General features: G+C 34.7%; 5 protein-coding genes across 9 annotated transcripts; 4 read left to right on the top strand and 1 right to left on the bottom strand.

The window, feature by feature from the left end:
• The first annotated feature begins 23,148 nt into the window (after positions 1 to 23,148).
• Positions 23,149 to 53,119, top strand: LOC142350253 (uncharacterized). 4 transcript variants are annotated; one of them, XM_075402028.1, is made up of 3 exons: positions 23,149 to 23,394; positions 42,899 to 43,177; positions 52,695 to 53,119. In XM_075402028.1, exons 1-3 carry the CDS (start codon positions 23,316 to 23,318, stop codon positions 52,706 to 52,708), a joined length of 372 nt encoding a protein of 123 aa, XP_075258143.1. In that variant the 5' UTR covers positions 23,149 to 23,315; the 3' UTR covers positions 52,709 to 53,119. The 4 variants fall into 4 exon arrangements, 2 of the variants coding, with proteins under 2 accessions (XP_075258143.1, XP_075258144.1); XM_075402029.1 differs by lacking the exon at positions 52,695 to 53,119 and having other exon boundaries at positions 23,149 to 23,645; positions 42,899 to 43,259; XR_012760869.1 differs by lacking the exons at positions 23,149 to 23,394; positions 52,695 to 53,119 and adding an exon at positions 23,654 to 23,925 and having other exon boundaries at positions 42,899 to 43,259.
• LOC142350514 (4-galactosyl-N-acetylglucosaminide 3-alpha-L-fucosyltransferase FUT6-like) lies at positions 52,999 to 53,589 on the top strand. The gene has a single exon (XM_075402364.1). It carries the CDS (start codon positions 52,999 to 53,001, stop codon positions 53,587 to 53,589), a length of 591 nt encoding a protein of 196 aa, XP_075258479.1.
• An 11,240-nt stretch (positions 53,590 to 64,829) lies between these two features.
• Positions 64,830 to 77,578, bottom strand: LOC142350641 (uncharacterized). 2 transcript variants are annotated; one of them, XM_075402548.1, is made up of 4 exons: positions 77,469 to 77,578; positions 76,872 to 77,043; positions 69,100 to 69,287; positions 64,830 to 65,277 (listed from the first exon to the last, which is right to left on the bottom strand). In XM_075402548.1, the coding sequence occupies exons 1-4, from the start codon at positions 77,494 to 77,496 to the stop codon at positions 64,925 to 64,927; spliced, it is 741 nt and encodes a 246-aa protein (XP_075258663.1). In that variant the 5' UTR covers positions 77,497 to 77,578; the 3' UTR covers positions 64,830 to 64,924. The 2 variants fall into 2 exon arrangements, with proteins under 2 accessions (XP_075258663.1, XP_075258664.1); XM_075402549.1 differs by having other exon boundaries at positions 64,830 to 65,256.
• Positions 77,579 to 91,382: 13,804 nt separating this feature from the next.
• On the top strand, positions 91,383 to 96,026 carry LOC142351159 (uncharacterized). The gene is made up of 3 exons (XM_075403274.1): positions 91,383 to 91,823; positions 91,939 to 92,033; positions 95,828 to 96,026. The coding sequence occupies exons 1-3, from the start codon at positions 91,603 to 91,605 to the stop codon at positions 96,001 to 96,003; spliced, it is 492 nt and encodes a 163-aa protein (XP_075259389.1). The 5' UTR covers positions 91,383 to 91,602; the 3' UTR covers positions 96,004 to 96,026.
• A 1,968-nt stretch (positions 96,027 to 97,994) lies between these two features.
• LOC142351158 (uncharacterized) lies at positions 97,995 to 132,550 on the top strand. The gene is made up of 6 exons (XM_075403272.1): positions 97,995 to 98,160; positions 100,156 to 100,326; positions 105,028 to 105,183; positions 105,586 to 105,766; positions 128,861 to 129,079; positions 132,186 to 132,550. Exons 1-6 carry the CDS (start codon positions 98,067 to 98,069, stop codon positions 132,490 to 132,492), a joined length of 1,128 nt encoding a protein of 375 aa, XP_075259387.1. The 5' UTR covers positions 97,995 to 98,066; the 3' UTR covers positions 132,493 to 132,550.
• Positions 132,551 to 144,179: the final 11,629 nt, after the last annotated feature.

The following is a 144,179-nucleotide window of genomic DNA, read 5'->3' as shown; positions in this document are numbered from 1 at the left end:
TTTTTTATAGTTATTGGCTTAGTTTTTTCAAAAACCGCTGCGATCTGTTGTTAAAATTTATCGAAGAACAAAGTCGCCTTTGCAGCTATGCTAACCCACTCATTACAGAAAAACTGCTCTTTTAAATAGAATTTTATGCAATTCCAGTACAAAAATTACACAAACTTAACTGAATTATCAGTGTATATTTACAATTTTTTTGGGTCTGTAGAATTTTTTTGAAAAATTAAATGGTTTTGTAGCATTTGACGAAAGAAACCGCTAATTTTTTTCATATTTCTGAAGTTACTAATCACAGAAATAAGGTGCTCAAAATTGTTGAAAATTTCCAGAAACAAAACAATTTTCTTCAAGATGTACCATTGTAAAAATACTAAGAAATTGTGCCGTAAACAATAATTAATTTTCTAAAAAGAGGGACTTAATTTTTTTTGCAGTAAAACGCTAGACTCCTCTTGTAATGAACGGTTCCTTTTCACGTTGATATATGTTGCTATAAAATAGTGAAATAAAGGTATTGTGTCTAGTCCCCAATTACACTTTTTGCAAACAACTCAGACTAAACAATCAGAGTGAAACTCTCTGTTTCTATCAGAGAAGGTCAAAAAACACAAGATTGATTGGAGAAAAGACAAAATATACAAAAGGCAAAAATTTCTACCAACAATGGGATTGCCCCTTTTCCATTTGCCCCCCCCCCCCAAGTACTTTATGCGCCCCCGTTACAAAGCACGCAATATTATGTAGTTAATCATTGTGTAAAGATATGGCACGTGCGTTGGGAGGGGTTTGCAAATAATATGTGGGATGGTGGGGAGGGCACAAAGATCTCAAAATTAAATTTAAATTGGCTAAAGATGGGACCAAGAACGGCCGAAGTTTTACGTCTCTTCAATCCTTGTCATGAAAAAAAAACAAAAAGTAGTGTCTAAGAAATTGAAAAAATACAGCATACGTTAGTCTGAAATGCCCTCTAAAAAACCAAAGGTTGCCTCCTGAAAATACGGCGAAGCAGGTCTAACTTTCAATTCCACATTTTAAGATCTGGATTGTGTTAGTGCCAGGCTGAATGGGGCATCAAGCTTCTATGACACACTAAGTGTGATTTTATAATCATAAAAAGAGTCAGTGTGCTGAATTTGCAGAGAAAACTATCGAACTTTGTCTCTTTATCCCTCCTTCTTCGCCTTTTGTCGCCCACCAATTTAAAAACAGGTCTTGTTATTTATCACGTTACCATGTAAAAACAAGACTAGTTCACCTGAGGGCGTGAAACTGAAAGTCTATGGCACGTGCGCCTGGAGGGGTAAAAGTGAACTAATGAAACTGATAGTAAATTTTTGTAACAAAAACTGTAACGATTCGTAGAAAGAAAAAGAGCTAGAAAGCTGCTAAAACTTTTTTGAAAAATTGGGCCTTAAATAGGTCCCCAAACACAGTTTTTCCAAAGGTGTGAGAAGAAACACATCTGAGTGCAACTCAGATGAATTTCTATCACAGACGGTCAAAAAACCCAAAATTGAGTGAAGTTGGATCAAGTGTGCAAAACGGTGGAAGTTTGTATCAGAAATGAGTTGAAATTGTCCAGAGATGGTCAGACAAGGCCAAAGAATTACGACTCCTTACAATTTTTCATGAAAAAAAATCAAAACTAGTTTCAAAGAAATTGAACATGATACAAGGTACGTTAGTCTGAATAGCATTCTAAAAGATCAAAAATTGCATCCTGAAAAAAAGAGGCGGGCAGAACGTTCTATCATTTCCACTTTTTAAGTATTTGGATTGTGTTTGTGCATTGTTGAAGCCCATGAGGCATCAAGCTGCTTTAGACACAGTAAGTGTGAATTGATAATCATGCAAAGAGTCAGTGAACTGAATTTGTAGAGAAGACTGTTGAACTTTGTATCTTTATTCGGCCTTCTTCGCGTTTTTTAGTCCACCAAATTGAAAAACTATCTTAATTTTTCTCATGTTACTGTGTAAAAACAGGAAATGTCCGACAGAGGTCGAGAAAATGAAGGAGTTTGGCACGTGCGCTTGAAAGGGTAGCAGTTAACTAATGACACGGATAGTAATTTTATAACACAAAATCTAACGATACTTATAAAGAAAAACATCTTAAAAACTGTTGAAGTTTTTTTTTTAATAACGAGATTTCAGTTAACTTAGCTCGCAGTGCAAAAACGTAAAGAAAATGTGCCTTAAACAGTTTTTTTTGAAAAGAAGGATTTAAACTATTTTTTATCGCAGGAGAACTCCAGACACCGCGGATAAAGAAAGTTTCCCCGCGTTGATATTTTGTGCCCTCAAAAAGTGAAAAAAGAGAATTTTGTGTAGTCTCAAACACAGTTTTCCGAAACGTCTGAGAAGAAACACATCTGAAAGCAAGTGTATGTTTCTATCAGTGACGGTCAAAATTCACAAGGTTGATTGAAATTGGAGCAAATATGCAAGAAAGCGTAAGTATATTAAAATGAGTTGAAATTGGTCAAAAATGGGATTAAAAAAACGCGAAGTTTTACGTCTTCTTTTTATTTTTCAATAAAAAACAAAAGTGTTGCCAGATAAATTGAAAATGATACAGCATACTTTAGTTTGGTAAGCCCTCTAAATAAGTCGAAAGTTGCCTCCAGAAAAAAAAATAACGCGAGGGCATTAGTTTTGGCTCATTTTCACATTGCAGGACTTTGGATTGCGTTGGTGCATTTTTGAATCCCAAGAGTAGACAAACTGCTTTAAATGCACTAAGTGTGATTTGATAATCATTCATGTGCTGAAATTGTAGCGAAGTCTATCGAAGGTCGTCTCTTTTTTCAGCCTTCTTCGCATTTTTTTAGACCACCAAACTGAAAGCATGTCTTGTTTTTGTCACATTAATATGCAAAAACATGACATGTTCGCTTGAGGGCGTAGAACTGAGGGAAAATGACACGTGCGCTTGATGGCGTAGCAGTGAACTAATGACACGGCTAGTAATTTTTATAACTCAAAAAATTTGACGATTAGCAGAAAGTTTTTTTCGAAAATAACGAGACTTCAGTTTAGATGGCCCAGTGCAAAAGCCGCGAGGGAAATGTGCCATAAACAATATAATTTTTAATAAGGACATAAATTATTTTTCTTTGCAGTAGAACTCGCTAGACTCCGCAGATAATGAAGGGTTTCTTTCTCTGTTGGTTGCCCTGAAATAGTGATAAAAGAGACTGTGTTTAGTCCGAAACATTTTTCAAACCGTCTGATAAAAACACATCTTAGTGCAGCTCTCTGTTTCTATCAGAGACGGTCCAAATAGCACAAAACTATCAAAATTTTTTGCCCCCCAATATGAGTTGTTATTTATTACGTTACAATGTAAAAATGGGGCAAGTTACAATGCTTTGCCTGATTGGCATATATGTCTTCATTTGAAATTTTACGGGGTTTTGTGCGAGCTCGTTTTAAACTTCGTGCGTTTTCCTCTAATATTTATGTCAGTAATGTCAACTAAACACATAAATAGAAGTTAATATTACATGTTTTTCAAATATTTGCCCCTTTTTCAAAATTTCCGACAATTAGGGACCCAATTCAGTTTGGCAGTAAATTATACCATCATTGCTGCTTCATGATATAACTCAACAACTACTTGAAACGCAAGTGTTATTAGTGTTTGCATCAACTTGGATAAAGTGTTGCTTTTTGTAACCAAGTCTGCCGAACTTCTAAAACTTACAAAGACGTTAGTACAGCACCCTATAACTGCCGAAAGGAAACTTTTGTAAATTCAGTATTCTTGACTTTGGCCTGAATTGAAGGTTCCCACCACCAGCTGACAAGCAAATCCCAGCTGACGTAAATCCTCTTCCTAGTCTAGCTATGGAATTTCTAAAAAAGACTTAATAATTCATGGTGGCGTTGAATTTTGAAATGAATTATACGATCGAGGACCTTAGTTAATGCCAAGGTTGATTCTTTTCAAACGTAGAGCCAAATTCTTTTCATGGGTAGAGTAATTTTTTCATAGAAATTTTGGGTCAAGCCGGATCTGTTCATAGTTATGGTCTCTTCGAGCATAGTCTCTTCATGGCTCGAGAAAAAAGTCTCTTTATAAGTCCGTTTCTCAGTGCTAACGCCCCATAGACTTTTCTTTTAACATTTGATCAAAACATTCAGAGGACATCAATTAGTTTGGCGCGGACAGGTAATACCGACATTAACGTCTCTGCAACGTTTGCTCACCATTGAATTGTGACCGCAAAACAAAAAGTGTTTAAAAAGGCTGTTTTTTATGGTAATTTGACTTTTCTTCAGAGTGAAATTTGACCACCCGAAAGGTGAAGGCGGAGATACCAACATAGGTGGAAGTGGTTGATCATTATTTGAGACGAACTCTACAATGATCATTATTTGAGACGAACCATTGCATTGAATTAACCAAAATCCAAAAGAAATTTTGCAATGAACACATTCTCAAAACTCTCAAAAATCGGCAAAATTCTAAAATTTTTAGCTAAGATCCTCACCTTTTTTATAATTCATCCTAACCTAGAATTTTAGCCCATATTGGAACCCGAAACTTTATTAATCTGATTTATAAACATAATTCACAATTTGAAAAGATGTTTTCCCGTACAAATGGAGCCATAACTTCACATTCTTGCCTGCTCAACTCCAAATTTCTCTCAAAATAGCTTGCTATACTTACTGTACCTCCTCTCAAAATGCAATCCCGATTGTTCCTATCTATTAATGAATAGAATTTTAAATTCTAATTTACCATGTATTATGATTAGACACGAAGTTTAGCACAGTTCGTAATTCAGTTCACACAGAGTGTCCATTAAAATCTTTTTATGGCCTTTGCGAACCAAGGAAAACGCTGTTAGATTGCTCATAATGTGCTACTGAATGTGTGAATTATCTTTGTTTTTATATAATGTTCAATTTGTTACATTATTTACTTACGCCCATCGGTAATGTTATGATAATTCCATCTTCAAAGATAAAAAACCTTTTGATTTGACGCGTTGATTGTGCCATTGAAATTATTAGCTGGAAATATTTAGACTTTTGATTCCAGGTTTTTTTGCGTAAATTGCATACCACCAATGCGCAATAACCGTTAATTCTTTTCAACTGGTATCAATTGCAAATATCTAGGTAAACAGATTTGAACGCAAAAAATATTATATTCCTAGTTGAGTCAATAAACTTTTATTTACATCAACTGTTTCATATTCTAGACAAAGTTACCATGCCCGCTTTAAATGTCAGAAGATACTAGGTGAAGATCAAGACAATAAATTACGCAAGATGATTTTATCTTTCAAACAGACGACAGGGCAGGAATTATTCCTTATATTGCTAAGGACCATCTTGCCTTACTTTTTGGTGACGCCAATTCTTGCTGAGAGAATACGCAGAGATTTTTTTTGCAAAACTGTGAAATCGCAGCCGCTTTTATTAAGAAAAGTGGCTAATAGACTGATCTTTTGACAGACAAATATCATACTGACAGACCAGGGTGCTTGCAACATCGTAAAAAACAATTTGAAAAATACTTTCGGATAATGGCAGAAAAAACACTGGTCACGTGCAACAAAACTGAGCTATAAAACCAAATTACAAAGGATCTGTTGAAAAACCGCACACCGATGCACAAGCAGAGAAGGATGTCCAAGATTCTGAAATCTGGAACTGACGTTATCAACAAATTTATTTAGAAGAGGGACCTGGTGGCAAAGTTGAGACTGTTGATCAAGAAATTACAAATGTTGAGGGCCGAATTGTTCTAAAGTAACTAGTTACGAGCCAAAATCGTAATCAGCGGTTACAGGCAACATGTGAAAGACAGTGCAAAAAATATTACTCCATCTTTTTTTATCCCACTAGTAGTCACAATGATTTAAATGTCTGCTTGGACAAGAGAAGATGACTGAGTAAGCGGAATGAGTTCTTTCAGCTCATTATGAGGACGAGAACCCAACTTAGAAAGCTGATGAAAAACAATTGCCAGTTGTCGAGTTTTATACGTCGGGAAAATCAAACCACGATTATCAGGAAAAGGAGTCGACATCTGTAAATGACGTTTTTGGACTAGCCAGTCACAAACAACACGACCCTAGCAACTTCCAGACCGGTGATGGTGGGTTACAAGACGACAATTCCTATGGCGCCGAGGATGCAGTGGCCGCAGTTGGTGGAATTGATAATAGCACAAAACCAATTGTGACTGACAGCTTCGTAAAGGATTATTCCAGGTTTTCGTTTAGCATATTCTCACAGATGTAATAATTAGATGACCTGTTGTCAAAAAGGAAAAAAAACGTCTATGTTTAATATCTCAAAGCAGCAATTTAACCAAAGCGCTTCATTTGGAATTAAGAAAAGCAAATAGAGAAAGAACTAGCTCACAAAATTGTGTGTTTTTACAATTGAGAGAGATGAGCAAAAGCATCAATTTGAAAACCTAAGAGTCAAATTAAATTGGCTTAGCTAACATCAAAGCGGTCTGCATCATTATATTCTAGCGCAAACTCTTTGAATTTTTCAAAGAGTTTTGAAAATTGAATTTTGAAGAATGATGGATAAACATTCACCAGAAGATGCACACTCATTTGTAAATCACTTCAGGTTTCCTAGTATTTTACACGGCGCAATTAAACAGGGCATGACAGTCAGAACCCACTTTTCCTGTGAACCCTGAAGTTAAAATATTGAATTATCAAAGAGTTCTGATGAACATGAACGGAAAAAAGAGAACAAAGATTTGTTTTTAAATGCAAAATTTTTCATCCCCAAAAACAAAGCTGCTGATGATCACTTCGAGTTTATTTAGCAGCCATTCAAGAATTGACATTCTATCCTTCTTCACTTTCTAAGCAGAAGTCCCCGGCAGTCCAATTGAATAACGAGACTGGTAATGCGATTTTACTGCAACGGTCCGTAATGCACTGATTTCAAATATTCAGAAAATGATCCACCAAATTTGTTACTAAAAAGAAAAACAAAAGCAGTTGTCGCTGAAATGAAGTCTCAGGTTCGATTGGAAAGCATTTGAGCAAAAAATTGCCAGCGAATAGATGGTTGTTGATAGTCAGCTGAAGATGATTTCTTCACATTTTTTCAACAAAACGCATGATTCCAAAGCCACCATAAAGTTTGGTCAAATTGTATCAAATTTCTCTCTGTGCTGCAACAGTTCGAATACGAGGCTATTTTGTCAACTAAATCCGTACAAAAAGCTTTGCGAAAATTATGCCCCGGAATTTAGAAGTAAGAAGCTTTTCAGACAAGGTCGCAGTTGGCATTATTAGGTTGGCTGAACGCGATATCTTGCGTGCATGATGGCTCAATCTCACATTTTCCAAGTCTTTAGAGACTAAAAACACTCAAACGCAAAACATTGAAAACCAATACAATGGTATCAAGTATTTCAAAGCCTGAAAACCTAATTCATTATCAATGTCCAGTAATAAAAGATGGATATCATAAAGTTTACTTGGGCTTACAAAATTTAAAGCTCTCAACATAGCAAAAAGATACGAAACGGTCCAAAAAAATACAAAACGGTTTCTCTTGTCCCAGTGGTCCTCGTATCATTAAACAATGCAAGGCTGTGAAAACCTTTCTGTGGAAGGTTTTACAAAAAGAACTTCAACAACCTCTTATCACAACTTTTTAAACTCGAAGCATCAAGGGCTTCTAGATCTTCGCTAAGCCACATGAGCCAGCAAATCACAACAATGAAACATCAATGCAGTCTGAGTCATTCATTGGTGCGTCACCTTTTGCTGATGGCAACAGACCTTCTATGAGAAATTTTTTTAAGAATGTAAAAGTGTCAGTCTCCAATGCCAAAAAAAAAGATGACGACACTACCACTTCAATACAGTGGATAAAAGATCTCTAATATAGTTACTTAAAGCGTGTCAACATTAAGACTGAAAGTACACAATCGTCATTGAACGTTTTCGGAAATGATGGTCCTGGAGAATTTTTTGTAGCCGAGACTAAGCAGCAATGTAAAGTAATGGAATTTTCAAATTTTCTTCCATTCGCATCTTGAGATTATTTTTGGTTCAAATTCGTACTTCTTCAGCGAGTTGAAAACAAATTCCTCGTCTACGTCAATTGCTTGACATTTCATTTGTTTGGGCCAATTTTAAATTTGTCATAGGACAGGACGCAAATATCCTTCAAAAACCGACCAAAACCAAGTTTTTCTGAAGCATAAACGCAAGTCATCCTGCCGCTATGAGAATTAATCTCGGTTAGACGATTAGCCATCCAAACACAAGTCAAGAAGGTGGCTGCTGGAAGTCATACGAGGCTGTGCAATCGGACACATTAGCAGATCAAATCAGGCATTGGTGGTAAATAGATTTTTATGCGTCAAAAAGTAATGTGAGAAAAAAATCAAAGACGATTGGAAAACAAAATCAAATTTAAAGAATTGAAATATGAAGTTGGTTTTCTTTTGTCTGATAAGTTTCCGGGTTGCCAAACAGGTACATCTCTGCTGCCGCACAATTCAACTACTTTGAGAGACGTTTTCGATAAGATGAAGAACACAAAGAACGACATAAGGAAACCATTGCCTTAGACGTAGAACAAGACTTCGTTGGGAAAGTCAATAAACGTGAATTTGAAGAAACCAGAATCAAACAGCAGTAGTTTTGCAAACCGTCTGATTGCCAACCAAAGAAAAACCGAAAAGGTTCGTAAAATTTGTAAAACTAAGTTTAAATTCGGAGGTCTTTCACTGATAGACATGCTTTTTGGCATGCATGTTGAAGCGATGTTTATTCCAGTCTATGAATACGCAGACATAATTGGAGCAAAAGGGCGCAGAGAATCAATTTTTGTTATTCAACAAGCAGGATTATCAACAGAGCAACCTTTCCAAAGGTTTTGGCGGAGACTGAATGCAATTTTTATAGGAAAAATTTCATAAAATTATTGAAGACCATAGATTAAGCTATCAAAATCAGAGAAGACACTACCGAAGTGTTGAAATGTGGACGTTTCAAATGCAAAAAACGGATAAGTAGTGAAGATAATGTAAACCATTCTATTCCATCGATTGTTAGATCAAATTTTGAAATAAAAACCATTGACCTCGAGCCAAAGATGAAAAGCTGCCCATTTTATCACAGTGTTTTGTTATTCGACAATCCGTTGAAATCCGTAGGGAAACTGAAATCGAAATTTCAAATCTGATAATCCAAAGAGTTGTGTTTATATTTGTTTCATTCGTTTTTGCTCCTTTAGGAGGGTTTGAACTCTTTTCTATGAGAATGAGAATAATCCTGACAGTAATCTTGAGCGAAAGTGGGCAACAATGGGACAATAAATTGAAGAAAACAAACAAATCAGTTTTCCTCACTTTAATCGACTAATATATTCAATGAAAATTTACTTTAGGAACAGTTTACAAAACTGGAGTAATCTCATTGTCACTTGGAAAACCCGGGTCGAGGTGTCACCGCCATTCAACGCAAAATTATGTAAGATAAGCGGTTAGTAGGGAAATTTTTGTAAGATAAGCGGTGAATGCAGTGAAATTACATAAATCAGGCGGTGAATGCGGTGAAAAAAAAGATTTATCGCCTGGTAGCGCAGAAATTACATAATTTCACCGCTGAATTTAGCGGTGAAATTACATAAGTTCGCCGCTTCGAAAAGCCCAAACTAAGTAAGATAAGCGGTGAATTCGGTGAAATTACATAAATTTACCGCTCAACTTAGTGGTGAACTTACATAAATTCACCACTTAGAAAAAACTGTTAAAGATTTTTGAGAACAGCAAAGAATGCGTTGAAATTAATGGTGAGTGTGGGAGTAATTGTTAGACTTGCCTTCCCACTAAAACTACACCTTACTCTTACATCTTTTTGACACTTTTTTCTAAGCGGTGATTTTATGTAATTTCACCACTAGAGCAAGCGGTGAACTTACAAGAATTCACCATATTTCAACGCTAAATTTTAATTTCACCGCTAAAAATTGCAAATGTTACAAAAATTCACCGCGCATGTTTTGCAGAAAGTAGAGTGAATTCGATTTATATTCAAAAAAAGTAATACAATTTAGTGAGAGATGGCGCAGTGGAAGAAGAAGTGGATGACATACAGGAGGTGAGAGGTTCGGACCCTTGTAAGGGAGATTAAACTACATATTTTAGCGGTGAATTGTGGTGAATTTTTGTAAGATCACCGCTTAGTCTAGCGGTGAACTTACATAATTTCACCGCATTCACCGCATTTCACAGCAAAATTACGTACGAAATTTGCGGTGAAAAAACTAACTTTTCACCGCTTATCTTACATATTTTTCCATTTTTTTCTCGACCCGGGAGTAGAGATGAACAACTTTCAATACAAATATTGGAGCTTCAAGCTGCTTTGTACTCTCCGAGAATGCGTGTCATTATAATACATGACCACGTCATCCTAACCAGAAAATTTAACTGCAGAACAGATTCATTTACAGATTTTCGATGGCTTCGATCAGCCAAAAAGCAACAACCTGGCTGACAATAAATTCGTAATTGTTGTTTTTCTGAGTGGGCATTTAGAACTCAGGAAAAGATGGGTTTTTTCATAGTCCTTAAAGTACGAGCATAATTTTGCCGTTTTATGAAAAAAATACTAGAAATCAATGCGCCTATAAAATGAAGCACTTCATCTGATGCATTTTTTTTTCAATTCCAATCAATATATATATATATATATATATATATATATATATGTATATATATATATATATATATATATATATTATATATATATATATATATATATATATATATATCAATATTTGTCGAGAGTTTTGAGGTATGAAATACGGTGATAAGAGAACGATTATATTAAATACCAATTTTACCATGTCTTTTTTGCCAGATATAAAACAAATTAGCCCAATCAATCTCAAAAGTAAGAGTACTGAGCAGTTATGATTATGGAGGTCACATCGCATGAATGCGCGCAATATATAAAAGATTTAAAATTATTTAAAATGCATGATGTTATACATATCGTAGTCTCCAATCTGAACATTTTTATTGCATGCTCGTTTACAGATTGGCCCAAACGAATAGCGGAAACATAGAGCGGGTCCAGGAAACAGGCTAGCTGAATGACAGCTTCGAAGCAAACCACAACTGCCCACAAAAAGGTGCTAAACAGAAACCGGTATGTTCAGATCTTCTCGCGATGGAAGGTGTCTGTTTCCAGACCGTCACAGACAAAACGGTCTTCTGTCCTGACCTTCGTGTGTTCACCAGACTTTTGCTCGTTCATGTCCACTATCGAGGTGTCCCATGTATAGGCCTTGACTTATGACCAAGTTCGAATCAAAATTGGTACGGAAAGACCATGTTTGAACCACCCGGGTCAAGGTTTGGCGGTGAATTTTCGCAAGAAATGCGGTGAAATGAGGTGAAAAAAAAATAATTTTCACCGCGTATTTCTCACATCTTTTTTCGGTGAATGCTGTGAATTGCGGAAAATTTTTCATTTTCAACGCGTTCTCAGTATTCTTACAAAAAATAATCTTCCCTACACGCGTTTGAACCTCGGACCTCCTGCATGCCTTCAGCTGCTTATTCCACTGCCCTAATTGTCTCTTACTTCTTTGATATTCCTTGGAAATTTAAATCAGATTGAGTAAACAATGAAAAGCAAAGGCGGTGAATGTTTGTAAGAAATGCGGAGAATTTCGCGGTGAATTTTTGTAAGAAATACGGTGAAATGCAGTGAATTATTTTTTTTACCGAATTCACCGCAATCAACGCATATCTTTCAAAAATTTACCGCATTCACGGCATTTCTTACAAAATTTTACCCACAAACCTCGACCCGGGCAAAAGGGCAATTAAGAGACTTTAAGATAACTTTATTGTCATCTTGACTTTAGTTTGCTGCTGTACGTTAGCTTGACCCAAACTTTTAATTTAAGCTCGACCAATATGATGCTCTTTTTTAACCCAAATCATAAGCTAAGGAAAAATTTTTCATGGGTTTATTTCAGTTCAAACAATTTTACATGCATATCAAGATCCTACTTATAAAGTAGTCAGCAAGTATGCTCATCATCTGTTGCATTTCTGACAATTTACTACTCCAGCAAAAAAATTACGATTTCTTTCAATGAGGCTTTTGATTTTTTGCAAGAAAATCTTCTGACAAAAGTCTGATGATTTATCATGGCTAATGGGAGACAGACAACTGCAAGTAGGCTACCAGGTTTTATTTAATCAATTATTGTGGCGATATAGTCCAACTGCGACAAATTAATTGTCTTGTGATCTATTTCCTACTGCGACAAAATTTGACACCTTTTTCTAAATGTGTCATAAATAAATTGGTCCGGTACAGAGCTGTTTCTCTTTGCTGCGTTGATGGTTCAGTGTAAGCAGCAGCACTAAAAAGTTATAAAAATCCAGAATTTCAAAGGGCTGGCATTTGAAAGAACTTTGCTCAAACCATTAGAAGACCATATTCGACCAATAAATTCACCTAATCGATTATACTGATTTAATTATTCTCTACCCATGAAATGAGTTTTGCTCGACTTTAAGTAGGAAGCTTGACTGTGTAGTTTCAGACAATAAAACATCCTCCCCGCTACCAGATTTTTGAGATTTTTTCAAAGTTAATGTCTATATCTGGGTTTGAGTCAACTTTCAAATTGTGGCGTTTGTTTTCAAAGCAAAACTTTACTTCATTTAGCTGTAAATACAGTGAAGTTTGTCAGTTTTTGCAAAAATTGAAAAACAGCTTTAAATGACCCAGAACACCTAAAATACCCTCAAATCGGCCCAATCTGGGCCTTATAGAGTCCCCGGTTTGCTAACTTACTGTTTGGTATGCCTCCGGCATGATTTTGCAGCACCCAGGGAAAGGGCCAAAAATGAATGCAAAAATCGTGACACTTTGCAAAACTTTCTGTAGATCGAAATTTTCGCTCACAATTTTTTTTGAAATGTTGGTTTTGGCTTGGGAATCAACTCGGAAGTGTTGTTCAAGAATTGGCCAAGACTTGCAAGACTTGTGAGACTTGTATTAAGGCTTCCCCATTACCTACAAACGAAATAAGAATTGCATTTGAACTTGCCTACTACTGATTTAGACTTGGAGTTCGCTACGGGTATGTAACAGATCAGGCACTGCCGTCATAATAATTTTTCTCTTAAAGTAAACTTCAGTTTAGTTAAGTCGAGCAAAAATATCCGGCTGTGAAGCAAAAAATCTAATCTAGAGGATTTCTAATTTTATATCATTATTATGACCTGCTTTTTACAACTTGTTTTGTTCCTGAAAACCAATGTGTTAATAAAATCATGCCTGTCATAATTCATAATTATTTTCAATTTTATCAACGATTTGTTGACCTCGCCTTTTTTCCATTTGTTTCCATTGTAAATCAAACTGCTTCTGATTGAGAATTGTTGGTTTTAAACCTTTTTTTGTAATCCGACATGTGCCTGAAGTTTTTAAATTCTGCCACTTCCTTCAAAATCGCATGTTACACTCTAAATTGTTTCAATTTTAAAGATATCAATTGTATACCGAGGAAACAAAACCTTGAGGTCTATTATTGGAAAAAGTTTTTGTTTCAATAGATTTTGCAATGAACAGTTTACTGAGCGTTTGATGGCGACAACTTTTCATTTCATCTGTAAATTCAATTTCTGGTGTAGGAAATAAAAAAAAATTGCCAGAAAAAAATTGTTGGTTTGTTACTAAACAACTGGCTCATTATCTCTCCAGTTTATTTCATGGACGACATAGCAATTTGAATGATACAAAATTTATCAACCACAAGAATTTTGTTGTTAGATCAATTATTGATGAAAAATGAACTCCTAAAATCAGGTCATCAATTTGTCCACTTATATGCGTTTTCTTTTTCACATTTTTCGTTTGACAATCAAAAGTCAGTCATTATTTTAGTTGTGCTTTAAAAAGTAAATTGTGATAGTTGGCAAAATTTTATCTTGCGCGAAAACACCCACAAAAAATGCATACACGTCTGCTTACGATCCCAATAAATAATCTCAGTTTTAATTTTGAAAAAGTTAGTTTGCCGAATGATTTGTATTTTGAGATTTTTGTCGCCAAAGTTTGAACGATGTCGGAAGATTGAGGCGGCTGAAATACTTTGGGGATGGTAAACCAAAAAGATTCAATCAAAAGACCAAGATCAGGTTAACAATGTCGGTGAGCCAACATCTGATGTGGAAACTTGTGCCACACCGACCATCAAACAAGTAAATCAAATTGAATCATTAATGCAAAAGCGTAATATCTACGATGCTAACGAAAAGTTGGACAATGACATTTTTGAAGACAATTGGCCGTACAGGAGGCCTCTAGTTACTTACGATCACACACAACAAATGAGCAGCTAGCTCATTTGTTGTCGCTTTCTTTTTCACTGCATTACGTAATAAAATTTCAATTTCATTCTTAACTATTGCGCTGTATGAGAAAATAAACTCAACTGATCTTAACGATACAAATTCAATGCGCTAATTATTTCTGGATTTCATTGAAAAAATAATTATCAAAAAGAAGAAATCAACCAACTACGTAGAGGATGTGATCAGCTACGGACCGAAAAGGAGGACTTTTCATGGTGTAGAGAACGGTGGTGAGTATCCGGTATTCAAAATTGTGGAATTATTCAGGTCAGTACAAATTCCAATTCAAACTCATGATATTGCGGCCTGCCATTACCTACCTGGGAAAGGTAAAACAAAATCCATAATTGTTAAATTTCTTTATAATCAACAGCGCGATTCGGTATGGTTTAATCGCAATTCTTTTTTTGATCCGGTTTCTGGGACAAAAATTCACATAAACGAGCGTCTAGTGGAAAGTGATAGAGACCTGTACAACTTTTGCAGAAAAGAAAAAATCTCACAACCACGAACAAAAACCAAGTACGCGTTAAATTCTCAGAAAACGATACAACTTGGTATCCAGTTGACAGTCGACATCAAGTTGATTTCCTTGTGGGAACTAATGGTAATACTGAAAACGAATGGGGTATGGAAACAGTAGAGACGTTGGCAATAGAACCTTATGTAAATAAGAAAACACCATCGAAAAGAAGTCGGCAGGTGGCTTTTCAATCACCTCAAGGAAGTTTTATAATGCATTGTGGCACAAAACAATTTGACAAGCTGAACAGGTTATGCTTTTTGACTGGAAAAGTTTTCAATTTATTGGTTGAAAAAGAGTCTCCGCCGTCAAGGAAAAAGTACACACTTGAACGATTAATGCAATAACTTCTCGAGTAATCCGAGCAGTGAAGAGGATCATTTATAGTCTGTATACATCATTGATTGTCATGCTAGAAACAAAAGTCGAACTTTTATGGGTTTAAACATTCAGTCTTTAAGATTCCATCATGCTGAACAAGTCGTTTTCCTTGAAACCATAGAACAAAAACCTGATGTTATTGCTTTAACTGAGACATGGTTAAAAGATAGTGACCAACTTGAGGACTATGATCTACCAGGTTATCAGACAATAGTGTCAAAATCCAGAAACAACGCTAAGAGACAACCTGGTGGAGTAGCTTTTTACATTAGAGATAATCTTCAATATACATTACAGGATAATAACACAGAAATTGAATGCTTAATTTACAACTGAAAAACGACGAGAAATGTTTGCATAATTTTTGTGTGATTTATAGACAACCGTCTTTGAAGTTAACTGATTTTCAACCAAAACTGGAAAGCATTTTACGTTGTTTGAATTTTTCAAAAGTGGAGAGCTTAATCTTTGGTGATTTCAACATAGATATTTTAAAGAAAGAAAAAAGAACAAAAAATTATGAGAATCTTTTAAGATCATTTGATTTTCAAGTTCAAAACTCCATGCCTAAAAGGATTACCAAATATTCAAAGAGCTGTATTGATCATATAATCACAGAAACAAACATAAAAACTGAAACGCTAGCGACGACAATAAGCAATCATTTTATATTAACTGCTGAATTTTTTGTATCAAGCATAAAATTTAAAAACATTCAGTCATCCGTACTCATGCGAAATTTGAAATCGATCAAAACAGACAAAGCGCAGAATCTTAGACCAGAATCTCAAAAAAATCCTGAGAATTTGAATGCTAATGATTATATGAGTACAATCTGATTCTCCTAAATCTGCAAGCTGGATTACAAATGAAATCAAAAATGCAATTGTAAAGAGAAACAAAATGTCTCAAAGATGGATAGCAGAGCCTACTATTGAAAACCAAACCTGATATAAACAAATACGGAATAAGATAACTAACTTGATAAGAAATGGGAAAAGAGACGATAATTTCAAAAAACCAGGCAGCAATCCAAATCCAAAAATTTTTTTTATAGAACACTAAAAACTTGCAAAAGAAAGGACAATGCCATCGATTTACCAAATTTTGAACAATTACTTTGTTTCAATTGGTCCAAAATTAACTGCAAAATTTAATAACGAAAAAAGCAGCTGTAATATACGCAAAAATGAAAAAACGATGGTAATTCATCAAACAAATGAATCCGAGGTTACAAAAATCTTGAGGAAACTGAAAAACAAGAACGGTACTGGTCATGATGGAATCTCAAACGAAATTTTGAAGTGTTCTTCTCCCATAATTGAATGACATCTTGCAAGAGCCAATAATTATTGTTTGCTAGAGCGTAATTTTTCAGCTTCATTAAAAATAGCCAAAGTATTACCCTTATTAAAAAAAGGAGATAAGACTAACCTTGGTAACTACAGACCTATCAGTTTACTGAGTACAATAAGCAAAATTCTGGAATAGATCTTACTTAAAAGGATGATGAAATTTTGTCTAAAAAATAATTCCCTATTGAACAATCAATTTGGCTTTAGATCTAAAATGTCATGTGTCCATGCAGTTGCCAGCATAACGGAGTATATTCGAAATGTTATTGCTAACAAATCAACTGGGCAAGCTAGTTTTTTTGACTTAAGCAAAGCTTTTGATACAATAGATCATGAAATGTTGTTACTAAAAAAAGAACGATATGGACTCAGAGGTCCATTTTTAGAGCTATAAAAGAGTTATTTAATTGGTTGCACCGAGTTTTAAGTGCAGGATGCAAAGAAAACGACAGAAAAGCAAATAGTTTGTGGCGTTCCACAGGGCTCTTTTCTGGGCCCTTTTTTGTTCATTTTGTACATCAATGATTTCCCCACAGTTTGTAACGAAAGCACTTTAGTAATGCTCGCAGATGATACCACTGTTGTTAATTCCAGTAATGACAAAAATTCGCCTCCACAAATGGATGTTGAAAGAGTTTCCAACTGGTTTAATACTGACAAATTTACAATTACTTAGGACAAATGTGAAGCTATAAATTTGGGGAAACCCACAAAAGAGAAAGTAAAACCCAAGGATAATGCTCTAGATTACAAAACATCTTGTAACTATTTAGGAATCTACATTGATAAGAACTTAACATTCCGTGATCACGTTGATTTTGTTGTTAAAATCTTAACAAGTTTCGCAGACTAACGTATCGGGTACGAACTTTTTATCCAAGAAGGTGTCTTCTATTGTTTTATAACTCTTTTGCCAAATCGGTCATACCTCATGGTCTATTAGTATATGGGAACACAAGCAAACAGAATTTAGAAAAAACTGATAGAGTACAACGAAAAATCATTCGTGCAATTTTTTTCAGGAAAAAATATGAATCCTTAGGTCTTACACTATTTGATAACAAGATATATACTGTTTACGAACTTTACGTGATTGAACTTGCTAAAGAACTTTTTAAACAATTAAGGTCCGAATCTCCGCTACAATACATAATTCCGCAAAGTCTAGCAGTGATTTAAAAACAAACAAGATGGAGTTTAAGCGGCCTATTTCCCCAACCAAATTGAGAAACTACAAAAAAAGTCAATAGCTAAATTGTTGAAGAAAGCATATGATTGGCTAAAACAACTTATTTTTTTACCCGGAAACTTTCAAAACTTTAGTTTTCAACAAGTGAAAGCACATATATCAAAAATAAGTGAGCTTTATATTAAAGATAATAAAATGTTTTTACCCTCTAATGCTAACTTTTAATAGGCTTCAGCAAGATGACATCAATTTATTTGGGTTTGTTAATTTTTTGCGTATATGGGCACAGACTTGAAGAGCAATTATGCTCATTTTGAGTCATAATTGGATTGTGTTTGGATAAGATGGTTTGAAATGTTGTCCAATACTATCCAATTGAATTAACTATTCTATTCTATTCGATGACAAAACTTCAATTTGTGGACAAAAATTTAGTTTGGAGAAACTGTTCTGGGCACAATGTGGCTATGGAATTAATTCAATTTATTAATATTAGCTGTGGAATTTTCACGACGCAAATTTGTGGGCGTATGAGTTTTGATCTGCCCGAAATGTCAAGCACCTTTTCGGGTTTAAATGTAGAGCTACTCTTGGTTGATGAAAAGGATGAAAAACAGGAACTGCGTCAATCTGCAGTCAGTTCCAGTCTTTTAGTTTTAATTTAATTTATAATTATAATTTTAGTTATATTTAAGTTATAATAATAGTTATAGTTATAATTCAGTTGTAATTAGTTTAGTTATTAGTTTAGTTAGCTTTGAAAAAAATTGTCCAAATTATGTAAGATAAGCGGTGAGTGCGATGAAATTACATAAATTCACCGCTTAATTCAGTGGTGAAATTACATAAATTCACCGCTTTGTAAAAAATTGTCCAAATTATGCAAGATAACCGGTGAATGCGATGAAATTACAAAAATTCACCGCTTAACTCAGTTAAGAAATTACATAATTTCACCGCTTAGAAAAAAGTGTTAAAATTGTGTGAGATCAGCAGTGAATGCGATAAAATTGCACAAATTCCGCTTAACTTAGTGATGAAATAAAAAAAATTCTCCGCTTAGAAAACGGTTTGAGTAGTCTTATGTTCAACCAAGTTAAGATACACTTATTAAAAGACGCACGGAAAATTTACCCTCGAATAGTCATACATCTTTTCAAAACTGTTTTTAAGAGGTGAATTTATTCAATTACACCTCTAGAGTAGGCGATGAACTTACATAATTTTACCGCATTCACCAAATTTCACCGCTAAAATTTGTAATTTCATCGCTTAACTTACAAAAGTTCAAGGCGTATATTTTACATATAGGAGAGTGAGTTTGATTTGAACTCGAAGCAAATATGCTAGATTTTAGTGAGAAGTGGGGCATTGCAAGAAGAAGTGGCTGACATGCAGGAGGTGAGATGTTCGAATCCGTGCATGGACGGCAACTTGTAGTAAGGGGTGAAATGCGGTGACTTTCTGTCAGTTCACCGCTTACTCTAGCGGTGAACTTAAATAATTTCACCGCATTCACCGCATTTCACCGCAAAACTTTGTACGAAATTTGTGGTGCAAAAAACCAATTTTCATCGCTAATCTTACATATTTTCACGATTTTTTCCCGACCCGTGTAATTAAGTTATAATTTTGGAAAGGCCTCACAGACACCACATTTTATAATGGCTCATGGGACTAGTGTGTTGATCTGCTCTGTTGTGCTCCCCATATCTGAAAAGGCATACAAGTTCAGATCCTCAGGCGCTCGTTATGATTTCACAAGCTAACATGCTAAAGAACAACGAATTTAATGTAATGAGGAGTAAAAAATCATTGGGGCAAAACAGATTAAGTGTGGATGCTCTTATATTCAAAAACGATATAAAGACAATAAACTTCAACTGAAACCTTTGATTTATGTTAATGACGCATTTTTTTCTGACAAAAAAACATAACAATGAATTTGACAAATTTAGGAAATTGCAAGTGAAAAAGCATCTAATCGACCCATAGAAAATCATTCACTCGACTTTTAATCGACAGCTGATCAATTAATTCCTAATCTGTTCTACCTACGAAATTAAACCCAAATTTTTTGTCAACATTGATACCTTACTAAACTTCTCGTGTCTTTTCATTGTTTCAAAAATCAGAATCAAAATTATATTTCAAATTTTTATATTGTTCAACCTAAAAAGCATTAATCATTTGTGAAACAGTTAGAAAGGGTCGTAAAGAGATAAAGGAAAACATGCCGCAAAATTCATTCGAAATGTGCTTCGAAAAGCTGGAAATGAGTTATTGCATTCAAAGCGCAGTAGTTCAATGTTCATTAATTGACGAAAATCGATTTGATAAGTCAAGTTGACCAATCAAAAGTGATTGGACTCAATGTTTCATCAAAAAGAACTTCCTTGGTCTGAATGTCTTTTGTATCACAAGCAATTAGTTCATCTTCGAAGAAGAACTTAACCAAATTATATTTATTTACTTTCAAAAAAAGCAGATTTTCTCGGCGGTTTTAATAAACATATTCTAAAACGACCCATTAGATTGCCAAACTTTTGATGTTCATCGGAAAAAAACTGTCTGCCAAAAGTGTTTTTCTATTCCTGACGTCTGGGGTCTTTCCCATTATAGCCCCCCCCCCCATCTTAGTGGTCAGATAACCTATAGCCCCCCCCCCACCAATTATGGTAACTATACCATAATGGGGGGGGGCTATATTTTCATGGGGGCTATAATAGAACAGGCCCGATGTCTATTCATATTGTGGCTCAATTTATGCCTTATTTTTGTATTCCTGGTTGTCATGGAACCCTATGTGCTATTGACAGTTAAATCAGCTATGTGAATTGTACAGCAACCCGAAAAAAACTAAAATTTTGTTATTTTTCAAAAGATTCTCCTATGCAAAATTGAAAACTAGTGGTCTAAAATGGATCTGAAGTCAAGGTATCTTCACTTATTAATTTCATACGAATTTTATATTGATTGTAATTTGAAGGTAAAGTTTTATGGAAGATGTTGATTCTATTCTAATGCTGTTGTGATTTAATGAAAACCGTCTTAATTACACAAGTTTATTGAGCTTAAAGCTTTTTGCTGAATTTTCTTGAATCACGTTGAAGTCTTGTAACTATTGTGCTTCTCTTTGTTTAATAGGTGCTTCTGACTTTCATGAGAACGTTTACTCTTTCATTTTTCACGTGAATTCTTTTGTGAATATATAAAATTTTGCACGAAAATTATATACGCACATATTGAATAGCTTGAGAACTAATCAATTTAGCTTTGCCTTTCACAGCTTACCTTCGTCTTGTCAACAAAAACCTCTTATTAAATTTGACAACCTTGGCAGATGTAGGCCCTTTTTTGAAGGTTAAATTCGACTCTTTTCGAGTTCCATTTGTTCAAACAGACGAAAAAACTAAGACCTGAGAAACCACGCAAAATCTTGTCAAGATCTTGTCAAGATATTGGAAATGCTGTAATAGACTTAAAATTTCTTTGTACAATTTTTACAGTTTTTGGGCGAACGTACCTAATTTTTGTATTTTTGAGTGCATTTGGGTTGAGATTAAAAAAACTGACTTCTTGAGACCTAGATATTCAAAAACATACCTCTTCATCTTTTTAGTGCTTCTGCGTTGTTGATACCAAATGTTCTAACTAGAATAGAATAGAATAGTTAATTCAATTGGATAGTATTGGACAACATTTCAAATCATCACATCCAATTACAATCCAATTAGGACACAAAATGAGCATAATTTCTCTTCAAGTCTGTGCCCATGTACGCAAAAAATTAATAACCCAAATAAATTGATGTCATCTTGCTGAAGCGTATTAAAAGTTAGTAATAGAGGGTAAAAACATCCCTATTATCTTTAATGTAAAGCTCACTTATTTTTGATATATGTGCTTTCACTTGCTGAAAACTAAAGTTTTGAAAGTTTTCGGGTAATAAATTCAGTTGTTTTAGCCAATTATATGTTTTCTTCATTAAGACTTCCTTTACATATCGAATTAAAGAAGTCAACTAATGTAAAAGTTTTCCGGATTTTGTCTCTAATATTTCCACCATTAAGCTATCAAGCACAAAATTAGTTATGTAACAAAACAGCATCCAACTGCTCTTTGTTGAGTTACTGTGCTTTGTTAGTTTTTTCTACGTTCATGTATCTGTTGTATTGTGAATAGACTGGTTAGCCCACCTAAAATACATTCAATAACATTCTTAAATGGTTAATTGTTGCAATCGTTATGAAAAAACTTTCGGTTCAACTTTAACACAGAAAAACTATAAAATTTGTTTGAGAAACAAAATAAGCAGAGTAAATTACAATAATAACCATTTAGAAACAACTACAAAAAAATTTTACGACATACTTTTATTATGAAAGACGGCTGAAAAAAATTTATTGGAAAAATATGAACTATGTTGCGAATTAGGAGAAACAGAAAGAGGATTTCAATCAGTAGGTTTTGTGTCAAACGTATTTATAGTTACGTTTGTTTAATTACACTTTTTAACTTACTGAACCATACTTTGAAGAACGTTTTAGAAAATTGGTAGAAATGGTCACGTGAGCAAGTTTTTTGCTGAATTTAAATTTTTTAAACAATTTCTTACGAATAAATGCAGCTAACTTTTATTCTAAGTTTTTAAATTTTTTTCCGTAACATCTTCTAACAATAATTCTTTGTCAATAAATAGCAAACTACAAGTAATATGTAAACGGTATCTTAAATTCTATTTTATGTGACTGTTCTTTTTTGACAGATACACGTCGCTACAAAAATATATTTAAGCTCTATCTGTAATAGAGGCTTAGCAGAACTAAACAGTATTTGATCCAAATTATAAATTTGTATAACTAAACAGAAAATAAATGTTTTATTCAAAAGAAGTTTTATATTTATGCAGGGATTGATTTTCTCTGGCAACACTTAAGTGATCAAATTGATCAAAGATTTCTATGTTCTGTAAGACAAATCCAGTAACATTTTTAAGAGACAAACGCACCCTTACTTAATAATAATAAATCGAACTCACTTTTATATATAATTTCTTCCACTTGTCTCAATTTTTGAGCAGCGCAAAATAATTGTATAATTGAAATTTTTTAACAACAAAGTTCAATTTCTAACGTCGAATTCATCGTAGAAAAGCTTATTTCCATTCTCACTCTATCATCGTTGTTTGTCTTTCTTTGAAAACTTTTCTTATTGGTCACTTTTCTTCCGAAATAACAGTAAAAATGTTTGAAGAATTTTCTAATCGGACACTTTACAACATCTATCGGGTCATAGCTCCGTTTCCCCTTTTTCCAAACAAGCCTTTCAATGTATCTTGGCGCAATTGTTAAATATTTCTGCATCGTATCAGATACGAATAGCTTAACTTTGCCAACTTATTGAAGTGCTTATAACAATTTATCGAGAAAAATCAGTCATTTTCTGTCTATTTCCAAAATGAAAAACAGGTTGAGAGAAATCTTATATTTGTTACTTGCTCTCTTTAGCTGCTCTATTCTACTCCAGCTTCTCAACCGTAAGTAGACAGTGAGTTTCACAATCTCGTTTTGATTATGTAACCTGAATTATTTGAAGAAAATACCCGCTTGACCTTTTACCAAGCAAACTTGATGAATCGTTTCTTTACTGAATAATTTTACTGGTTTAGCAAACTGAATTATTTACTAAATAAATGAATGTTACGACTTAGAATTTGAATATTTGACTGTTCTATTCAATTGCGTTCTCCCGACTGTTGATTACTTATTTCAGTTCTAATGCAGCCAGGTAACCAGAGCAAATATTGAAGAAACTAATATCTTGCGGGAAACTTGTATGTTGATTTCAAAATCTTGTGAGAACTGACCTCTTACAAGATTTTGAATTCTTGGGGTTCCCATAAATCTTCCAGTAACCGGCTCCTTATTTGTATGAAACTATAGAAAAAAAACTTCAATTGTGATTATACAGAGACAGAACTCGCGATCACATAGACGCAACATGTTTGTCTCAGATTGATCAGCGCATCCACAAAAGCGATTCATTCCTTATTCTACATCCACCAGAGGTCAAGTTTTCTTGCTAATTTTATTGCACTTGGCAAACATTATGTGAATTTCACCAGAGGGTACCTAGAAACGACGAGAGGGCCAGGTAAAGCGTTTACGACCAGTAAAATTCTAGCGAATCAGGCTGACTCAAACAGTCCTGTCAATTAGTTTTTCTACACGAGAGCGATCTATGTCTTAGTTCTCGGCTTGTATAATAGTAAGATATATCTTTTCAATTCGGTTAATTATCTTTTCTCACACTACCAGCTAATCATCTAGTTTATTTTTGGGTAGATTCAACACAGTTAAAAGCACAAACCTGAAAACAGTCATAAAAGACCGCATACATTTTCAAGCTGAGGAAAATTTAACAAGTTGCACTTCGAAACTGGTTACATCAGAACTGGTAACCGACCATGTAAATTTCTCGTTCATTTCATATTTCATTCATATTAAACCAACTTTGTCAGAAATTAGTTTTCTAATTTCTGAATAGTATTAAAAGAGTTGTCTATGATTTCCTGAAAATCATACAGGAATCACACAAAAAACTTAAGAAACCGAAAACTGCACCATTTTAAGTTTTAGCAGAACACAAAAAATTTACTGGGAAAACATACGGGGTGAAATAGGACACAAAAAACTTCAAGTTCAATCGGAAGTTCTCGGATAATGTAACCAGAGGGCAACTAAATTTGATATATTTAAAGTTAAATCTTTAAATTATCAGAAATTTTTTTTTCGCATGCTTCTGATAAATGAGCATTTGTAGGTTAAAACTGGCTCCAGAGAACATCGAAACTTTAGTCATAAAGATAGACGTACTGCTTCATTTACTCTCCCACTCTGTAATCTTATTGTTTTTTTGGGTTTTCTGGTGGATCACAAAGTGATTCTGGGCAATCAAATAAATGATATCTTATCGATGATAAACGCAACCTGAAGGGAAAAATGTAAGATTCCTGATAATCTGACTAGGATCATATATGCTTTCTTTGGTCATATACTAACATCGTACTACGAATTCAAGTAGGGGCACTATGAAATCTTATTTGATCCTTGCGCAAAATCAGAGTTCAACCAGAGAGACAACGAAATTTTGTCGAGCAAATCGGACAGACAAAAATTTATCGAGCGAAAAAGTTTATCAATGAAAAACAAACGAATTCAAATTTCTTTTAAAATGTTTTGAGCGATCATGACATTGAAAAGAAGTGAAAAAAATATGTATAGCATGTATAAAAATGTATAAAAGTATAAAAAATACTTAAAATAGCTACTATTTTTATATGATAACAAAAAAGTCTCAAGATAAGGAGCACATTCAACTAAAATTGAACCTCTGATATTGAAACAAGAGAACCTTTCACTAAACACCAAAACCAGCCAATGATAGAGAGCAGTTTTTTAACCTCGCCCAATGAGAGGGCAAACTATAACTTCAACTATTTGATATTTTAATCGACCACAGTTGCACCAAACTAATTTTCTCTGATTTTAACATCCGATTAAAAAATACGTAAGTGTTCTATGATCGAACTCACGCTCAACGTAAGTTTTATATGATCGAGTTTCTTATCGTTATATTAAGCTTATTAACATTTTCAATATAATTTAGATATTTTGTTTCTATCGATCAGCTCTCAATTAGTTTAATTCATTTCACCTTTTATTGCTACAAAATTCTGCAGAATTTTTCTCTCAGGGTAGTGGCGAAAATTTCATCAACTAACATGTTCCGGCAGGTAGCCAAAATTAGAACTGGCTCCTGTTTTTATTCTGGTGCAAAAGACTTTCAAACGTGTTGTTGTTCAGAAATAAATATCTTTTGATGAATTCTTCGGTTGAAAACATACGCTAAATTATCTGAGCAGAAATTCATCTTCATTTTAGAAAAACTGTGAGCGTAGCTTATAAAGTGTGAATAATAAAACAAAATTTTCTAGCTACTAGTAATCTAAGTGAGATATTTTTATTTTCTGAACAATATTAATTATTTGTTCATTTGATGTTATTACTTCAGATTACGCTTCAATGGTTCTTCTCCTTGTAATCCTTGTTTTATTCCATTTTAAGCTTTAAACTGACTCTAAACAGCTCAATTTATTTGTGAACAGATTATCGAACTTAAGCAGGTTTTAATTTAGTTTTGCCTATTGCTTTTTGCAGCCCTACTTTACAAAATTAATTACCGATTAAACTTCCTAACAGCGCGAAGATAGCATATTCTTTGAGATTACTGTGTTAGGCACAATTTGTATATTAATTGATTAGTAGAGCAGAAATATGTTTATAAAACATTTTCCGACTCCAATTTCCAACTTTTTCTGAAGCAATTAAAAAATTGTTTATAAAATTTTCGCAGACTCCAATAATGCCAGTCAACCCTTATTCTAACATCACGCAGGATTATAAAGTATCGAAAACCGGGCAGAAACTAAATTTTAAATAAAAATCAATCTATTCCCATCTTCTGCATGGGCAACGTTTTTTAACAACACGAAGGATTAAAATTATCAAAAACAGTGTAAAACCTAATAAGAAAAATTATTCTTTTACAACTTTTAACTAAAATAGTTTGAAAGCAAAAAAGAAAACATACAAATTAAGATAATGCGACATATTGATAATTATCATAAAAAACAAGCAACGATGAAAGATAACACTTTTAGTACACTAAAGTGCACCAACTGACAAAATAAACACCTAGTATGACAAACATTCAAGAAAAAATTAAACAGCAAAAAAGTTAGTTTGCTTAATTTGTCAATACTTCTATGAAACTGAAACTTCATTATAGAAAGAGACAATAACAATAATCAGAAACTGTAATGTTTAGCAGATTACATCAAAACATTGAACATTTTTCTATGTCCGTTTCGTTAAATTAAAACTTTAACAAATTGTCGCTTTGTTGTAGAGAAAAATGGATCACTTATAACAATATAAACTGAATTTAAAGTCGCTCAATGACAAGCCACCATAATAAGCGCCGATGTATCATTAAATCCAATATCAACCAAAATGAATCATGCATCTATATTAACTGAATTAAAAGCCCCTCCAAGAAATTTCTAAAATGTGGGTAAAAACCGGCAGAAAGTGCTAAAATGGGGTTGAGGAACTTAAATTACCAATTTTTGAATTTCCACAAATTTGCATTGAATGATTAGTAAATTTTTCGTTTCATGAGCATAAAGTAACACCTGGAGATGCAAATTTTTTTTTTTGATTTTGATATTAAAAACTTTTGTGTCAATTGACTGACTCATTTCTTGGGTCTGATTTTACCAAAGGCGAGATCGGATGCTAATCTAGCAAGATTAATGCATAAATTAATTATCTTGTTAGATCTTGCCGGATTAAGACCTATCAATCAGAAGCTTGCTAATTTGACAGATCTGGAAAAATTATGGTTAATTTGTAAGATCTTGCAAGATTGTGGTTTTCTCGCAAGATCTCTTAAGACTGTTTGTTATTGAGCACAAAAAACGCAACTTTGCTCCCGTGAAAAATTCAAACACGAAACTAAAATTGTGTTTGGTATTAAAAAAATTGCTTCTATTATCAAATTTGATAGAAACTTTATCTTCGCTTCATATAAATTTCATGCCTGAACTAGTGCAGATGAATTGCAGATTTTTAAGATGAGTTTTAGGATTTGAATATATTGCAAGAGTGTTTCTCTTGCAAAGCTTTTAAATTGCTTTAAAATCATCGAAGACAAAAAAAATTTTTAACATTTAACAGTTTCACAATTGAACCCACTTTTTTAATGTCAGAAAATTAACGGAGAAAACCTTCAAGGATCTCCTAGATTTGAAATCAATTTTGAGGTTATCTAATTTCTTAAAAAAATATTATTACAATCGAAACCTGTATTTGAGAAAACTTTGCAAAGGCTTAGTTGCAGCTTACAAAAATCTAGCGAAAATTACAATAAAAAAACGTAAATTTGGCACTTGAAATGTCTAAAAAGAAAACAAGTTTTGTTTAAGTTCATTTTATTCCATTCTTCTGATTTTATTTCAAAATTGATAAAAAAGGATTCTTTAAAAAATTTTTCAAAAAACTTTCAATTCGGCATCAAGTTACTTTTTTATGCACATTTCACATGGGTCTTTTCCGTTTGTGCCCCTTTTCAACCCACTGCTCCTAATTAATCAAGTCAATTAATACCATATTGATCATCAATTGAATAGAGAAATTCCCGGGTCGAGGTTTTGTTAAAAAACAATGTAAGATTAGCGGTGAATAGCGGTGAAAAAAACTTTTTTTCACTGCAAAGCGCCCGCATCTTTTAGCGTTGAATGCACTGAAAGCGGTGAATTTTTGTAAGAATTGCGTTGAATTTTGCGGTGAAAAAATTTTTTTCACCGCATTCACCGGAATTCTTACAAAAAAGAAACAGTCGTAGAAGGGTTCGAACCTCTACCTCATGCGTGTTACCAACTTTGTAATCCACTGTGCCATCTGTCAATTACTGAAATGATATATCCTGTGAATATAAAATAAGCGTTGAAATTAGCGCGGTTAATATTTGTACGATTTGCGATTTTAGCGGTGAAACATTTTTTGTCACCGCATCCTCCTTGTAGCGGTGAAAAATTTTCTTTCACCGCTTAAGCGCTGAAAAAAAATTTCACCGCTTAAAAGTTTTTTTTCACCGCATTCATCGCATTGAACGCAAATTTTACACTTTTACTCAAATTCACCGCAAATCTTACATCTTTTAGCAATTTTTAGCGGTGACACCTCGACCCGGGTTAAGATTTTTTCGATTTACGTTTTAGATTAGACTTCTAGTTTGAATTTTTGTGACATTTGCTATTTGCTGATTAATATATCCAAAAAGTATATAATTTTCATAAATATTTTTAAAACTTTTGAAAATTTTTGTAAAAAGGTGTAAATGGATAGACAGAAATTGGCTAGTTTGGGAATAAATTTACTATGTTTAAGCAAAAATCCCAGAAACGATTAAGAAAATTTCAGTATTGCTGGCGGATATAAAGTCGGTTGTACTGTTGCCTGAGATTCAAGTGAAAAAGCTCATGTGTGCGTGATTCGTTAACCTGGTCACTTGATTTCATTTTTTGCTAAATGACAGTTCGCCAAAGCTTATTAAGCTTATCTACATATAGTTTTCTTACATAGGTGTATAATATTTTCTTTTCATCTTCAACAGTATTACGTTTCACAACATTTTTGACAAATAGGAAACAAAGAGTATTCATGTTCCTGCTGGACTATGATCCGCTAGCTTTTGAAGCCCATCAAACCAGAAAAACAAGTCTTTATTCTCCATGGCCCGTCAAATCTCCGCTTATAACAATAGAACGACATATGGTAGCGGGGCGTATTTTTTGCTTACTGTAGGCTTGCTGCAACACCAACCAAGAATGAAATCTATGTATTTTTTGGGTATAAAACTGCTTATGAAATTTTAATCCAATATTATGTTTTGTAGATTTACCAATTGAAGAGAATTGCTGTGAAAAGTCTATGTGTTTTATTTATCATTCAAAAATCTTGAGAACTGTATTTGTAGAGAAATAACTGATGCTTGTTGTTTTAAATATCCAAGTTGTTTCAATTGACAACTTTTGTAGTCTTCGGACTTTTTTCTCCAAAGCGAGAAATCAACCATTTTAAACGTTTTTTGCTGGAGTTTTGCTAATTATGGTACAACGCTTCCCAAGTCCACGCAATTGTTTTAATATCAACAACTGTAGTTTTCCAATTTTGACGGGTAAGGTTTTTTAGTTGTATGTCGTGATATATCGTATCTTCACACTTATTAATTCAAATAATTCAAATTGTACTGAAAGTAAAGTAAGTTTCAATGACTTGTTCTGTTTTAACTGCGTACGTTTCTTCTTCATACGTAATTTTTGTTAGCGTTTTCGTTCTGTGGAGAGACTATGAACTCACAGACAGAACACCGTGCTCCCCTTTTGTTTTTTTTGTTTAAACAGAGCCAAAAAGATTATTGTTTTCCAAATTAGTTGTGATTCGAGAGACTGAATACCATTTTTTCTGTTCCACACTTGAACTAAAGTTATAAATCATTCTTCCTGTCTCTTCTTCGCCCACCGAGGAACATTTGAAAATTATGTGAGCAATTGGCTGATATGAGTTCTTTTTAAAAACGATCTTAAAAAAATTATATAATTATGAGCTGAAGAGCGCTGAAAATGTTTGAGAATTGGATTTTTAGTGCATCTGTAACAGTTTTACATTTTTAGTGATCCAAGTGCCGTTAAGCGCATTCAGCTTGTAGAACTATTTGATGGTTAGTAATGGTGATATGACTAGGGCCGCAACAAAGAAGATCTGAGTTGAGCTAGTAAAAATAAGATTTTTTATTAATTTCCTCTATTTTTACTGTATTTTTATAAATGCCGATAATTTTAATCCAATTAATATAAAGATCGTTAGTTTTAATCAAATTAATATAAAGATCGTTAAATGTCTGAGTTTAACTAGTAAAATTAAAAATTTTATCAGTTTCCTGGATTTTTACCGTATTTTCATAAATGTCGTTAATTTTTATCAAATTAATATAGAGGTTGTTAACTTTAATCAAATTAATATAAAGATCGTAAATTTTAATCACAATATTATAAAAAACAGTCAATTAAACACTAAATAACTCGTATGAACCGTCATCTCCTCTATTGCCCTTATCATCGTATGGATCAATGACGACTTTGTAAAAGCTTACTTTAGTAAATAATAGTTTTCTCTTAAACCTAAATTTTGTGCAACCAAGATAGTTTACTAAAAAAGGTTTACTAGTTTTTTAAAATATTTTATCTGCTGTCAACAATTGGTTAAGTTTATTATATTGATCACGATTATAGCTTGCGCCATCTATCTTTTTAACATGAGTTGTAGTGTTACTTTTAGAAAGAAAATATTTACAACAATTCTTTTTCTGCTGAATATTGTTTGAATGTACTTTTATTTTCATCAAAAAACACTATAATCTTGGTAGCATAACATTTAATACACGTTTCATTTTCGTCATCTGAGTTTGAACTCTGCTCGTGGTAAATAAATCAGGTTCCCTGATTAACTTCAAAAATGTCATCAACTTGAATCATGTCATTATTTGGCTAATATCATTAACTTGATTAACGTTATATGCGAAGCAGCTTCCCTGATCAACTTGATTAACGTTATTATTATTATAGATATTGTCATTATCAGTAATCTTATTAATGGTCTTATCATTAGTCTTATCAATCGTCTTATACGTTCTTAACATTAGTCTTATTATTAATCTTATTAATAATCTTACCATTAGATTTTTTACCTGCGACCAAGCTGTGCTCGTGGTAAACAAAGCAGGTTGTCTAATGGGGCTTTGTCCATGTTTCACCATTAGCCTTATCATTAATAAAACAACCATTTTTAACATAATCAAAGCTGAGTAGTTTGTATTCACATCTACAACTTCCTATTTTACCATTATGGTTCAATTTATGATGGCTAAGGAAATTGTAATAAACGCCGGATTTTAATTCACACTCTAAGCATTTATAACTTATCCTTTATATCGTTCAAAATTTCTTATTAGATTATGAGATTTTTTTTTTGGTGTTCACACACTCAGTTAAATTTCTTCTACCTATCACATCCAAAACAGTAGCAATAAATCTTTTTTAAAATTTGCTCAACATCTATAGCTTTATTATTCATAACATAACCAAGAAGATTAGCACTAACATCTTCATTATTATGATTTTCTTCATTTATAGTATCCTTTCCTTTTTTGTTTAAATTTTTTGTCCATTATATAAATTTTCATAATATAACTCGCTTCTTTTGGTATCACTTAGATGTTGAAATTGGCTTTTGTTATAATTAGTTTTTTAATTAAAATTACTTTTAAAACTAATGATAAAACTAGCGTTATTTTCGAAGCTAACACCATCTTTATTGTTATAGTTAATACCACAACTATTATGCTTTTGTTTTGACACTTTAACCAAGTTTCACTATATAGTTTCGCTTAGTTTTTCAAATAGTTATCACTATCACTTTTATCTGCTATAATCCTTCCTAACACACTAAAAAATCTACTCTCCGGTCATTATCATCGCTGACACCAGCTTTTTATAATACTATCTGGATATATTTATATATATGTATATATATATATATATATATATATATATATATATATATAATAGTACTACATAAACCCTGTATCAACAACTCCAAGCAGTTGACTACCACTTCAACCATTGGGTTTTGAATATTTCTTTGCTAAAACAGTCTCTTGTATTTTAATGTTTTTATACTCAAGATATTTGTTTGAATAGAACAAATAAGTATCACTGCAAATATTATTTCTATCTACACTATCCCACATTCTTAGTTTTAAATATTCTATTATTCTCTTCAATTCTTCATTTGATAAATCATCAATAAAACTGAAAGCTTATTTATCCCTTGAACCAATCTTTGAGTCAGATACTCAAAATTCTAAATTTATCAATACTCGCCAAAAAGTTTTCTTTTATAATAACTTAAATTATACCAAAACAAAGCTCCTCTGCCATTTCTTGTTGGTAATTATATCAGGTAGCACTCAAAGTATCATTTATTTCAAGGAAATTGTGTTTACAGTTATAGGTATCCCTGAATTTTTTAAATAGATCAGCTCCACTAAAAAATGTTATATAAAAAACGGTGTGTTGACTATTTGAGCTGGTTTATGACACATTACTATCATATGAATAACATGATGTGTACCTTCGGTGAAAAAATAAGTTATGTTTCTATTACTTTTTTATCGCCCAAAAACTTAAGAACGACTGCACAGTTTTTGAAATCAGACTTGTTGTGGTGAATTTGCTGTTGTCACACATAGTGCATTCTTCATCTTTTTTATGGGTTTCTGGATCTATCCAATCATTTTAATCTTTACATGCTACTTCTATAGTCTTCTTGTTTTGCCATCAGCAAAGCCGCTTCGCTGATATTCAAATAATCGTGATCATTGTTTTACAAAATAAATCGTACCAGTAACTGAAACACCATATACAATAGTGTGTACTGGCGACTTTTCGTATTCAAATTTTAGTAAATTGTTATCTTCATATCCAGCAAATTTTTCATCCAGTTTTGCATATTTACTTGGTATTGAAACATATATCATATACCAAACTGCAATTCAAATTTTAGTAATAAGAGCACTTCCTTGCTCCATTTTTATATCTGAAATAATATTCTATTTAAAATAATTATCCTAACTTTTATCGAATTTGATAATGAACTTAACATTGAGAATAAAGCCATGAGTAATTTTGAAGTAGAGGATATCGATAGAAGTATTTGCATAATTCCAATTGAAATAGTAGTGCGAGATCAGACACCAAAAACTATTAATAATGAAGAGTATAATATTATTACTTTGATAGTTTTGGAGTAGAAACACTGCCATTATATTTTAAAAAAAAATTTAATCCATGATCTGTTGACAGTTTACAAAACAATGATCAGTCATATTGTGGTTCATATTGTTCATATATGAAATATGTTATTGATCAGGGATATAATAATAGGATTGCGCCTTAAATTTTAATTTATCGATGTAAACGTCTGGGGTATATGATAAATGTTTTTGTTTAGGTTGTAGTTTTGGTAATAGTATTACTAAGGATAACATTCATCCGCGAAGTGGTTGGGGAACCAAGACTGCATGTCCTTTGACCGATCAGTCATATTGTGGTGCATATTGTTCATATATGAAATATGTTATTGATCAAGGATATAATGTTAGGATTGCGCCTTAAATTTTAATTTGTCAATGTAAACGTATTGTTCATATATGAAATATGTTATTGATCAAGGATATAATGTTAGGATTGCGCCTTAAATTTTAATTTATCAATGTAAACGTCTAGGGTATATGATAAATGTTTTTGTTTAGGTTGTAGTTTTGGTAATAGTAATACTAATGATAACATATCTCCGCGAAGTGCTTGGGGAACCAAGACTGCATGTCCTTTGACCGATCCGGGAGAACCTGTTTCACAGACACTAAAGCTAATGATATTAGTTATACTATAACTAATGGTAATGGCTATACTAAAGCTAATGTTAGTAGCAATAGCAGTATCAATACCAATAGCAATAGTAAGGATATCAGTTTATCAATTACAATATCTATGTAATAACAATATACATAGTAAAAACAATATCTATAATATGGACAAAATCTACAGTAATGGCAGTAGACATAGCAACAGCAACAGTCATAGACATAATAATAGCAATAGACATTTTAATTCCATAATCTATGGCGAAACATCGGCGAAGCTGTTTCATAGATGGATGAAGTCCCATAACAATAACATAGTAATAGTGGTGACAAGCAAAAAATTTATATTGCTAATAATAAAGATCTAGAGTCATGGCTAGCTGACGAGGACATATTTTTTATGCTAAATTTCCGAGAACTTCAGATCTATATTATCAGGAGCTGGTGGATGTTGTAAGACCTATTTATAAACAAATCTGAATATAGGTAGTATATATTTTGATAAATCATAAATTATTGGTCCTACTTGTGATTAATATAAGGTTGTAGAGAGTATAAATGATAAAACCGATGTTGAGTTACTAAAGATATGAAAAGTTTACCTACTTAAAAGGGGAAATACCCAAAGATTTGAAGAAACTTATGATTCCTGATGATGTGAAAGCTAAATAACCAGTGTTCAGTGAATATTTTTGTGGAGGTAGACATCATAATTGTTATATGTTTTATCTCAATCAAAATGAATTTTCATTAGATAGAAAAATTGTAAGCGAAAATTGTAATTCATTTATAATATTTGAACAACGAGGCAACGTACACCATTCAGTACATAGAGGCTTCTCTGATGACTATGGAATAAATTATAAAGATTTCATTAAATATGCAATAAGGTACGGAGAGATCCTTAGAATTACATTGTTACTGACGGATCTAATATCAAAAACATTAACGTTAAGTTAAAAATTAATTGGTATAGGAGAGTTTTACAATTTTTTTCTCAGACTACAACTAACACAATAACTAAGACTATATTTAAAAGGAAATGTATAGCTATAATTAGAAAACAACTATAACTACTACTATAACTATAGTATTGACTACAAATATAACTATGGCTATAACCTAATATAAAATTTAGTGTAAACTAAAACTTAGTACGTCACCATTAAAACCAATTGATGTACCTTGCTCATCTCTAATATGAAACTCTACATATCTTATTCTTTCTTTATTAACATTTTGATATAACACATTATTGGGTATTGGATATAGATTAGATTAAAACGTACAATTAACTGGTGGTTGGATTAGATTAAAAGTTACAATTAATATTGATAGTATTAAAACTCATAGAGTCAATAATCTTTTGACATATATTTACCCGGTTTATACATTATTTTTCCTGAATCCTACCCGAATCATAATATTGAGGCAGTTGAGTTTTCTACATAAAAATTAAGTCTTACTTGTTTTATTTCCTTCATTCAGTCCCTTGTATTTTTAGCTTCTTCAATTTTAAAATTACCTTTAGATTTGCTCTTATTATTTCTGCTATATCAACTAGTTTTCATTTTCTGGACGTTTTTTTTTATGACTATATCAATTTCAAGTGAAACTTCACCAGTAGAATTAACATTGAACAAATTATTTTCAATCTCTGTCGTATATGCAAAGTGACAATCTAAATAAACCCAGTTTGTTGTATTAAGTATAGGATCGCTAAAATTGAATCTCGGTGTTGACTTTAAATATTCTAAAGTTGAGTGTATGTTCTTCTTTAGTTTCAGTTAATGTTTTATGTTTTTATAGTGTAGAAAGGTGGTTATATTAGCTGTATTAGGTAGTTTATATAAAAAATGCCTTCAATTTCTTCTTTTAATATTTCTGCTATATCAACCAGTTCATATTTTTGGGGTGTTAATTCTATGATTATACCAATGTCAAGTGACACTTCACCAGTAGAATTCACATTGAGCAAATTATATTCCAGCTTTTCTCAGCTTTAAATGCAATTTAATTGTTCCGTTTATAAGTTCTAAACACTGAGTTATAAACTGGTAATCTAACTGAACCTAATTTTGTTCTATTAAGTATAGTCTCGCTAAAATGAAATCGTTCTGTTGACTTTACTATTCTAAATTGAGTGTATTTTATTCCTTAGTTTCAGAAAAAGCTTCATGCATCTTTTTAGTTCACTAAAATCAGGCTATCAGTCATTTTATCATACCTTAACTAAAATAATAACTGGAGTAATAACTAGAGTATAGGCTATTGCAATAACTAGAGTATTAGCCATTGTAGTAACTAGAATATTAGCTATAGTAATGACTAAAGTAGGGGCTATAACATTAGCTATTGTATTATCCATAACATTAGCTAAGGTATTAGCTATTACATTGAAAATTGTATTAGCTATAACTTTAGCTATCACATTAGATGAAATACAATGAATATTTTGTAGTATGAAAACGAACTTTGAAATAGATAGAATAAGTATGTTTAAAAATGACATACATAATAGCAAGATAATAAGTTATAAACCAAATAATCTAGCAACAATGAAGACATTTAATAATAATATTATTATTTTGATTAATAGAGAAGTGAATCATTTAATTTTACATGAATCTCATTTAGAGATAGTGTTTATGGTTTCAGATCATGCTGATGCATTAATTTCTGATGGCGCAAATAGTTAGATTAGATAATTATGGCGTCAGGGCATTATTTAGATCTATTAGACTAGAAACATTTAGTGGTAAAGCAATTGATTATATAGATCATTGCCATCCCAATCTATCACAACTATAACTATAGTATTGACTACAAATATAACTATGGCTATAAACTTAAAATTAAAATTTAGTGTAAACTAAAACTTAGTACGTCACCATTAAAACCAATTAATGTACCTTGCTCATCTCTAATATGAAACTCTATATACTTCATTCTTTCTTTATTAACATTTTGATATAACACATTTTTAGATATTGGATATAGATTAGATTAAAAGGTACAATTAACTGGTGGTTGGATTAGATTAAAAGTTACAATTAATATTGATAGTATTAAAACTCATAGTATCAATAATCTTTTGACATATATTTACCCGGTTTATATATTATTTTTCCTGAATCCTACCTGAATCATAATATTGAGGCAGTTGAGTTTTCTACATAAAAATTAATTCTTAGTTGTTTTATTTCCATCATTCAGTCCCTTGTATTTTTAGCTTCTTCAATTTTAAAATTATCTTTAGTTTTTGCTTTTATTACTTCTGCTATATCAACTAGTTTTCATATTCTGGACGTTATTTTTTATGACTATATCAAATTCAAGTGAAAGTTCACCGGTAGAATTAACATTGAACAAATTATTTTCAATCTTTGTTGTAGATGCAAAGTGAAAATCTATATAAACCCAGTTTGTTGTATTAGGTATAGGATCGCTAGAATTGAACCTCTATGTTGATTTTAAATAATCTAAAGTTGAGTGTATGTTTTTCTTTAGTTTCAGTTAACGTTTTATGTTTTTATCGTATATAAATGTAGTTATATTAGCTGTATAAGGTAGTTTATATAAAAAATACCTTCAATTTCTTCTTTTAATATTTCTGCTATATCAACCAGTTCATATATTCTGGGTGTTAATTCTATGATTATACCAATGTCAAGTGACACTTGACCAGTAGAATTCACATTGAGCAAATTAAATTCACTCTCAGCTTTAAATGCAATTTGATTGTTCCGTTTATAAGTTCTAAACACTGAGTTATAAACTGGTAATCTAAATGAACCTAATTTTGTTCTATTAAGTATTGGCTCGCTAAAATGAAATCGTTCTGTTGACTTTACTATTCTAAATTGAGTGTATTTTATTCCTTAGTTTCAGATAAAGCTTCATGCATCTTTTTAGTTCACTAAAATCAGGCTATCAGTCATTTTATCATACCTTAACTAAAATAATAACTGGAGTAATAACTAGTGTATAGGCTATTGCAATAACTAGAGTATTAGCCATTGTAGTAACTAGAATATTAGCTATAGTAATGACTAAAGTATGGGCTATAACATTAGCTATTGTATTATCCATAACATTAGCTAAGGTATTAGCTATTACATTGAAAATTGTATTAGCTATAACTTTAGCTATCACATTAGATGAAATACAATGAATATTTTGTAGTATGAAACCGAACTTTGAAATAGATAGAATAAGTATGTTTAAAAATGACATACACAATAGCAAAATAATAAGTTATAAACCAAATAATCTAGCAACAATGAAGACATTTAATAATAATATTATTATTTTAATTAGTAGAGAAGAGAATCATTTAATTTTACATGAATCTCATTTAGAGATAGTGTTTATGGTTTCAGATCATGCTGATGCATTAATTTCTGATGGCGCAAAAAGTTCGATTAGATAATTATGGCGTCAGGGCATTATTTAGATCTATTAGACTAGAAACATTTAGTGGTAAAGCAATTGAACATATAGATCATTGCCATCCCAATCTATTTATGTATAAATTACTATGTCGCAGTGACAATGAACATAAGATTTGTTTTGTTAGAGATCAAAGTGAGATTTATAGACAATTATAAAACGCTCACGTAAATGCGCGAAGGGTCATATGTTTTGATGATTAAGTGAAATATCTATTTATATTTGTAAAAGCTTTAGAAAAGGTTATAAATGGTACAGGCATTAAGTTAATGCTAAAATGAAATCAAATAGATAGAGCAGTATTTAGAGTTAACGCGGGGACTGGTGCAGTACCGAATGATTATAGAATAGAGATTAGAGATACAACTCAGTGTGTTTTTTGTATTGGTCCTTGTAATGGTAATAGAATAACTGTACAGGAAGGATTAAGTAAAAAGAAAAATTTGGATTTTTGATTTATGAAGAAAACACTCTATAAGTTGTATCATATTCTAATAACTTCTCGTTTGATTGAGGTGTACAGAGTGGCTTTGAAATACCTCAAAATCTTATGGTAATGTTTGAAAATAATAATGTCATTGAACAAACTAATGATGCTAGTAACTTCAATGAAATTGATGTGTTTGAAGGTTATTGTAAGATTGGTATTGTGATCTATCCTGAAGATAGAGTGGATATTGGTTATGGTACTACTAACTATAATATAGCATAAAAAGAGATTATAATTTTTAATGGAAATTACATTGGATTACCAGAGAATATTAAATCATATATAAATTATAGAACATCAAAATGTAGTTACAGAATATATATATTTAATATTACATATAAAAAAGATCATATAGGAGTACAAACAACAAAGATTAAATTCAAATTTGCTCATGAGGTTGCTGATATTATATGTCATGCATTAGCGCTGACTGGAATGATTATTACTGTTAATAGTGTGGTTGTAATATTGGTTGATATTATATCTTATATGTGGTTATATCTAAAACTCTAGTTAATGTTATATCTAATACTATAGTTATAGTTACGACTAGCTCTGGATATAGTTATGACTAATACTCTATTATAGTTATGATTAATACTCTAGTTACAATTATATCTAACACTTTTCTTTTAGAGTTATAGTCTTATTCAGACTTATTGTTACTTAATTTAATAAATCCTTTTGCATATATAATGTCTATGTTCTTTTTTTAGCTAGACCTTTACCTTCAACGTTTGACTTGGACTTAGGTTGGGGCTCAAGCTTAACAATAAAAGGATTATACTTTTTGAATTCCTTTAGTTTTGAACATAGGATTATAAGGCATTTTAAAAATTTTAAAACTGATTCATATTGCGTTGGTGATAGACATTATAACGGTACTAATAATATCCATAGATTCATTTGGGATGAAGATATTAAGATGTTAAAAAGTTCTTGAATGTAAATCATCGCTTTGTAAAAGTAGCTTTGAAGAACATTTTACAACAAAGAAAAATCAAGACAATGTTCATAATTTAACTGAAGATGTAGATATAACTAAATCTAAACGAAATTGTAATATATGTAATACTGAGTTTGATAATGAAACACTCATTATAAATCTGATCAACATAGTGATAATGTAAGTGATAATGTAAGTGAAAGGAAATCAACACATGAAAAGTGAAAAAAAGGGTAGAAGAATTGGGTTTAAGGCATAAGATGTGAATTAAAAAATTAGCAATTACTAGTAGAGAGTGTAATTATCCTAGATTTGCAACTGTATTAGAAGATTTACATAATAATAATTCTTTTTTAAAAATCAAAAATTATAGATTGACATTTATATGAAAATCAAGACAATACAAAACACCAAGTGATCTTGATGAATTAAATAATGAGTTTGAAACTAGAGTGCAACAGCAATAGATGAATCAATCTGGTTGGAGTATCCAAAAATGTAGTCAATTGGTGTTTGATTGCTTATCTACATCTTGCAAAAAAACCAAAAGAGTTAGCAATTATAATAAGTCAGAGTATATCAATGAGATGAAATTATCCGATATTCCTCCTCCTTACGATTTAAAACTTTTGAAGAAAATACAAGAATTACATAAACATACAGTCTTATTTAGTTTGTTTGATCTAAAAGAAGACAAAACTGTTAAACCAGTATTAATCAATCATAGGGATCCTAGGGGGTGAAAAATATTATTTTGGGATAATCACAATTGCCTATGTAAAGATATAACATTCTCATTTCGAAATTTTTTTATAATAAATATTATGCATTTCTAAAATGCTGTTTGTCTTTTAGAAAGAACTCTGCAAAAAACAAACATTTAGATATATGTTGTCGTGATGTTGGTTCACACATTAGAAAGCTCACATTGCACAAAGATGAGTATCTAACTTTTGATATATTCTACTATAAAAATAGAGTAAATTTCATTATGGTATATGAATTTTAATGTAGAATAAAAGATAATAAAGACTTGTCTATTGCTTGTGCATTATATAATAAAAAAGAATATTTTGATTTATTAAAAAGCAAATTATAATATTGCTGTGGAGAGGACGTAGTTTCATGGTTTGTTGATGAAATTGATTATTATAATAAAATTTTTGGAGATATAATCATAATAAACATACCGCTTCAAGAAGAGAAATTGAATCCAACCACTACTATCTGTTATTATTGTGAGATGGAGTTAGGTGATCTTGTGAATGTATAAAAGATCACGATCACTTAAATGGTGTATTTAGAGGTTATGCTCATAATAAAAGCAATCTTCAAGCTAAAAACTCTTTTTTACCCCTATATGCTTTTAATTCTTCTAATTATGATAATCATTTATCCATAACAAAAATGGCAAAAAAATTAGAATGAAAGTAATAGCTTCAACGAATAAGAACCATAATAGTATTGATCTGGGTTATGCTTAAGCATTAGATATGTTTAGATTCTTTCATCCTTTTATTTGAGATGCTATAAATAAAACATTGTGTAATGAACAAAGTGTGAGTGTGTGACATAGAAAAAAATTAAGTTAGAGAAAAAAAGTTAATTTCTTTTTGAAAGGTTAGATGATGTCGATAAACTTAATAATGCAGATTAACCTCCTATAGAACTATTTTATTCGAAATTGAAACAGAAAAGAATTACTGATGAGGAGTATAATCAAGCAATAAATTGTTGGAAAGAAACAATTTGTAAATTTATCAAAGATTAAGTGTTAGTTCATCTCAAAACACTTGTACTATTATCAATAGCTATATGTGAAAAATTTAGAGCTATGTGTTTAGAATAATATGAAACAAATCCATGCTATACAAATTCAAATCCTGGTTTAACTTGGTTATATTGATTGAAATACACTGGTGTTAAACATAAATATTATAAGCTAGAAACAATTTATAAATTATGATACAATACAACAAGGTATAAGAGATTCTTCCTAGGTATAAGAGAAAAAGAAAAGCAACTATTGGACAATTTACTACTTTTCAAAGTGAAAATAAAAGTAAAAACTATAATAAAATGAAAAGTTAATGTAAATGTTTCGACTGACTAATTGAATGAAAAGTTTTTGTGAATGGTTAAGTAAACGGATAAAGATGATGATGTAATTGATGGTGAAATGTAATATTGGTATTTGGATCATGTTTTGAAGCTAGATGATATAACATTAAAAAAGAAATACACTATGAGAAGAGTGAATGGTTAAGACCTTATGTCAAATTTTATAAGAAGGAAGAGAAAGGAGGCTAAAACTAGAGGTGACATAATTGGCGATGTATTCTTTTAATTAATGAATAATGCATTCTATCGTATTACTATTGAAAATGTGTACAATAGACAGGATGTGGTGCTAGTTAATGATATAGATAGATATATTAAACTAGTAACAAAAATTTTCAATTATGCTGTTGAGTTTGATGATGACTCGGTAGCTGTACATAAAGGGAGGGAAAATGTTATGTTAGATGAGTTTATTTTTATTGTGTTTGTTATATTAGAGAAAGCTGTTTTTTATAATATAACGGTTCATTTGACTTCAATAGTGTGTAATTGACTATTTTTATACTAATTTGATTAAAATTAACGATTTTTATGTTAATTTGAATAAAATTAACGATCCTTATATTAATTTGATTGAAATTAAAGACATATATAAAAATACAGTAGAAATCAGGGAAATTAATAAAATTCCTAATTTTACTTGTTCAACTCAGATCTTCTTTTTGTGGCCCTAGTTCTACCACCTTTACTACTTTTAGCTTAACTTTATGAGAAAGCTCAAATTTTCAGCTTATTTTATCTTATTTTTGTATTTATTAGCTTATCTTATGACAACATTTCCGTGTCGAATAGCTTGTGTCAAAACTATCCTTGTTAATATTGTCAGAAACGTTAAAACAGAGCTACCGAGTCGTTCAAATTAAAATTTTAAAGTTTTCCCTAAAAATATAGCTTATGATGTATTTACTTTCGTTTTTGTTTCAGAGAATGAGACATTAAACAAATTTAAAGCAACTGTGAGCCTGTTGCCTCGCTTTGGTAGAAACAAAATAAATAATCCAACAACATTAGAAAATGAACACGTGAACGTCAGTGTTTTGGTGTACACTTTTAGCAGAATGTTCAAAGATGGACTGAGAGATCTGATGTTCGAGGGTAACCTGAGGGAAGAATGCAATCTTCAATTCGATTGTACATTCAAACAGAAATTTAATCATCAAGTTACCCCCAAATTATTTTACTCAATGGACGCAGTACTCGTCGGTAACGAAGCAGTGAATTTTCTGAAGAAAGTGTTTCCTCTGGCATTCTGCGACTTAACTTCTTCTAGGTCTAAATGATCTAAATTGACCCCACAATGGTTGCGTTGTTTTAATAAAAAATTTTTGCCAATGTTTTTTTGTAAGGATATAGGTGTCTGAAAATAAACACTACCATAAGTATAAAATAGGCTTAAAACTGTCGTTAAATGCGTACGACAGTTTTTTATCCTATTGGTTAAATCGGGTACAACCCTGTCATACGGTATGGATAAACCATCATAATCTGATATCCACAGCTTATATCCATAACCGTATTCAGTTCAGTTTTACCCATTTGAAGGGCAAGTGCTACTAGTGTTATTTAGTTTAAATTAAGTTCATTCAAATCTTCATCACTTCTTGTCTGTTCATGCTGTCTGTGCAGGAAACTGTCTGTTCAGCTTATAAACAAATCTTGCATTGCCTTCCTGTCTTGTGGATATGTTATGAACAAAACTTTCATTTCCTAAATCGTACTTTAATTTAATCATTCGGTAATTTGCATTGCTGAAAATCAGTTCTAATTTAAATATAGTAATTCACTTTTCAATCGGACTCAGTCGAATAGAATAGCGCCAATCGCACCGCGGTTAACGAAGTTGACAATTAGAAAATCTAATTGTAGTTATTGAATTGCCATTTGTGGCGCAACTGCCGGAACTGATTTGAACTATAAGCATTCGCGAACCGATTGGAACAATCTGTCGCAATCGAGTATAACATGGCGCAGTCAGCAGCTGAATCAAAGAAGATGCCCCTTCATGTAGATGCTTTTTGGGTGAAGCCTACTGCCACCCCTCCATTGACGTGGGATAAATGGACTCAATAGTGGAAGCTAGCATTGCTAGCAAAAGAGGGAACTCAACTCGACAACCTTCTAAACGATCCACCAAGAGCGGTAGCATACCCACCCGAGCCAATTTACGAGGAAACAGTGGAAAATCACACGCAAGCGACAGAAAGGGATAGAAAAATCCCTAACCAACAACTCAAGGTAAATTGGCAAAATCGTTGCAAAAAGATTGAGGAAATCGGTATCTTGTGCGGAGATAAACCTTGGGGGATCCGTGAGCAAAAAACGATATCTTTGTTGTATATGAGCATTGGAACGGAGGGACGACGTATCTTTAAAAGCAAACATCCTCATTTTCAGATAGAAAAACAGCCATTTAAAGAACTATGGCAAGCAATTGAGGACTCCTTACAAAAGTGAGAAATATACGACCGCTTTGTCTTGAAAACTTACGACCGCTTTGTCTTCTACTCTTGTAAACAACAGAAAGGTGAATCTGTTGAAAGTTTCTACGGTCGTTTAATAGAACAAGCCGAAAACTGTAGTCTAGGAAGTGAGGAAACTACCCTAATTCGAGATGCTTTCATACTAAACATGATAGATCATGAAACCCAAAAGGAGTTGTTAAAGGAAACAGTTGAACCATCCAAAGCGCTTTAAATAGCAATCCAGATAAAGATGCGGGCATAAAATCAGCAAAAGATTAACCCGAATTTTATGTCAACTACAAACTCAGTAAAGGTAGTCAACAGTTACCAGACACGCAATTGCAACGCGAATGCCCACCAACCCAAACGAGATTTCACGCTATACCCATCTGTGCCCCAAAACTACCAATACAGCAGCATCTGTATGAATTGCGGCCTACGATGGAGTCAAAATCATCGACAGATTTGCCCGGCAAATGGAAAAAAATTTAATAATTGTGGAATAATTGGCCATTTTGCGAGAAAATGTCGAAAGCCAAAACCATCACAGGGACAAACACATAAAGCCCCGCAAACAAACGTCAATCAAATTGATAAGCCTCCCGAAAAAAGTGACGACGAGGAATCCGTTAACTACATAATTAGTTATCAGCAACTATGAGAGCAAGTATACGATTCGAATTTTGACAGTGACTCTGACGACTACGTGGCGGCAATCTCGTATGATTGGGCAAATCAGCTAGAACCTCTTAACGTCAATGTACAATTAGGAGAGGTAAAAGCAAACGCTATGATTGACTCTGGGAGTGCGGTTAGTCTCATAACGAAAATATTAGCAAATCGAATAATTCGAACTACACAATCTGCGAAATGGATCATCAAGAAAGAAAAGAGGGATATAAAAACAATTTCAAACGAACCGATTAAAGTTCTTGGGCATCTGGAGACAACGGTTGCATACAACAATTGGATTGATAGAGAAGCCATTATAACAGTGGTGGAAGACGGTCACAAGATCATCATTGGAAGAGACCTCTTCCCAAGCCTTGGCCTTGCAGTGGTACAACAACAACAATCAGAGAACGTTAAATGTGTTAATATCATTAATAATCCCTTATGCAGAATTAAGGAGACAATCGCGGCGCAACTTCCTCATTTAGTATCAAGAATTGGCTTGTCCAAAACACATGTAGTGAAATCAAAATTTCATCAAAAGTTCACAGCAAAGCATCAAAAAGGTCGGCCCGTTCCAATAAATCTACAACCTAGAGTCACGGCAGAATTAGAACGTTTACAGAAAGAAGGTCATATCGAAAAACTATCCAGTTGCTCTGACGAAAATTTCATATCTCCGATCGTAATTAAATTAAGGAAAGATCAATCTATAAAACTAGCATTAGATTCTAAATTACTAAATAAAGCAATACACAAAGACAAATATCAAATGCCCAATATTAACATGTTAATCGATACAATAGCACCACATCATACTAACACCCAAAATGGCCAACAGGCATATTTCAGCACGGTAGACCTAAAACATGCATATAGTCAAATGAAACTACACCATGACACCGCAAAACACTGTAATTTCAACATGATCTGTGGGGAATCCACCGACACTTATAGATTCAAAACTGGATTCTACGATCTTACTGATATGCCGTCAGAATTTCAGAAAGCAATGGACTACACTTTAGTAGGTTTAAAAAACAACTTTTGCTTTTTAGACGACATCATAATCGTTAGTAACGGAACTGAAACAGACCATTTGGCATATGTTAGAAAATGCTTAAAAAAGTTAGACCAAGATAAATTGAGAGTAAATCTTCAAAAATGCCATTTTGCAAAAAAAAGAACTTGAATGGTTTGGATATAAGTATACACAAAGTGGAATATCACCATTAGAAAGCGAAACTTCAGCAATATTAACAATACCACCACCAACAACACTAAAACGTCTCGGGTCAGTGCATTATTTTGGTAAGTTCGTACCACACTTAGCACAATTATGCCATCCACTTAGACCGCTTCTCAAAAAATCTAAAAAGTTTGTTTGGACGGAAGAACACACCAAACTTTTTAATTTAATAAAAGAATAAATTGCCAACAGCACAGAAAAAAGCCATTACAATCCAAAATTCGATGTTCGAGTTAAGTGTGGAGCCTCACGTTCTGGATTGGGTGCAGAACTTGAGCAAAATACGCCCGAAGGTTGGAAACCGATCGCATTTGCGTCACGATTTCTCAACTCAACAGAAGAACGCTATAGTGTTAACAAACTAGAACTAGTGGGAATAGTCTGGTCACTTGACTATTTCAAATACTACCTATATGGAAAAAATTTTACTGTAGTAACGGACCATTGAGCACTATTGTCCATTCTAAAAGAGCACAGATCGAACAAATCGTACAAAAGTCGACTATCTAGATGGATAGATAGATTACTTCCGCACAACTTCACAATTGAACACATGCAGGGAGCAAAAATGGGTTTAGTAGACTACATATCTAGAAACCCATTCGCAAGAGCTAAAAAAATATCTACATATGACGAACACTTTGTAGTAGCAACAATATTATAATTCGCATCTCAGCGAAACATCTACTTAAAAATAAACAGAGGGCATTACAAAAATTCAATAGCATATTAAAGTTACATTCGCCTTCATTTCATTCAAAACAGTCATTTGCACCGCAAATGCATACACCACCAAATACTTATTCAGAAATTAGTACTAAACCACTTGCATCACAATTACTGCTTTCTCAAAAGAAAGCACCATTCGCGTCGCAATTAACACTATCAAATTCAACAGTTAATCCGCATTTAAGTCCTCCATTCGCACCGCAAATACCTCTTAAAGTTAGAAAATCTCAATTTGTACCAAATAACTGTAAAGTGAAGAATTCACATTCCATTAACGAATTTGCTGCAAAAGAGGTGCAAATGTCAGACAGTAAGGAATGTGAACACTCTGAACAATTATACCCAATAAAACCCATTAATGGTATTAAGTCATATAATCCAAAGTATGAATACCACTCGTACAAGAATCGCTTGTTTTTTGTCCAAAAAGGATCCACAACTCATTTAACCTTGAATAATTCTATCAAATCGCTTCACGCAAGTAATTCAGTCAACCATATCAACAAAATGCCAAAAACTAAAACTACTTGATTGAAATCTACCCCCAACGAAGGCACGAGTAACATTCTCTGATACAACTCCTTCTACACCCGGCACAAATACCTCCTCTAACACGGAGATCCCATCAGGTAGTTTTATTGAGGAAGCAGATGACATCTACTTCACCAAAACACTAAATAAAGTATTTAGCAGAAAACTTTTGGCCATACTAACTGGGAAAGAAGCGATTCTCAAGGAGGTGAGAGACTGCGTAATTCGAGGCGACCCCGACAGACTTCGAGAAATCAGTCCCTACTTTTTCTCCTATTGGCGGGATCTTAGTGTAAAACATGGCTGTGTCTGTCGTGACGAGCGAAGAGCAATCCCGAAAGCCATAAAGGACGCAGTACTTGAGGACATTCGACGCACCCCGAGAGTTTTGCGATGCCTTTACTTGCTCAGAACATTTGGTGGCCATATATCCATCGGGATATACTGGCAAAAGCCAGTGAGTGCAAAGCTTGCACGGAAATTGGAAAGAATCTTAAATCAGTGATTTCGGACCGCAAATGGGCACCTTTACCAAAATGCGTCGAACCGAATGACGAAATACAAATAGACTTTGGTGGACCAATACTTAATGTAAAGGGTATAGAACAATATTTCATTACAAGTGTAGATAGATATTCAAAATATCCCACAGCAGAAATAGTAAATAGCGCCTCCGGTACAAATGTAATCAAATTCCTAAATAATATACATATATATATATATATATATATATATATATATATAATCACGAGGTACCTAGAACAGTTAGATTACATCAAGCTAAATGTTTTACAGGAAAAAAGTTTGAAACATTATCTGTATAGAAAATAAAATTACACCAATATTTGCGCCTGCAAACGATCATAGAGCAATTGGTCTAGTAGAACGCCTTATTAAACAATTAAACGACAATTATCTTGCATGAAAACACAACTAAAAAAAATATAACTTAGAACATTCACTATATGCAATTATACAACGACTGAGATTTTCAAACAAAAAAATTAGACATCACACCATTCGAAGCATACTTTGGTAGAAAATTTAATACACTTATTTCTAACATCACCACTAAACCTAATAACAAAAATCTAAATTATAACAAAAAAATTTAAACATTATTTAGATGAACACACGATACCAGGCCGTTGCTATTTAACGGAGGAACAATGGGCAGATACAGCCCTCTGTTCGGACACTGAGATTGAGAAAGTCATCTGTGCCGCAAATGACCGCGCAAGAAAAGAAGAACAGAAATTGAAAGACGGAGAGCAACGATTGATCAAGTCAGAAGGAGTGTTCAGGCCAATTCCGTGTTCGGAAAGAAGCATCCAAGTAAAACTAGCCAGAAAAATAGACGAAAGCCAGCGACAAAAGAAGAATCTTGATCGACTTTACGAAGTGCTTGCTCCCGGAAGTACGGTGTGCAGAGTCAGCCCTACCACGAGCGTCATTAAGGAACCGAATCGACAAGAGGTTCGGGTACAAAATTTAGATATCACGAAGTTTGGCACAAGAGCAGAACAAGATACGGACCTTACACAGTACATAGAGAGAAGACCAAAGAAGATATACGAAAAAAACGATCAAGCAGAAAATCAACAAACATAGACGAGACTTATTAAGAAAAAACACCGGGGACAAAAAGTTCAAGAGAAATAGAAAACAGGCTGATGATATTAGTGTGTTATCTTCAAGAAGATCCTGTATCTCTTCAGCTAGTAATCTGGGGCGATCTCTAAAAATGAGAATTTCAAAGCGCAATCCAAAACATGACGAAGCTTTCATCAATAGACCTTACTCAATTACTACATTTCAGCCCACCTGCTCCAATTGCGCCGGCTCCGCTTAATTCAAATGAAGCTGGGCCATCCGCGGTACAAATGGCTTCTCCGCAAATACCCACTCCATTTTTACGAAAATCAAGCAAACGACAGTTAACTGTTAGCGATACGTCTGATACTGATACGTCTTCCGTGAGGAAGAGCAAAAGGACTCTTAAGCAAAAGAAGTCATCCCAGTCGTTGGTGGAGAAAATTAGAAATACAGAAGGGTATTCAATGGAATTCTCTGAAGTCTAACACTGGCTTTATTGGACATGTTTCGCCACGAAACCCTAACGAAAGGTGGACAGCAGACTCGAACCAAAATCTCCCAAGAGAAATGACAGTCTTGCAGGCAGAAAATGAAGAGAACTCAGAATCCGATTAAAAACTCAATGAAACTTTATGAACTCTTTATATTTTATGTATTATTGAATATTTTATTACTTATGTAACCGGTTAATATTTACCAATTTTCTGATTTTATATACTAATTGTCTTTTTTTTCAACAGGGGGAAATGTCATACGGTATGGATAAACCATCATATATCCATAACCGTATTCAATTCAGTTTTACCCATTTGAAGGGCAAGTGCTAGTGTTATTTATTTTAATTTTAGTTCATTCAAATCGTCATCACTTCTTGTCTGTTCATGCTGTTTGTGCAGGAATCTGTCTGTTCAGCTTATAAACAAATCTTGCAGTTCCTTCTTGTCTTGTGATTATGTTATGAACAAAACTTTCATTTCCTAAATTGTACTTTAATTTAATCATTCGGTAATTTGCATTGCTGAAAATCAGTTCCAATTTAAATCTAGTAATTCGCTTTTCAATCGGACTCATTTGAATAGAATAGCGCCAATCGCACCGCGATTAACCGACTTGACAATTAGAAAATCTAATTGTAGTTATTGAATTGCCATTTGTGGCGCAACTGCCGAAACTGATCTGAACTATAAGAATTTGCGACTCGATTGGAACAATCTGTCGCAATCGAGTATAACAAACCCTTTGGACCTCTAAACTTTGCGCTATTGCAGATGTGTGCATTACGATTGACACATTTATGACGTCAACTAAGACGAGCGTCAATTAAAAGTACTCTTTCGTCGCAGATACACTTTTTCTGATTGGTTTCTAAAATGAATTGTTTCTAGAACCACTGGATTGAAAAAAAAATTCTGTTGCGTATAATTTTCTATGTTCAGTAAGGATGCAATTCATAGCCAAATTTGTCTAATATAGTTTCAGATTCTAAATTATTTTGACGAATGGCCACAATGACCACTAGTGTAGAACAAAGAGTTTCGGTAATGTGCGTTCGCACATAATGATCCAAACCAGTTCATCCATGTTTTTTACTTAATTGTCTACGAAATGATGAAGAGAGCAAACGTTAAGTTTTTCAATGAAAACATAATTTTCAATTGCAAAATTTTTCAATGGCATTGAGATCTCCCGTTATTGCGATATAGAGAAAAGAAAACTGAAAACAAAAACTCTTCGAACATTAGCAAATATCCAAAAACCACAGTACATTCCGTGAAACTTCATTGTTGTATCCAAGCCGAAAACCAATAATGGAATATAAAATAGTAAAAAAATCGAAATGCAAGTATAGAATATGGATTGATTAGAAAGGGGAGTTGGCCTGTGTTTACCGAGACTGTATCTACGTTGAATATGCTTAATTCATTTTTTTCTATCAATGCGCATGTTTGCAATTGGACTTAAACTCAACATTATAATATGACAAGGAAGCCAAAAAGAACCTCAAAAATTGGCAATTATGAATAAAAAATCACAAAACTTTTTATTTGTTTATAATACGCTCTGGTATAAAAGCCAAGAAGCCGTTGGTTAGAAATAAAACTAGCTGAAGTTCGATTTTTAATTTAATTGAAAAAAATTTTGACTTATCTTTACTTGGAATAAGCTAAAATTGAGAGAAATAAGACGAAAAAATGATAAAGTTCAAAAAATCTGTTTCATTTTCATAAATTGAATTATTCAATGTCGAAAGACACAATAAAGAAAAAACTCAAAATAATGTGTGGGTTCTCTTATACCTCATAATGAAGATTTTTGGACCTTTGTTCAATGAGATTATGTTATCAGACTGCAAACAGATCAACAAAACTAGGCAACACACACAAAAAGTGCTCAGTTATAATATACTAAAAAAACTTTATCAAAGCCTTAAACCATGCGCTTTTGTCTTGAAAAAATAAATATTTTCATGGGGTCTGGTTCTTATGTAAATGATATCTGTCAAAAATTGAGCTTTTGTCTCAATTTCGGGTCAGTAATTAAATTTGAAAACATTAAAAGCAATATTGATTTTAAAAAAAGGCGCGCCTCATTAAAGATTTATTTTCGGTTGTAAGAATCGATGATGAGATTTACACTAACTCTGATAGTGCTGCTTGTCCAATTAAAACACCTAAGTTCCCTAAAAGTTAGCCAATTAGATCAGTTGTCAAATTAAATATTTCCTTATATCAAAAATAATTTATGCGTTTTGCATGATTATCGAGAGAATTAAAAGAAAATCCGGCAACATTTTAAAACCAGTTTCTTTCGGAACATGGAGTTACATGTTTTTTTAGTATTTTTGACAATTTTTAGGTATTTATCTCCCATTAATTTAAACAAATTGGCTAAAAGTGCCATTAGTGCCGTTTTTGATGACAAATTTAAATATTAAAAATTTAGTAAAAGTTTTAGCTAAAAAAACTGGATTAGAATAGTCCGTGCTCTATCTTTCAAGGTAAAAAACAATAACACTAGAGTTAGCATTTTGAACATATTTTGGCTTAAAATGAAACAAAAATTTATCGAAAATTACGCAAATTGTGAACAAAACTGTCGAACAAAACTATCGAAAATTACGCAAATTGTGAACAAAACGATCGAATAAAAGTTACTTAAAAAATGAAGAACCCAGTTGAGTATATAGTTCCTCCCCCTCAAGAGGGTCAAAACAATTACAAAAAAAAATTTAAAAATTTTTCCATTTTTCCAGTGTTTTTTTTTAAAAAAAACTTTAATCGTTTTTCTAATTGTAATATACTTTTGAAAGTTTGTTGCGATATTTCACGTGCACTTTTTGGTCCCATCTAGTATAAAGTAATCAATAAAAAAATCAATTGATGTTGTTTTTTCGATGCGAAAGAAAAGTAGCTAATATTGACTTTAAATGTTGATCTTATATCTGGTGAGGTACTGATTGAGGAAACATTTTAATACCTAGGGGTGATATCCTAAAATTTAATAACACACTTACATTGGAATCTAGAAAGAAAGAACAAATTTGGATAGCTTATTCTGAAGAATCATCTAGAGATACACGTGCGACCGGGAGTTTTGAACGCGAGCCCATTCTTAACCAAATGTTTAACTGGACAATTTTTCTATCGAGAAATGCTACAATTCATAAGAAGTTTGTTCACATTTACAAGAGAAACCCAGGAGAAATTTATTCGCAACAAGAGAATACCTTTCATTCCAAAAACAAGTCAAAAGACTTCTGCTGGATGATTTCAAATTGTATTAAAATGTTTTCAAAGAACAGATACAAAATTGCACAGTCACTGATTGAGTCATTGTCAAGCAAAATTCATATTTGGGGAAGAGCTCTTAGACTTGGATGTTTCAAACCAGATTCTCAAAAAATAGTCAACCACGGAGAAATTGGTGGTTTAGGCACCAGTTATTACGACGTAGCCCAAACTCATATCAAAGATTGCAAATTCTACTTAGCATTTGAAAATACAAATTGCTCCGATTATGTGACTGAAAAATTTATGAATGCAATCGAAGCTGGTGCGATTCCCATTGTTGTCAGCTGGTGGGACACTTACGAAAAACTTCTACCTGGATCTTTTATTCACGTGAACAAATTTGCCAATACGTCTCAGTTAGCAGAATACTTAGAAAGTCTACTGAAAGATGAAAAAAAGATGAACAAATACCATGAGTGGAGGAAAATCTACAGATATGAACGTACAGGGGTCAAAGCTGCATGTGAACTTTGTCGTAAATTAGAGAACCTAAAAATAGCACAATTGAATGGCAAAAAGTTTAACCATTCTGTTATAAAAAATATGGCTGAAGAGTTCAAGAGACTTCAAAGCTGTGCATCTTAATAATTATCTGATATATATTTGCACATTTCTTTTTCAAACTTTGTACTGACGCTCGAAAATTTAGTCTGAAAACACACTAATTTCGTATTTCAAGTGTTTTTGAAAACGGAAAGGTTGCGCCATAATTTTACAGCATATAGACCTTAGCATAATAATTTTAATTAATGCACATTTTTTGAAAATAACAGCCAAAAATCAAACATAAACGACACGTGCAGTTAACGGTGCTATCAACACTTTAATGGAAAATTGGGGCCAAACTAAAAAATACTTCTAAACTTAATCCTATCAATATTGTTTCGCTTAGCCCATTTTTTGGTTAAAATTTTTATAAAATGATGCGAAGACAAAAGTTTCAACATTTCAAATGATGTTTTTTGACAGTTTGCGCAAGTTAAACATTTATTTGACTAAAATGGTTAAAAGCAAAGCATGCTTCGGAAAAAAATGAAGCTAACGCTTGAAAAATTCCTCGAGTGAAATAAAAACAATTTTATCATTTATACACACCAATTTTCTTCCAGGCGACAGAAATGGAATCCCAAATTTAATTTTTGATGAATCTCGAATTTGGTTCGAGTTTATACAAATACAAAACTAGATTTTATCAAGCAACATAATTTCAGTTTAATTTTTGCTCTATTTTAATTCATCAAACATTTGACCCAGACAACATACAGTAACAAATGAGCTCACCCAAAGTAATTCGGCTGCCGAAGGTTTGAACTCACCACAAAAAACTCGATTTATCCTCCTGGTGCGTTTTCAGATGGTCGTTGTAGCAAAATCGAGGCGGGCAAAAATCATAGAACAGGATTTTAATTACTATCCGAAAAACATAGAACCAATGACAAGACTATCAGCTCTTGATAGAAACAATTTTCATCGTTAACAGAGCAATTAATGCTACTTGAGCAAAAAAATAGAAGACAATAAAAAAAACCAGTGGACAACGACAGAGTGTTATCAGCAAAGCGAAGAGACTCATTGGTAAACAAGATTTTCACTTAAAAAGAAAACTAATATTTTCTTTTATTTTTTGCATTTTTTAGTTTTTATTGGTAGGAAACTGTTCACACTGTTGTCAATTTCACGTATTCTATTTAGGTTCTCAACTCAACCTGAAATGTTGATTTGATTCACGTTATGGAAGTGACAATTTTTACAATCTGAACTGAAATTCCAAAAATACTTTACAATTTGTGAAGTCCGAATTCACGTTTTCAATAGAATTCCATTTAGTGTTGAAAAATTCCTGAATTTTATATATGTAATTTGCTGAAGCAAAGAAGCAAATCTTTATATATGCATATATATATATATATATATATATATATATATATACATTTAATATATATATATATATATATATATATATATATATATATATATATATAAATAAATATATGTATATATGTATATATATATACATATATATATATATATATATATATATATATATATATATATATATATATATATATAATTAAACGGAACTTTTTAGTAGGTAGGCAAAGATTCATTTTGCGCTTTTAATTGCAAAAGCGCATTTTGTATAAATTTTGCGAAATCAAGTTCACGATGTCTTCCAGAGTACCGAAAGAGGGGGAATAATGTATCTTTTCAAACATTTTCGTTCGTTACTTTTGTTTTTATCTTTTTACAAAACTTATATAAGATCGATTGTATTAACCGTTTCTATATTTGCTGTTCTTTTCACCACTCTTCCCGTTGGACGTATCAAAACATTTCTAATAAAGGATACTTTTCCTATGAACGAAAATGGTTGTTTTGAATAATTTAGCAAGCAACTGGTAATGATTTTTTTTGCTCTGACAAAGCTTTTCTAAAAAAAGGCTAATTGTCAGTCTTTTTCGTGTTTGCCCGTTTTTATTTTGTTTTGCCATTTAATTTGAGGCATACAAATATGCCTGCCAGTTTAGAAAATACACCTTAATTACCTCAGGAGGTTGAGCCTTTGATAATAGGCCTTTGATGTGCTCAAAATTGGGGTACGTAGTTTTTTGCACTTAACACATTGTTCTCCTAACCTGAAAATTTGTCATTTGTATCTACAGGGAGGATCATCGAGTTGGTTTGTGGTTATCACTGATTGTGGAAACTCGAGATAAACGCTCGAATTTATGGTTTATGCACTGATAAACTTGTGGTATGAGCAATTTTGGAGCAACCATTCGGTTCAATTTAGTAGCCATTAAATAATTTTATTTCCCAAACATTAGGTTAGAATGTTTTTTATGTATCGAAGTTTTAATTTAAACTCTAAGTTCTGATCTTTGCAATATATCACATCCTCCCTCCTTTTTAAGCAGGTTTGTAGGGATAGCGTTTACAAATCTTGTGCAAATTGGTGTGCATTAACAAGCACTGTCTTGTTTGAATTCTCTGGCTGGATGAATGAAGTTTTCATTTTTTGTGTATAATGAAGGTAGTTGGAACTGTTGGTCATTTATTTGTTGGCTTGAAGAGGATTGATTCACACAGACCAAATTCAGTGACTGCTGGAAGTTTCACTTTCCGTCCTAGCACTTGTTCCACAGGAGTTTCGCCCCTCGTCATGAAAATATTCCAATGTGTCGACAAAGCCCGCTGTAGCAAAGCGCCAAATGACACATTCAGATTTGGACTCCCGGCTTGAATAGCCCTTTTTCCAGTGTTTGCACCGCTCGCTCGTCAAGTCCATTTGCTTTAAGGTGGTAGATGGTTGACTCCATATTTTTCATCCTCAGTGATTCAAACCAATGTTTGAGGTCACCACTTACAGACTTGTGACCATTGTCTAATTCTAGCGTTTTTGTATCCCAAATCTTGCAAAGATTTGACTCAAGTACACCTTCACAGTTTCTGATGCCCTATTGCCCGCATTGAAAACTTCTATCTAACTTGATCTCGCATCTACTGTTATTAAGACATTACCTTGGTCCTTTGCAAATCCCCATTCCGTTTGGAGGCTTTCCCAAACTTCTGCTTCGGGCCAAGTAGATACTGTTATCCCCAGGCTAGGCCTGCTGTTTTCTTGACAATCCCTACATTTACCTACATATCAAAGAACATCTCGACTGATGCCTGGCCACCAAGCTATCAATCGGACTGCTATTTCAGTTGCATTTTTGCCATCACCTCACCGTGTTAGTTTGGCTGGAATGAAGGTCACATCTCCTCGAAAGATGATTCCGTTGTGGATAGTTAAGGCGTCTTTATGTTGATCAAAACATTTCTGTGCTCCTGAGCACTGTTTCCAGTATCCGTTTTTATTCTTTTTTTGACATTTTGGATGAGTTTTTTCGATCCCAGTTCAGTTCTGCTGTTTGACTGGTCACATGTTTGGATTAAACAAAATAGATATTGCCGAGAGCAAAGCAGACCCAATCATTGTTATCGTCCTTAATAAACTCTAGTCTGCTCAAGGGATCAGCGTGAGGGATCTGGTCTTCGAGTGTTCATTTAAATTCGAAGTCGAATCCTGTCAGTGCAACAACCCATCTCGTAATTCTTGCTGATGCTGTTTTAGGTATTTCCTTGTCCGGTGCAAAGAGATATTTGAGAGGTTTGTGGTGAGTTTGTAGCGTGATCATTTTTCCGAGCAGGACTTGTATCCATCTTGTGACAAAAAAGACGATTGTAAGTGCCTCTCACTCAACATTGGAGTTAATTTGTTTGGCTTGTGACAGCTTTTTTGAGACATAGATAACGGGTTTTTCTTCCTGTGACAAAATACCGCATATTGCTTTCTCTGAGGCAAATGTTGTCACAGTTGCTTCTTTCATCAAGCTGTATGACTGAACAAGTGGATCAGCGCATAACTCGTTTTTTAAGTCTTCGAAAGAGTTCTATTCTTCTTTTTCGCATCGGAAGTCTTTCTTTGAATTTCAATCAAAGGTAACATTTTGTAGCAAAATCTGGTATCATTCGTCCATAAAAATTCATTGGGCCTACAAAAGACTCTAGTTGTTTCATATTTGATGGTGGTTTTGTTTTTTTTTATTTTCTCAACATGTTTAGAATTGGGTTAATTTCTACCTTTGAAACTGAATAACCAAGAAAACTAGTGCTTGGGACTGGTTTAGAGTTGGATTTTTCTCCTTGATGATGCATTTTTTCTCCTGTAGTTGATTTTTGAACGCGAGAATGCGTTTCTCGTATTGCTCTTCTGTTGTTCCAAATACCAGTACATCATTTTGAGACATAACTTTCTCCTTGATTCCTTGGAAGCTGAGTCGATGCAATTCTGGAAGAATGAAGAAAGATTTTTCAAACCCTGAGGAATCCTGCACCTTTTGAACAATCCTTGTGATTTGTTGATTGTACATATTTCTTTTGCATCCTCTTCTGATTCGATTTGATAATACTCTTTTGATATGTGTCTGATAAGTCAATTGTGACAAAGTAGGGGGACCTATGGAGATTATGGAATATGGTCTCTATGTCTGGAATTGGATAAATCCCGTCCAAAACTTTGCCGTTAATGTTAACTTCACGTCCATGCATAATCTTAGGGCTGCATTTTTCTTCCGCTGCCAATCCACTGGGGATGCTTTTGTGAACCCAACAGGTTGCTCTGGCTCCACAATGCCTTGTCGTATCATCGTCTCAAGTTTCTCTTTTACACTGTTGAGATAAAAGTTTTTTTCTAGCCTCGCAGAACATCGGCTGTGATCACGATATGAGTTTCACATGCGCTTTGCATCCTTGGAATTCAGGTAATTTTTCCTCACACACTGTGTTGATGCCTTTCTGGGGTAAAATGTCTCTCCCGAGTAGTCAATTTTTTTTCGGATTGCAGAACTGCAATTTGTTAATCCATATATTTACATCCGTTCCATTCAACACCACATGTTAGTGATCCCAGAAATGTCAATTGATGACAATCACAGGCCTCAAGACGTTAGATTTTCCCATCTAACTGAGGTTTTCTAAGCTATGAATTTCCAAGGTATGAATGATGACATCGTAGTACTGTCAACACCAGTATCAATTTGCGTTTTATTTTTTGCTCTTTTACTGTAATGTACTCCCATGTCGTTGACATGTTAAATACCTTTTCCCGTGTACAGTACATTCCCATTACCATTTCCTAAGATTTTTGACCAGAAAAAAAACCCGCTTCCTGGCAGAAGTTGTTCTGCTGGTCGGTTTTACCTGACCTAGGCTGGGTTTTACTTTTGCACATTTTTCAAAGTGCCCAGCTTTTCAGAAGTGTTACATTTTTTGCTCAAAGCCGGACACGGTTTGCTACTGTGTGGCTTACTTCCATATCTATTGCACAAAAGAACATTTCCTATAATATCAGTGAACTTTTCACTCGGTTTTCTGAAGGACTTTTTGAAGTAATATCCCACATCTTTCTTCACTATAATCAGTTTACATCAGTTTATTACCTGTTGAAGATCTCACAAAAGCCAATGCCTAACATCTGGACTGTCGGTTTTCTGGCTTTTCAGAAAAAAATCAATTTTTGTTTAGTTTTGATGCCGTCTGATAGTCTTAATTTTGCCTCAAGATCTCTCAAACCTGAGATAAACGTTTTTTTTTACCAACTCCTCCTCGGAGTTGGTCACTGTTTTTAGCGTCGCGAAGTCACAATTGCGTGCTTCCTGTCTTAGGCGCGCTAAAAAATCATCGTAAAATTCTCCAACGCCTTGGTCAACGGACAAAAGTTCCTTCCTGGCGCTATAACGCTATATTTGGGAGAAATATAGTTGTGATTTACTACTCTGATCTCTTTAAAAGGAGTTTCTAGTAGTTTCTTAGGGCTCATAAGGCTCCTAAGTTTCAATGTGTCTTATTTGCACATAGTAAGAAGGAGTTTTGTTATCTGTAGGTCCCAAATCGCGCTATTATTGTTGAGTATGTCTTCTTTCATCTCTGCGGGACATTTCGTCAAAAAAGACACATTCCAAGCAGCACCGTATTCAGCATTCCGCAGATCCAAAAATGTTTGGTGGGTCGGTGGTCTAGACACCATTGTCGTGGTATCTAGCACTAGTAACCAGACTTTTACTATTTTAGTAACTGAATTAAAATGCATAAAAGTACAAATATTCACAGATATTTATAATTGCCATCATTTATGAAAGTTTACAGAACCGTCTTGATATAGATAAACTGATATTGGTTATTTTACACCTTAATTTTGAACAAAATTTTTCCCCTGCCGTATATGGCAGGTATCAGTGCAGTTTTTTGCGCTCAACACATTGTTCTTCTTAAATGAGAACGTGTCATTGGTATCGACAGGGAAGATCATCGAGTTGGTTTATATTCATCACTGATGGTGGCAAGTTCGAGTTAATCACTCAAATTTATTTTTCTTGTGCACTGATAAGCTTGTGTTGAGAACAAATTGGAAGCAGCGATCCGGTTCAATTTAGTAGTTATTAAATAAACTATCTTCACCAAAAGCAGGTAAGAAAGTTTTTTTATATCGAAGTTTTAACTTAAATTCTAAGTTCTAGCATCGCGATGTTTTACACAGCTCTCAAACCATATACGGAATAAGCAAAAAAAATTAGGACCCACAGAAGTACAGGAAGGGAACGTTGTTTCAGAATATTGGCAGCTTGTTATCCAAATTTAATAAAAAGATTGAAAAAGAAAACAGAAGATCAAAACGCCACAGTTATCATGAGATAAATTTTATAACCGAAAACGAGACTGATCATATACGGTTTTTTAAAACAAAGTTTACATAAAATTCTTGACGGAAAATTATAAAAAAATCCCAGAATTTATCGCCAAACTTTTAGAGAGCCCTGAAAGTGAAAGAAAATTTTCTGGAGAGGGCAAACAGATTTAGAGGCGTCTTCAAATTACTTGGCATCACACAATTATCAAAAAAGCACCACACCAAAAACACTTGGTGAAAAGATGTGACTATTTTAATGAAAAAATGTTTCAACGCATTTCTGTCGTTTTAACGAACTGCACCAACTCCGATGCCATTATACCAATACAGTCTGAAAGAAGAGTAGCATAATGATCAAAAATAGCCAATGCGCCATAACTATTCAAAAACCTCGAATTCAGAGCCATCACGAACGAAATGAGGAAACTGGATGAAAACCCTCACAAAAAAGGAAAACTGGACTCTGGCAAACTAGACAATTGACTATGGTAGAATAATTTCTTATAGGAAGATTAAAAAAACAACAAATTAGCTATAGTTTTCAGAACAGAAACTTCTTATAGTGTTTCAGATTTTTGTGCTGGTTTAGATTTTTGGACTTGTAGTAAAATTTTTTATAACTATATATCTAAAAGATACTTGAATATATAAACATTGTACATACCATTAGGCAAAAAAATCATTAACCAAAGAAAAATACTTGTTGAATTTTCAGGCCAGAAGAAGAGGGGCAACGAATGCAAAAGACACAAAACTTGAAAAAAACAAAGCATAAAATGTCAAGATAAACAAAATTCGTGGACATTTCACGCGCTAAAAAAGAAGTTGCTAAAACAGAATTAAAACTAGGAGATTCAGTACAACGAAAAGAGGAAGTTGACGCCTAATACGTGATTGAAAAAGAGCGAAAGCTTCTGAAAGAGGCGCTGCAGTCCAAATATTTGTACTAAATAGAAAGAAAAAGAACAGAGCAAAAACCGGAACAAGAAACAAATCTACCAGGAGAAAAATTCTCAATCTTATTGCTGTGACAATTCTGAAAAAAACTCAGTATACGCTTTTAACAAGCACCGTATTGGCCGGACCCGGGTCGAGAAAAAAATGCAAAAATATGTAAGATAAGCGGTGAAAAGTTAGTTTTTTCACCGCAAATTTCGTACATAATTTTGCGTTGAAATGCGGTGAATGCGGTGAAATTATGTAAGTTCACCGCTAGACTAAGCGGTGATCTTACAAAAATTCACCACAATTCACCGCTAAAATGTGTAATTTCACCGCCCTTACAAGGATCCGAACCTCTCACCTCCTGCATGGCATCCACTTCTTCTTCCACTGCGCCATCTCTCTTGAAATTATATTGTTCTTTGTTTGAATATAAATCGAATTCACTCTACTTTCTGCAAAACATGCGCGGTGAATTTTTGTAAGATTTGCAATTTTTAGCGGTGAAATTACTTATTTTAGCGGTGAAATGTGGTGAATTTTTGTAAGTTCACCGCTTACTCTAGTGGTGAAATTACATAAAATCACCGCTTAGAAAAAGTGTCAAAAAGATGTAAGATTAAGGGGTAGTTTTAGTGGCAAGGCAAATCTAATAATTCCTCCCACACTCACCATTAATTTCACCGCTGATCTCAAACATCTTGAACAATTTTTTCTAAGCGTTGAATTTATGTAAGTTCACCACTAAGTTGAGCGGTGAATTTATGTAATTTCACCGCATTCACCGCTTTTCTTACAAAATTTGGACACTTTTTTTCGAAGCAGTGAATTTATGTAATTTTACCGCTAAATTCAGCGGTTAAATTATGTAATTTCAACGCTACCAGGCGATAAAGTATTTTTTCACCGCATTCACCGCCTGATTTATGTAATTTCACCGCATTCACCGCTTATCTTACAAAAATTTCCGCTTTAACCGCTTATCTTACATAATTTTGCGTTGAATGGCGGTGACACCTCGACCCGGGGACTTTAATCAACCAGGTGCCGTCATAAAAGAACTTCCAATCAGCCGAACTTCATGAAATGTTATTTACGTCGGATCTCGGTAGAACAAAACATTAGATTAGAAAACAAGTCGGGACCAGACAACATTCCACCAACGCGAACATAAAAATCTGCACACTGCTGGATTTCACTTTTCAGCTTAACGTCAAAGTTAAAAGCGCTAACTTTGAGCTGATTTCACACATCCAGATGAAGCGTTGGCGGCTAATTTACATTATTTATATAAGCTGATTTACTACATATATTTGCAATCCATAATCAAACAACAGTAAATTGAACTTCCAAACTGCTGCGTATTTCTGCGTGCCCCTCTAACCTCGGCAATATCACATACCTTGGGACCCAATGGGACACACCGATTTCACCTCCCAGCAAAGGGGGGTAAAGATGGGGGCTGAGACCTGGCGATGACCAAGAGACTGCTATTCGAAGACTCTTTCTTAAAGGCATTACACATTGCCACACGCGATAGACTAAAAAAACTTTTTATCTATATGTATGTTTGATTATGCAATTTCAATCATGTTTGAATCTCTCTTTTTCTGCACAGCGAGCGGAAGATTTTAATATGCAGTCTTGTTGAATTATTCTTTTCTCTTGAATGAATAAAAATACGTTCAATGAGCTCGCATTATATTCATCTCCAGCCTCAAATATTTGATTTTTGATCAGTCAAAATCAAATGAAGACAATCTCGTCAAGTTTGAAAGAAAAAGACTGAAAAGGCACACAAACTATAGTTCCACCACAATTTGGGATGAAGTTAGACCACAAACTTATTGAACCAACACAATTGAACGACCTAGTAACAATTTACATTTAAGTAACTTTGAAAAAAACTGTCTTCACACTTTTCCACTTTTCAACTTATTCAAATAAAATTACCCTTCGACTATCAATGAGCATTCCCAAAAAGCATCCGTTTAATATCATTGTTTCAAATTTCCTGATTGTCGCTTAACAACCACCTGTTTCACTTCAATTTTTTTAGAGTTGATTTTTTTGCCACCATATACTTAACACATCTTTAGCAATTGACTGAATACAGCAAGAAACCAACTCGTACTTCTGATTTGAAATTTTTTGGAAAGGTATCACCACTTTGTCTAGCCGAAATTTTTATGGCCAGAGTCGCGTAAGCCAATAGCAATCTTAGTTGAACACCCCGTGAAAATCTTGCCAAGATCTTGTTTCTTGAAAGCTATGGAAAGATCTTGCAAGTTTGCTTATATCTTGATATTATCTTGCTTTGTAACATGGCAAGACCTTGACAAGATTTATCATGTTTTAGCTTGATTCTTATCAAGGCTATCAAGATTCGTTTCACTGGGTATTTCTTCATCTATGAGTGATAATAATAATGAATGTGAAAATTAGATGAAAAAATTATCCATTATTAAAATGCAAACTAGAATAAAATTGGAATTGAAAGATTTTTACAGATGAGCATCGTTGGTGATATTTCATGACCGCTGATTTTCTTCGAGTACTTTTTTTGTTTTTTTTTAAATTTTTTTTTTAAACTTTTCATGTACAATTCATACATATTTAGTACGATTCAGTTTTAAAATTCATGTTTGCTAAATAAAAGCTACTCAAGTAAATACCAAGTGTAATCCTTCATATTACACTTGATTTAAAAACAATTCAATTTAATTCTGAACAGATTAACAACCATTTGACCTTTCAAGCTAAGTTCGCATGCCCATTTTATCGTACTTTTCTACAGTTGAAAAAAAACTGGTTTAAACTTCGAACAATCATGTGTAGAAATTTAAGTTCACCATTGATAAGTTTTGCATGCTTTGAGCCGTCTTGCAATCAGATTGATGGCATGCAATTTTTTGCAGAATAGCCAAAACGTTTAACTATAAATTATTCTCGGAAAAAATCTTGTTTTCATAAACTCGCCTTTGATCTCATATCAATACTAAAAAATAATTATCCTGAAGTTTCATTCTGTTAAATAATCCTCAATGTCAGGGTTACAAAGCTGAGGAAAAAAAATATTTTTTATTCATTTTTGAAAAGAAGTACGCAATTCTTGCATCCAGATGTGTTTTAAACTGTAACACCTTTAATAACAAATTACTGAAATTTCGAGCCAATCGCTCCTCACATTTTTTTAAGAAAAAGAACTTAACAAAATGTTTAACCTGCAATTTTTTCAGTTAAGCAAAACATGTATGCGTCTTAATTTTAAAATTTTCAATCAATTAACCAATTATATTGTTTTAGTACTCCAATTGTGGCAGTAACAATCAGTAACCATAAAATGAATTGCCCGATTGATGACGTATTCCCTCATTGACGGCATACTAGATATTGATAATTTTGTGCCATGCAAAATGCTATAGTTTTCGATATTTAGTATGCCGTCAATGTTGGAATACGTTTTCAATCGGATGTTTAAATTTCTTTTAATTGGATGTGTTGCAACCTTAAAATTAAAGTCCATTCTAAGCAAAACAGCAAGATGATTAACTAAAATCTTTCATTGTTTCCTTTTTTCTGAAAAGCAGATAGAGTATCTGAAACAATCTTTTTTTCTCATAAGCTGGGGCAAAGTGAAACAGAGACAGTGTATCTGAAAAAAGTTAAATTCTCATCAAAGGTGGTCAAGGTCATACCGCTCCCACTTTTAAATGTTTTTATTCATTAGTTATTATTCAATTTTTCCTAAACAGGCTTTTCGGTTGCAGCGTCAACAACATCTTGCGTTGTATTTTCTTCCACTTTTGAATCCGGTTTATTATTCTTGACGTCGGATTTTTTCTCCTCGGTTTCGCCAGTCGATATGTCTTTGTTGGAGCTTTTAGCCTCTTTTGTTTCTTCGTCCCCATTTTCTGATTCCTCTTTCCCAGTGTTCGGCATGTCGTCTGAAGAATCTTCCGAAGATGTCTCGTTGCCTGATGTTTCCGAATTGTTAGCTGCGGGCTCTGTTACGGCTTCCTCGGCTGGTGCTGGAGGTTGTGTTGGGGCTGGCTTGGGTCTGGGTGTCGGAGGAGGGGCTGGGTTAAAATTGAAAGGTTCTGGCATGAAACATAATAACATAATATCTATCTAGCTTCCGGGGCTAGCCAGCAACTTCAAAAAAACTTTGCTGGATATTCAGCAAAGTTGATAGTTGCTAGATATCCAGCAGAGCTTTTGAAATATGCATGTTATTTTTAGGTTGTATAAGGAAATTATTTGCCTTTTTGCAGAACAAAAACGCATGCCCTCATGTTTTCGCTGCACAACAATTGAGGTTAAAAAAAGAATCGTCGGACTCATCAAGTTCACGATGGTAAAATAGAGACGCTTCTTTCACATACTTTTTTTAATACATTACCATGCAGTTGCGGATGTGAACCCTAGTTTCTCAAAAGACAATGTCCGATATATGATTTATTCAACCTATAAATAACGTTCACTCAGCTCTATTTCGGGAGTTCTACTTTGTAGCTTGAAACTACAAAAAAGTTAAGCTCAATTTGCCTGTACTTATTGTTCCGACCCCACTTGTGTGGGGAGGAACTATATACTCAAATGGGTTTTTTTGTTCAGACAATTTTGGCCGATCGATATATTCATCGTAGAGATATGTGAGAGGTATCATTAAAAAACTCGTCCCGCGTAGGAATCGAAATTGAAAACATTTTTCGAATTTTGCATTTTTCGAGGAGTTATCGAGATTTAAAATTTTAAGTGAACCGGTGATATTTGCAAGATTTTTCAAATAAAGGCTTTTCTATAAAAAAATATTATTTGAAAACTTCACGCTACAAAATGACACAATTTCGTGTTAACAATAGACCAATAAAAAGGCTAGTTCAGTTCTCAAGAGGAAGTATACTATAAAAGTAACTCGAAATCAATTTCAGAGCTGTTTTTTCAGAAAACTTCTTGCATTTATTATTGTTTTTTAGTCACTTAGAGACTAGTCACTTTTCAAATTGAGGTTCCGTTAATGAAAAACCTCATTTACATTCAAATGATACCCATTGAACAAAGTATTCGTTTTCAAGGAATCGCTCAAGCTTTGTCTTCGACTCTAAGTTTTCAAAATTTTTAATGAAATTTTGATTTACTTTTTGAGACTTTACTATGTTCTGTTTTTTCCCATGGCATAGATTCGCTAACTAAAAGTGCAATCAACTTCCTCATGTGCAATAATTAAACCTATATAGTGCTTTGAGTGGAAAGCTACTGGCTGTTAAGACTTTAAAAAATAATTTTTAGAAAGTTCTTTTTTATTATTATCCGATATTAAATTTATTTACTCATGAAGAGTAAGTCAATCTCAGCAACGGCAGTTCCCCTTTTCTTATATAGCGAACAAAAATAGTCTGTTAAATGCTTTTATAAGCTCTTTATTAACTTGGTTAAAATGCCCAATGGATCATAGATGAAGTTTTCAAAGAAAAGATTTTGGTTTATATGTCTTCGAAACTTTCCTCTCGCATTTTTGTCTTTTTTGGTTTTTGCCTATTTTGTTGTTGTTGTAAAATTATTTGACTTATTGTGACGTCTTATTGAACACATATTGATAAAAAACATCTTTGTCTCCCATCGAGGCATAACGTGGTGTACTTTTTGACTTTCGTTGGAAGCTCTTGAAATTAATGGTTGTTAGTCTTCAAGAACAATTTTTTAGAATATTTTTGGGACATTAACTAATTTCAAAGTTAGTTACATGAACTGTAGATCATTAATACTGATAGAACCCACCTCCTTTTTACTGCAATCAAAATAATCAGTTAAGCTGTTTTATCTGCTAAAGATTGCTTTTATGAATTCGATGCATCGAGTTTTCATAACTTCAAAAGAAAATTTTGATTTTTCTGTAATTTTAGTTCTTTTTAAATTCTTATTGCATTATCTCAAAATTGATAGTTCCCATTAGCTTCAAGAAGACTTTCAATGGATCATAAATAAAGTTTTCAGAGAAACGCGTGTGTTTAAAACGGCATCGACGTTTTCTTCTCGCACTTTTTCTTCTGAATTTTCGGTTTTTGCATGTATTTGTTGTTTCCTTCATAATCATAAGACTTATTGTGTTGTTCTGGCGATTACTTATGATTGACGAACAACTTTGCCTTCTCATTGAGGCAAAACTTAGCGTATTTTTTGACTTCCGTTGAAAGCTATTGAATTTCATGACGTTGATATAACGGGTTTTCTCCAAAGTTTATTTTATTTGTTTATACTTGTTGATTTTCTGAAGTCATGTTTTTGCTGTTAAAATCCCAATTGGTGTCAAAAAACTATGTGACGTATCAAAATTTTTCGGTAAAAGTTTTTTTTTATTGGCTTCGACACTTTTTTCGCTCATTTTTTTTTGAACTTGCTGATTTTGCTTTTTTCTTTATGCAGTGGTAAAAAACTGACTGTTGTCATAGGCTTTTATTTAAAGAATAAATGAATGATATTACTAAATTTACTCAGTTTATAGCAAAATTTTATCACAGTTTTTGATATGGTTGTTTTCAATGATTTTTTACACTTTTCAATTTTTTTTGTCAATTTGTAACTTATTCTCGCCATTGAAAGGTTCCATCTAAATCCCTGTAATTCAAAAACTGTTGTTCATTTGATATCATGTCGTAACTGATGTTTTGTTTGTTGGACAACATGCGTTTTCATAAAATTATTGTGAGTTGTTCTCTTCTTTTATAGCACATACGCCATTTTTTGGTATTTGCTTATTTTGTTGTTTGTTTTTTCCTCGAACTCTTTTTAATGACAGATCTTTTGAGCAATGCAATGAGGCATATTATTATGTAATTCAATTAGTAATTCGATTCTGTAACGATTTTTTTAAACTCAAATATCTTTTCTGAATTATCTCACCATTAGGTTCAAAATTAAGCAAAAAGTGTAGTTGAGCTCTGGTCGGAACATAAATCACTTCATTCAACGCAATCACTGCTAAATTATACCGACGCTTAAAATTTTGTTCAACGCTATTCACCGCAATTCTTACATTTAGTTGACACATTTCAGCCACTATGCTTGAAACAAAAAATTAGTAACGTTTAGCCATGAAATACTAGAAAACACACCCTAAAATTCTTACTGTTTCGAGCTTCAAAGCAATAAAGGACTTTTTAATAAGTTTGTTGAACCAATTCTTAAATTAAAAGCCAAAAAAATTCTTCATGGTGAAGCAAAAACAGAAAAACTGCAACTTATTTGAGTTATCATCTCATTTGACGCAAAAGTTGCAATGAATTATATTTTTGCCGATTATTTAAGTTCTTTTACAGATTTGTTTTAAATAAAAATCTTCCACCTGTCTGCTGGTTTTTCAGAAAAATCTTAATGAAAATGACAAGTTAAGAAATTCAACGAAATCACCTCAAGTCTTACATAGTCTCATTAAAAACTTGAGTCGATAGAAAATTCTGCTAACTTAGCGTTGAAACTTTTTACGGTTTGTGGTGTTTACCGGTGATTTTTTTTCACCACTTTCAACGCATTCACCGCTAGTATTAGATCTTTCTTGCAATAATTTATGCGGTGAAGATATTTGTTAAATTTAGTAGTGATTTTTTTGTATGATTTGCGATTATTAGCGGTGAATGTTTTTCACCACTTTCAACGCATTCACCGCTATTTTTCTGTCTTTTTTTCGCGATAACTTCTTCCGGTGAAAATATTTGATAATAGTGGTAAGTCTTTGTAAAATTTGTGATTTTTTGCGGTAATTTTTTTTCACCTCATTTACCTCATTCAACGCTAAAAATTGCAATTCGTACATTTTTTCACGTCATTCACCGCAATTCTTACAATTTTAAGCAATTTTTAGCGTTCACACTTCGTCCCGGGTCTAAACCTGATCATTAAAAGCTTAATCGCACTATACTGACTTCTTTTCGTGTTCACGACAGTTTTAGGAGGTCCGCCTGCGGCTCTGTTGCCACTGACCACGTCTAGAGATTTCTTGAATGCAGTGTCACCGCCTCGTCCAGCTGCTCCCGTTTTTGCTCCTCCCCCGGTAGCTCTGCTATTGGAGGCTGCAGCACCCGTTTTGGGCATGTCTTCAGACATCTTCACGCTACAGAAATTATGGATTTAAAATTGATAAGCTAGACTTGATACTAAACCTTGTGCTCATTTTACTCAATCTTGAAGAAAGCAATCCCACAATATTGAGTTATTTTTCGCTAACCAGATGTCCCCATTACCCTATAATGAACCCCCAATACTGCCAACTCTGACCTAATTTCGGGGGTGGGGGGATTTCACATAATTTCAAAACTTCGAGAAAATTTGAATTAAATAAGCTTGATATCAATATACAGTATTCTCAGTTTATACCATAATTGCTGGCATTTGATGTACCATGCAGACTTTTTAAACAAATTGTAATAATAATAATAATAACAAATTGTTTACGGATTACGCATGATACAAACGGGCATTTACATAATTTATTTATTTTCAAATGTTACATGCGCTCCGAAAGGACACCATTGACCCTTATGGATCGTTTTCAGGCGCCTTTGTGAGGAAGACAAACAAAAGAGTTTGTTGGGTTTATGCAGGGAAAAGGAATACTATGTGTCTAAAAAAAGATTCAAATAAAACCAAAACACAATTCTTGGATTTAAACGGCAGTATGCAACTTACAAATATCGATCGTTCCAATCAGCCAAAAAATTAGTTTTTTATGTCTAAAGAACCAATAACATAGTTTTTAAGGAAATTTGTAGCAAAAACCTGTTCTTCTTTTATTTTTCTCAGGCTTTTGAAAAAAGTAGGATCTAAACCAAGCAGTTGCATAGTTTTCTCAACCTTACTGTGATTGAGCAATTACTTAGTTTAGGGTAACTCACTTTAAGTTGTTTTTTTTTGTTTTTCTCATCCCATCAATTTCAATCAGCTCTTTTTCTGCGATTGCCTATTTCAGTTGTTCGACATTGCATTGTTTTCGTATCACTTTTATCAGCAACTTTAGCAGTTCGTAAATATGGAGTTCTTGTGTGCTGTAGATGTTGTTTTCTTCTCGTATTTTTGTAGTTGACTCAGATTTTCTCTTAAAAAAGATTATTCTAAGCAATCTGTTTACTTTGCTATAAATAGGCTGTAGAATGCTTTTTGTCGTCGACCCATATGCTATGACTCCGTACTGTATGATTGGCTGTACATAAGTCTTATAGACTCTTATCATATGCGATACTTTTAGGAACTTTCTCAGACGATAAAACATAGCAGTGAACTGGTTCAGCTTCTTCTGGATAATATTGCTATGTTCGGAAAAGCTTAAACGGTGATCTAGAATGATGCCTAAATACTTGAAACTGTTTACATTTTCTATTTTTTCCGCGTAAAGTGAAAAGCCGTCTTCACTGGCTTTCTTTTGCCTGAAAGACATTGTCTTTATTTTTTGATATTTAGTGTGAGCTTATTTTGCTCTAGCCAGTGTGTAACATTGTTTAGAGCCAATTGATGCTTGCTATCTATTGTTTTTGGAGTTCCAATGGTTTTTATAGCGGTATCGTCAGCAAAAACATAACCTGTACTGTTTTCATTGTTACATGAAAGGTCGTTTATATAAGGAATAAACAGCAGTGGTCCAAGGATGGAACCCTGCGGTGCTCCAAACGACACTTGTCTGGATTTTGAAGTTTTTCCTTTCAGTTTTACTACCTGTGTTCTGTCGTGCAGAAAGGAAGCTATTATGCTAAAAGTTTTACCCCTCAATCCATAATCTGAACATTTCTCTTGGAGAATGTGATGGTGGACAGTATCAAATGTTTTTTTCAAGTCCAGAAAAGTAACCTTGATTTCATTTGCGTTATTTTGTTTATTCATTCTGATATCTTCTAACAATGAAACAATTGCGTCGGTAGTGTTGTGGTTTGATCTAAACCCAAATTGATTAGCTTTTTGTATCTTGAATTTTTCTATATAGTTTTTAATTCTATCAAAAATTAGGAACTCAAATATTTTGCCAATGATAGGTAACAATGAGATCGGTCTGTAATTCTCTGGTTTGTTCTTGTCTCCATCTTTATGGAGTGGTGTTATGGCTGCTATTTAAAAAGGCTTCGGAAAATTTCCTTCCTCAAAACATTTGTTGAAGAGCATCGTCAGAACCGGCAAAACACTTGCCGATACAGCCTTGATATAGATGTAATTCAAATTATATCAATCTGTGCTGCACTTTTTCTTAGTCTTAGCGATAGCGGCAGTAACTTCTTTTTCATCAATTGTCCTGAAAAACATAGAATTTATTTGTTTTGTTCTCTGTGTCAGTTTTGGTGAAGAAAATTTTTTTTGCTAAGTTAGCTCCTATTGTAGCAAAAAGAATTATTGAATTTATCAAGATCATCAACAGCGTTCTTTTCTACTGTTTTTTCATCTCCATTGATATTGACTACTTCGTTAACAAACTGAAAAAATTTCCTGTTTCTGTTTCCAGCTTCTGTCATTATTTGCTTTTCATAAAATTCTGACATCTTTCCTCTTATTTTTTTCCTCAACAATTTGGAATGTTTTTCGTACGCTTCTTTATCACTTTGGGATTTTGTTGTTAAGTAACGCTTCCAGAGTTGGCTTTTTTTAGCTGAGCATTTTTTACTTCTCTGTCAATCCAATCTTTCTCGGCGCCTTGTTTTGATGGCTTTAGAGGTAAAAAAGTATTGAGTGCCTCAACCAATTTCTCATGTACGATTTCTGCACACCGATTGGTATCACTTATTAATAATTGGCCGCTCACTTATTCAAATTTTTACTGGAGAAAATAATTGAGCTCAAGGAGGAGATGATCATTGTCTAGTTTATTCCAGTTTCTTCTCAGTACTTGAACACTTTCAAAACTTTTCTCTCTTTTTACAAGCTATAGTCCCACCGTGTAATGGTCGCTGATTTTGGTTTTTTCAACAAAACTTTTTGATTTGAAATTTGTGAAAAAAAATATCAATACAAGTTTTTGTCCTAATTGTTTCGCGCGTTGCTGTTTGAGGGTCTACAAGAGCCAAAGCATTCATTTCCATTTGGTTAATTATTAGGGTCAATTTTGCCGATTTCTTCAAAAAATTAATATTTAGGTCGCCACACACGATATGTAGAGAATCGGGTGTCATACTTATTTGATCAATATAGGAAAAAATTTTTTCAAAGGTTTCTGCATTTGTAGCATTGGGCGGAATGTATATACAAGTCACTAAGTGTGTTTTATCGGAAAAGTTAATCTCCAAACTAATAGCTTGCAGACTGTTTGTATCAACTGATGCAATTCTTTTCTTTGTCGCTTTTTTGTGTACAAAAATGCCAACACCACCTCCTCTTTTTTTCTGTTGGATGTTTCTATCTTGAGGTAGTTGTGCGGAGAAAAACAATCGCTTTCAAAGCTATTTTTTAACCAAGTTTCAGTTAGGCAGATTGTCAATGGCTCAACCTCTGTCTGACTAATAAAAACTTTGAATTCATCAAAATTTTTTGTTAAAGAACGAATGTTTTGAAGAAGTATCCACTCCTTTGCCGTTTTAACTGAAGTGTCCTTGTTTTTTGAAACCTCCATATGTTCTTTTGTCTGCGTTTTTAGCATTATGCCTTACTGGTTTTTATCAGCATCTCATCCTAACAGCGCATGACTGTTAAAAAAACAAAACAAAAAAACATAACAAAACAAAAAAAACAAAAAAGGAACTTTGGAAAACTGCAAGAGAAAAAATGTGAAACAAAAGTTTTGAACAAAACTACAAATTTTGGATAGTTTTTAGAGTGTTCCTAGTTGCTTTAATATCTCCGCGGAGATCGCAGAGTTTTTCTTTTTCTGTAGGCTTCAACTCCCCTTCTTCCAACCTGTGCAGGTTGCGGAGATCGCAACTAGGTTGAAAGGCACCAGCGGAGATCACTGGTAGGTTCGTAGAAACCTCAAAAAAGTTTTTTTGTCAATATACAGCTAGATTTATCTATTTGTGCTTTGTTCCAACCAAATGTATTTATCTTCTCGTGAGAAATCAATTTATTTTTGAACAGAAAAATAATCGAAGATTCTTTGAAGTCAATCAAAACCAAAAGGTTGAGTTAAGCATTAAGTTTGTCTTAGTTCCTTTACTCTCTACCGAAGCAGTGGCGTTTGTTATGTGGCGATAGTTTTTCGACGCTGTTGCGTTCAGTTGCTTGTCTTTTTTTGACGGCATCTAAGTTTTCCAACTCTTCAACTTCTTGTACTTTGACAAACTTAGTTTTTTCGTTTCCATAATGAACCAAAACTGAGACAAATTGTCAAAGTTTAGCTTTAATAAATAAGAACCTTAAAAATCATCTAATTAGAATATGAAATGCATGAAAGTTGAAAGAATTCACAAAAAAACTGTATGCATCATACCATACCTACTGTTCATAAAACAGGCCTTCCAACATCAGATTCCTCGTTGACCACCGGTAAAGCAGATTTCAAAAGGCTAACAGCAAGATAGCACGTTCTGCGAAAATTGAAAAACATTTCTCAAAAATCCGCAACTAGGAACGTGTGGTGAAAAAGAGAAAGAATTCAGAAAATTATTTTTGGAGAAATCAAAAGTGAATCATTTAGGCACAGAATATTCATTTTTTTTCCTTCTGATAACTGAAAACAAAACAGATATCACGATAACAATGAGAGACTTCATTAAACTTTTCCTCATTTGATGCATAAAGAGATCAAATATAAATCAAACATGTCAATTATTTGACTATAATGCAGTCAAAATTACCAAAGAAAGCGTTTCTTAGTTTTTTTTTTAAATTATCAGCTTTTTAGTAAGCATCTGCTTTCACTCTGTCCAATGCAAAACCAAATTTTGGTTTGACCCTCAACTTACATCTATAAAGTCATGACATGTAGAATCTCCAGTAATTCACCTATGAAATTTTGAGGAGGATACTAGTTCAAAGCTTATTTTGATTAATTCCCTATAAATGGTCATCGCTGTTTTAATTTGGTTTTAGTTTTGGTTTATTGACAGATATTAACCTCAATTTCATTTTCTAAGTTTGACCATTTAATATACAAGGGAAAAAATAAGCTACTATTATAATGCGTTTCAGCTTCCAAGTGATTGCCTGTTTCTATCTCCTTTGTTTCGTCTGATAGTTGTTTTATTAAATTGCAAAATGGTTTTCTATTAGCAAGCCAAAGTCTTGCAAAAAAATAAAAAGTTTAGAAAATTTTTTCAACTACAGCAATTGAAAGAACCTAAGATAGCCAACCATTTCAATTCAAGAATTCAAGAATTCATATCTCAATTATTCTCCTGTTTTCGAACATTTTCAACCAGATATATTTAGGCGTTTTCAGCATATTGTAATCCGTTACTGTTTTATTTGGATTTTTGAGCAGTTGCAATTTTGGATCCTTTTAGTGGACAATTCGAAAGAAAAACAAAACCAGATTTCATCTCCCAGTTTTTAGTTATATCAGTTTTCTCATCTTTTTAACTCGTTTTTGCGCGCCATAAACTTATATTGCCCTTTTATCAATTTTATGGTGTCTGACGTCATTACAATTTGAATTATTAACTTGCTCCTCTTTGATTTATTGTCTAAGCACATTAATTCTCCGCTACTAGTAGTCATGAAATCTAAATCTGTTAAGAAACGAAGCCCGTAGGATTAATAATCAAGCACAGCAGTTGATTATTACGCCAACTTAAGGAGAAAAATCTGAAAAAAACTCTGAGAAAAAAGTTATTTAGTGAATGTCAGCGCAGATATACTTCATTTTGAAAATTTACAGATCTCATATTGGATTGAGAGAGATGTTTTTTAATATTTTAAAAGAAGAATCCAAAATTTCGCGGCTATGAAATTTTTTTCGTTAGGTACTTTTCGCTATGAAGAACATTTCTTGTTTTGAAATTTGCAGCTCATTTTTCCAATCTAAGCAGCCGCATTTACAAAAAAAAGTTGGGTTTTCCAAACACCGATGGTGCCTTAAATTATTTTATCTATCTCTATTTTAAATATAAATCATTCTCTAATAATTACAACGAAAAGCAATCAAACAGCGAGGAAAAGTTCAGTGGAAAAAAACTTTAATTGGTCTGCATGCTTAGACAACATTTGTATCGTAGACTTAAATTTTCTCCTCAGTTTTGCCGTTTTAGCCAACTTCGTCAGGACTGTTAACAACTAAAATTGTTTTCATCGTCAATACCTAAGCTGCTGACTCAAAGCTTTGCAATCATTTCATATGATTTGAATAGTATTTTTGGTCACCAGTTTTAACACAAACATAGTTTTCACTTCATGTCAAAAAGTTGTTGTGATAAGACAGTCTACAACTGAATACGACCTTTTCTTTTTCTATCAAATAGACCTGGTTATGTTTTTTTACATAAAATATGTAAAATAAATATTGCTCTCAAGAATATTCACTTTCTATTGCACCTAGAACTCTATAATGGACACTATTTGATTCAGATCAAACGTTTCTAACTATTACAGGTAAATTATGCGCAAGTTGAATACTATCTCAATTTTTATTTAAGTCTGTTACAGTTACCAAAGTTTCTCAATTTCTTTTTTTTAAAGTTCGAAACTTTGTAATGATAATTTTACCCTGATTTTTTACGAAACAAACTGAACAATTTCAAAAAACCAAGCTTTCAGACACTGACTATTTAAGTTGAGTTAAGTTGATGCAGTCTTTTCAATTTTGTTGTTTGATTTATCGCAGCATTTTAGTGATAGCCTTGTTTAGGTGCATTATTTAGAGATGAATAAAAATCTGTTACAGTCTGTTACATGTAATCTTGAATGATAACCAGTTACAATCTGTTACAATCTGTTACATGTAATCTTGTATGATAACCAGTAATTATATATAGCTTTGAATGAAATCAAGGAAAGTTATATGATGAAAAAACCAGATATTACCAACAAGATTGTGTTTTTTAAAACACTGACAAAATTTGGCAATGACAAAAAGGGACAATAAAAATGCGTGACAATAACAACGATTTGGTTCGGTAGCTGCGATTAAATAAAAAAGCTTTCCGTAGCTACTCAATTTTCTCCAACCGACTACTGAGCTTCCACGATATGACGCCACAGCGTTAGAAGGCACAAACCCTTGAGTAAAGCCCACCAACATTCAAAGCTATACTCAAAGCCACAGCACTCCACCATTTTGTTGAACATAGTTCTAACAATTCAAAGTTCTTTTGCAAACGGCACCCCCATCCAGGCAGTGGAGGAACCTCTGGTAACATTCGGTTTGCCCAACCCGTTCTCAGAGGTCGAACTCCGTGGTTTGGCGAGAGGCATCACCCACGCAGGCAGCGGAGGAACCGCAGCCAAGTCTCGCTTTACCCAAAACATTCTCAGAGGTCGAGCCTCGTGTTTTTGCGGACAAAACCCCCACCCATGCTGTGGAGAATACCCAGCCAAATTTTTGTCGACCCAAACCTCCTGCAATAAACCCACAGCATTTTTTTAAATGGCACAATCAAGCTGACCAGCAAGATTGTGCCTTTTAAAATTTCCGCAAAATTCGTCAATGACAAAAAGTGAAAATAAAAACACGCAAAAGAACCAAAACGATTTGATTCGATAGCTGATTTAATAAAGAAACCTTTCAATAGTTACTCAATTTTCCCCATCCGACTAGTGGGTTTCCACGAAACCAGGTGTCTCGCATGCTTACCCGCTATCAGTTGCCACCATAACCACCTCGTTTTCCTCTCCTTCGCCTCCTCCTAGTTTCTCATCTTTTTGGATATCAGCAAACTGCAACAGCTCCTGAGCCGAGGAACGATCATTGGGTGGCGAAACTGGAGTTGCCATGGTCTTTGGCGCTAATGACGTCACACATAAAGCTGTAAAAGACGCACATTATGTCGACTTTATTTGTTCACGTGGAAACCTTAAAAAAATCGTTTATTTCAAACTGAATTAATCGATTAAAACTTGAAATACCTTGAAAAATCATGCGTGAACAGGACGCGTTTAACCGGCTCACGCTTGTGACAATCTTGATATATCTTACAAAACATGACATTTATTACCAAGAAGAAATTGAAATATAAAGATCGCGATTTTTTTCCGTTGAAACACCACCCCCTCCCCCTCCCCCCCCCCCCACTAAAATATTTGGGCTAAATATCTAGTATGCTTCTTTTCATTGGATCATATCAAGATATACTCTTTTTTCTTGGGGGGAGAGAAGGGCGGGGGGTCGGGAGCAACAGATAATAAAGAAAAACTTTAGAAAAGTTGTTTAAAAAGATTGAATTAGACTTACCGAGAAGAAAATAAAGGATTGATCTCATTTTAGTTTTAAAAATCTTTCAGATATTGCCAACAATTAACAAATGTAAAAGTAACTGATGCATGACCTCATTTCATGACATATGGCAAAAATTTTCATATCACAAAACACAAACTCGGTTTAGGATTTGGTTGACAAACTTTTAAAAATAAATTACTGGTAACATTAAATTGTAGCACCAAATTGATAGGGTATTAGGAGCGCAAAACTTCTTTACTGCTTGAATTACTAAAAAGAAAATAAAGAAGGCACATTTGATAAAGTTGAAATCAAGACTATGTTAAGCTTATCAAAATGGTTTTTATGAAAATGAATGATCTTAAAATCGTCAAGATAGCATTGCAAAAAAAATTCAAGCTTCTGTCGAGCTGAGGATATCTTGAAATTCTAATAATAATAATTGTTGTTTCTGCGTAATCGCAGTGGAACAGCATTAGGCCTACAGTAGCCTGTTTTCAGCTGCCCTTTTTCTTATTAGCTTCTGTCGAGCTGAGGAAATCTTGAAATTCTGCGTCATTTCTGCTGAATTATCCCAAAATTATTTCAATTCAGCGCTTTTTAGTACCTCTCCTTGCTTGTTTTTCAGCTGCTTGCGTCTTCAGGCTGAATACTTAATAGTAATTGAAACAAGAACGAAAAAGTTATAATGAAATAATGATTAAGTTTAATCTCTAAAACTTGTTAAATTTAATCTAACTGAAACATTTTATTAAATTAAAAAGATGTGTAAGACCAAAAAGCAATTAAATTGGTTTAACTAGTTTTTATCGACATTTTAAAGACTCTCGATCAAAGCTCAAAGGTTTGCATTGTTTCGATGTACCAAGGTCTTCAAAATGAAGAGCAGGAATGAGAAATTTTCTTATATAGTCTCTACAGTTGCAATACATTTTGTTCTTTAAAATCATTTTTTTTGAAATCTTATTAATAATCAGATTCCACGTAGCGAGGGGAGAACTATATGCTTAACTATTGTTTCTTGTTTAGTCATTTTTGCCGATAGATATATTTATTGTGAAGAATCGTGATTGGTATCATTACAAAGTTTGTTAAAAGTAGAAGATGTAACTTAAAAGCCTTTTCAAAACTCGTCTTTTTCGAGCAATTATGGAGGTGAAACATTTTAGTTACCGGGGTTTAAATTTTATTATTTATGTTTTAAAATTTTTCCTCCCCTGCCCTCTACTGTCTCTTCGATATCAACATGTTAAATAACAACTTTTCAGCATGGGGAGAAACTCTGGGAGTGGGAACTAAACAGAACAGATCCAAGTTAGGTTTGCGTTAGCAGAGTTTTGAAAAAAGTTCTCCATTTCAATATTTATATTTCTTTTTTTTACAATTGGAACCCTCTGATTTGATATTTTACAAAAGTTTTGCCGATTTTTCATAGAATGCCTTTGTTTTTATAAAATCAACTTAAAGTAAGTTTTTCCCTAAGCTGAAAATTTTTTTCAAAACTTTTCAAGAGTACTGTCTTGAAAAATTTCATGAACTATTTGGAACAGAATTTTGATCTTTTGTTTGCTTATTTAAGTCAACTTAAGGCAATTATATTCTTTTCACCGCCATTTCTATTTTATCTCAATATTTGTTAATACTTTTAAGAACAGCCTATATTTAACAGCCTTATGATTTCTCCGTTATGATTTTTCCACATTTTTTTTTACTTTTCACGGTAAATCTGAGATTGGATTGAAGTGGCGATCTTAAACAAGCAGAAATGGTTAAATTTTCGACAAAGTGATCTATTCCAAAGCGCAAAGTTTTAATTTTGCATCTGAATTGGAGCGGCAAATTGCTGCTTCAAGAAATTTTCTATTTTTTACAATTTTTTGGAGAGTGTTTTTTGAGTAGGGAAATCTAAATTCTATTGTGCTTGTTGTTTTTTTGAGCTACATTTAAGTGCTATCAAAACTGATGTATTTTTTGATGATCTTTTCATGCTGTTTTTAGAACCGATCAATGGGCACCTAGTGCTTTTTGTGATTTTGACAAAATTTATTTGAAAAACTCTGTATTTGAAATTTTGATTTTAACCAATTTCATTCCGTTGTTTTTGTCTTATAAAATTCTCGCCCTTAGCAACTATAACTTCTGTCGTTTTTTTCTACATTTTGCTGTCTTCTTCACCCTTTTAATTTTTTTCAAAAATGATTTGTTAGGATCCCGCTCTAGCAAGGCATACATACCCAGGTTGAAGTCCAGACCCAAATTGGTTTATGATCAGACCCAGTCGAGCGCTAACCCGTGTGTTCCCAGACCGAAATTACGAGATCTGGACTGAAGTTTGAGCGCACTACGTCTGGACGATGGTCTGGAGATGGTCTGATCAGCGGTAATTTTGGTCTGAAAAGTCTGGACCATGGTCTGCGGATGGTCTGATCAGAGATGAATTTGGTCTGAAAAGTGTGATCATAGGCGGATTCGAGCGCACTTGGGTCTGATCAGAGGTGATTTTGAGCGCAATTGGGTCTGATCATGACCTCTTTCAGCGCACTTTGGTCTGATCAGAGGCGACTTCGAGCGCAATTGGGTCTGATCATATTGCATTCGAGCGCACTTGGGTCTGATCAGAAATGTTTTCCAACACAATTGTGTCTGATCAGGGACCATTTCGAGCACCTTATTTTTTTTTAATTTTTTTGTTTTGTTTTTTTTTTTTACTGAGAGCTGTTGACTCTGCCAAGAGGCAACAATAAAGCAGCGTTCTGATCAGAGACTCATCTAAAGTCCGATAGCTCTGATCAGAAAAAAGAGTCCAGCTGATGTCAAAGGCCGGTTCCATTCAGAAGAAATTTTGATCAACTGGAGACCATAATGTTTCTTATGGAAAGCTGTCGAAACTCATCCATTGAGTCAGAAATATACACTCAACGGTATACTAAAAAGTTTGTTCTCAACAGTTGGGTTTCGTTTTCTTTAGCTATACTTTTATAATTGATTTTTCCTTAGATGAATTAAATACTGCAAATAGCAGTTTTTATGAAATGATTATATTATAGCGAAATTGAGAGATTTGTTCATAAGTAAAATCGTTCTCTGATCAGACTATTTCGAGCGCACTTGAGTCTGATCAGAACAGGTTTCGAGCGCGCTTCAGTCTGATCATAAATACGCAACTGGGACTGACCATTATTGCTTCGAGCCCACATTAGTCTGATCATAGTCTGATTAAGGTCTGGGCAATGGTCTGAATTTATGTCTGGATCGTGGTCTGAAGATGGTCTGATCAGAACGCCTTCGGTCTGAAAAGTCTGATCAGAAACTCTTTGTGTCTTGAAAAGTCTGATCAGAGGTAACTTGAGTCTGGATAGTCTGATCAGGGTTAAATTCCGTCTGGAAAGTCTGATCAGAGATAATTTCGGCCTGGAAAATCTGATCAGACGAAAATGTGGGTCTGAACCTCAACCTGGGTTAGTATTGGAATTTCATATCCGCTGTAAAAATGGAGTTTGGTTGCAGTTTCGGCTGTTGATGACATAATTCTTTGAAATGCAAAAAGAGATTTCAAAGCTTTGTTTATTCTGCATTGAGAATTGTCTGTCTGGGTCAGATTTCAATTCACAACGATGAATAAGTCATTCGCCATTCTTGAAGATTCAACAGATTTTCTTTCATAGTTTTCCTTCTTAATGGCCTCTCAAATTTAAGATATTGTCTTTTTGACGCGGGCTCTTTTTCGATTTTCTCGCGCCAAGAGTCCAGGGTGATAATACATCATGACATTTCTTCGTTGTTTGGGAGTATGGTTTTGAAGTGGTCAGCAAACCAAAAAACAATTACTGTGATTAAAATTTTCAAACAATCATTCATAAACAATAAGAATAGAAGTTGCCCCAGAATAGATCCTTGCGGCACTCCACGTGATACCTGCCCCTGGCTTGTTGTTGCTATTTACATTTTGACGAACTGTTTTCTTCCCGTGACATTGGAATTGATCAGTTGAAAAAAGTTTCAACCAACAGCAAGCATTCCAACCTTTCTCTGACATGTGTCGTGATGAGTTTTATCGAATGCATTTTAAAACTACATGTAGAAGATTGTCAAACAGCTTCATTGTTGCATCTTGCATATAATTTGCCAAAAAGTGACTAATTACACAGTACAGCAGATCGCTTATGACTGAATCCAAAATGTTTTTCATTTAAAATATATCAGAAGAACTCAGAAAAAAGTCGGATCAATTTCTATAGAAATTGAAATCTTTACAAACAGGCTAATAGGTTGATCGCTCTCAGCATCAGATCTACCTTCAGATTTAAGAAATTGGGCTACCGGACTTGTTTTCCATACTTCGGGAAACTTTGCCTTAGAAGAAATAGTGTTGAAAACTGTTGCTGAAGGTTTTTCTATTCCTTTCGGCGTATTGCTGAGTTTTACCGTCTTTGAGACATAGAAGGGCATTTAAATCGAAAGGTCATTTCCGTTTACGTGTATACTGTTGAACTCACCGTGTTCCCTCTTGGAATTGAATTCCTCCGTATATAGTTTTGGATTGTAAAAACTTACTTAAAAATCGTTTAGAAATTCATTGGTTACAGTCACTTTCTCAAATTCTATGTTACTGGGCAGGTCCTTGTATAACTATGCCATCAAAGTACTTGTGGATTTCATTGAAGCTTCTGGTGCAAAACGCTTTGGCTTCAATATTTTTGTAAATATTTATCCGAAGTGTTTTCTCTGTTTTTCAAGTTTACAGATGTTGAGTTCCAGTGGAGCTACTCATTTTAGTTTTGTTTCGTTCCTGAACGCCTTCAAATTTTTCTTTTTATATGAAGTTGCGAGATGTATTCACGACCACAACGATGATCAATGTTTAGTTATTGTTGGCGCAGTTTTGTCAAGTACGTTGCTGAGCCAATCGTACTAGTGTGAAACTCTGATTTCGACATTACTATACAAGAAGGGTGTGAAAAATTCACTTTGCTTAATGATGACTTTTTTTCGAGTTTGCATTTTTTTAATGCGTAGCGCTTAAACACTTGACTTCCAATCCGATTTGACTTGGAAAATCTACTTAGAAGAAAGAATGAAGAAAACTAACCGAGTCTTCTATTACCTGAGAAGAAATGTAGCCTTTTAAGTTATTATGCGCATCAAACTGGGACTTTACAAATCGATGATTCTGCCAGTTCTAATGTACGGGTCCTCGTTCTGTAACTTAAACCGAAGAGATATGCGAAACTTCGTACGGTTTCAACGAAAGGTTGTGTCTTGGTTAACAAATAGCAAGACACTGAGTTACATCGCACAACTACGTTTGTTAAATTTACTACCCTTGCCAATGTACTATCAGCTCAACGATCTTCTACTACTATCAAGTCTTCAACAAATTCAACCGACAAATACAAAACAGCCGGTGCTGCCTGGAAACAGAACAATGAGAAGAGACGATTACTTTGACTTAACGAAAAAACTACCCGAAAAATCTCGCGTCGAATTCTTCTTTCGCACCCAAAGAATAGCCAACATACTTCATCACAGCATTGACTTCGGAAATCAACACGGCCTAAAACACAGAATTCCAAAGCAAACGTGGAATGATATCATGATGCGGTACCAACCAGAAAACGTCTGCACGTGGCAGATCTGTTGTGACTGTCAACACTGCAGAGAGACATGGACTAATTTTCTATAACTGTTTTGATGGGGAGAAATTCCTTCTGTAAAAAAATCGCTAAAACAACAACAACAACAACATTATGAAACAGGCATCTCAAAAAAAATAATAAAAATGCAGAAATGATAATAAATTTAGACTTCATTATTATATCACAAATCATGTTCCTACCTCGCCATGAAGGCTATGATGTTTTTTATGGTTTGAAAAAAACTACACTCGTCAAAATTTAGTGAAATCCTTAAAAAATGTCTGGCCAATGGACTGGCCAAACGTCTGTTCAGTCTGGCCAACGGTATGGACAAGGGTCTGGCCGACGGTCTGGACAACGGTCGGGCATAGGGTCTGTTCGGTCTGGCCAATACCTATCTTTGGGTATGGTCGGCCTGGCCAATAACTATCTTTGGGTATGGTCGGTCTGGCCAATCCCTGTCTTGGGCATGGTCGGTCTGGCCAATACCTGTCTTGTGTCGCGGACTTCATCCCTGGGTGTCAAATTGTTCAACCTTTTCTTGACTCTAATTTGCTGCTATTTTTGTCTTGAATGCCATATGGTCCGAACAAAGCCTTTCGTTTAAATTGGAGTGGTTTCTGTTCTAATTTAAATCCGCTAATTGATAATCCACTAATTGAAATTCTTCCAGTTTTGTATCTAATTTGGTATTTTCACTATTTGGGTTTTTCCTTACTGCAACTAAGACTCCACCATATTTAGCTTGTTGATTTTTTGGGTCTTTCCCATTATAACCCCCCAGCTTAGTGGTCAGATAACCTATATTCCCCCCCCCACCGAACATGGTAATTATACAATAATGGGGAACTATAATTTCATGGGGAGGGGGCTGTAATGGGAAAGACCCGATTTTTTGTTGCAAATCTGTCAATCATATAAGTATGCATGGGTTTAAAAAGGGGCTTCCTTTTTCAAGTCATCTGTCAGCCAGGTTCCGTTCAGACATAGTATTTCATAAAAAGGAGTGACCATGCAGTTAGATAGAAGTGTTCTGTGTTTGCAACCAAGTAGACTTCGTATATTGAAAGAAAGAATTTTTAGTGTAATTTCTTTCTCTAGTCATTGATTTGCCTCAGTTAACTGTATCCACCTTAAATGTTCTTTCTTTTGAAAAATAGGATTCTGATCCTAATTGTCCTGTCATCTTCGCCAAGTTCAAATCTCTAATTCAGCAGCTGATTTTATCTTGAGACTTAATTGTGTGTTAGTTTTCTGCTCAAAAAGATCGTTTTCCTTTCTATTTTTAGTCTCTCAGTCAATACACTCTAAAAATCTCTCGTGTGAAATCACACGATTTGTTCTCGTGTGATGAAAAATCACACAATTTTTCGTGTGAAAAATGCGTCTCGTGTGAGTTCACACGAGAAAATTTTCTTCGTGTGATGAAAAATTACACGATTTTTCATGTGAATGAATGTATGAGGAAATGAAGCAATTTTTATAGAAAATTCAGATTTTCTCCTCGTCCTAATTTCCATTTGGAACAGACGGCTGATCTATCCACGATAATTTCATGCTACATTGGGCTCTTTTTAGTGATTAAAACCAAAGATAATACTTTAAATTGAAAAAGTTGGGTATAAAGTGCATTTTTTTCTTTGTTTTGTCATTTAAAAATAGAATCTGGTGATTTCAATGTACTATAAGTGAAATCAAAGGTGATTTCAATGGACTAAAGACCCAACAAAAAGAGCCCAATGAAAAGAGTTTAAAAATTCAATGGATAATATGTTCAACGTAGATGTAGCGCACTCAAGAGTTACAGGTTCAAAAAGCTTCTTGAATAATGCAACCTTTGTGGGTCTTTAACTCATCCCAATTTCTTTTAGAACACAAGAATGTTCTGTCAATTGTATTCTCATACTATTTTGAACTTTTTTCAGTGATTAAAACCAAATATAAAACTTTAAAATGAAAAAAAATGGGGTAAAGTGGGCCACCTAAATTTATCTCGCAAAAAATTTGTTTCCAACGCTGATTTTGAGTGACTGTCAAGTCCAATTTGTAGAAAATCTCATTTTTTTAAATCAAAATGAGTGCTTGTTTGCGCAAAAAACTCATAGCTGGAGAATATACGTTTTTCGTGTGAAATTAACCAAAAAATCATGTGTTCTTACACGATTTTTCGTGTGATCTTTCACATGAAATTCTGACGGAAACACGTGAAGAATCGTGTGTTTTTTACACGATTTATCGTGTGATTCACATGAAAAATCTTATGGTTAAGCCCGAGAAAATCGTGTGGAATTACACGATTTCTCGTGTAAATGAGCGCAAACTCGTGTGTCCGTTTTCACACGAGAAATTGGGTAAAAATACAAAATTTTTTGTGTAATTCACACGAGAAAAACTTAGAGTTTATACAGACTTGAGAACCAAATATTTCGCATTGGCGTTAACAATATGATTAAATATTGTTCATGGATTTTTGCTAGTATTCTGTTGGGCTGCAGTTTTCTTATCTTCTGAAACTTCACGAGCTTCCCGGTTGCATGGAGTTTTCCTCAAAATTTCTAATGCTCCTCCATTATCTTTTTCATTCCAATGTGCTGGTTAGGTCCAGCTAAATTCTTTTCATGGGCTGTTTCAGTCCAGCATGGTCTTTTCCTACCATTTTTTTTGTCGAGCATGGTCTTTTCATAATTTGAGGCCTAAACCTGGGATGTTTACCCGAGCTATCATAGATTTTTTCGATTTCCTCTTGAACTTTAACTACTTTGATGTCAATTTTTTAGTTCCTGATTGAAATTTAATTGCTGCTTCACGACTGGTTGTTTGTCTGCGCATGCACGAAAAACATGTCGCAGAATTTTTTGCAATTTGATGAGTTGGGTATCTCCTCTTTTCTAATCCGGTGCATTCTTCACTTAAATTTAGTTGTTTGTCTCATAAACAGCAGGAGGAAGTATCACCCGTTATGCGCCTCGTTGCTGTTCTACAAGGCTTTCTCATGCTCAGGTTTTTGCTAGGGAGGTTGGATGAGATTATTGTATAAAATTCAGTCTCCATTAAGTCTCAGTTTATGGGAAGGACTAACCACACGCTCTATCTCTAAGACCGCCACTCAAGTACTCTAGTCAGATACAAACTTAATGTCAACGTAGTGCCCAAACAACTTACTCAAGTGGTCAGCTGGAGACAGGCTAAGCTCTCAAAAACAAACAAAGTACTACTGATTCTAACCTATTCGCATGCTCTTTTGTCTCGTTGGTTCCTAATTATGGAGCTGTGTTTTTCGATAGAGCGTTTTTCAGTTCTTTGGTCTTTGGCATTTTCTTCGCGAGTAGGCTTTTCAAATTTGAAATGACTTGTCAGAAAGAGAAGGGTTACAACTTCAGTGCGTGGCATCGGTGTGGCTTCAACTGTAGGTAACGATTAACCAATTCGGGGTCTTTTTCTCGTCCGACAATACATTATTAATTGCTCTTGAACGAAGTTCATAGCAATTATTGTAAACGTGTTGGTCTTTTTAATGCAAATTTTCTGCTTGATCATCATGCGCTTTTCTTCTAGAACACTCTTGGCTTCATTTCAAGATTTCGTCTGTTTTCTTTACTGATTTGTTGCATACTTTTATTCTGGTTTCAGGCAATTTGCGGTCGCAGAGCAACTTCTCAAGGCTGGCTGTGACGACTTAGACTTAGCAATATGGATAGAAAAGTGCAGCTCAAATGCAGTTTCACAAGTGCAGCAATGCGGTCTGACATTTTTATACGATTGGTGTCTAGGAAATGTAAATCGACCCTTGAAACTGAAGAATTTGTGCCGACTTAAACTGCATGATCATTTTGGAGGCGTTTTCCAAACGTCGCTCTGTGTTAGCTACTTGGACATTCCGACAACTTTGCGACAGTTTTTATGCCGGGAAACTTTCTTCAAATTTAATATAACTTAAAAAATTTATTTATGTTAATTTATATAATTTATTAGTTAGTTTTATGAATTTATAAATGACAAAAAAATACCGTTTTAAAGATTTTGAGATACTATTACAAAGCCTTTGCAGCTCTAGATTACGAAATTGTTGTCTGTAGGTAATCATGGGGCTCAAAAATCACGTTCGGTTTAATTTCCTAGCTTGTTAACTGTTGGCTTTAGATTTAAGAGGCAGTAGTCAGTCTAAACGAGATGATCATTTGTTTAATTGCTCTTGAACGAAGTTCATAGCAATTATTGTAAACGTGTTGGTCTTTTTAATGCAAATTTTCTGCTTGATCATCATGCGCTTTTCTTCTAGAACACTCTTGGCCATCTCAAGTGACTTTTCGGCGCTTTCATTCTTCATTTTTGAGTGATCTCTTTTGCTCTCACTCCGAAGTAAATCTTGTTGTTAATTGTAAAAGAAACCAATTGTCAAAATTAAATTACGTCTGATATTTAAAACAAACTTTATCGATCTTTACGTTCTTCGTCAGGTTAAAACTGTTTCACGATATGCTAAAAAATAAAATGAATATGCATTTACATTTGCCTGAGACCACAACTTAAACAATTTTAAGAACTATCTTAAAACATTAAATCATTTTTTTTTCATTTATACAATAATTAGCCTATTTACAACTCATGTTTACAGTTGTTCTTAGTTTCTTTAAAATTGTTCCCCTCCAGATTTTTCGACTTTGGCCATGCTTTTGTAGTTCTAGGGTAATTCAGAATTTGTCCTAACCCTAAGTATCCCTCTTTTGGAGGTTTTGCAAATTTCGTTTTGTCATGAACAAAATGTTTTTTTGCCCTTCTTATCTTTACCTAGTCAAAGTTATGATTTGAACTAGTATTTTAGCTTGAGTTCTCACACCCTATTTTTATCATGTTTGTATAATCCCTGCTTGAATTTGCTGATTTACATAGCTGCGATAATCATGAGTTTCTCTACCGTGCAACAATCATCCACAAATTTCCATTCAATGTCCTTCGTGGAGCGACTACATTCAACAAGATGTTGACCCACATATGAATCTTTCTTTGATGTTCTGATATCCTACTGGTAACATGCCGGCTGGTCTGCCCAAGATGGAACCGCATCCATTACATTTTGTCTCATATTCCACGTGGGATTTCAGGTCTATCGAAAGATGATTTTAGGGTGGGGAGGTATGATCTTAATTTTCGCGTTACGAATATCACTTGCAAGTTGCATAGTTTCTTCAATTTCCTTGAAAAGTTTTCGAATAAGGTTGCCTTTCTATTTTAAAAAGCCGTTGGTTCATCATGAGATCTAGTCTTTGTCGTTTCTTGTTCTTCTATTGCTGTTTTCAATTGATCTTTACTGCCTTTTATTATCTTTTCTAAAGTCTGCTCCTTTATTTTCGATGACCATTCTTCTGCATACTGATTTTTGCTCCAGCATGTTTTATTCTTTTCAAGTGCCTGATCGAAGGCCAACCAATTAGATGTTGTATTAAAAACCCTGCGAACTGTACTATGAAATCACATTTTTTTCTCAATCAGTGCACTGCTGCAAAAATTCAGAATTTTTCGTGTCTTGATACCAAGACACGCTGGTTTTTGATACCAACGACAGGTGATATTAGTTTTACTGCTACAATTTTACTTCGATATCAGGAAATACCAAATCCCCTTCCAAGTTGATTTTTTATAATGTAAATTGCATGATTTTTTAATTTATTTCCAAGCTTTAAGTACTCGTCCGGGTCAGCACGAACCGTGCAGATAATGTCATGCACAAACTTTTCGAACAATTTCATCCCTTCAAACCGCTTATTGCTGCAATACTTAAAACTTCATACAGCATACTGCTTGTTGGCGTATTCCTCATTTTTTAACTTTCGGCATTTTGCATGAAACCATTTTTTTCATGACTCACATTCTACTCCTTCTCATCTGAAAGTCACTATCTGGTTGTAGTGTTTGCAATATTCACTTCGATCAAATCTAGAGAGTTCACTCAGCTCTGGTTTTTGCAGTGTTGCCTCAAACGTTTTCATCCACACTTTTGGTAGTTTTACAGACAGTGATGCACCCATAGCTAGACCATCTGGTTGTACTTACCAGATCCCGTTGCATTAAAGATGACTATTTGTCAGCGCTAGCCTTAATAAACTTTTCATTGCGAACTTTGAGGTCTCTGGAGCTAGATTGCTTGACTGGAGTTCACTTAGAACAATTTCTATAGCTTCTCCAACCGGCACTTTGGTGTACAAACTTTTCACGTCAAGAGATACTATCTGCTCGCAATCTTCAGTAGAGAGTGACTCTAAGGCCTTCCTAGCATCTTGCTTGTTGGTTTCAATGTTTGTAACCGGTAGTTTCTGGAAAAACACTGACAGAGATCTGTTCAAGTTTTCGTAACTGCTACCAGGTGTCGAAAGAACAGGCCGGTGATGTGTATCTTTCTTATGTACCTTTACTAAGCCATTAAGCCTCACTGCTTGTGAACCAGTTTAACTGAGTCTTGATAAATTATGTCATTAAATTTCCCCTAATTCATCAATTTTTGAAGGCTGCTTGCTATTTGTCTGTTTGTCATTTTTGATCACAATTTCATCTTTTGCTCCATTGATTTCTTGAAACTGATCCGAGTTGCGCACCTCATCAAGGTTTTCCGTGTACGCTGACTTCTTCATCACACATAAACTGCAGCCTTTGTCAAAACTTTGTCAAATCCTTGGCTTTTAGGTAATCATGCACTTTTTTGACCCCTCTGTCCGTTGAGGTTACCCGTACATTTGCGTACCATTTCGCGGACACCTCAATTTCACAAAATTTCTCACCCTCCGTTTTATTCTCGTGTAATTCACGTACAAGTTTGTTAACGTCTGCGAGGAAGTGCACCTCATTAAACTTGTCTCTCACATGGTGTTTAGGTCCCAACGATAGGATGTCAAGTACAAACTTGGGAAGTTCACCGCCATTCATTATCACAACATTACTATGGGAGCCATTCCTCATTGGACTCTCTGACAGTTTATCAAGTTTACATTGTCTTTTTTGAACCATTGCGGAGTGCTGCCATCTGTTTTAATTAAATTTGATTGCAGCAGAGCTGAAATAAGGCGTAGATAGCCGAGTGGAAAGTGTTTCTGTTCAGTGATCGGAGGTCAATGGTTCGAATTCAGACGTGATCAACTTTTTTCCACCTTTTAAGAAAAAAAACTAGGCTTCAGCCACTGAATTAAATTGCCTTGCATGTCGTTCAAGAGCAATTCTTCCAATGATTAGTCGGTTATCATTAATTGCTCTCGTAGAGAAGCAGTTATTGTAAACGTGTGTCGTTTTGTGCAAAATATTGGCCTGACCGTTTTGACTTTTAAGTCACTTTTACGCCCATGAGTTTTGTGTTTCGCGTGATGTAAAATTCTCTCTCAATCACAATTTCAAGCAGCTGAATTCATTTAGCGGCAGTTTAATACTAAAAGTCATTTGAAAAGTGCTCCGAAACTGGTGCCATTTTTCACTTTAAAACTTTATAATGGTACATATTAACCTCTAATGTGGTTATTGAAGCCCACTATTGAACTTCTTAGTCCTAATCAGGCTCCCACCTCCCCACCCCGACTGAAGCAGGCTCAATTTACAGGAGCTGCCACCAGTCGTTCGAGAGCAATTCTTCGACGTTTAGTCGGCTATGTTTTACTATATTAATTGTCTGGAGTATACTATTGCGCGAACTCCGCAAGGCAGCTTCTGGATTTGCACGAGCTGTTCTGAACCAGGAGGATTATTGTTGTTTGACGAATGAGGAGGCGTCAACGAGTTGTTGACTGCGTCGTGCCAAATAATGATCTCGAGGTCGTATACTTTTTCATTTTGTTTTAAGTTGTACCTGGTTTTGAATTGTTTTGCCGGGAACTTGTCGCTGCTCTCGACTCGATGCAGTTCAGGAATGGCCGTTAAAACTTGAGTTCTTTTGATCAGTTCTCGAAGGTCTTTCACTGAATGTGACAGAGAGCTAGCTGCCAAAATATGTATCATTGGTAGAGGGCCACCACGGCTGCCCTTAACTTCTCATACTTTTGAAATTATTTAATAAGTATGTACACTTATTGTATAATTTGCGTCTTCTAGCTGTATGAAAGAAATATAACGTCTCGCTCTCTCTGTCTATATAAGGCCGGAGGGGGTGCACGACGTACTGGGGAGGACACAAAGGAAAAAAACGGCAATTCCTTGTGTGTGGTATTGACGATAATTGAAGCGCCAAACTGAATATTTATTGAATATTTTCTCCTTTTGCAGATAAATTTTGCGTGGACATGTTCATCTGTCCATGAGAGCGCCGAGGTCAAACTCTTATTTTTTTCAAAGCCTTAGTTTTTTTAGTTCAGTGTGTTGACTAAGTTGATATGAACGGAAGTCTGAAAAACCTTAACCATGATTCAAACGACAGTTCAGTTTTGCGATCGGTAAAATGTACAATATCGCAAATGCTGCCACACTGTACTTCTTTGCTGTGAAAACGGGATGCATAACTTGAACCTTTCTCCGCGTTACTCGTATTGGATTATGGAGCAATGAGTACAGGTTGCCTTTGCTTTCCCTCTCTGAATCTGAACTCAATCAATTTTGGAAGAGCCCCGGTTGGTGATCACCCAGAGCTGAATTCTGGAAGCAGTACTGAGAGAAGTGCTAGTGAACGTAGAGTGCGAGCGGTGACGATCACTGACAGAATCTTTAGGTCACAGCGAGCGGTGATCCATTATCATTACCCCAACAGCGATGAACAAGCTACTCAGTAAGAGTTGTTTTAGTCTTATTTATCGAATCAGTCTCAAAGCATTTCTTTAAAAAAATTAACAGCAAGATTTTGGTAACCATTTGTGTTTTTTTTAAAGAAGTTGCTGTTTCAGATCTCGAAGTAGCAGAAGAAGCAGGAGGAGTTTCATCCGAAACAGAAGGAACACTTCTAGTAACAATGAAAGTCATAGCAGCCCGTCATCAACTGGTCAGCTTTTGGTCTGATTTTATCCTTAATGCTCAATTCAGCTAGCTAAAAGCTATTATTTACGATTCGGAGAGGAGTGTTGACTTTTATGATTTTTATGTACCGGAAGTACTATTTTTCATGGCGGCGTTTTGAGCTACGAGGGAAACTGAGTTTTGTTGACTTTGAAAAGACTATTCTTGCTGGTAATTTGGTTTTCTATAGAAATATTTTGAGTGACGCTGCATCGAAACGTAATACTCGCGAACTGATAGTACTGTGTTACCGAGAGCGTAATAATGCATTTTAGTTGCAAAATCTGGTCTTATTTCTCGATTGTTAAATTTTTAACTTTTTAATCAATTTTGTTGTTTTTGGATCTTTTAACGGCACTTTTAGGTGTATATTGCATGTCCCTTTGATGATTCATTTTTTGACGTGCAATGTTTTTTTACAAAATTGTACACTTAACCGAGTTGGCGTTTTTTTTCAGTTTTTTGTTTTGTTTTGGTTTACTAAAAAAGTCCTTCTGTGCGCCGGCAGAGATCTCAATTCTATGATATTGATAATTGAAATATGTTTTACTGTTAAGCATATGAAATGCAATATTTTTTTTAAATAATAGACTTTAACAATGTGTCGACTTTTTGACAAATTATCTTTCAGTTTTCACTTGATTTTAGCAGAAAGATGGTTTTGTAATTTTGTGAACCTCCTTATTGGAATGTACTCGTTTTTCTACTTACTGTTTTCGATCTGACTTTGACTTGTGAAAACGCTGTGAAAATGTTTGTTTGCTACTAATTTTCTGTGAAGTGTAAACTGAAGTTTTTTGCCCTGACTTTATGAAATCTTTTTTCTACGCCATTGATTTTATTAAAGATAATCCAGCTCTGATAATTTAAGAAATTATTTAAGGTTTTTGACTGATTATTACTTAAATGACTTTTTGCGAATTTTTATGTAGCTAGCGTCCGGTATTTAATGATTCTTCGCCACTGAATTTGAATCTATTTCTTTTGCTTTTTCACGATAAAAATAAATTTTGATTTTTTTAAGCAAAGCTATCTGCAACAATAAACTCCTCAGGCGGAAAGATCTGCTCGAGTTCTAAATCTCAGTTTTTGGTTTTAATAGCTGCAATAGTTGACGTGGTCTTTTACCCTTCCCTTGGTTATTTACAATCCGAGGAGTTCGAACTGTATTGGGGCGCCGTCTTTTCAAGGATCTAATTACTTTTTCATGATTTTTGAAGTCAAATTTGAGTAGTGATTTGGTGAAACCGAAGCATGAGTGAAAAATTGAGTTGTTTGTGGCGTGAGTTTTTTCCGCTCAAATTTTGTTCAAGTGGGAAAACGGTGTTCCGCCGAAAATTAATTTCTTAGTAGCAGTTTTTCAACATGCGTTAATTTGACTTCGATTTTGTACTTGTTTTCCAGCTTTTTGAGCGTGTTATACTAAATGGTTTTTGAAATCCCGCTCTTCATTTCTATGTCTTACAGGAGCTGTCCTGATCTGTTCTTAATTTCATTGTCAAGATTTTTGGTACGACCATATGACGCCATGCTTACTTCAAACCAGCTTTCGATAATCGATTATGCAATTGTTCACTGCGTTGCTTGTGAGGCGTCTTTTTTTTCTTAGTGGTGCAAGTATTTGTTCATGTGAGTGAATAAATTTTTAGTCACATATTCACACTTTCCTCGCTTTTTAAAATTTTACTTGAAGATTTAAGGTCAAATGGGGATGAATCAATCTGGTCGAAGGTTTTTTGGCGTCAGCATCTATGCATTAAATCTGTATTAAGTTGAAACATTACGTTTCTTTTTTTTGGTCTTGTTTTTTCATTGGTATTTTGAGGTTACAGGTGTACGAAGCTATGTCAGCTTTTTTCTAATAGTTTGCCCGCTATGGTTTAAACTTATTTGGTTCGTCTTCTAAAAATTTTATCTACTTCATGCTTCCCAATGTTACTTTTTAGTTGCGCAGTTGTTAATTTTTATGAGCTGTTTTATCGTTATATTTAGTAGCCCGATCACTTTGTTGGGCATAGCATTTTCTTCATTTGAGAAGTGTTGGCTATTTTTGATCGTTAGCAGACATGTCTTCTCTCTGTTTCAAGATCTCACATTGGTTTTTCTGAGGAAAGTTTTTCTTGTGAGTTAACTGTGCAAGGTTTTTTTGTAGTTTATAAATGACGTAATTAGTATTTGATGTTTTTTGCGTCAATGATGCGAATATTGAGTTTTTCTTGTAACGATGCGTTAAAATTTCCGTGTATTTCAATTAGCTGTTGTGAGGCAAATCGTAAACTTAGGGATTTGTTTGGAAAGGTCGGGCTCTTGGGTTGCTTCTGGAAATGTTTTAGCTATTTATTACGTCCAAATGTTTATAACCACAATATGACATCACCACTTGCTTCAAATTAACTTATTCTTGCTTACTTTTATTGAAGGAGATGAGCTCAACTGAGTTTAATGGACTCATAATTACGCTATTTTTGTGCAGGAACTTAAAAGAACACCTAAGTTATATTAAACGCGTTAGCTCTAAAAGGCTACAAATTTTTGCCATTTAAATTGCCTCCTGCACTACATGATTAAAATGATGATTGAGCAGCATGGTTAAAAGGAAAACATGTGTAAGTCATAGGTTTTTACTTGAACTTAAATGAAGATATCACGTGGTTGCGTACTTTATCAAAACGATAAGTTGTACAAAATTTATCATTGTATGTTTATATTTGTGTTATATTTTTTGATGTAAGTCGATGATTTATTTGTAATTTTGATGAATTGCATCTTGAGGTGTGAATTAATGATTTTGAAGTACAATTGAAATGTTTGCTGTTCTTGTGAGGAATTCAGTTATTGACAATTTTTTTCTGTTTTTTTCTTTTCATCTAACAGCAACCTACCTGTTCTCTGTCGGCATTTATTGCGCTCCTATTTTTTTTACAGCGCAAGGCCTAATGGTGTTGTATTTTGTTTTAATCAATGATTTTTTCTTTTTGCACAGGATATTAAGATAAATGCAGTACATGAACGTGAAAACAAATGATAAGATCAATCATCTGATTAAAAGTAAAAAGCAAAGAGAAGTGTCTTTAGTGTGTTTTTGTTCATTGTACTGAAAGAGAGAATGAAAAAAGACGGTACAAAAATTTTTTGCTATGCCGCCAGTTTTTGATCTGGTTTTTGAAAACTGTTTTTCTTTACTTAATGTGCCAAATGTGTTTTTTTTTCACGTGAGGGATCAATTAGTATTACACTCCGGGGCAGTTATTATACTGTGATTTTGAGTTGTTTTGTCATTTTGAAGCTTTTGGTCGGTCCTCCGACTTTGCTATATTTTCTCACTTCTTCTTCCGAAAATTATGTCGCGCTTACCTTATTTTACAGCTTGTTCACCATTTGCCCGAAATCTTTCTATCGACTCTAGGATAATTTCTGTCTTCTCTCGTTGTGCTCTAAATGTAATACAGGTTTCCTATCCTCTCATTAGGCAACAGGAGTGTGCGTAGCTATAAACTTCAATCAAAATAGCATGCTTTTTAAATATTTTTTTTTGTATAAAAAGTTAATTTTTCATTTCAATCGCAATCAGGGTTTTGGGAATCAGTGGCGACTTTTTTCCAGTAAATTTGCCGGATATGTTTCCGGAAGGTTTTTGCCGAAAAACCGTTAATAGGGTTTTGTAATTTGAGTTTTTAAATAGAAGTGAGCTATATCACTAGAAGTCAGCAAGCTGTGGGATGGTGGAGCATGTTAAACCATCTGTTTGTTTCTCTTGAATAGAGTGGCCTTATTTTTAAGGAGTTACCTCTGCGTGCAATGTTTGTGCCTCGTGTCCCGTTGGCGACGAGGACGGAGTTGACTCCAGCAGTACTAATATGTACCTCCAGCTGATGCCCAATGATGTTAAACAACTGCACGTGGCTGTGATGAAAAATGACGCAATCACTGTAGGAAAACTCATAGAACAAGGTTAGATCGTGGTCCAGATTTTGTTATTGACTCCCTTGATCGTTAAGAGCCGTACATTTACAAAGAAAGTGTTTCTAAGCCATAACATAGCCGTTCATTATCTTTATTAATAGCCGCCCTCATCTTCTCAGCCGGCTATTATAGCGCTCCTGTTTTTTTTACTTCGTCGAACCTTTTTTCGCTGTACATTTTTGCCGCTTTTTAATAGCCGCCCTCATCTTCTCAGCCGGCTATTCTAGCGCTCCTATTTTTTTTACAATTCAAAGAATTTGAATTGTATTGGGGTCCGGTCTTTTTTTACGACTCGAAGAGGAGTATTGGTTTTCTCTGGGTCTTTTTTTTTACAGGAAGTAGATTTGTTCACGCGGCCTTTTCACCTAAAAGCGAAAGTGAGAAAAGCTGTCTTGGTGAACAGATTTTCGCTAAGCGAGAGAAGTTTTTTGATCATATGCTGCGTTTAGTGAATGGCTTTTTGACTTCGAAAAGTAGTTTTTGACTGAATGGCACATACAGTTAACCGTTTTTAGCCGTTTTTTCGTGGCCATGTTTTTTTTTGCTTTCAATTTGGTTTCTTGTAGAAGTGATTTTTATTCGATACTAGATTGAAATGTCAACCTCGGAAATTGATGCCACAGTGTTTTTCAGAGCATGAAAATGCGTTCCAAGTTGAAAATTGACACATATTTCTTGATTTTTTATAGCTGCAAAGCTGTAAGCTGAGCGAAGCTATATTGCGGTGCTCTTGGTTTTTTCTTTGTTTCGTCGTCTGACGCCTTTTTTCGTTTTACATTTGTTCACACAGTAAAGCTGAAAAAGTCAAATTTTCAGAATGACTTCTTCCTCTCACTAACGGCATTTGCGCGCGTGACGTCATTTCTCACTCGCTGTAGCAAAAGTTTTTTGCGTGATTTGATTTTGATCATACGTGACTTACCTCACTCAATAAAATGACTTTTGCACTTTAAAACTTAAATTTAATTTGAAGTTGTTTAAGGTCAAAGGAACTCATATGTTCAGTAAAGGTCTCTAATAAAAGGCTTCTGCGGAATGAATTTTAACAAGCTTTATTGATTTATCGCTGAATGTTTTTTTACCTAGTTTTTTGAGCGGCGTCGATTTTTTTTTCAATTTAGATCTGTGTCTGTTTCTATCTCTATTATATGGCACGCAGGTCTATTCTTTCGCAGCTATTCCGGCAATCTGCCGGCTATGTTTTTAGTTATTTTTTGGCTTTTTTCTAATAATTTCATCATTTTTGGATCTTTTAAATTCGCGTTCTCGCTAGTGGTTTTTTGTTCACGTGCGGCAATTTCAATTTGATCTTATTTGTTTTTTATAGCTGTAAGATGAGCGAAGCTATATTGCGGTGCTCTTGGTTTTTTGTTTCGTCGTCTGACGCCTTTTTTCGTTTTACATTTGTTCACACAGTAAAGCTGAAAAAGTCAAATTTTCAGAATGACTTCTTGAGTGATTTTGAGTTGTTTTGTCATTTTGAAGCTTTTGGTCGGTCCTCCGACTTTGCTATATTTTCTCACTTCTTCTTCCGAAAATTATGTCGCGCTTCCCTTATTTTACAGCTTGTTCACCATTTGCCCGAAATCTTTCTATCGACTCTAGGATAATTTCTGTCTTCTCTCGTTGTGCTCTAAATGTAATACAGGTTTCCTATCCTCTCATTAGGCAACAGGAGTGTGCGTAGCTATAAACTTCAATCAAAATAGCATGCTTTTTAAATATTTTTTTTTGTATAAAAAGTTAATTTTTCGTTTCAATCGCAATCAGGGTTTTGGGAATCAGTGGCGACTTTTTTCCAGTAAATTTGCCGGATATGTTTCCGGAAGGTTTTTGCCGAAAAACCGTTAATAGGGTTTTGTAATTTGAGTTTTTAAATAGAAGTGAGCTATATCACTAGAAGTCAGCAAGCTGTGGGATGGTGGAGCATGTTAAACCATCTGTTTGTTTCTCTTGAATAGAGTGGCCTTATTTTTAAGGAGTTACCTCTGCGTGCAATGTTTGTGCCTCGTGTCCCGTTGGCGACGAGGACGGAGTTGACTCCAGCAGTACTAATATGTACCTCCAGCTGATGCCCAATGATGTTAAACAACTGCACGTGGCTGTGATGAAAAATGACGCAATCACTGTAGGAAAACTCATAGAACAAGGTTAGATCGTGGTCCAGATTTCTTTGTTATTGACTCCCTTGATCGTTAAGAGCCGTACATTTACAAAGAAAGTGTTTCTAAGCCATAACATAGCCGTTCATTATCTTTATTAATAGCCGCCCTCATCTTCTCAGCCGGCTTTTATAGCGCTCCTGTTTTTTTTACTTCGTCGAACTTTTTTTCGCTGTACATTTTTGCCGCTTTTTAATAGCCGCCCTCATCTTCTCAACCGGCTATTCTAGCGCTCCTATTTTTTTACAATTCAAAGAATTTGAATTGTATTGGGGTCCGGTCTTTTTTTACGACTCGAAGAGGAGTATTGGTTTTCTCTGGGTCTTTTTTTTTACAGGAAGTAGATTTGTTCACGCGGCCTTTTCACCTAAAAGCGAAAGTGAGAAAAGCTGTCTTGGTGAACAGATTTTCGCTAAGCGAGAGAAGTTTTTTGATCATATGCTGCGTTTAGTGAATGGCTTTTTGACTTCGAAAAGTAGTTTTTGACTGAATGGCACATACAGTTAACCGTTTTTAGCCGTTTTTTCGTGGCCATGTTTTTTTTTTGCTTTCAATTTGGTTTCTTGTAGAAGTGATTTTTATTCGATACTAGATTGAAATGTCAACCTTGGAAATTGATGCCACAGTGTTTTTCAGAGCCTGAAAATGCGTTCCAAGTTGAAAATTGACACATATTTCTTGATTTTTTATAGCTGCAAAGCTGTAAGCTGAGCGAAGCTATATTGCGGTGCTCTTGGTTTTTTCTTTGTTTCGTCGTCTGACGCCTTTTTTTCGTTTTACATTTGTTCACACAGTAAAGCTGAAAAAGTCAAATTTTCAGAATGACTTCTTCCTCTCACTAACGGCATTTGCGCGCGTGACGTCATTTCTCACTCGCTGTAGCAAAAGTTTTTTGCGTGATTTGATTTTGATCATACGTGACTTACCTCACTCAATAAAATGACTTTTGCACTTTAAAACTTAAATTTAATTTGAAGTTGTTTAAGGTCAAAGGAACTCATATGTTCAGTAAAGGTCTCTAATAAAAGGCTTCTGCGGAATGAATTTTAACAAGCTTTATTGATTTATCGCTGAATGTTTTTTTACCTAGTTTTTTGAGCGGCGTCGATTTTTTTTTCAATTTAGATCTGTGTCTGTTTCTATCTCTATTATATGGCACGCAGGTCTATTCTTTCGCAGCTATTCCGGCAATCTGCCGGCTATGTTTTTAGTTATTTTTTGGCTTTTTTCTAATAATTTCATCATTTTTGGATCTTTTAAATTCGCGTTCTCGCTAGTGGTTTTTTGTTCACGTGCGGCAATTTCAATTTGATCTTATTTGTTTTTTATAGCTGTAAGCTGAGCGAAGCTATATTGCGGTGCTCTTGGTTTTTTGTTTCGTCGTCTGACGCCTTTTTTCGTTTTACATTTGTTCACACAGTAAAGCTGAAAAAGTCAAATTTTCAGAATGACTTCTTGAGTGATTTTGAGTTGTTTTGTCATTTTGAAGCTTTTGGTCGGTCCTCCGACTTTGCTATATTTTCTCACTTCTTCTTCCGAAAATTATGTCGCGCTTCCCTTATTTTACAGCTTGTTCACCATTTGCCCGAAATCTTTCTATCGACTCTAGGATAATTTCTGTCTTCTCTCGTTGTGCTCTAAATGTAATACAGGTTTCCTATCCTCTCATTAGGCAACAGGAGTGTGCGTAGCTATAAACTTCAATCAAAATAGCATGCTTTTTAAATATTTTTTTTTGTATAAAAAGTTAATTTTTCGTTTCAATCGCAATCAGGGTTTTGGGAATCAGTGGCGACTTTTTTCCAGTAAATTTGCCGGATATGTTTCCGGAAGGTTTTTGCCGAAAAACCGTTAATAGGGTTTTGTAATTTGAGTTTTTAAATAGAAGTGAGCTATATCACTAGAAGTCAGCAAGCTGTGGGATGGTGGAGCATGTTAAACCATCTGTTTGTTTCTCTTGAATAGAGTGGCCTTATTTTTAAGGAGTTACCTCTGCGTGCAATGTTTGTGCCTCGTGTCCCGTTGGCGACGAGGACGGAGTTGACTCCAGCAGTACTAATATGTACCTCCAGCTGATGCCCAATGATGTTAAACAACTGCACGTGGCTGTGATGAAAAATGACGCAATCACTGTAGGAAAACTCATAGAACAAGGTTAGATCGTGGTCCAGATTTCTTTGTTATTGACTCCCTTGATCGTTAAGAGCCGTACATTTACAAAGAAAGTGTTTCTAAGCCATAACATAGCCGTTCATTATCTTTATTAATAGCCGCCCTCATCTTCTCAGCCGGCTTTTATAGCGCTCCTGTTTTTTTTTACTTCGTCGAACTTTTTTTCGCTGTACATTTTTGCCGCTTTTTAATAGCCGCCCTCATCTTCTCAGCCGGCTATTCTAGCGCTCCTATTTTTTTACAATTCAAAGAATTTGAATTGTATTGGGGTCCGGTCTTTTTTTACGACTCGAAGAGGAGTATTGGTTTTCTCTGGGTCTTTTTTTTTACAGGAAGTAGATTTGTTCACGCGGCCTTTTCACCTAAAAGCGAAAGTGAGAAAAGCTGTCTTGGTGAACAGATTTTCGCTAAGCGAGAGAAGTTTTTTGATCATATGCTGCGTTTAGTGAATGGCTTTTTGACTTTGAAAAGTAGTTTTTGACTGAATGGCACATACAGTTAACCGTTTTTAGCCGTTTTTTCGTGGCCATGTTTTTTTTTGCTTTCAATTTGGTTTCTTGTAGAAGTGATTTTTATTCGATACTAGATTGAAATGTCAACCTCGGAAATTGATGCCACAGTGTTTTTCAGAGCCTGAAAATGCGTTCCAAGTTGAAAATTGACACATATTTCTTGATTTTTTATAGCTGCAAAGCTGTAAGCTGAGCGAAGCTATATTGCGGTGCTCTTGGTTTTTTCTTTGTTTCGTCGTCTGACGCCTTTTTTCGTTTTACATTTGTTCACACAGTAAAGCTGAAAAAGTCAAATTTTCAGAATGACTTCTTCCTCTCACTAACGGCATTTGCGCGCGTGACGTCATTTCTCACTCGCTGTAGCAAAAGTTTTTTGCGTGATTTGATTTTGATCATACGTGACTTACCTCACTCAATAAAATGACTTTTGCACTTTAAAACTTAAATTTAATTTGAAGTTGTTTAAGGTCAAAGGAACTCATATGTTCAGTAAAGGTCTCTAATAAAAGGCTTCTGCGGAATGAATTTTAACAAGCTTTATTGATTTATCGTTGAATGTTTTTTTACCTAGTTTTTTGAGCGGCGTCGATTTTTTTTCAATTTAGATCTGTGTCTGTTTCTATCTCTATTATATGGCACGCAGGTCTATTCTTTCGCAGCTATTCCGGCAATCTGCCGGCTATGTTTTTAGTTATTTTTTGGCTTTTTTCTAATAATTTCATCATTTTTGGATCTTTTAACCGTCTTTTTGTCAAAAATCAGTTAATTTTGCAACTTCTCTTTGATAATTCATATACTCAACGCCTCTTTCTACCTCGATATAATTTTGTTTTATAAAATTGTACATATGCTGATCCGATTTTGGTAGTTTTTTTTCCAATTTTCGTCAGTTTTTTCGTTTGTATTTTGGTTGTAATTGCTAGAAATAGTCTTTTTGTGCACCATGAGGGACTTTATTTTTGTTTCAATAAAAATTCAATCAATTTTTGGCGTTATGTTTTTGAAAGCAGTTAAAATATTTTCATAAATGCAGTCTTAAAATTTTTTTGACCATTATTTTGCAAAATGTTTCAATGTTTCGTATTTATGAATTCTGCTTTTTCCTATTTTTTGTTCTCTTCAGGAGGATAGATCTTTGTATCGGAGGAGTAGTTATCTTTTCTGTGTCTTGAGTGCTGAACAATGAAATGTATTTGTTTTTCTTGAAATTTTAAAATTGATTTTTAACTTCCAAAAATCAAGAACGTCTTTTTGTTACGGTGTTCCTTGCATTGTGCCCATATTCTCCACATTCTAGTTAGTATCATTCTAGCTTTTTCCTGGCACCTATTTATGGCACAGTTGTTTTCGGTTTATTGGTTTTTTCAGTTGTTAAAAAATTGAATGATTTCAGCTTTTTCTTAAGATTTTCGTCATTTCTTTGGTTTGCAATTGAGTTCATTCAACACAAGGCAGTACTGAGAGTTTGCTAGAGAGCCTTTTCCAAAATTTCTACTTATTACTATTTTCTGCAACTTTCTTCCGGCCTTGTAATTAATTTAAAGGATTTTTTGCCTTTGAATATTCTGCTGCTGATGTATTTTCTATGATCAATTTAATTTTTGAATTTATATGAAATCATGTTATCTAGCATATGTACAACAAGGAACAAGTGTGTGTTGTTTTTTGTCTTAATCGCAGTGATTAGAAGTGTATTTATAGGTGTTTTCTGATTCTTAAATTTGAGCTTTCTTTTTTGAAAAGATTTAACTTAGTTTGTAAGATTCTTATCTGCCGTTTGCTTTCGCGACCTTCTTCAGATTAGAATCATGAATTATTTGAGGGCACTTGATAACCTTGTCAGCTTTTTCAGACTATCTTTTTTTGGCCACCTTGATTATTTCGGATTTTTAATGTTACCAAACGTTTTCAATAATATAAAATTTTGCTGCATATTGTTTCTCTTGATGACAGTGGTTTAAGTTGCACAAACTTTTAGAGCAGAACTAGAGAGGAAGTGAGTTAATGGTTTAATACAAAAGGTAATGGCTTCCGCTGCAATTTCGGTTTTGTTAGTGAAGTTTTGACGCTTCGAGTCGCTTCCGGAATTCTTCCGGCTATGTTTTTAAGATCTCTCCACACATTTTCATGATTTTTGAAGTCAAATTGGAGTAGTGATTTTGGTCATGCCGAAACAGGAAATGGAGCGAAAAACCGAGTGGTTATGCGGCGTGAATTTTTTTCACTCTAATTTTAAAGTAGAGTGAGAAAACGGTGTTTGAACAAAAATTCGCGTTCTCGCTAGTGGTTTTTTGTTCACGTGCGGCAATTTCAATTTGATCTTATTTGTTTTTTATAGCTGTAAGCTGAGCGAAGCTATATTGCGGTGCTCTTGGTTTTTTTGTTCCGTCGTCTGACGCTCTTTTTTCGTTTTACATTTGTTCAAACAGCGAAGCTGAAAAAGTCAAATTTTCTGAATGACTTCTTCCTCTCACTAACGGCATTTGCGCGCGACGTCATTTCTCACTAGCTTTAGCAAAAGTTTTTAGGTTATTTGCTTGATTAAATTTTGATCATACGTGACTTACCTCACTCAATAAAACTTTGCAATTTAAAACTTAAGTTTAATTTGAATTTGTTTAAGGTCAAAGGAACTCATATGCGCACTAAAGGTCCCTAATAAGAGGCTTCTGCCGAATGAATTTTAGCAAGCTTTATTAATTTATCGCTGAAGGTTTTTACCTAGTTTTTTGAGCGGCGTCGATTTTTTTTTCAATTTAGATCTGTATGTGTTTCTATCTCTATTATATGGCACGCGGGTCTATTCTTTCGCAGCTATTCCGGCAATCTGCCGGCTATGTTTTTCTATTTTTTTGGATCGGGTTTTTTTCTAAATGGCTTTCCCAATCCATTAATAGCTCATTCTAGGCCTAGTTTTTTGTCTGAACCAAATTTTCATTTCTCACTAGTGGTTTTTTGTTCACATGCAGGCATTTTGACCCAGATTTTTTGTTGTTTTTTTTTTAAATTTTATCTGATTTTTTTTTAGAAATGGTTTTCCCAATCCACTCATAGTCCGTTATAATTCGTGTATTGTTTAGTCAATAAAAATTCTTTGAATTGTACGTCAGGACTTGTCCTGCTATGTTTTTTACTTCGTCAAACTTTTTTCGCTTAACCTTTTTCCGCTTTTTCGACATTTTGCGTGAAATCTTTTTGACTTCTCTAGGCTAGTTTCACTCTTCTGTCATTCTGCTCAAAGTCCTTTTAAACAGCAGCTGCTCAGCAAAGCAATTCAAGAGAGTCAGTATTAAAAAATCAAAGTCAGAAATAGAAACGGGATAAACCCATAAAGCCCATTTTTAGATGCCCGGCACTTGAACTTTGTTCTCATAAGTTTTAGTTACTATCTATAATGCTTATTAGTATTCATACTAGACACTGTAGCCTCTCACTGAGAGACAAGAGTGTGTTCAACTACGAAATGACATCAAAATAAGTCGAACTTAAAAATGTTTTTGTACAAAAATCAATTTTTGTTGATTTTTTTTCTGTCAATCCCAATAGAGTTATGGGAATCAACGGCGGCTGTTTTCCGGCAATCTGCGGGGTATGTTAGCATGTTGAGCGCTTGGGGGCCACAATGTACAATGAGCCTTTGGACTGGGTGACAATGATCCGGGACCTATTCAAATTGGGTTTTTGATCCCCCTCGATTAGTGTATCTTATTAGCTGTCCCAAGCTCAGGTGCTTTGTTATCACAGTAACTTACGATGAACGGGGGCATAACTGACAAGCACATTCAAATCAATGGAATGTTCGTACTAATAGTATGGGCATAACTGCTCAAAAGTTTGCTATTTTTTTCATAATTAACTGTCTTTAATGGAATTGGGAATCATTTTTTAGCTCTGCAAAAATTAGGATTGAAATGGCTGAGCTCATTCGTAGGACGCCAGATGCTACCTGGTAATTTGCCAGGTTTTGATCAAAAAGTTTTTAGATATTTAGATAAAGACGTTATAATTAAAAATTAAATTCTGAATAGCTTGGTGCAGAAACACCTTTTGCTCAGAAGAGAAGCGATGCCCGAAGTTTTCTAGAAATATTTTTAATTGATTTCAAATATCCTTTAAATTGTTATTTGAATGGCAAAATGATTTGAGTTCTGAACTGTTAAAGTTTGTTCAGGCGTGGATGTGAATTTCCCGTGGGTTTCTGAACCTAATTCATGTGCAGTTAAACATGGAATCAGTCCATTGAATGAAGCAGTGGCTCTTAACCACACAATCATTGCCCTAAAACTTATCGAGGCTGGAGCTGATGTGAATGAAATTGATGCTAAAGGTTTGCAATTTCATTAGTCTTCAATTTAGTGACGTTAAATACGCATGCGTATACGAGATCCTATTTTAGTAGAAGAAATTTGCCTGTAATTTTATTGGTCATCGATTCAATTAATAGAGAGAATCTATTCAATAATCTGAGGAGTTTTTTAAGGATGGTAATTTCTGAAATAGAAAATTAGAATGGAAGATTAACCTGGGAAAATGTTTGGTCTTTTCACAACTCTTACGTGATCTGAGATGAAAGGACGTTGTTTATGAGAGAGTTGGTATTTTGTAAATCATTTTTTTTCTCTAGAAAATTATTTCGAAGCTTGTTTCGACGCAATAGATGGTTAAGAATCTGGTCGAGATTTAGAAATAATGTTAACCTTTTCATACGTTTCCAGATGCCATTTTTCAGGTATGAGTCCGTTGTGTCGTGCGTGTCACTTTGGCAACGAGAAGTTGGTCAAGAAACTAGTGGCTGGAGGAGCGAAAGTGAATCTGTCCCGAAAGATCGAACAATCGCCTCTCTGGTTTGCGATCCTTTGTCTCACCCAGTGCAAAGCGGGACTACTACCGCAGTACGAATCAGTCATCAGGTTAGATCAATAAAATAATTTCTCAGATGATACGGTTGGGCCCTAATGGTATTTCTACTGCTCAATGTGTTTGCTCATTCTACAAAATTATAGAAGTTTGTGAGCCTATTATAGATTTCCGAATGTTGTGCGAGTACTTAATATCATTTTTTTATTGTTCTCAAACAAAGTTCATATCAAATATATTAGTCCTGTAGTCTTTTTTATGCATTGTTTCGTCTGACCCTTTTGACGTTTTCTCCTCAGAAGCGGGATAAATAGGTAGCTCCCGGACATTACTAGTCAGTAGTGAAATTTGGGGTGGTCTACCGCACAGATTTAGGATCCCTCCTATCTAGTCTCGAACCTACGCCAAAATCAATCTTAATTACAATAGGAAATACGTCTACACCACTGAACTACAAGATTCAACTTAAACAATTCTATAGGCACGACCCTATTAATTATTTTACACTATAGTTATGCCATTGAACTATCCCAACATGCAGTTCTAATTTTACTGATTGAAAAGCAGCAACTAAAATGCCGTACGCAGAGGCACTTTGGCACAGATGGTATTTCGAATAACCATGTGGACTAAACTGTCTTTTTTTTCAATCAGTTCACTCTTTTATCATTTTAAAGTAATCTCAATTATCAGTACTGAACAAATAACTAAAGCTATATATACCAAGAAACGCGAACTAAAACCGTTTCTCAACAGACTTCAAGTGCCATGAATAACAGCGCAGAAATTTCTGACAATTTTCGATAAATTGTCTATAGTGCTCAAGTTCTGATTCCCTGACAATTCTCATTCGAGGTGCAAACAAAGAGACGCAAAATTGATACAAGAGACTCAAATTTGACAACACAATTTCAACCGAAGGGCCTCGCTAACTGGATTGATCACTGTACAGAGCGGCAATTTGCTGTTGTACATCATGATCCTCAAAAGACGCAACAGCAATACAGATGGTGCGACGACATATCATTTGAGCATCAACACATTCTGGTCTATACAAACGATAATCCAAAACACATGGAGAAGACTATCAAATCCTATATTCGCCTTGAAAGCAAAGTACTGTTCGAGATCAAAGCAAAAATTTTTGTACCAACAAGCGCATTTCAAACGTTCAATCAGCAATTCCTACGATTCAATGTATCAGACAAGACGAGACATCTTCGAACAATTCACAAGAAACGCTGATACAGTAATGGATATTTCCCCAAAACGAAACAGCTTGATGGAAACAGTATGGGAGATGGAACGCTCGTGTCCAAATAGACGAAAGGAATGTGCTACAATGACGGAATACCAGCGCAGAATATTAGCAAAGATAGAGAGTCTCGGGAGTACAGACTCCCCTTTCAAGCAGACACTGGAGGACTACATCGATATACTGGCGACCGGCTGGGGATCGATCTACAGAACGGATCATTCAACTTATTTGGAAGTTCAATGTGGAATGAACAATGCGCAATGCACATGCTGGGAATGCTGGGATGCTTCATTGGAGGAAAGCACGGAAAATTCCGATGACTCATCTAAACAAACAAAAGAAAACTGATAACAAAAAAAACCTCTCACTGAATACCACTTTCCATATAAGCGTCCTGTAAATCGGTTGGTTTACCAATTTAATGGTATTTATTCCCGATATTAATAAAGTTTTGAGCAATTTTGAGATTGTTTCTAAGCATTTCCCTCAGAACGAAACAACAAAAAATCCATTTCTTGCAGTTTGCATGTTCATTGATCCCAATTCCGACCTTCAAGTCATCAATAAACTGGCCCCGCATGGAGGACTAATAGGACCAGGTAATAGTAGACTGCATGAGTATCTTAAGCATTTGAAAATACTACGAACACATGCTGCATTTCATGACGCGTATGGATTCATGAAGGAAGAATACGGACTCGGACCAGGATATGTTTATATGGTTTAAAATTTTCCTAGTCACTTTCTGCTTGGGCACTTAACTGGTGTCCTATTTTGGATAATTTTTAAGCTCGTATTCTGGTCTTATTTTGAAGGATTGCCATTTTAGAATGACCAATTACGACCCCGATAACTTCACACTGCATATTTCGAAACTCGCAGCTTTACAATTATCTCAAGCCAACGACAGGACAGAAATATTGTTGCGAAAACAGTGCTGGAAAAAAGTGGGTCAACGTTTTGTTCTTGTTCAAACTGAAATTGATCTAACACTGTCTGAAATTGAGCTTTTAGCTGAAGCTTCTAAACTATTAGAGTATTTTGTTACATTATCACGACAATCTAGTCAGTCTCCAACACCTGCACCACCCCCTCGAGCACCTTAAAGCAATGACTGACTCTCCAGATTGTCACTTGGCTATTGCTAGTAAAATAATATTCGACCAAAACGATGAAGAGCGCCTCCCGTGGAAGCTTTGTGGTAGCATTGAAAGGTCACTAATATTTTACAGCATACACATTTTTCTTTTATTCGCAGCAATAACAAGCAGCCTTAGTTTTCTTTTCGTTACCAAATTTTCAACAGAACGCCCAGAAATTTGGTCAGTCCTCGCTTTCAGTATTGGTTGTTTGATTCCAACAACAAAATGAACAAAGTAATTGTTACTCAACCTCACTTACTGATGATGGTAGTTGGCCCCAGTGGATCAGGTAAGACCCGTCTTGTAGCAGATATCATAATTAAACAAAGAGAACTGTTTTATCCTCATTTTGACAAACTAATTTACGTCTATCAGCATTGGCAAGAAATATATAGAGAAATCAAAGAAAAACTCGGAACAATAATATATTTTATCGAAGGACTCAATTGGAGCAAGATTAACTCTCATCCCGAAACAGACCGTCAACTGATCATTTTTGATGATGTAAACGCAGAAGCCAGCCAACAAGAAGAGTTTTTGAATTTGATCATTTCTGGACGACACAAAAACCAACACGCCATAATTTTCAAGCATAACTTGTACCAAAAAAGTCCAAATTCGAAGACAATTGACGTGAATGTTACACATATGCTCTTACTGAAAAATCCCCGAGATATAGTTACAGTCGATGTTCTAGGTCGTCAGTTGGGAAGCAGAAATCTTGTGCAGTCAGCGTATAAATTAGCTACTAAAGAACCATTCGGTCATTTGTTGATTGATTTGGATCCCAGATGCAGCGAGCACATACGATTCTGCTCACATTTAACAAACGACCTCAGCATATTTTATATAGTGGGAAATTCGCAGAAGAAAATTGAACTCGATGAACAATTCACAACATCTGACTACTTACAAACTGCTCATCAACTTCAAACCTGTTCTGAATCGCTTCGCGCTTATTCACCTCGATGATAATTTTATCAAATTTTTAGTTGACTGTTTATACAATATTGTTCAAGGCAATGTCTCGTTAGCTAATACTTATGTAACCAAACAGCAGTTCAAGAAACTTAAAACCATTCTTTCTCTTATTTGTGATAAGAAAGTTAAATTACCTCAAAACGAAAATTGCTAGCGACCAATCAGGGCCTGCAATTAATTAAACTAATTCACAATCCCATTCAAAATCATTTCAAGAAAGAACATGCGCAATAACACGGAGGCACAGAAGTTCATTCTCATTCAGTTACAAACTTATAACAAATTGCTCGAAGCAGCCAACGAGAGCAACCAAAAGCCCCAAACAGCCAAAGAAATTTTACTAACCAAAAGAAATTCTAACGAAAACGATGTCGCAGCTCAACTAAGTGTTGCAGCCACGTTCAATGAGGAGCAAAAATCGGGAGAAGAGACAAAGGAGATGATAACAAGAGAACATCATCAAACAAATGTTAGCGCTGACGAGGCAAATCAAATATTAGAATTAGAAGAATTGACTCTCGCCGGACTTTCGAGCGGAAAAATTGAGAAGTCGAAAACAATTATTAAACTGTTACAAAACTCAACAACCGTTACAATTGATAAGCATACAGGCAAAATTCAAAGCAAAACGGAAGGACCTGCATCTGACAGCAATTTGTTTGAGCTTTTAATAAACATTCAGCACCCGACAAAAAAAAATTCTCCAGCAGATCTTACCCTAATAAAAGAGCTGAAAATTGCCCAGCATCTAGTTGCCAACACAAACGCCAAATCAGTTAGCCCAAAGCTTGCAAAAGATTCGAACACCACATGGCTTTCCATGTTCAGCTACAGATAGTAAAGCTGTTAGGTAGAAAGCTTATTAAGTTGCTTCTCCAAATCAGTGGGATAGAGCAAAACCCCGGTCCTCCGAGAAAGCTGACATGTGGAAACTCTAGGAGACTGTTGGGAAAAAGCACAAGAAAGAAACCACTGTTTTACTGCACAATTTGTGGTTGGGTACACAATCAATGTTCAGGGATAGAGAAGGCTGAAGAGTACGACAGAGAAAACTTTACATGCACAAAATGCAAAAATGAAAGGGTCATCTCATCAGCAATCACAAAAAGCAGGGACCTGCAAACTATTCAACAAAATTATACAAACACGCATACTCCATCAGCCTACAGCAGTATCAACAGGCTGGTTAAATCAACAGGCCTAAAACGTAAAACAGTTGAAACCTACCTAACAACAAGCTCAACATACACAAAGTTCAAACAAACACGTCACCGTTTTCCACGCCTAAAGGCACAGTCATATCGTTTGAATGAAATATGGTCAATTGATCTTGCGGATATGCAATCATTGTCCACAGAAAATCGAAACACTCGATATCTATTGGTGGCAGTCGATACACTTAGTAGATTCCTTAGGGTTCAGCCTATGAAAGATAAATACCATCAACAACCAGACGCGCTTTCGCCTTGATGACGACAAAAATCAAACCGGAAAAAGTATGGACTGATGATGGAAAAGAATTTCTGGGATCATTCAAAAATTTTTGCGAGCAGAAAGAAATAGCAATTTACCAAACTCGGAACGAAAAGAAAATTTCGTTTGCAGAACGTAACATTCGATCCAGAAAGTCTTTAATTTATAAGTTCTTAAACGAAAATCATACCAGTACATATATAAATAACCTGCAGAATTTTGTCAAAGTCATTAACTCTCGAGTCAACAGGATAACAGGTCTTGCTCCAAAGAGCGTAACCAAACAGCACACAAGTTATCTTATTTCACTGAACGTAAACGACAAGATACAAAAGCCCAAATTTGCCGTTGGTGAGACCGTTCGAATCAAACGCAACATCGAAACGTTTCATCGGGGTTATAAGATTCTATTCAGTCACGAAATATTCAGAATAGACAAAGTCCTCACACTCAATTCTCCAACTTACCGCGTTGATTCTCATGAAACAGGAGAAGAAATAGTCGGCCGATTTAACGAATCAGAGCTGACAAAATTTTCAGAAATTTAAAAAATGGATCCAACTGAAAATGCTTTTACAATAAATTTAGTCTCCAACGCTTCGACGGAAACGTATCCCGGCAACTCGATGGCGGCTTTCACAAATCTATTGCACAAACCAATAGATCTAAACAATACATTCGGAACATGGCAAATGGCACTTCTCGAAATATCATGGCCAGCAAAGTTTAAAAACGTTACACACGGTTTTATAGAGCCGCATATGGACGGAACAGATTCCTCGTCGGATGATGAAGAGCCAATAGAACCAACGATCGCAGAAGAACTTTTCACTGATATAGGTCGCCGCCGCCGTCGTCGACCAGCCGACAGAAAACAGTACCATCTTCGGAAAAAGGCAAACCTCAAATGCAAAATTGACACTGGTTTTTACCCAACAATTGAAAATTTGATCCAAAAATATTTGCAAAAAGCTTTAGAACAAAACAAGAAAATGACTGGCCTATCATATGGTGCATTTCAAGCCATACCCAGAAACTGAAGCTATTAAGCAACAGTGGCCAAAAAGACCCGGCATCAACAGGGAATGAGGATGGTTTTATGACCGCCGCCAGTTCCAGTGAAGATAAACTAACAGAAGACGAAACTGAACAGAGAAGTCCAACAAGTATAAAACTCCTTTCACCAGATCTGCATAACATTCTCGGAACACACATACTTAAAATTGGTGTCAACCCAAAATGTCCATTAGATATCTCCGGTGGGCGTCACACAATTTTTGTTTATTGTGATTTGATACAAGATCAGATTCTCGGAAACAAATTAACTTCACTTTTTAGAACAATAGCCCTTCCAAACAACTCGACACAAAAGACACAATACGCGAGCATTTGTCATCAATCGTTCTCAAACTTGCAATGGAAAAATGTAGTCAAGTCATCATTTCATTCCATAAACATAACGATTCGCGACGAAACCGGACAACTGATGCCATTTCTCTCAATAGGCCGAAGCTGGCTGACATTGAAATTTCAATTTTTACCAAACTAAATCATTATTCTCAACGGCTACCCAAAAAACAGTTGGTTTGTTTGGAAGCATGGACGCACACTATGAAGCACAAATTGCGAGAAATCAAGAAAACTTTCTGACTCATGGCGGTCCCGCACGGCAGTTCGGATCAGGCGCCGCAGGATTGGGAGCATTAGCTGTACGAATTGGTCGATGTACTTTACCACTACTACAAAAGTACGCTTTGCCATTTGCCAAAAAAGGGACGCAATCTTATTACAGCGGCAATTCCTGAGATTGGGCAAATGATAGCAGGAAAAAAGAAACTAAAGTCTGCAGCAAAGGACTCATTGCAGAAATCGGTTTCAAAAACAATTTCAGAATCGACAACAGCCGATCGTTCCCGCCCGCGCCCGCCGAAACGGTTGCGATCAACGCACGCGTCTCGCGGCCGCGGTTCGCGGGTTACCGCGCCGTCCGCTCGGCAGGCGGCGGGGCGCAGCGCAACCCAAAGCCCCCTATCAACAAACAAACTAGAGATAAGAGAGATACCAACACCCAAGAGGCCAGCCCAAACCACTTTAAAGACAACCAAGACGAAACGCAGTCGATCAGATTTTTTGTCAAACGTAAGATTCTAAATGACTGAGTTCACCAGCATTGCAGCAGATATCGCCAACCCTGTAACGCATACAGCTTTAGACTTTTTTGAGAAACCTATTCTTGTGAATTATGAGAGCGGATTCGATCAAGAAATTTACCCACAAGTCGGTTCAAGAGGACCAACATTAGACTTTTTAATCAGCGGAGACCAGCGCAACTGCATTGACCTTAACTATATTCAACTAGGAATTCAAGTGTCTATCTACACGCCAGATGGAAAAGATCGCGTAAAAGCAAGTGACGCAAGCAAAGTTGTATTTGCAAACAATGCTCTACACAGCCTATTCACAGGTCGAAGTATACGCCAACTGTATTTTGTTTTCTGATAGCAACAACTCTTACCACCACCGAGCATTTCTTGAGACAGAATTAACAACGAACAGCGATAGCAAAGAGACTTGGGCCGCTTGTCAAGGATACAGTTACGACTCAGAGCCTTCGTCAGACGCCAATCAATCTGAGTGGTTACAAAACCGTTTGAAAGCTACCTTGGAGTCAGGTTACACGCTTAACCTCTATGGTTCCCTTTATGTCAACTTTTTTAGTTGCGAAAAACTTATGGTCCCTGAAGTCGACATTCGAGTTAAACTCTACCGCGCAAGTAACGAATTCAGTCTTATCAGCTTGGCCGACGATAAAGACAAACTGTTTACGGCAGTAATAGAAAAAGCGTCCATGTTTCTCCGCAAGATAACTGTCACTGAATCAGTACGACTTTCAATCGAGAAGGCATTATTAAAATCACCAGCAAGGTACCCCTATATAGAATCCCTTTGCAAAAGTTTTATCATGCAATCAGTTCAAAATTTTTTCGTTAAAGAATCAATTTTTGGAACGGAGCCAATCAGACGTTTAACAATGTGCATGGTAGCAAACGATAAGTTCAGAGGATCGAAAGATACAAACCTTTTTCTGTACAACAAGTATAAACTAAAAAGAATTGAAATCATACGAGGAAATGGCTTGCCTATAGCAGGCACACCAATTGACACTGAAAATAATGTCAGAATATTTCACAACACACTAACAGCGCTGGGTTTTAAAAATGGTGGTAATAAAATTTCTCTGCAGGATTTCGATAAAAAATTTATTGTCAGTTTCGACTTGACCTCATCACAAGAGGCGTCAAAAAATCTTACCCTATTCCCCGAACTGACAGGAGCGCCAATTACTCTGAAGCTATTCTTCTCTGAAGCCCTTCCAGAAGCAGTTGAACTCTTTATTATCGGAGAGAGATTCAGTCAAGTTTTTATTGACACCAAAAGGAATATTTCAAAAAAACCAAACTATATTCAATGGATAACATTTCGATCAAAGGAGTAGTAGGCAAATTACGTTTATTAAAGTTTTCCTTTGGAGATGTTTGGTCGGCAGACAATTTTCCAAGAATGAACTCAGGTGCCCGCTTTCAAATTGTAAATACATCTCCAAAAAACTTCAAGGGAACTCATTGGCTATTACTTGAAACAACAAGAAACAACAAATTAACAAACATTGAAACAACTTGAAACAAGAAACAACAAATTAACAAACATTGTAATCTGGATCAGCCTGAAAATTCCGCTAAATTTTTCACTCATTTCCAAGAACGATTTAATTCACTGTACAAAATATCGGTTCGTTTTGACATTCACGAAACTGCTTCGTCGCCTCCCCTTCTATCTTTATCTTCAAACTTATGCGGGCTGTATTGCTTGTATGCAGCTTTACAAATATTTCAAAAGGTGGGCTATACACAACACACAAAGTTTCGGGATCGCCTTACGGTAACGAAGCAGTTCAGATTTCTAGTGTTAAGCGCAGTTAAAAATATTGGCTTAATTAATGAGTTGAATTTGATAAGATTTTTCAATAGTATATCTCAAACTAATTACACATTGAACATTTTATAATTTAATTTGTATTGCTAACCATGTGTTTTTAATCTGAGTCTGAGTAGGAAACAAGAGGTCGTCGCCTCTTTGCAGGCATAGGCTGAATGATACAAGATTCATCAGCACTACTGTTACTACATTTTCCTTCAATTGCTTCATCATCTATAAACGGATTCCGTGGTAGACAACGATTTTCGTCGCTATTATCCTGTTCATCACTGAGATCACTCCAATTAATGACTGGCTCCGAGTCATCAACTTCTCGAGGTATAAAACCAGGATCGGGCGGAGCTGAAACAAAAATAAGTACATAATAACTATTTCGTAAAAACTGAACTGCAAAAAGCGTTTTTACCAAAAGAAGAGACCGTAGTAGAAGCTATTGAGCAGGAGTCAGAAAGGTCTACTGTCGATATCAGCTCGAAGTTCTCCTCCTCCTCTTCTTCACTTGAAATCGAACTGATTTCACAGTCACTATCCTGTAGTGATGAACAATCCGATTCAAAGGTTACTGTTGGAGTTTGATTGAGGCTGTAGTGGCCATAAGGTAAAGTGTCAACACCGTTATCCAGTATGAATCTTTTGTCATCAAAACAACTTAGAGCCGTTTTGTTTGTTGTTGTAATCTTTATTTGATGGTTTGCTGAATGAGTTTTTGTCATTGGTGCTCGACTGCTAACTCCGGTCAGAAGACACTCAAGAAACTTGTCATGATGAAGAGTCTTTTTAACAAGTTTTTGCACGCCTTTGGCACTCTGTTTTACTCCACTTTGAAACTTGATGCTGTACATCTTAGATCGAAGAATTACACTCTCTTCCAAAACTGAACTCGTCAGTCATTGTCAGGGGCACTTTTTTATTACTCGCGTCGAACAGAGGATGAGAAGTTGGGTAATCGCTGAGATCCAATAAATGTTTAAACTCGTACATGTCTTCATACAAGTCTTCGGTTTCTACTCTGCACAGAAGCGAGTCAGTGTCTTTGTAAGTGACTTAAATCCGTTTCCCGTACCTCGGTTTCATTTCTTTATAATGAAAATGGTACAGAGCAAGTTTTGAAAGGTCCAAGATGGCTGCTCCGACGGGAGTTGGTTTGTCCCATCTAATATTCGGTACGAAAAATAAACGGAACACAAATTTTCGCTTATAATTTGAAATGACTTGAAACTCGGCCTCGACGTAAGTTTGGAGGCTTTCGCCTCATCAGATACAAACTGAATATTTTTTCTATTTCGTTTGTTTTCCATTGTTTTGCCAAAGCAAGCGTTCGACATCAGTTTATTAAAATTTTTTTCGAACGTTGTTGAAGCTTGCTTTCGCATAACCGTATTTTTTTCGATATAGGGACGCAACCAGTCAGACTGATTAAATTGCAGAACGCGATGAAGTCTACCAACTTTCAAACCTTGATCGATGTAAAATAGTAAGTTTTCAATGTGACATATGTAATTCGTCTTATCGAACAAAGTTTCCACCAATTACGGAACAGCAGATCTGTTAGCCGCTAAGTTTTTGCTGTACGCAGATAACCAATCGTCTTGGATAACATGTTTCTCGGGAGCCAAGGGAAAATCAGAGTGGTCGTCGTGAATCTCGCGGATATTCTAGATCAATTTCAAGGAAGTAGCCAAAGTCGGTATTTGACCTGTACTTTTCAATTAGCTCATCGATGTTTGAAAACTCGCTCCACTTGTAGCCATCCTTTGGAAGCTTTTTCATGATGCCACCATAGAGTGAGGTAACATCAAAAAAAGCGCCAAAAACGGACTTTTCGTTCCTATCGAAATTCTGAAGATTTGTTATTAGCTCGAAAATGTTTCAGCGCTCCCACGCCATTGAGACCACCTCGAATAGCTTTTTCGCAGAAAAGCAGCATATCAACGTCTGACAGAAGCCCCAACTCAACATCAGTTGTTACCAGCATTGCATCCCAGCTTAGATTAGGAGCACTATAAAAATAAGCAGGATCCAAACGATAAACTTTTATGCACACCGAGCGGAACAATTCGATCACATCTGCCAGCAAGAACACATCTGTCTGCAGATAAGCGTCGTGGTAGTCTCCAAAATTTTTACAACCGAAGAGATGATACAACAGCTCGTGTATACATTTCTTGAGTAACATCAATTCTACCGGTTAGAGTGTTTTTCCAATGGTCACCGTAGGCAGGAAAGCCAAGTTCAAACTTACGGAATGAGTCTAAATACGAATAAGGAAAAATTCCTTTTGCTCTTATTTTCTCGAAATCTGAATCACAAAATTGTTTAAAGTGGAATCGGAGTAATTTCAGGTCGGCATCTTGCAACGTTTGTGCCAGTGAATCAAGGCTCGAGGCCATAAAATTAAAACTGTCCAAGAAACGCAATTCATTGCGTACAAGTTTCTCGACACCACATTTGTTTATGTAACTTCTAATGGGAACCTGAACTGAGAACGAAATAAACGTCTCTTCTGTCCTAGATATAGCTGAGAGAGTCTCGTTTTCTTCCAGCTTCATGTACTTTATAATATGCTGGGCATCGTACAAAGACTAGTTATGGAAGAAAACAGGGAGAAAACTACCAACCGTAACCAATAAATTGCAACTACTGTGAGCAACGCCAAATACAGTGCCTGTGAGATGACAGTGATGGACTACTTTTCATGATCAGACTCGAAGATTTTTTGACATATGCAGCAGGGTTCAAACCAGTTGTTCAATAGTTCCCTTTTTGGCAAAACTGGACATCTTTAGAAATCTGTAGCGTTGACGCTCTTTGTCTGCCCATCTCAGCCATTTTCGTAAAGTTTGCACAAGAACAGCAATACAATCTTCGCCTCGGTAAAATTGTTCCATCTTCACGCTTGAACTTCTGCTGTCAACACGAACAGCTCCAAAGCTACAAGGATATTGATTCTCAGTAACACAGCTAGATGCTCCACCTTTATTTAATCCAGTCTCGAGCAATTCTTCGGCCACTTCGAAATCTTCCGTTCTGACGTCAAGAGCCTCTAGTTCAGCGTACACCACAAACGGGCATTTGAAGGTCTTCTGCCAGTTTTTAAACTTCACGGTAGAACCCTGTGGCGGCATCTCAATAACTTGTGGCTGATGGTGCTCGCAAAGCGATTTGTGAAGCTTAAATTTTTCGCGAGCAACACTCTGCAGACAACGCTCGCAGAATTTTCGAACATTATTTTTCGAGCTAGCGGTGGCGGCCGAGCGAAGTAAAACCTTTAGAACTCGATCCAAGTTATTTATCAAACAATAGTGCCAATTATTTTCATCTGACAGCAACAATAAATTGATTCGCTTCGCTGAATTTTTTTATTTGCTGATGTAAGCCGGATACACTTTGCTACACTCGTAAGCGAACACGTTTATTTTCAGGTGATTGTTTTTCTCGAAAACCGGTATATCAGCTAAAGCCACTGGCATTTTTCGCGGGTTGAAGTGGAGACTGTTTATGTGTTGGCGGTAACTTTGCGGTCTCTCTTGGTTTTGCTTAACGGGGAAGAGCGCGGCTAAAACAGAGTAAATGAAGCACAGATTGTCTTTCTTGTTTTTGATATTCAAGACTGATTTGCCTTGTGTTTCAAGTTCAGGAGGCGTTGCAATGTAGGATCCCGCGCGAAGAGGGGAATATTTTGAAATCTTCAATTCGACAACATTTAACTTTTCTATCACCCACCCCCTTCCTGCAGTGCAAAACACGTTTATTTTTGTCAATAGTTTGTCAATATGACCGAAATATTCTTCAGCAGTCAATGATGTCGAGAGGCTCTCCATTGGACTATGAAAGAAACAAAGAGTACTATCATCAGTTAGAGGCTTGGTGAACTTCACCTCTATGCAGATTCCGAACTTCGCAGTCACCAAATCGTGAAGCTTCGTCGTGATAAAATCTGTAATTTTTCGTTCCTGGAGGACGAGAAATTCAAAGGGGTCAAAAATTGAACCGTCGTTTATTTTGAGTCGGAATGACTGGAAGTGCTCGCAAACTGACTTTCTCTCACGTTCCAAAATAAAACGATTTTCTTGAGAGAAATTGGATGGATCAGTTCGAATAACTGAGCCCACCACAGAATGCTCGTCTGCACAATGTTTTCGCAACGCTTGCTCATGTCCGGAAAACGTTTGACACGAATTGCATCTAACAGAACGCGCAAATTTATGGACATTTTTCAAATGCCGAACCAAGTTTTTCGCGAGCGTAAAAGTGTTCGAGCAATGTCCGCAAACAAAGTTCTGATTTGGGAGGTCAACATGCTTTTGATGCTTATGCAACACGAGTTCCTTTCGTTTAGCGAAGTCCTGATCGCAGAAATTGCATTTGAACATGATTCCTAAACCAAATATTAGTTTAGGATTCCTCGTCTTTCTATAAAGGCTAGGAAATCTGGTGTTTTTCTCAGGAACAACCCAGCAAAGATGCGAGGCTCCAGTTTAAATAAAACCGGGAATCCAGGCATCTTTGATTTGAAAATACTTCAGGTGGAGGATAGTCGGAAAAACAGTCTTAAAAACCTAAGGTTTCGTAGACTTTTTTTTTCGACTATCCTCCACCTGACTTCAGCCTGGCCCCTTCGACGAGAGGTAGCCAGGTCTGACAAAAGCCAGAAGGAGGTTTAATGTATTCTAGTGATGCAAGAAGCTGCAAAGCAACAAGAAATTTGGATGCATGCTAATGAGGTTTTGATGAGAATCGAATAATTCGTCAAGCAGCTATTCTTGCATCTCTAGAACTTTTTTAAACAATATAGTTACAGGGTTATACAGAGATATAGTTATTGTTGTTTATACAGAGATATAGTTACTGCCGTTTTATTTTGTTTTATAAACGATATAAAACAGCATTGTTAAACAATACGCAATTGTAAGTATATGAAATAATTTTATACCAATTCTGTAGAGCGAAGCTCTCCTTAGCTGTTCGCTCCAAATTGATATAAACTATGCGAAAAAGTATTTCGCTCATATCCTTGATCTAAATATCAATGAGCGGATACAAAAAAAAACAAGAAGAGCGCTGCTCTTCACAGTAGCCTGGCATATAATTCTTTTTCAAAGTTGTGATTTGATACTTGTAATATGATCGAATTAGGTGAATGTAATTGCTGAACTTTACTACACTTAGCTAAAGTCAGACTTCATAGCTTATTAATAGTTATATTTCAAAAACTTTAAATAACATTATATCCCATGCATTAGATGATCTATCTTTAATACTAGCGTCCCGTAAAAAGTGACTCTAGACAGACCATCCGGGTGAGGATAAACTTGTGACACTCTGCACAGTATTGTTAAAGGACTAACAAGTTCGTAATCTACGCAGGTTTAATAATATTCAAGAAATTGAATAATGCATGGAACATTTAAATCTTTAAAAGACTATGCCTTCTATTTGAAAACATCATATAGAGAAAGTGCGCAGATTTCGCTTTTTATTGATATTTTCTGTGCGAAAAATCATTCCGCTCTTATCCATGATATAAATATCAATGTGCGGATACAAAAAAACAACAAGAAGAGCGTTGCTCTTCACAGTAGCCTGGCATAAAATTCGTTTCAAAATTTTGACTTGATACTCGAATCATCATCGAAAAATATTGGAAGCATAAGTAGAAAACAATGAGAGCACAGTTCTTTAGAAAAACCCGGCATAAAGTTCCCAAGAGATTTCGACTGAATATTCCTTTCGATCTATAGCAACCCCGATATCCTATCAAGTCAAAACTTTTCAACAGTTACTATGAACGTATATAGTAACAGTTTACCTAAGTGGTAAGTTCAAACCAATTGCAATAAAGTTTAATCTGTGTTAGAAGATGAAAGAAAGTAGGGCAGTGTTACCAACTATTTGTCAAGATTTAGATTTATAAAAATAAACCCGAAAACTTAGGATCCCAATTATCTAATCCCACCAATAATGCTTGATACAAAACTTAATCAGTAGGGCATAGGTCGTACCATATGAGGCCATTTTCAGGGTATTCTATTGAATTTGTTCACGCAGTTTCTGATAAAATGACTTCAAAAGGCTATACCCACCCCATTCTCAGCTGATTCCCAGGTTCCTCTGTTAAAATTAGTTGAAAATAATCTCAACCTGTTTAGATATTTTTGAGTTATGCACCGATAAACACTATAAAAAGCCCTCAATTTCCCCACAAAATCACTCCTCCGAATTTGATTTGACCAACACTAAAATAGTGAGTGAACAAATATGTACTCAACGAGATGACTTCTCCTAGTTATCAATTTGAATATAAAACATCAACTCGCCTAGTTAAGGTGTGGCGAGAAGCTGAATCGGAGGGTTCAAATATTGAAATTGTGCTCTACAAATACTCGAATAACAAAAGATTTGTCTACCAAACGATAAGCATACCCGAACATCAATTCCAATCAATGTTGGACAGCATATTGATGGAGGTGGACTTGCTGCGCGTCATCATCGACGGGAGAATACACCCAGAGGGCAGACTTGTAGTTCATCAGGAGGCTTGTGAGTGGATGCGGTTGGACTCTAAAAGCTGTGAAGTCATCAGGGACCTCAGAGGTAATATAATTCTTCAAATGCTCAAGTTTATTCAGTAGTTAAACTTTATCAGAGCAAAAGATATAAGAAATATAAAATTCTTAACCTTAGGAGTCTATTGCTAAAGATAGAAATTGATCTAATTAATGTTTCTCTGTTTAGATAACGACAATACGTACTTCCGATTGTCGATGAAGTACTTCGACCCCGAGGACATATTGCTCAGCGTGTTCTTCCATATAAAGAGATTTGACAGAAAAGGTGATATGTGGGAGCTGCGCTATGTGTCCTTGGGGTTGAGAGAAATGGCAGCTCTACTGCGATTTAACAGAGATAAGAACTCAAAGAGAGAGAGAGAGAGCAGTTAAGAGAGAGAAACCAACCGCATCCGTTCAACCTCAGCCTCGGAAATTTCCCAAAGTTCAGGAAACCTCTGATGATGAAGACGTTATAGTTCTTCCCTCAGACGAAGAAAACTATTAAAACTCTAACTATGTAAATCCTATGTATATAACTTAAATGTATTACCTTGTGAATTTATTCACAATTTTGGTGAAATCTTATAATATTTCTTCAATTTATTATTACCAAAACCAATATCTCCTGAAAGACTAGAAAGTTATCAAAGTTACCAAATACAGCCTGACAAATGGCTGTCAGATTAGTTAATTTTGAGTGGTGGGGCAAAATTGAAACGTACCTTGAAAATTAAATAAATTTTCAACCAAAAAATTTGATAACAAATGGCTCAGGGCATACCACAAAAGCAATCCTTTGATACACTTTTGCGTTACGGATTCAATAATTCAAAGCACGCACAAGACGAGTAATAGCTATTAAAGGCACACAAAGCAGAAGCGAAACGGACAGTAAGCAAACTATTCAGTTTGGTATGTGTCAAATATAAAGATAAATCAGTAAATGATGATCATCAATGAACTCAATGTATGGACTAACCTTGAAACATAATGGTATAATAATATCCGAAAAAATGTAGATCTGATGTCCCTTTGGCACAATGGTTAAGGCTCTAAAAGAAGAAAAAACATCATGCATAAAGAACATAAACTGAGGTTCAAGGCTTTAGAATGAAGGGATCCTTTTTCTGTGCGGTAGACCACCCCAATTTTCACTACTCTAGTCTCTTAAAATGCGGATCACCGAACCTGTTTAGGAAACATAATTTTATGGCGTGAAAGGTAGTTCTTCACCCACCCACCCCCCCCCCCCCATTCGCCCCTCCACCACTTCATCACCCAACTCCCTCTCGCCTCCATCTCATTCCAGAACTCCATCCCAGGCTGCGCTCACGACCCCACCCCCCTTCTACATGCTCACCCCATGCCCCCTTGATTAAGCTGAAGGTATCCTTCCTAATCTGCAGCTAATAATGAAACCTACCGCACGCCAGTCGGTTGAGAGCAGTTCGCTCGACTTTATTCGGTTGTGCTCAACAGCTGCAATATTGCACTTTTATTCACCTACTCTTGGTTGTTACAATTCAAATATTTAAATTGATGCGCTGTCTTTTTAATAGCCGCACAGCGATAGCTGGGGCTATTATTGGCCCTCTCTTGGTTTTTTACAATTCAAAGAATTTGAATTGTATTGGGTCGCTGTCTTTTTTTTAAGATCTGTTCACACATTTGCATAAATTTTGAAGTCAAATTGGAGTAGTGATTTTGGTCACGCCGAAACAGGAAGTGGAGCGAAAAAGCGAGTGGTTTTGCGGCGTGAAATTTTTTCGCTCTAATTTTAAAGTAGAGTGAGAAAACTGTGTTTGAACAAAAATTCGCTTTCTCGCTAGTGGTTTTTTGTTCACATGCGGCAATTTCACTCTGATTTTTAATGTTTTTTCGATTTTTTGGATCGGATTTTTTTTCTAAATGGTTTTCCCAATCCATTCACGGCTCATTCTAGACCAAGTTTTTTGTTTGAATTAAATTTTCGTTTCTCGCTAGTGATTTTTTTGTTCACATGCGGCATTTTTGACATTGATTTTCTGTTTTTTTCTTCTTTTTTTGAACTGATTTTTTAAAAAATGGTTTTCTCAATTCACTCTTAGTCCTTTCTAGGTCTAGTTTTTCTGTTTAGTTAATGAAAATTCTTTGAATTGTACTTCAGGACTTGTCCTGCTATGTTTTTTTACTTCGTCTAACAGATTTTTGTTTTGTCTTACCCTGCGTCCCGCGTTTGTTTTTTTATGTCAATTGCGTGGCTTACCACACTCAATAAAATGACTTCTGAACTCAATAGTATGCATCTAAGTAGTGACAAACATATATGCCCTAATTCTTGATTATTAGAGTCTTGAGTTTTTGATTTTGAATATTAATATTGAAAAGCCCTGTTAGGGCTTTCTCCTTATAGAGCTTATGTGTCTCATAAAAATGACAGTCCGGAATTAACTCAAAAAGTCTAGTGGTCTATTAAAGGACTGGTGGTCAAAGCCACAAGCATCTATCGCGGCTATTTTCCGGCAATATGCCGGCTATGTTTTCGGTTTCTTGGATTGGATGTTTTTAAATGGTTTTCGCAGTGCATTCATAGTGCACTCTAGGCCTAGGCTTTTAATGGAACCAAATTTCTATTTCTCGCTAGTAGTTTTTTGTTAACATGCGGCATTTTAGTATTGATTTTATGTTTTTCAGTATTTTAATCTGATTTTCTTTAGAAATGGTTTTCACAATTCACTCATAGTCCGTTCTAGGTCTAGTTTTTTGTTTAGTCAATGAAAATTCTTTGAATTGCACGTTAGGACTTGTCCTGCTGGGTTTGTTTTTATTTCGTCGTCAAGATTTTTGTTACGACCATATGGCGTCACAATCTGCTTTTTGTTCATTCGTTGCAATTTCAGTTGAACTGCGTGCGTGACGGCATTTTTTGCTCTTAGTGGAGCGAGTTTTTTATTCGCGTGATTAAGTTGGTAACAACCTCCTTCCTCGAATTAAGTTGGTAACACTTGACTTACCTCACTCTCAAAAATGACTTCCTCACTTTAAAATTGACTTTTTTCAACGTTAATTCGAGGGGATAAGGTCATGTTAGTGTGTGCCACTCTAAAGGAAGATTATTTGAGAGCAGATAACAGAAGCGCCAATAAATTAGACATCTCAGCACTTAGAGTTTTTTTGGTCTGTTTCTTTTACTTTTTTTTGAGACTGCAGGTCTACGAAGCTATTGCGGCTATTTTGTGGTTGCTTCTTTTTAATGAAAGTTAAAAATGAGAGTAGTGATTTTGGGTTGAATCAAACTGGAGTAGTAAAAGGAGCGGTTAGTTTTCAGGCACAAACGTTTTTAAAATTGCTTTTAAAGATGAGTGACAAATTTGCATTTGAACAGAATTTTGGTTTTTGTAAATTTTTGTTCTTGCGGCAATGTTTTGATACTTGTTTTGATACTTGCTTGTTACTTGTTTTGATATCTGTTTCCACTGTGCTTCTTTGTTGAATGATAATGACGTGTTACACGTGTGCTCTAATTGTGCATATTTGGATTTGTTTGAAGCCGGCAATGGGTTGCTTATTAATTGCTCTCAAACGAAGTTTGTAGCAATTGTATTAGTCCTGTTGGTCTTTTTTTATGCGATTTTTCGCTTGACCGATTTTTCGTCTGACGCTTTTGACTTTTCGTCCTCAAAAACGGGATAAACAGGTAGCGCCCAGCGGGCATTAAGTGCTCTTAGAGCCTTTCAGCTCTGTTTCAGCTCAAACTGTTTTGGAGACTTATACTGATACTTATGGTGTGAAGGGCGGTTCTGAGAGGTTGAGAAACCCTCCCCCCGTTGACCCCCATCCCCACCGCGCTGTTGCCCCCCCCCCCCCCCAACCCAGTGTTGCCCCCATCAGCCCCCAGTGCACCCCCCCCCGTGGCTAGCTACTGACGAAGCCAACCGCTCGCCGGTCGTTTGAGAGCAATTCGCCCGACGTTAGTCGGTTATGTTATAGTTTTTGTGACTTAGAAGAATGATTTTTTAAAATTTGTATATTGTGCTTCACAGAATTTGTAGATTTTTTGTTGTCGGCCACTTGGATTTATTAAAACAGGTGCTCCTGGTTTTCGTCTCAGGCAGATGTGATCCTATTTGATTACTCTCAGATATGAATAGTACTCATTGTTTTTCTTGGGATAATAGTGCTTTGTGTGATCATTAACAGGTCCCTCTATCTTTTTACTGATGCTTGAGTTAACCTATTTAAATTTTTTAGTTCATAAATAATGGTTTTAATAATTTCGGCTTGTTTTTTTCGATTTTTGGCAAGGCGTTAGTTGATATTTATTGAGATTTTTTGCATTGACTCTTATTCTTTTCGTAAAATATTTATGAACTTTTGAGTTTTGGTTCTACATTTCGTTTCTGATGTCCTATTACTTACGATCAACGATGACAGGCCTTACCGGTTTTTCACAAGGTTATTTTTATAGCTGCGAAGCTGTAAGCTGAGCGTATCTATATTGCGGTGCTCTTGGTTTTTTTTTGTTTCGTCGTCTGACGCTTCATTTTCGTTTTACATTTGTTCTAGAACATTCTGTCTCGTCACTGCTTAAATGGCTTTTTCGCGCTTGATTTCACGCTTTCTGCGTGACCTAAATTGCTGTTCCTAAAACAAAGTTGATTGGAAGAAAACAGATTGTATGGCCCGACAGCCGAGTGGTTAAGGCGACTGGCTGTTAATCAGGAGATCGCCGGTTCGAGACGCGACAGGGAAATTTTTTTTGCACCCAAAAACAACCTCCTTTGAAATAAACTTGTAGGCGGCGGCGATAACTATTATCAACTCACTTCTGTATCTTTTTCCATCTGTATTTTACGGCACGCAAGTCTATTTCGCAGCTATTCCGGCAATCTGCCGGCTATGTTTACTAATTATAGATTTAAGTTACTGGGGGTTTTGGCTTTGATGCTTTTGATTTTCAAAAACGTTGGGTGATTTTTTTTGTTTTAGCGCATATTTTTTTTGTTTTCATTTTAATAGGTGCTATTACTGAAATGTCTCATCGGCTTTCTTGCGAGACGCCACTGAATCTATTTTAAATTTCGGTGGAGGTTTATTGCTTTTTAACTCTGATAGATTTATTTGATTGAAAAGAATGTTTATTTTTGCCTTGACTGTATGTTGTTTTTTTCTTGAGGCGTCACTCAATCTTATGAATGGCAGATTTCGTTAGATTGGGCTTTGTAATTAGACAAAATTGAATGATTGTTTGGTTTCAGTTTATAGGTAGAACATCCAATCACTTTGACATTACTACCAAAAAGATCACTGAGGTTTTGATCTCTGCATATTCGCGTTTCGTGTTGTCTTCTCACTTCGTCTTCGTGACTTTCTGGGAGTGGATGATTTGATGTGGCTGAGAGTTTTCATATGTAGGCTTATGTTCTAACGACTTTGACACCACTAATTTTGATAGACAAATTATTTCAGCCTTGTCATTTTGCCTACTGTTTTACTCAGTGCTGGTTGATTTTCTTAAATGTTTGGTTATATTTTATAGAAAATCATGTGCCTATTATTTGATCGGTAGGTTTTGTGTTGTTTTGAAATTTGATGTCTTTGAGAATACTGATTTTCTACAAGAATAAGGAAACGGGGAAGAAAAAATTTTGTTCTGTTCATTTCCATGAATATGTGCGACTCTGCTTTGTTAACTATCAAAGGCTGTTCTCTAAAATGTTTTTTTATAGCTGCGAAGCTGTAAGCTGAGCGTAGCTATATTGCGGTGCTCTTGGTTTTTTTACAATTCAAAGAATTTGAATTGTATTGGGGCGCTGTCTTTTTTTTAAGATCTGTTCACACATTTTCATGATTTTTGAAGTCAAATTGGAGAAGTGAGTTTGGTCACGCCGAAACAGGAAATGGAGCGAAAAAGCGAGTGGTTTTGCGGCGTGAATTTTTTTGCTCTAATTTTAAAGTAGAGTGAGAAAACGGTGTTTGAACAAAAATTCGCTTTCTCGCTAGTGGTTTTTTGTTCACATGCGGCAATTTCACTCTGATTTTTACTGTTTTTTCGATTTTTCGGATCGGATTTTTTTCTAAATGGTTTTCCCAAGCCATTCACAGCTCATTCTAGACCTAGTTTTTTGTTTGAATTAATTTTTCGTTTCTCGCTAGTGATTTTTTTGTTCACATGCGGCATTTTTGACATTGATTTTCTGTTTTTTTCTTCTTTTTTTGAACTGATTTTTTAAAAAATGGTTTTCTCAGTTTACTCATAGTCCATTCTAGGTCTAGTTTGTCTGTTTAGTCAATGAAAATTCTTTGAATTGTACGTCAGGACTTGTCCTGCTATGTTTTTTGTTTCGTCGTCTGACGCTCTTTTTTCGTTTTACATTTGTTCACACAGCAAAGCTGAAAAAGTCAAATTTTCTGAATGACTTTTTCTCTCACTAACGGCATTTGCGCGCGTGACGTCATTTTTCACTCTCTCTCTAGCAAAAGTTTTTTGCGTGATTAGATTTTGATCATACGTGACTTACCTCACTCAATAAAATGACTTTTGCACTTTAAAACTTAAGTTTAATTTGAATTTGTTTAAGGTGAAAGGAACTCTTATGTGCAGTAAAGGTCCCTAATAAGAGGCTTCTACGGAATGAATTTTAACAAGTTTTATTGATTTATCGCTGAATGTTTTTTACCTAGTTTTTTGAGCCGCGTCGATTTTTTATTTCAATTTAGATCTGTATCTGTTTCTATCTCTATTATATTGCACGCAGGTCTATTCTTTCGCAGCTATTCCGGCAATCTGCCGGCTATGTTTTTTCAATTGTAACTAAATACTTGTTCTGCTATGTTTTAATTTCCTCAAGATTTTTGTAACGATTCTATGATGTCAGACTCATTTCACTTTTTTCTTCTTTCATGCATGAAATTGTTAGTGAACTGTGTGCGTTACGTCATTTTTTGCTATCAGTGGAGCAATTTCTTTGGTTCATTTAGGTGATAGTTTTTGACTCACTCACTCTAAAAATTGACTTTATTTTTTTCCAAAATGAATATGTGAGTGTACTCCAAAGTGAGTGTATGTCACTCTAATTGAAGGTTATTTGAGAGCAGCTAATAGAAGAGGCCTTGAATTTACAGGTTCCTAATCAAAATAGTACTTTTCGGTCTGGTTTTCTATTGTTTTTTTTGAGACTGCAGATGTGTTTTTCCAGTAGATTCTAGTTATTCCGTGGACTTTTTTTGACTAAAGACAATCGTTGTTTCCGTGTTTTCTGGTTTGTTTTAATGATTGTTTTTTTACTTAATATTTTTTACTAATTTTGATGTTTGAAGTCAATTTTAATTGGTAATTTGGATCACACCGAATCAGGAGTTGGTGTGATGAAGTGTTGTTTTGCGGTGTGAAATTTGTTCACTAGAATTTTGAAGAAGATTGAGAAAACGGTGTTTGAGCAGAAATTTGTTATCTCGATTTCTTGCACACGTGCAGCAATATGAATTCTGTTTTATCTGATTTTCTTCTAAATGGTTATCAAGTCTGTTCGTAGTAATTTAGGTCTATTTTTTGTTTTGTCGTGTAGTTTTTGGTTTTTCTTCTAAATGGTACGAGATCTGAAATTGGATCTGTTCTCTGCACCCCCAGACTTTTTGACCGCCAAGTTTGATATTGTGACATCTTGTGTAAAATTTTTGCGTGTGGGTGTGAACTTTTACGGCCACTGAAATAATTGTTTTTATCAGAATAGATCCTCAAAATCGATCAAAAACTTTAATTTATAGAACCCTGTTGTGTGCTGGTGCGGAGGTGAGGGTGCGCAATGCGAGTGGGAAAAGTCCTCTTCATCTAGTCTGTTCATACATGGTTGCGGATGTGGTACCAATATTCGTGGACTTTGGAGCAAGAGTGGACGAGGCCGACATGCACTTTAGAACTCCTCTCTTCGACTGTGTGGCTCACAGCGGCAGTGTACCCTTCTCAAAAGCTGTTCAAAGACATAGGTGATTAATGTCAACATTTCAAAAGTTTTTGTGTCAAGGAAGTGTTGACTAAATTTCAGATTCATCATAAATCATATTGTAGAAGAAAAAAGATTTGTTATTAATAGCCGCACAGCGATAGCTGAGGCTATTATTGGCCTTCTCTTGGTTTTTTACAATTCAAAGAATTTGAATTGTATTGGGGCGCTGTGTTTTTTTTTTTTTAAGATGTGTTCACACATTTTTCAATGACTTTGATCTTTCAAAACGGGATAAACAGGTAAAGCCCAGCGGGCATTAAGTTTCATTAGAGGCCCAAAGTGGACGTTAGTAGTTCTTCAAGTGCTTAGAGTGTTGCAGCTGCTGGGATGGCCTCAATTGAAGGTTAAAAGATCATTTTTAGGAGTTTTTGAGCCCAAAATGGTGCAATTTTTCATGTTTTTTGTGATTTTTTAAAGTTTTTCGCTTGATTAGTCTTAGGTTGAATTTTTAAAAGTTGATGAAGGCCTTTTGCGAGAAAAAGGTACTTGTTATGACCAGTTTATGAGCTATATGTTCTGGTACTACAAACACAAACACACAAAATGATACTAGTTTTTGCAATTTTTTTCAAGTTTTTTGAAAATTTTTGTTATTTTTTGCGTTTTTCCAGCTTCAGGGGCCAGGGAAACTCCTCTAAGGTTTGATAATAGGGCACTGTATAGTTTTGAGCAACAATGGAGGGGTTTTCAACATTTTAATGTCTCGAATTTTTGCATTTTTTTAAATAAAACCTGCAATTTTTTTGAGGTTTCTTAAAGTTTTTGTCAATTTTTGATATTTGTCCATTCTCAAGTGCCAGAAAACATATTCCACGGTCTCAAAACGGTTACTGAATAGTTGTTAGTTTTAATGGATTTGTTTTCAACAATTTAACATTTCGAATTTTGAAATTTTTTTGATAAAACTTGCAAGTTTTTTAAGTTTTTTTTCAAGACATTTGTCTTTTATTCAGTTTTTCTTGCCTGAGTAGCCAGATAACCTCATACAGGGTTTGATAGTATGTTATTAAATATTTGCTAGGGGGTAATTGGATGCTTTTCAACATTTTAATAGAACGAATTTCTGTTTTTTGAAATATGAAATTTTTAAAAATTATTTCCTATCGATCTTTGAACCAATTATTTTTTATGACTTGGAATTGGTTTACAGGATAGCCTCTAGAGACACTAGAATCATTTTTCAAGAAATGATTCTTAAGATATTAATGTCACGATTTTCAGCAAAATTTCATTAAAATTTCCATTGATATTTTTAGTTTTTGAAAATTTTCGAGTTAATCGACCTTCAAGGGCCAATGAATTTTTTCAGGCCTTGCAGATATAATACTGCGCCATTCTCAGAAAGAAATTTTGGTTTTTAACTTATTTTTGAAATAGGTATATTTAAAGGGGTTAAATTTTGCCTTAGGGGTAAAAGCTTCCAAGTTTTATCAATTATTATAAATATTTGTTTAGTTTGTTTGATTGTTTGTTTGTTTCTCAATTTTTTAAGATGATTTTGTTTGTGTTTTGGCTGGCATCGTTGAATTGATCTGCTATTCAGGTAGAGTAAATCTAAGTTTTTCATTCAATTCATTGAATTGTATTTCAGGACTTGTCCTGCTGTTTTTTAAGATCTGTTCACACATCTTCATGATTTTTGAAGTCAAATTGGAGTAGTGATTTTGGTCACGCCGAAACAGGAAATGGAGCGAAAAAGCGAGTGGTTTTGCGGCGTGAATTTTTTTTCGCTCTAATTTTAAAGTAGAGTGAGAAAACGGTGTTTGAACAAGATTTCGGTTTCTCGGTAGTGGTTTTTTGTTCACATGCGGCAATTTCACTCTGATTTTTACTGTTTTTTCAATTTTTCGGATCGGATTTTTTTCTAAATGGTTTTCCCAAGCCATTCACAGCTCATTCTAGACCTAGTTTTTTGTTTGAATTAATTTTTCATTTCTCGCTAGTGGTTTTTTTTGGTTCACATGCGGCCTTTTGACATTGATTTCTATTTTTTTCTTATTTTTTATTTTATTTTTCTTTCTAAAATGGTTTTCTCAATTCACTCATAGTCCATTCTAGGTCTAGTTTTTCTGTTTAGTCAATGAAAATTCTTTGAATTGTACGTCAGGATTTGTCCTGCTATGTTTTTTTATTTCGTCGTCATGATTTTTGTTACGACCATATGACGTCACAGCCACTTTTTGTTCATTCGTTCATGCAATTTCAACTGAATTGCATGTGTGACGTCATTTTTCGCTCTTAGTGGAGCGAGTTTTTTTGTTCATGCGCGTGATTAAATTTTTGGTCACACTTGACTTACCTCACTCTCAAAAATGACTTCCTCAATTTGAAATTGACTTTTATTTACTTTAATTCAAAGAGATAAGGTCAGATGGGTGTGTGTCACTCTAAATGAAGGTTATTTGAGATCAGCTAATAGAGGCAGCAATAACTTATACAGATTTTTAATCAAAATATAACAGATCAGCCTTCAATGAAAAGACGAAATTTTTTGGTCTGTCTTTTTTACTGTTTTTTTTAGACTGCCGATCTACGAATCAATTGCGGCTATTTTCTGGCAATCTGCCAGCTATGTTTCCAATGGTCGCTTTATTGTGGAGACGTTGCTACAATTGCTCTCAAGGTTGTGAAATGAAAATTGGCTTTGTCTTGAAAAAGTTTTGATATTTTTTGGAGGCCAAGAAATCTTTATATTTGACTTGTGAAATCGGGTTAATTCTTTCGATGTGCAGAAAATTCAATCAGACGTACGCTTCGAAATCGGCCGAGAAAACGCTAGTGGCATCTATGTAGTAAAAATTGCTATAAATTAGCCCTTTTACGGTAGCCTACACTGATCAGACCAATCCCATCCGAAAGTGACCCCTGATCAGACTATTCCCATACGGAACCAAAACCCAGACCCTGTAATTATGGTCTGGGAACACACCGTGTGCTTTAGACTTCGGATGATCAGAGGTCACTTCCGGATGGCACCTCAACCTGGGACTAGAACTTCATTTTTGGGGTCATTCATTATTGGCTTCATTTCAAGATTTCGTCTGTTTTCTTTACTGATTTGTTGCATACTTTTATTCTGGTTTCAGGCAATTTGCGGTCGCAGAGCAACTTCTCAAGGCTGGCTGTGACGACTTAGACTTAGCAATATGGATAGAAAAGTGCAGCTCAAATGCAGTTTCACAAGTGCAGCAATGCGGTCTGACATTTTTATACGATTGGTGTCTAGGAAATGTAAATCGACCCTTGAAACTGAAGAATTTGTGCCGACTTAAACTGCATGATCATTTTGGAGGCGTTTTCCAAACGTCGCTCTGTGTTAGCTACTTGGACATTCCGACAACTTTGCGACAGTTTTTATGCCGGGAAACTTTCTTCAAATTTAATATAACTTAAAAAAAGTTATTTATGTTAATTTATATAATTTATTAGTTAGTTTTATGAATTTATAAATGACAAAAAAAATACCGTTTTAAAGATTTTGAGATACTATTACAAAGCCTTTGCAGCTCTAGATTACGAAATTGTTGTCTGTAGGTAATCATGGGGCTCAAAAATCACGTTCGGTTTAATTTCGTAGCTTGTTAACTGTTGGCTTTAGATTTAAGAGGCAGTAGTCAGTCTAAACGAGATGATCATTTGTTTAATTGCTCTTGAACGCAGTTCATAGCAATTATTGTAAACGTGTGTGTCTTTTTTTTATGCAAATCTTTTGCTTGACATTTTTGCGCTTTTCTTCTAGAATATTCTTTGACTTCTCAAGTGACTTTTTGACGCTTTCGTTCATCATTTTTGAGTGATCGCTAATGCTCCGAAGTTGCTAATATAAAAGCGGTTGCAGCATAGCAAAATTGAGTGACTCGTAGCGCAGTGGATAGTGTGGTTGGTCATGGAACGAGAGGTCAGTTTTTCGAATCCCGGTGGGGTCAAAATTTTTTGCACCCATAAAGAAAAACTGATCTAGACTAAAGACCATCAATTAAAGTGCTTCGCCTGTCGATCAAGAGCAATTCTTCCGACATTTGTCGGTTTATGTTTAAGTTTTGACGACAAGTTGTGGCTAACCATACTTGGCATGAGATACAAATGTTGCGTGAAAAGTGCTCGAAGAGGCAGTTTTAACATTCTGGTATGGACTGCAAATATAAGTACATTGTTGATAAAATCTGTGCGATTTTTTGCTAATGCTCGTTAACCCAATGAGAGAATTATTTTGAGAAGGCAATTTTTCCCGCAAAATAAGGGTTTTGCAATATACGTGTTGCAAAATCGAGTTAACACTGGCGTTCAATTTATCAATTGCATTTGAAGGAATTTGAAGTAATAGTCGTGTGCCTTTCTGACGCAAAACTTATGCATGACAGTATTGACTTTCTGAGTAACGTTTTAATGCTTCGTTTTTGCATGATTTAAGTTAACCGCCCTTTAAATTTATAAGCGGACTCTAAGCTGAAACCAACATCTGGTAGCATACTGCTGTAGGCAAGCAAAGACTGCAACAATTGGCTTCATTAGTTCACTTGATGAAGCGTCTGAGTGAAGCTTTTACCCACGCGCTTTGAATCAGGTTACAAAAAAATTTAGCTCCCATCAGTTGTTCGAAAGCATTTAGGCAGACATTAGTCTGTTATTAATTTATTTCGAACAAGATGTCGCAATTCTTGGAAACGTGTTGGTCTTCACTTGACCGCTTTGATTTTTCCAGCGACTTTTACTTGCGCTCTTGACTTTTTTCTGCGTTATCTGAATTTCTCTCACATTCACAAGTGTCAGCAGCTGATCTCGAGTGGGGGTAGTTCATTACTACAAGTCAAATTAAAAAAGCGGCAAAATTTGTGTAATTTTTGAGCATTGAATTTTTAATATTTAATGATAACTAATAATTACAATACTTACAATCGTAATTTGAGGGTACCTCTAGAACTTTATGAAAATTGTAGAAACGCTCCTTGTAGAAACGCTCAATGCTATATAACATTATATAATGAGTAACTGAGTAACTGGAGGAGGGCATAAAAACACTGCGGGGAGGGGGGCTAAAACCTATTAAAAAACCGACAGCATGTACATAATTTAACATGTATTTAGACGGAAAAAATAAAAGACACTCACAAACCTGTAAAAAGACGCAACAAAATAATGAATCAAAAATTAATAGACACATGTAAACTAGTAAAAAACACAAAAAAGTATTTGCAGAATGGCAGGATTTGTCAAAAAAAGGACAATTAAAACAGATGCAAAAATGAGGTATTTTTCAGAAAATATGTTAGGCTCCTGTAATAGGCAAAAAATATTCGAATATACTCAATTTAACAAACTCGTTTGATGAACGCAAATAGGAATTACTCATCAAGTCAAATTTAGCAAGAAAAAAACAGAAATCAATTCACATGTGGTTTTCAACCAAAATTTTCCTCAGTCCAATTTTATCTTGTTATGGACGAACAAGAGGACTTATGAACTTGCTACAGGCAAAACCTTCCCTCTATAGATGGAAAAATATACGGATGTAGCGAAGCGACAATCAAAAATCTCAATTGATGGTAATTTCACTTTCCTTTATCCTAACTTGAAACCGAGTAATAATTCAGAAAAAAATTTTATTTGCAAATTTCTTAAAAATATATCAAAACCAAATGCCCGATTTTAAATGAAAGCCTGAAAATCATGAAGAAATAGTGAGGCGACAATCAAGAATATCAGTTGATGGTAATTTCAATTTTGATTATTCTAGATTGAAACTGAGGGATATAACAGAAATTGGATTCTTTGTCAAATTTTTATAAATTTAGCTTGAAACAATGATGCTCCAGTACAAATCAAAGCCTGAAAATCCATTGGTGCAATATTGTATTTTGCTACCCTGTAAACAACTTGCTATCACTTAATTGCTATCAATTATTGAAGCCTTAAACCACTTTTACGGGCTCCAAAACGCGCATTTACTTTGGCTTAATGGCCGATCATAGATACGTTGGGTGCAAAAATCAGATGTTTTCAGTGCAAAATCGAGTTACATTGCGTATCTAAATTTTGCAGTTAAAATTCGGACAGTGTTTTTCAATATTGTTATCTTTTTTGTTGCATTTTCAATGTATTCAACTAAGAAAATTGAACAAAAGATACCCAGATTGGGCAAATTTGCCGTTACGATTTGGATAAGTTAACCGCCCTTTAAATTTATAAGCGGACTCTAAGCTGAAACCAACATCTGGTAGCATACTGCTATAGGCAAGCAAAGACTGCAACAATTGGCTTCATTAGTTCACTTGATGAAGCGTCTGAGTGAAGCTTTTACCCACGCGCTTTGAATCAGGTTACAAAAAAATTTAGCTCCCATCAGTTGTTCGAAAGCATTTAGGCAGACATTAGTCTGTTATTAATTTATTTCGAACAAGATGTCGCAATTCTTGGAAACGTGTTGGTCTTCACTTGACCGCTTTGATTTTTCCAGCGACTTTTACTTGCGCTCTTGACTTTTTTCTGCGTTATCTGAATTTCTCTCACATTCACAAGTGTCAGCAGCTGATCTCGAGTGGGGGTAGTTCATTACTACAAGTCAAATGAAAAATGCGGCAAAATTTGTGTAATTTTTGAGCATTGGATTTTTAATATTTAATGATAACTAACAATTACAATACTTACAATCGTAATTTGAGGGTACCTCTAGAACTTCATGAAAATTGTAGAAATGCTCCTTTCAATAATGAAAGTTTTAAGGCGTTTCTTTTTCTATGACATGAATATTCGTTTGCTAATTTGGCGGTAACGTAGCGTTTTGAAGATTCAAGGAGATAAGCAAATATTGTTTTACATTTTTGTGTTGAGCCAATTTTGATGGGCGCATTTGGTAACACGTGAAGAAAAGTTAAGCTAATGTATCAGTTCTGCTGCGTGGTTTTCTGACAAAATGGTTCTAGAACATATTGTTCATTTCGAGGGCTAATTTGCGTTCATGTGCTTGAGAAAAATTTTTCACGAATGAAGATGAAGCAATTTTTGTAAACGTGCTTTTTCGCAGAAATTTTGCCAGTCCGTTCTCTTCTATAACATTTTTTGTTACATTTCTTTAGCAACTTTTTCGCACTTCGGGTCGCTTTTTCGTCTAACCTAAGTTGCTGTTTCCGAAAAAATATGTCTTGGTTGCTAAAGTAAGAGTAATTGTAAGTCAGAAGAGAATACGTGGTGAACAAAGGTCGTGGGTTCAAAGACCTCCCTATTTGATTTTTTTAATCACAAAAAGTTGAGGGCAGAGCCCTCATTTAATTTGCCCCGTCTGTCATTGGAGGACAATTTGCCCGATGTTAGTTGGTTATGTTTGTCGATAAAGTCTCAAAAATTTCTCTGGGCTCTAACTTCACGGTATTAACAAACCAGGTTTTTTGCAGATAATATCAGTCAAACAAAAAATTAAGACGACTGTAAGATCTCGAAGACATTCACAAGTTTGACCGTGCAGATTCTAGTGTAATGCATTTTATTTTAGATTTTCCGGGCACTTCACGGGACTTGCGCGCAAAGAAGCCAACTCGATATTCTACATGGAGCGAGATATATCTTAATGCGTCTTATAAAATAGCTTACTTTTCATAAAGTTTGTTCTTCAAATTCTAATACCAATAAACGGATAAAGCAGCAGAAAAACAACTTATGCCATTGGAGGGACATGTTTTTAAATCGACGAATGGTACCCTTAAAATTCTTCTGTTCTAACTTCTTTCAAGTTATATTTCGAGAGAGCATTGGAATATTATATTGATCTGATACCTCTTTCAAATTTTTCGACACCATGCAAGTTCATCTAAACTCTCTCCATTACGACACAGTGGTATTCACCAAAATTTCTGCCTCAAGAACAACAAAATTAAGAGACAAACTTTGTATTTTTTTCGCAAAAGCGGATACGCCATTTTTACGAAATTGAGATACTTTTAAATTGTAAAACAGATGACAAGTCTTGCAGCACGTTTCAGCTCAATTGAGGTATCTAATATTTGCGTTAATGTATGTCTAATCCGCGATTTAGCCTAATTGAACGCGCGCTTTTGAGCATTCAAACAAGATTTATGTTTTTTATTAATTGAGTATGTAAAAGCGATTTGCAGCTGAAAAGGACACAAATTAAGGACACAAAATTATTTAAACATTATAAGGTGATTTAAACGTAGAAAAAATGACACAACGTATTATAGTTGTTTTGAATTGTGGTCTTTGTTGTAAGCATCTGTTAGCAGCTGTAAATATCTAATTCTCAATTTATTTTTATGAGATCTCTTTATCGAGAGAGAGCCGAATGAAGGGAATTTTCAGTAAAATTCGATCAAATCTGTTTTGACCGCCCCAGCTTAGTCGGCTTACATCTTTTACGCGCCCAGGCGCACGTGCTGTTTTTTACATGGTAACGTGCTATATAACATTATATAATGAGTAACTGAGTAACTGGAGGAGGGCATAAAAACACTGCGGGGAGGGGGGCTAAAACCTATTAAAAAACCGACAGCATGTACATAATTTAACATGTATTTAGACGGAAAAAATAAAAGACACTCACAAACCTGTAAAAAGACGCAACAAAATAATGAATCAAAAATTAATAGACACATGTAAACTAGTAAAAAACACAAAAAAGTATTTGCAGAATGGCAGGATTTGTCAAAAAAAGGACAATTAAAACAGATGCAAAAATGAGGTATTTTTCAGAAAATATGTTAGGCTCCTGTAATAGGCAAAAAATATTCGAATATACTCAATTTAACAAACTCGTTTGATGAACGCAAATAGGAATTACTCATCAAGTCAAATTTAGCAAGAAAAAAACAGAAATCAATTCACATGTGGTTTTCAACCAAAATTTTCCTCAGTCCAATTTTATCTTGTTATGGACGAACAAGAGGACTTATGAACTTGCTACAGGCAAAACCTTCCCTCTATAGATGGAAAAATTTACGGATGTAGCGAAGCGACAATCAAAAATCTCAATTGATGGTAATTTCACTTTCCTTTATCCTAACTTGAAACCGAGTAATAATTCAGAAAAAAATTTTATTTGCAAATTTCTTAAAAATATATCAAAACCAAATGCCCGATTTTAAATGAAAGCCTGAAAATCATGAAGAAATAGTGAGGCGACAATCAAGAATATCAGTTGATGGTAATTTCAATTTTGATTATTCTAGATTGAAACTGAGGGATATAACAGAAATTGGATTCTTTGTCAAATTTTTATAAATTTAGCTTGAAACAATGATGCTCCAGTACAAATCAAAGCCTGAAAATCCATTGGTGCAATATTGTATTTTGCTACCCTGTAAACAACTTGCTATCACTTAATTGCTATCAATTATTGAAGCCTTAAACCACTTTTACGGGCTCCAAAACGCGCATTTACTTTGGCTTAATGGCCGATCATAGATACGTTGGGTGCAAAAATCAGATGTTTTCAGTGCAAAATCGAGTTACATTGCGTATCTAAATTTTGCAGTTAAAATTCGGACAGTGTTTTTCAATATTGTTATCTTTTTTGTTGCATTTTCAATGTATTCAACTAAGAAAATTGAACAAAAGATACCCAGATTGGGCAAATTTACCGTTACGATTTGGGTATACCTCTGCGTCGTTATGTCCAGATTTGTTGTTGACAATTTTTTCTAAAAGTGAATAAGTAGTTTTCTTTTTTTAGAACCGGGTTTGCATAAATGCGACCTGTATGAACTCTGAAATCGTTTTCAGAAACTCTAAATAAAAATATCAAAAAGTATACCTTTAGAGGTTGGGTGTCAAATTTGTTGCGGAAAACTATGGTTAGATTCAATGTATTTTTATGAATTAATTTTGCGTTCGTCGAAAAAAGTGGACTTTCTAATATGTAAAATTTTTCCCTGAGTCCTGCATCAAGATGGAATTAGTTTTGCATGTCAGTTTTTAAATATCACCATCGTTCTACGCTGCATATTTGATCGTAGACAATTGATAAGATGCAATCTAGCCCCGTGTTTTCAATTGGAAACAAGATTTTTGCATTGCATTTTATTGTGCAACGGGTGTCTCATTTTTGATCTGACTCATACAAAAAAAGCTGAGAGGCGAACTTCCAAGCTAGGTTTAATGGCTCAATGATTTTGTTTTCTCTGGTGCTGAAAATGGAAATTCAAAACACTTTTTAAGTCATTTAGCGGCGTGATAGCGTATGAATATTTTTTGAAAAGTTTTTGTATGTACTCAATCAAGACGTGTTGATGAAGAATATTGTGGTTTGCTAATTTTATCGTTCTGTACATAACTTTAACCGGCCTGAAGGGACTAAGTGACGAAATGCTGATTTTAAACCAAGGTGGATGCGCCTAAATTAAAAGAAATATATTGTATTAGTTCTTTGGCATAAATTTCCTTGCATTGTTTACTGACAAAATGGTGCTTGAATAGATTGTTTAATTTGAGAGCTACTTTGTAATCATGTGCATGAAGTTTTTTAAACTTCTTACGAACGAAGAAGAAGCCACTTTTTTCAACGTCTTTTTATGCGAATATTTGGCTGGTCCATTATCTGCTAGAACATTTTTTTCGATTGCACTACTTGAAGACTTTTTCTCACAGTTGATTTCTTTTTACGTGACCTAATTTGTTGTTATTGGGAAATTAAGTATGGGTGGGTAAAATAAGAGCGATTGTAAGCTAGGAGAAAATAACCGCGGAATAACCGGAACTGCTGAAGTCTAAAACAACGGAGATCGTAGGTTTAAAGACCTCGCTAGTCGGATTTTTACACATCTAAAAAGATCTTACTGGAGACTCCTCATTTATTTTGCTATGCCTGTTTTTGGAGGACAATTTATCGGACTTTAGTCGGTTTATGTTTGTCCTTAATTAAAGGACTAGAACAAAATCTACAGTTTTTCTCTCGGATCTTAATTCATAAAACATAACGTAAAATTTAACTTAACGTCTCATAAAATCTTGTAGACGCATACAAATTTGACTGTGCAGTTTTTGTTGTAATCCATTTATAGTATATATTGTCACTGAAATTCAATGAACTTGCCCGCTAAAAGGCAACTACATTTTTTAAATGCATACGGAAATAAGACTGTTCACCATCAGAAACAGCGTACTTATCTTAAATTGAGTTAATCTGTTTTTTTGTACAAAAAAAATAGACAAAATTATAGTTAACGACACGGTTTTACTTCAACTAATTGTACCCTCAATATTCTTCTGATTCTTCAACCTTATCTCTAGAGAGTTCTAAAAGAGTTTTTGATCTGTACTCTCTCCAAAACTTCCCCAATTCAAGAAGTTTTTTTCAATTTTTCTTTGCTTGATTTTTTTGTAACATTTTTTTTTAAATATGAATAAAGCATCTTCTTATATTAGAGCCAAGTTTGCAATTAGGAGACCTCAATGAACTCTGAAATCATTGTCAGAAACGGCAAAAATTTAACACAAACTGTCCTTATAGAGATTGCGTGTGAAGTTGCGCAAAAAATTTTGTGCGCTATTTTTAGGTTCAACTTACTTTCGCACAATAAGTTTGCATTGTTGAGTTATGAGTAAAGAGTTAAGTTAAGAGAATCATCATAGAAGGCAGAGGTTGTATACGTAAAACTTCTGCCTCAATTATGCATTGTGATGGAGTCACTTTTCCAAATCAGTTTTGGAGGTTCTCCAGTAATCTACGCTGCCAATCTAACCTCGTATTTTCTTTTAAAAACATGATTTTTGGACTTTTGTTTTTAATTGTTCAACTGGTGCATCAGTTTTGATCTGACACGATTTTAAAAAAATTGGGAAGCTAGCTTTCAAACTAGGCTTACTGGCTCAATGGAATGGATTTTTTTCTGGCGCTGAAATTGGAAACTCTAAGTACGTTTGCAGTTATTCAGCGGCGTGATAGCGGACGAAAATTTTCTGAATCTTTTGTATGTAGTCGATCGAGAGTTGTTTTCACGTTTGATAAAGATTAACGTTTTTTGCTAAACTTTTTGCTCTTTACATAAAATAAAAAGGCCTGAAGGGATTAAGGAATTAATTTCTGCATTACTTTCTGACAAAAAAGTGTCATTGCTTTCTGACAAAAAGGTGCTTGGTCAGATTGTTCATTTTGAGAGCTACTTTGTGTTCATGTGCATGATCTTTTTTAAATTAATTGCAAACGAAGATTATGGCACTTTTGTCAATGTTTTTATGTGCAAAATTTTTGCTGGTCCATTTTCTGCTAAAGGACTCTCTTCGATTGCACCCTTTGAGTAATTTGTCACGCTTGGTTTCTGGCTTTTTGCTTGACATAACTTGTTGTTATTGAAAAATTAAATCTGCGTTGTTAAAACAAATGCAATTAAAACCTAGGAGAAAATAACCGCTAGATAATTGTGTAGTAGATAACTGCTGTAGTCTAGCACAACGGAGATCGTGGGTTGTCTAGCAGTAACTGCTGTAGTCTAGCACAACAAAGACCTCCCTAGTCGGATTTTTTACACTCAAAAAGATCTTGCTGCAGATCCCTCAATTGTTTTGCCCTGCCTGTCTTTCGAGTACTATTTGTCCGGCTTAGTCGGTTTCTGTTTGTTCAAAGTTAATGAGAGAAGGACTGTTTTTTCTAGTATCTTTAATTACGGTATTTACAAGCCGCTTATATAAGCAAACATTTTAAAAAATAATTCCAGTTAAACCAAAAAAAATTGACATCGTTTAAGTTCTTGTAGACGTGTACAAATGTGACGGTGCAGAAGCTGTTGTAATCCAATTATACCCATTTATGGAACAACTTGTCAATAAAATTCATTGGACTTGACCACAAAAAGGCGACTCAATTTTTTAAATGCAGCGGGACATAACACTGTTAACCATATGAATTTTTTTTATTGAATAAATCCGTAATTTTTTAAATTGAATAAATCTATTTCTTGTACAGGTAACGCTGCCAAACAACAATCATAACTATTGGGGCCGACATGTTTTCACGTTAACGATTTGTAACCTCAATTTTCTTCTAAATCCTAAATCCGATTTCAAGAAAAAGTTAATACAATTTTTTGATCTGTACCCTCTTGGAAACGTAACACACTTCAAGAAGTTTATTTCACTTTTCTCCACTAGATTGGTGCGCATCACTTTTTCTCATTTTAGAGCCAAGTGTACATCTAGGAGACCTGTATGAAGTCTGAAAACGTTTTTTGAGAAATGGCAAGCAATTAGCAAAAACTCTCCTTAATAAGATTGGGTTTCAAGTTGCGCAAAAATTGGTCTGCCTTGATTAGATTCAGTACACTTTTATGAAATAATTTTGCGATATTGAGTTATGAGTAAGTTAAGAGATTCATTATAAAAGGCAGACTTTGTAAAACTTCTGCCTCAATTGTGTTTTATGATGGAATCACTTTTCCAAATCAGTTTTTAAAGTTCTCCAATACTCTATACTGTCGATTTAATTAAAAGCAAGTTGTAAAGAGCAATCTAGCCGCGTGAGTAGTAAGGTTCTCTACCATATGACTGGACTGTAAGAGCGGTTAGGACCACCCTTAAAGGAACTCAAGTCGAACAGAATCCTGACCTCTAACAAAATGTAACTTTGTTCAAGTTTTAGCAGTCTTTCTGTAAACTCTTGCCGCTACACCAAAAGCTGAAACTTGAACAAATTTTAATTTTGAATTAAATCAGAATTTTGATTTAAATTTTTTAAGGGGGTGAGTCCTAACCCCACCTTTAGTCAAATGGCAGCTTCCATTTAATGGAATGATAACTGCAAAGGACGAAAATAAAATAGCATTTCGAAAGAGCTAAGTGAAATCAATTATTATATAGACCAAACGGCGTCATACTTAGAAAAGTTTCAAAATTTAAGTCCAAAAAATGTATGAAATAGATTTTGCACTCTAAAAGAGCACTCAAAAGTTTTTTTTTTAATTTTGATCTTTTCACCCATACAGTAAAGGGGTCGAAGCATTCAAGAATCTTGCATGGCAGAATTACAATATTCATTTATCAGGCTACGGCAGAGTTACAAACAAACAACTATAGGAGAACTGAGTTGTGATGAATTTAATTTTTAGGGGCGAATTTTTGTAAGAATTGTACGAATTTTTTAGCGGTGAATAATTTTTTAATCAGATAAGCGGTGAAAAAAATTCACCGCTTAAACGTTTATTTTCACCGCACTGAGCGCAAATCTTGCACTTTTTATTCAAATTCATCGCAAAGCTTGAATCTTTTGGCGATTTTTAGCGGTGACTCCTCCACCTGCGAGAATCTTGTATATCAATTTTCCCCAACAACATGCTGAAGGTGTCTTGTGTTGTCAACCTAACATACCAACCTTTCCTCATTTATGAAACCAAAAACAGCAAACGTTTTCTAATGTCTATTAATAAAACATACCAACTCTGGCTAAATCTAACATACCGAATCTTTTTTACGCTCCGAACCGAACATACAGAATCTTGCAAAACTGAACATACCGAAGCTTTCTTGCGTTCCAGAACGAACATACCAACACTTTTCTACGTTTGAAACCGAAGATACGCAATTTGGCTAAACTAAACATACCGAAGCTTTCTTACACTCTAGACAGAACATATTGACAACTTGTTACATTTGAAACCGAACATACCGAGCAAACCGAACATGCCGACTATTTTTTACGAATAAAACCATGCATGCCGAACTTTTTTTGCGTCGTTCGGTCTTCTCATTTAGGAGAAGGATAATTGAGCATTCGAATAAAAATAAAATTAGCAACGTATTTTAGAATTCGGCTAAAGAGCTTTCAATTCAAGTCAAAGCCGACTATGAGGAATATAATTCAAACTACTTTTAATGCGTAAGAAAATTCGATATTTTTATAGGCCTGTTATTTTCTTAAGGTGTTATAACGATCAAAAATATCCAGAGAAAATTATCCAAATGGCCAAGGAAACTTTAAATTTTTGGAAATTCATTTTTTCCACGCCATAGAGCAATACTAGTACACAGGTGGCTTTTCAACTTTCAACTTAGCCATAAACGTAGAATTTAGTAAATTTTCAAGCTAATTTTTTTTTAGCAGAGATTAATGAAACAAGGGATCAGAAAGATCACAGTTTTTCAGA

This window comes from Convolutriloba macropyga, chromosome 12 (genome assembly GCF_964194025.1).
Source record: "Convolutriloba macropyga chromosome 12, txConMacr16.3, whole genome shotgun sequence".
Lineage (NCBI taxonomy): Eukaryota > Metazoa > Xenacoelomorpha > Acoela > Convolutidae > Convolutriloba > Convolutriloba macropyga.
The sequence above is the reverse complement of the archived record's forward strand: the minus strand, read 5'-3'. Positions and strand labels throughout refer to the sequence as shown.

Coding starts and splice junctions, on each gene's coding strand:
- LOC142350253 (XM_075402028.1), top strand. CDS start 23,316: ATGAAAAACAGGTTGAGAGAAATCTTATATTTGTTACTTGCTCTCTTT. Junction 23,395..42,898: donor TCTACTCCAGCTTCTCAACC/GTAAGTAGACAG, acceptor TTTTTGTTTCAG/AGAATGAGACATTAAACAAA.
- LOC142350514 (XM_075402364.1), top strand. CDS start 52,999: ATGTTTTCAAAGAACAGATACAAAATTGCACAGTCACTGATTGAGTCA.
- LOC142350641 (XM_075402548.1), bottom strand. CDS start 77,496: ATGAGATCAATCCTTTATTTTCTTCTCG. Junction 77,044..77,468: donor AATCCTTTATTTTCTTCTCG/GTAAGTCTAATT, acceptor CGTCTTTTACAG/CTTTATGTGTGACGTCATTA. Junction 69,288..76,871: donor ATGGTGGCAACTGATAGCGG/GTAAGCATGCGA, acceptor TAATTTCTGTAG/CGTGAAGATGTCTGAAGACA.
- LOC142351159 (XM_075403274.1), top strand. CDS start 91,603: ATGAGTACAGGTTGCCTTTGCTTTCCCTCTCTGAATCTGAACTCAATC. Junction 91,824..91,938: donor AGCGATGAACAAGCTACTCA/GTAAGAGTTGTT, acceptor TTGCTGTTTCAG/ATCTCGAAGTAGCAGAAGAA. Junction 92,034..95,827: donor TAGCAGCCCGTCATCAACTG/GTCAGCTTTTGG, acceptor CTTATTTTTAAG/GAGTTACCTCTGCGTGCAAT.
- LOC142351158 (XM_075403272.1), top strand. CDS start 98,067: ATGTACCTCCAGCTGATGCCCAATGATGTTAAACAACTGCACGTGGCT. Junction 105,184..105,585: donor GAATGAAATTGATGCTAAAG/GTTTGCAATTTC, acceptor GCCATTTTTCAG/GTATGAGTCCGTTGTGTCGT. Junction 129,080..132,185: donor AAAGCTGTTCAAAGACATAG/GTGATTAATGTC, acceptor TTCTGGTTTCAG/GCAATTTGCGGTCGCAGAGC.